This window comes from Meles meles, chromosome X, assembly GCF_922984935.1.
Source record: "Meles meles chromosome X, mMelMel3.1 paternal haplotype, whole genome shotgun sequence".
NCBI classification, from domain to species: Eukaryota; Metazoa; Chordata; class Mammalia; order Carnivora; family Mustelidae; genus Meles; species Meles meles.
In genome coordinates this window covers 26685696-26829874 of record NC_060087.1, presented here as the reverse complement: position 1 = coordinate 26829874, position 144179 = coordinate 26685696, and the positions used below count along the sequence as shown (strand labels likewise).

The 144179-nt window shown below is 40.7% G+C and overlaps 1 protein-coding gene and 1 pseudogene across 5 annotated transcripts; both read left to right on the top strand.

The window, feature by feature from the left end:
* Positions 1-45907: 45907 nt before the first annotated feature.
* TAB3 (TGF-beta activated kinase 1 (MAP3K7) binding protein 3) lies at positions 45908-137228 on the top strand. Of its 5 annotated transcripts, XM_045995282.1 has the most exons (11): positions 45908-46186; positions 78231-78333; positions 84564-84640; positions 84879-84993; positions 106071-106262; positions 110722-112177; positions 113035-113195; positions 118971-119064; positions 122364-122447; positions 128653-128754; positions 133190-137228. In XM_045995282.1, the coding sequence occupies exons 5-11, from the start codon at positions 106161-106163 to the stop codon at positions 133336-133338; spliced, it is 2148 nt and encodes a 715-aa protein (XP_045851238.1). In that variant the 5' UTR covers positions 45908-46186; positions 78231-78333; positions 84564-84640; positions 84879-84993; positions 106071-106160; the 3' UTR covers positions 133339-137228. The 5 variants fall into 5 exon arrangements, with proteins under 5 accessions (XP_045851238.1, XP_045851240.1, XP_045851239.1 ...); XM_045995284.1 differs by lacking the exon at positions 128653-128754; XM_045995283.1 differs by lacking the exons at positions 84564-84640; positions 84879-84993.
* LOC123934968 lies at positions 80995-81646 on the top strand (annotated as a pseudogene).
* Positions 137229-144179: the final 6951 nt, after the last annotated feature.

Here is a 144179-nt window from a genome sequence, read left to right as displayed (position 1 = left end):
AGCATCAGTATCTTCTGTTTTGGTGCCCTGCTAAACGAGAGGTTCTCTTAAAGGTTTGCCATCCCCTGGCTACATTCAAGGTGAGTGACACACTTTCCTTCACCCTCAGATCCCATCAGAGGCTTGCATCACGTCCTCCCACCCCAGACCCATCCCAGAGACACAACCAGGTCCCACCGCTCTCTTAGAGACTCTCGCTTATCTCTAACTCCCTCATTTTCCTTCCAAATTCCACTCCTTCCTCATCCCAATGGAATCCCCTCCTGGTCTGGGGCAGGATTACTCTCACATCTGCTCGCATTCTTACTTTGTTGTGCATAGTCCTCATGTTCTTTTTGACTTAGATCACAAAAAGAATAAAATGGAAAAAATGCTCTTTGAAGATTCTAAAGGTCTTTAAAAATATCAGGTGACTTTTCAGCTAATGTTTATAATAAATAATACCCTCTTAGTTAGAACTTAGTATTTTTTTTAAAGATTTCACCCATTTTGACAGACAGAGATCACAAGTAGGCAGAGAGGCAAGGCGGCGGGGCGGGGGGGGGGGGGGCGGGAGCAGGCTCCCCACCGAGCAGAGAGCCTGATGCGGGACTTGATCCCAGGACCCTGAGATCATGACCCGAGCCGAAGGCAGAGGCCCAACCCACTGAGCCAACCCAGGCGCCCCAGAACTTAGTATTTCTTCAAACTTACAGGGTTAAAAAAAAAAAAGGAAAAACTAAACAGTTCACAATTGATCATCTTAAAATTTACAAAGTTTCTGGACATGATATTCTTTAACAAAATACCTTCTTTCTCCGGGGCATGACTCCCTTTTGCAGAAATTTACATTAGCTATAACAGCAGCTGGATTTTTCTTCTAGGTATCAAACCTAGGTTAAGATTTCATTTTTCTTATGTCACACACAATTAATTATAAATGACTTCTTCAGAAAACACTGACCACACTATTAACATAATCATAACATCACAGCCCAAACAGTCCATGGTCTCCAGTTAAAATAAAGAGGAGAGAGGTGCCTGGGTGACTCAGTGGGTTAAGCCTCTGCCTTCAGCTCAGGTCATGATCCCAGGGTCCTGGGATCAAGCCCCGCTTTGGGCTCTCTGTATCAAATAAATAAATAAAATCTTAAAAGAAAAGAGGAGAATGTGCGACGTTCAACTTGAAATCAGAAATAAAGTGCCCAGGAGGTATTAGAGGGATTCTATAAGTTGGGGGAACTTTTTATAACCTTTCTCACTCCTTCTCTCATACCAGCGTATCCCTAGGGTGGTCGGGTTTCTACTTTGTACAGTTTTACCCTGATATAAAGTCACATCCAACCTTAAAGAAAAAAAATGTTATCATAAAGAGTATGCATGGAAGGGAAAAGGGCTAGTTGCATCTACCTGATTTACTCTGATGATGACCCTCTATAAAACGAAGAGCAGTAATATTTATTGAGCATTTACTGTGGGCAAGGCACTGTGCTAGATCTTGCACTTATATTATCTGGTTTAATCATCAAAACAATGTCATGAGGTAGATACTCTCATTAACTTTATTTCATAAATGAGAAAAATAAGAGCCAGAGAATTTAAGTAACTTACCCATAATCCACGATCAATCCCACAAATGAAATATTAGGCTAATAAGAGCACCTAACTTATACGGTTGCTTGAGCATAAAATGAAATTTTCATGTAAAGCAATCAGAATATTATAGAAGCTTAATAAACATTAGCCCTTAGGATGAGGAAGAGAAAAAGAAGAGAACTGATCTGCAATGACAGAAAATTCAGTCAAAGCAATGAGAGAAGAGAAGATAAGAAACACAGAGAGAGAAAAAAAGAAGTAGTAGCAGTCACACCCTGGCTCCAAGTATTCCTGGGGCCCAGGTACATCCTGGCACTCTGGGAGTCAATAAAGGCTCCACTCAGATTAAACCACTGCTATGGTCTGAATACGTTCTCCCAAAACTCATAGGTTAAATCCTAACCCCCAAAGGCGATGGTATTACAAGGCGGAGGGGTGGGGGAGCTTCAGAGGTCATAAGGGAGGAGTCCTCATGAATGGGATTAGTGCTTTTTTTTTTAAAGATTTTACTTATTTGACAGAGAGAGAGATCACAAGTAGGCAGGGAGGCAGTCAGAGAGAGAGGAGGAAGCAGGCTTGCTGCTGAGCAGAGAGGCCCATGTGGGACTCCATCGCAGGACCCTGAGATCATGACCTGAGCTGAAGGCAGAGGCTTTAACCCACTGAGCCACCCAGGCCCCCCAGGATTCATGCTTTTTTTTTTAAGAATTATTTATTTATTTGAGAGAGGGAAAGAGTGCATGAGCACACTGGCATGAGTGGGACGGGGAGGGGTAGAGGGAGAGGACACAGGTGAGAGAGAGATCATCTCAAGCAGACCCCCCAGTGAGCTCAGAGCTGATTGCTGGGCTCCATCCCAGGACCCTGAGATCATGACCTGAGGCAAAACCAAGAGTCAGATGCTTAACTGACTGAGCTACCCAGGTACCCCTAGTGTTTGTCTTTCTATCCAAGCTCTTCAAAAGGAAATGTGGCTTTAAAGACTCAAAGACAGGTTTTTACTTCCAGCCATGATGGAACAACCGGGACTCAACACACCCTCCCACCACAAACAAGTCCAAACTGGTGGAGAATACAGGAGACAATAGCTTTTGGACAATGCACAACAGCAGTTCAGGACCATAAGAACACAAGGAAAACAAGTGAGTGAGTCTTACAATCCCCTCAATGTTCTGCCTAGGCGCAATTTCCATACTGTGGCGCAGGATCCAAGCGTACCAGGGAGGTATTGCTGAACTGAAGAGACAGTGTTCGGGAAGACTTAGGTGGTGTTACTTTGTGGGGCAGAGTACCAGGAAGAGGGAGATGTGCAGAGAAATTGCTTCAAGGATAAACGTGGGGGCCCACTAAAGCTGTTGCTAAATATTAAGCTACACATGCATTGGGTGAAAATACTTGATGCAGGGCATAAGAGAAATTAGATCTGTAATCTGAATAATTCCCAGAGATCACACTGAGCTGTAAGATGTTTAAATTCTCACCAGCTAGAGAAAGTTCCTGTTGAACGTCCAGGCCTTCAGTGTGGAGTTCAGAAGACTATGCTTTGGCAGAGAGACTAAACTAGCCCGAGAGTAAAGTCTATTCTCACTTCACCCTCATGAAGCTAAAAATAAGCCTCAAAGTGATCAAGGTGATGTGGAAGTAATTTAAGTGACCATCAGTACAACGCTCACCAATTTTAAAATTTTTTTATTTTAATTCCAATTAGTTATGTCCAACATTTTTTAAAGAAAGACAAGACCTAGCACTCTACAAGGTAAAATCACAATGTTCAGCACCCAACTGAAAATGATTAGACATGCAAAAAAGCAGGACAATGTGATCTATAACCAGGAGAAAAAAAAAATCAGTCACCAGAAACAGAATTGAAAATGATAGCAGTAATGGATTCAGTGGAAAGGACTCTAAAAACAGCTATTATGCAGTGCCTGGCTGGCTCAGGCAGTAGAGCATGCAACTCTTGACCTTCGGGTCATGAGTTCAAGCCCGATGTTGGGCAGAGAGGCTACTTAACCAAAAAAATTGAAAGATAAAATATTGCTTGGGGCATCTGGGTGGCTCAGTCAGCTAGGCATCTACCTTCGGCTCAGGTCATGATCTCAAGATCCTGGGATCAAGCCCCACGTCAGGCTCTCTGCTCAGTGGAGAGCCTGCTTCTCCCTCTCCCTCTGCCTCTGCCCCCCCAGTCATGCTCACTCACTCTCCCTCAAATAAAAAAAATAAAATCTTAAAAAAACTAAGGAAGATAAAATAATCCTTAAAAATAAAGATTAAAAACACAGAATCTTTTTAAAAATAAATAAAACGGGGGCATCTGGGTGGCTCAGTCATTAAGCAGCTGCCTTTGGCTCAGGTCATGATCCCAGGATCCTGGGATCGAGCCCCACATTGTGCTCCCTGCTCAGCAGGAAGCCTGCTTCTCCCTTTCCCTCTCCCCCTGCTTATGTTCCCTCTCCCTCTGTGAAATATATAAATCTTAAAAAAAAAATAAAGCAGCTATTTTAACTATGTTCAAGTATTTAAAGGAAAACATGAGCCTAGTGAGAAGAGAAATGAAGAAAAGATAAGAAAACAATCAACAGAAATTCTAGAGATGAAAAATACCCTCTTTGAGAGGAAACATAGGTACTGAAAAGAAAATAGGACAAAACACGCTGAACCCATTTTACAAAAGGACCAATTCCTAGGAAGATAGCACTGAGAATTCACATATAATACAACACTGAGAGGAGCCTGGGTGGCTCAGGGGGTTGAGCATCTGCCTTCCGCTCAGGTCATGGTCTCAGGGTCCTGGGATCGAGCCCAGCATCGGGCTCCTTGCTCAGCATGGAGCATGATTCCCCCACTCTCTCTCTCTGCCCCTCCACCTTGCTCATGAGTGCTCTCTCTCAAATAGATAAACAAATTTAAAAAAAAAATCTAAGTGTGTCAAATCCACATTGTACACCTTAAATTACACAATGTTATATGTCCAGTCCACTGCGTCTCAATAAAGCTGGGGAGGGGGATGGGGAAGAAGAAAAGCCTTCCATATGACATGACCTTCCAGAGATCTAGTCTCTATTTTCTAGGTCCTTGTGATCTCTGTGATCTACTGAAACTGCTATATCCAGCCAGAAGATAAGGAAAAAGAGAGTATGTGGATAAGAGATACCAGCTCTTAACTGCCTGCTATCAGAAGGGACATTACTACTCCCAATTCACATTACACTGGCAAGAGCTACCTGTCACGTGGCTCCGCTTAGCAGCAAAGGGACTGGTAAGTACAGTTTCACTCTGGGCCCAAGTTAATCATGAAGCTAGTCTCTGCCACAGCTACAAAAGAGAAAAAGCAAACAACAGCAAAAACAAAAACTAGATTATCTAGGAGAATGACAGTCTGACAGCAGCCTACAAAACTGTAATTCAAGAGACACTTTAACACGGACTCTCGGACTAGCCCTAAAATAAATATTAAAGGAAAAACTTCAGCAACAAGAGAATGAAACCAAAGGGAAGAAATAAGGGGGAAAAACAACATTAACAATGGGAATCATTAATATTTTGGTAAAGTTGATGACCTATTGTATGTAAGAAAAAAAGGTTATATATTTTTTTACTCATCAACTAACCAAAACCCATTTTTTAATTTATTTACTTTTTTACAAAAGTGATAGAAGTTTATTGAAAACACCTCAAAGGAGCAGTGGGCAGGACAGCAGAGGAGAGACTATGTGCCTAAAAAGTATTTTAAAAAAGAGATCTCATTTCTTACCATTGCAAACATGGTTTGGTACCTGTCGGTAAGGTTAATGGTTATTAAACGAAGTAAAAGAATAGCTAAAGAAAGTAAGAGCTAAGGTGTTCATGGATGGTGCATCAGTCAGCTTCGGCAAGATTGGGCTGACTTCAGAGTTAAGAATCTGTAGCTTCTATTCCTCCAAAGTCCCTGAATTCAGGGCTCCCTCTACTCCCTCTCATTCTTGCTTGCAAAGGGGCCAAATATGGGCTGAGCATATCTCTTGTGGCATCTCTCCAAATGCAGCCCACAGGAGGGAAGGCACATTACGGCTTTCTGTTTCCTGTCCTGTCTCCCTGAACCCGCAGGCTTGTTCAGCACCGTACCTGCCTTTCCAAGGCATCGTCAGTGATGTTTCACCAACGTTCACCACTTCATGGTATAGGATTGCCTTCTTCCTAGCCTTTAAGGAATGTTTCTTTTCTGTTTTGGTTTGTTTTAAGATTTTATTTATTATTTGACAGAGAGAGCACACGCCCAAGCTTTTTCTGGTTGCTTTTTTTTTTTTTTTTTTTTAGGTTTTATTTATTTATTCGTCAGAGAGCAGCACAGCGAAAGAGGGAACACAAGCAGGGGAGTGGGAGAGAGGGAAAAACAGACTTCTAGCTGAGACTGGAGCCAGAGGCAGACTCGATCCCAGGACCCCGGGATCATGACCTGAGCAAAAGGCAGGCGCTTAACCAACTGAGCCACCCAGACGCCCCTCACTGTTTCTTTTCCAAACACCACTTAACTTCAGAGATAATGCCACAAAGTCGTATGATTTTTGGTTTTTATGACTGCATCTCACTCTTGCTATTAATTAGCTCCTTTAGTCCGTTTTAGGCTTAGTTATAAAGCAGTTAACAGATGACACAAACAGCTCAGTGCCTTCCAACAGCAAAGTGGATTTTTTGCTATTGTGACATGTGTCTCGCAGAACAGCCGTGTTCTGCTCAAGGCTGTCTGTACTCTGGCCTGTTGGCTGAGGGGGCAGCCTCTGACTGGGGTACTGCAGCTCTCAGGGCAGAGGGAAGAGAGGCCTGTGATAGCTCTTCAAGTTTAATTCAAAAGCCTCACAGGTTGGGGAGCCCGGCTGGCTCAGTTGGTGGAGCATGCGACCTTGATCTCAGGGCTGTGAGTTTGAGTCCCACGTTGGGCGTAGAGATTATTTAAAAATAAAATCATTTTAAAAAATGGCACAAGTTACTTTTCACATCAGCTTAGTGAAAGCGGCCAAACTTTACCTCAAATGGACGTGGCCATATCATGCTCTCCCAGAAAGGGGAAAAGACTCTTTGGAGTAACTGCATAATCTACCACAGATGTGAAACCTCGATATTGGAAAGCAGTCAGTTGTTCCCAAAGTGATTAGTTTCGTGCAATTCCAAAAAACTCCCAGCATGTTTATTGCTGTTATCGCTGGGGGACTGATCAATTTAGCTTGTGTTTCTCTCATCTGTTTTGTTTTTGCGGAAACTGGAAAGCTGATTCCAAAATGCTTATGGCAGTACACAGTGCCAAAACCTGCCAAAGCCATTTTAAAGGGGGCCATCAAGGAGAGGAGATTTCCTTTATGAGATATTCTTCCTCATTATAAAGCTATATAAACTGTGAGACTGGGACATTGGGACAGAAATAGACTCGGCAATTCCACTTCTAGGAACACACTGTAGAGGTTTTACACAGATGGTTATGAAGAGATGCTCAAGAATTTTTAGCATAAAAATGCACTATTTCTAATAGCATAAAATAGGAAATAACTATATGGGCATCAATAGTTGAATGAATAAATACTTGTAGTCCATGAGAAAGCACAACGTTGTATTAACTTTTAAAATGACCCAGACCTACAAATATCAATATGGATTAACTTTTTTTTTTTTAAGTACACTCTATGCCCAATACGGGGCTTGAATCAACAACACCAAGGTCAAGAGTTGCGTGCTCTATTGACTCAGCCAGCCAGGTGCCCCAGTATGTGTAACTCTTAAAAACCATAGGGCCACCTGGGTTGCTCAGTTGGTTAAGTCACTGTCTTCCGCTCAGGTCATGATCCTGGAGTCCTGGGATCGAGTCCCACATCGGGCTCCCAGCTCTGCGGGAAGTCTGCTTCTCCCTCTGACTTTCTCTGCTTTCATGCTCTCTCTCATTCTCTCTCTCTCAAATAAACAAATTAAAAAAAAAAACACGATAAATGAAAAAAAAGTTGTGAGACCCGTACTTTATAACAACAATGTATGCAGACCTTTTAAGATATGAGTAATACCATATATTATATTCACAGAATACATATACTATATTATTTATTTATATACATATATGCAGTCAAATATTCATACTTTGTATATATATTAAATCTACCGTCCTGGTAAAGATGACATTTTGGCAAATTTGGGACAGTTGTGAACTTGAGGAGGGAGAGAGAGGAAAGGGATTGAGGGGTCAATATAAAGGGCTTCATCTATTCCTGAAATGTTTTATCCCTTAGAATATATCTGAAGTAGGGGCGCCTGGGTGGCTCAGTCAGGTAAGCATCTGACTCTTGACTTTGGCTCAGATTGTGATCTCAGGGTTATGGGATCAAGCCCCTCGTCTGAGCAGGGAGTCTGCTGGAAATTCTCTCTCTCCTCTCCCTCTGCCTCCGGCTCTCCCACCCACATGTGCACACACTCTAAAATAAATAAATGAATCTTCAAAAAGCATAGACTGTATCTGAGGCAAATTGGCAAAATGTTAGTGTATCAGGTGTGTCAGATATGCAAGTATTTATTTCTCAGAACTCTGTATGCTAGCAGTGCTTCATAATAAGGTATGTCTAGCACTAGCAATAGTCCGTTAACATTTTCTACGGCAAACGGCCAGATATCTTCTATTCGTATACATGTGCCAATATGTAAGTTCGGATTGTAAACAATATTGAGCTCACGGACTTGACAGTACTTTATTACATGCCATTTTCACTCAAAAGCATCATGAAATTATTTATGTTAGTGAATATACAATTAGGATGTCTTAATGGTTTATAATATTCCATTATACATTTGTATCATGGATTTTTTAAAAGATTTTATTTATTTATTTGACACAGAGAGAGAAAAACAGCAAGAGAGGGAACACAAGCAGGGGGAGAGGGAGAGGAGAAGCAAGCTTCCCGCTAAGAGGGAGCCCGATGCAGGGCTCAAGCCCACCTGAGCCGAAGGGAGACGCTTACCAACTGAGCCACCCAGATACCCTTGTATCGTGTTTTTTTAAAAAAGATTTTATTTATTTATTTGACAGACAGAGATCTCAAGCAGGCAGAGAGGCAGGCAGAGAGAGAGAGGGAAGCAGGCTCCCTGCTGAGCGGAGACCCCGATGCGGGGCTCGATCCCAGGACTCCAGGATCATGACCTGAGCCGAAGGCAGAGGCCCCAACCCACTGAGCCACCCAGGCGCCCCTGCATCGTGATTTTTAATCAATCTTGTATTGTCATATATTGTTTCCAATGCTTCGCTGTCATAATTTAAACTGAAATAAATGTTATTTTATTATCTTTGTTCATTATGTGATGATATTCTTACAACAAAGTCCTTCAAGTGGAAAGGCTTAGATAAAAGAAATGCACCTTCAAAGGCTTCAAAACATAGCCAAGTTGCCCTTCTGCAAATATATCCCAGTTTATACTTCAAGTGTGACTGAGATTCTATTTTTCTCTATTTTCATCTTTACCAGTTTTAATAACCTTTATTTATGGGTCTTTGGAAGGCCTAAATATCCCAACTGACAGAGGGCGGCCAGGGCTGTTCCTCTGAAAGCTAGTTGTCCTAAGAGAGTTGTGTTTGCTTAAATTTAAAATTTCTCAACGAACTACCTATAATTATAAATTGCATTTTGCTGAGTCGTAAGAAATGTAACAAAACTTGAGAAAATATTGTTTATACCCTTGAGGTCAGTGCTATACATTTTATTATAGGTATTTTGAACTCTGTAGAAGTATGCAGTTTTCTTTTGCTTCAACTGGTGACTTAACTCGTCCTGAGGTCTAATTAGTCTAATTGGATGGGGAGATTAAGAGGTCAAGGAAACTAATCCAGAGCAAGAGGTTTTTTATACCACTGGCAATTTCCTGCTGTTTCTTGAAACTGCCCTGGGTACCTGAGTGACGATTCTCCTTTTGTTTCTAACAGACCAATGAAAATTAAAATCATGTTCCAGGTTTTGGTAAATGTGGGCCTCACCCTTCCAGTTTCTGGTTTGACAAGTACTTTAGGGATGCAACAAAACAAAACCAAACCTTAACCAAGTTACTGTGGTGCCAGGTTAAAGGAGACAGAGAAGAGTTTGCCTTGGAGGATCTTATTGAAGTTTTAACCCCTGGGGTACCTGGGTGCCTGTAATTTTATTAAGATTTCTTTTTTCTTTAAGATTTTATTTATTCATTTGACAGACAGAGATCACAAGTAGGCAGAGAGGCAGGCAGAGAGAGAGAGAGAGAGAGAGAGAAAGGAGGAAGCAGGCTCCCCGCTGAGCAGAGAGCCAGATGGGATGCGGGGCGTGATCCCAGGAACCTGGGATCATGACCTGAGCCGAAGGCAGAGGCTTTAACCCACTGAGCCACCCAGGCGCCCCTATTAAGGTTTCTTAAATTGCATTCCTGGTGAGGCTTCTTCATGTAGTAACAAATTGTTTTTATGGGCAATCTTCTAGTTCCAGCTAAACTACAGACCTAATGGTCTGCTGATCACTCAATTTATTTAAATAAATTGATTAAATTAATATTTAAGTATCCATTCCTACTTGATAAATATTATGTATAAGATTGTACAGGGGCACCTGGGTGGGTCAGTCGGTTAGGGGTCTGCCTTCAGTTCGGGTCAGGATCACAGGGTCCTGGGGTCAAACCCCGCATTGGGTTCCCTGCTTAGGGGAGAGTCTGCTTCTCCCTCTCCCTCTGCCTCTGCTTCTCCCCTCAGCTTATACTCTCTCTCTATTTCTGTCAAATAAGTGAATAAAATCTTTAAAAAAGACTGTTTAGATAATATTTTACATGGGCATGAATGGCTACTAATACACTCTTTCATAACTTTTGGGAACATCTGTTAAGAATAACAAGTCACTGGCCAGTTTAATTTAATTGACTTCTCCTTAACCATAGACTGTCAGATACGAATGGTAACTCACTGACCTCCACAAGTTCCCCTGATTATTCACTTATTAGGGAGGGCCCTTGCCTCTGCACCACTATGAGAAACAGGGTCTGTTCAAATGGCCTCCTGAGAGCCAAGTCAATAATTTTAAGTGGTGTAATTTACGTCTGTATTCTACTGCCCTCCCCTCACTTTGTGTCTTGCCTAATTGCAAAACCCTCTTTTAGATAGCCTAGAATCATACCCTCTCACTTTAGGTCCCACTGTAGAACAGAAAGATTTGTATCTGTCGTTACTGACATGAACTAGTAGCAGTATCAACAGGCAATGAGTTGTAATCTAATTAGCATCAGAAATACTTCTAACGATAAATTACTCTAAAATATCATTATTTGGGGCAAATGATCCCGTATCATGATTAAGACTGGTTGCATGTGATAGCAACTCAAAAAATATTAGCTTCGGGGCGCCTGGGTGGCTCAGTGGGTTAAAGCCTCTGCCTTCGGCTCAGGTCATGATCCCAGGGTCCTGGGATGGAGCCCCGCATCGGGCTCTCTGCTCAGCAGGGAGCCTGATTCCTCCTCTCTCTCTCTGCCTACTTGTAATTTCTGTCTTTCAAATAAATGAATAAAATCTTTAAAAAAATATATTAGCTTCAATGCAACTGAAGTTTATTTCTCTCTCATATACTGAGGTATAGGGTTTGGCTCCCATACTCCGCAGAGACTGTCTTACCTTGGCCTCCAGCTTACCAGCCACTTTCTTCCCCATTCTTCCCAATCAGCATAACATCACCAGTGTAACGAATCGACATCATATTCTATGGAACTGCCCAGATCTCTTTGGACTATGTGGTAACAGAGGATAGGCAAGGTAACATAGCCTTGTGGCAAGACAGTAAGTGTATATGGGAAAGACAAGAACACATTTGCCAAATTAAGGGCTGCATGTCTAGTACCTGAGACCATGTTAATCTGTTCTAACAGGGACACCATGTCTGGAATGGCAACCATGAATGGGCCTATCGTGCAACAGCCCATGATCACTTCTCAGGATCCAACTAGTTTCTGCCAAGGCCAGATCACCAAATTGAGGGATTCATGAGATTTCTGTATGTCCTTAAGTGTAGCAATAAGCACCATCCCATAAGATACAATATTGTTTTTGAGGTACTACCTTGGCTGCTGAGGTAAGGGTGAGGGAGTATAGGGTAGAGAAAGGATCGTGTTTCATCCATTTGGCCTTCCCTACTGTGATGGCTCTCACCCCACACACAGACCAAGCACAAATGTGGGGATTAAATCAATCACCAAGTATATCCATCCAATTATGCATTCAAGGACTAGGAAAATTACTAATTAGTGGGTCCATTAAAAAAAGACACTGTAAACTAGATTTTGGACCCCATATGTCTCCACTTAACAAGAGGCCTGACGATGCTCTGAGTCTCTATATTATCAATGCCAACTCAGAGTCTATGTCCAACCATCCTCAAAATGTCTGTGTATTTCCCTTTCCTAACTGTAGGTGGGCAAAAATAATTTTCCCTCTAGTCTTCTAGGCTGTTGGCTGAGAATCCCATCCTCACTTTCACAGGAGAAAAGCAAAAGTCTAGTAACGTGGGAGCACCTGCCTGGCCCAGTCAGTAGAGTGTGTAACTCCTGATCTTAGGGCTGTTGAACTTGAGCTCTACACTGGGTACAGGGATTACTTAAAAATATTATTTAAAAATAAATTTAAAAAAAAACGAAAAAGAAGTTTGGGGTGCCTGGGTGGCTCAGTCGGTTAAGCATCTGCCTTCAGCTCAGGTCAGGATCCCTGAGTCCCACACTGGGTTCCTTGCTCAGCAGGGAGCCTGCTTCTCCCTCTGCCTACCACACCCCCTGCTAGTGCTTTCTTTCTTTCTCTGACAAATAAATAAATAAAATCTTAAAAAGTACTAATAATAAAACAGAAATAAGTTTAATAACATGTATACCTCTTGTAAACATGGGAGATATCCAGGAAAACTGAGTAACTCTGATATGGCCCAAACCATCCCCTTAAATACCATCTTCAGTCAAAGACAAAAGATGTTTGAGGAGAAGAGGAAGATCAGTTATGGGAGGTGACCAGGAAAGGCCCAGTAATCAAGTGTGTGTGTGTTATGCAAATTTAAATCTTGCCTTCTAGAAATTTAGTCATTCTTTCCTTCCTGGTACAGGGAAGGAGACACCCTTACAAAGGATGTTTCCTATGGAAACTAGTAACTTCTGGTTAGTTTTCAGAGCTTCTCCTGTGTCTCCAGTTTCTTAAAAATAAACATCCCCAAATAATCCTTAAGCCAAAGAGGAATATTTGAAGATGGGAAATGCTGCTCCCCATCCCAAGTATACAGGTACCTGAGTAAACAGCAGCTGGTTCCCTTGGGAAAACCCTGGGGGAATCATGGTGGTCTTCTCATGGTGTTTCAGGTTCCTTCCACCTGCAGAGCTGAAGACAGGGCCACCTCTTAATTCAATACATTCCGCTACAGAAAACTGGCTGAATGGACAATGAAATAGGCAATGGGTCATGACATTTTACTGGAAAAACACTCAAAGCTTTCTGCATGTCCACCTTTGCCTCCTTTTGATTATAAAGTAGTCCCCCCCCCCACCTCCATCCACGGTCTTCCTTCCTACAGTGTCAGTTACCCTCAGTCAACCACAGTCTGGAAGATGACCCTCCCTCTTACGAATCATCCAAAGATCAATAGTAGCCAAAGGCAAGGTCACAATGCCCGTAAGAGTCACCTCCCCTCATCTCAGCAGGTAGTATCTCATCATCTCACATCATCACAAGAAGGGCAATACAACAGGATATTTTCAGAGAGAGACAGAGACCATATTCCCGTAACTTTTACTATTCTATTTTACTATTAGTTATTATTGTTAATCTCTCACTATTTTACTATAAGTCATTATTGTTCTATTTTACTATTCTATTTTACTATTTTATTCTATTCTATTTCTATTTTACTATTAGTTACTATTTTACTATTAGTTATTATTGTTCTATTTTACTATTCTATTCTATTTTATTCTGTTAAAATAGAACAGAACTATTCTGTTCTATTTTACTATTAGTTATTATTGTTAATCTCTCACTGTACCTAATTTATAAACCAAACTATCATAGTTACGTATGTACAGAGAAAAGCATAATATAAACCAGGTTCAGTACCATCCATGGTTTCAGCATCCACTAGGGGGCTTGAAACATATCCTCTGCAGATAACGGAGGTTTACTCTGTGTGTGTATATATACCTATATGCATATATACCCTATATATATATAGGGTATATATTTATTTTATTTTATTTTATTTTATTTTACTTTACTTTTGGAGAGAGAGAGAGAGAGAGCACATATGAGCACGGCCATGTGTGCACGAGCCAGGAGAAGAGGGAAAGACTCTTAAGCAGACTCTCCGCTGAGCAGGGGAGCCCGTTGCAGAACTCAATTGACCTCATGACCCTGAGATCATAATCTGAGCCGAAACCAAGACTCAGACACTTAACCCAATGAGCCACCCGGGCACCCCAGGACTATTAATGCTCATTGGTTCTCTCCTAGGCAGCTACAGTTCAGCCCCTAGAAAGCTGCAATTTTATAAGCATCCTCACAATTCTGTCCTAGTTAAAAGCCCTTGGTGGCTCCTCTACCCTTTCTGGTCATGATAATTGCACTCCCATAGCTTTGTCGGTTTAGCATCACCATCTGGCCTCCACTGCTTTTGAGTCCTGTTTTATCGTCTCCTTCACTATCAACAAGCCAAACTTTGTGAGGGTCTCTCTGTCTTAACCTTACAGTGGAAGCCCTTGCTCAATTTCAGTAAGGCTGATATTCAGCTCCTCAGCACATTTCTGATGGTCTCGGTGAATGGTGTGTCCTCTGGAGTTTTCCAAGCAGCATAATCCGCTGGTGAGTCATCTGATCTCGTGTAATATATGCATTCCCGTCTGCCCACCTCTCTCAGACTCTTAATTCCTTGCTCTATTGTTTGTTGTAACAATTTAGGCATTTCAACTTTGCTCAGTTTGGGCTACCACTTTCTCCAGGCATCTAGAAACTTCCCTAACAGACCCCATCTCCGGGGTCCTTGCCAGCGTATCCCCAGAGTGCCAGTCAGACAATAAACTCTGCTTTTACCCAATTATAGTTTTCAGGCCCATGAATCAATCATCCTCAAAACCCAGACCACTGTTTCTCCTACAGCTCTTGCTAGCACACGCTGAACAGGTCTTGGAGCTCCCCTGGGTACGGTCCCTTTCCTCCTTTATCAGACCCAGCCCTTCCCCAGCTGAGTTATGCTGTTGCATGATTCTAGTTACTGGCCTGGCAACCGAGAGATAAAGTTGGGCCGATCCTGAGGGGGTTGGGTGGGTTGTTTTGTGGCTGTTTGCCTCATGTGGGAGAAGACTCTACAGTATCTTTCTACACCGGAGGTGGGGAGCAGTGTGGCTCTTGACAGGGAAGAGTGGCTCACCTTTGAAAGCTCTCAGGGATCAAAGGAGCCTGGTGTTAAAGAACAAAATTCAGGGGCACCTGGGTGGCTCAGTGGGTTAAAGCCTCTGCCTTCGGCTCAGGTTATGATCCCAGGGTCCTGGGATTGAGTCCTGCATCCGGCCCTCTGTTCAGCGGAGAGCCTGCTTCCTCCTCTCTCTCTGCCTGCCTCTCTGCCTACTTGTGATCTCTGTCTGTCAAATAAATAAATAAAATCTTTTAAAAGAAGAATAAAATTCAACTGAGTAAATTTTGAAGTTCTTAGTGGCTTTATTTAACCATCCATGAGTTGAGCAAATTCCAATCGAGCCAAGAGAAAGGAGCTCCGAAGAGCTGTAGTACAATTCCAGAGGGTTTTTTAGACTGATGTGAGTAGGAACAAGGAAGCTATGCTGAGTGTTTGCTGATGGGTTGAAGCGGGGTTACTTTCCTCATCTGGAACCAAGGGAAGTCTTGGAGCCCGATCCACTCACTTGTGCTGGACAGGCAAGGGCTGACTGGTTGGCCTAGGCCTTCGTTTTCTGGGAGGGCTGAGTACTGAGATTTCGTGCCATTTTGGTGTGCAGTCATGGGGCTGAGCACGGATGTCTTCAACCTGTACCTCATCTGGTTTCTTGAACCCTGGGAAGCCCAAATCGGCAGGGGCCTCCACCCACGTGTCCTCGTCTCACGCAGTGGAGTCCCAGGTTGCCCCATACAGGGCTCTGGTCTTGTGGGAACAGTCTGCCTCAGTCAAGTGTTCAACCCCGGCTTTGAGGGCCCATGAATATGACTATTTAATCTTGAGTTTTGCCTTCAGATTCTTCTGCTCTCCCACTGCAGAAGATAAGAGCCTGTTTGTTAACCACCAGAGAGGACTTGTGGCCTTCACACCTGGTCTTCAATGGCATATTGACTTCCCTTGGTTTCTCATTATCTCTCCATAGGGTATTACAGAACTTAACAGTAACCAGACAATTCCATTGTTCTCCTCTGCACAGCCTCCTCCTCCTCCCTCTCCTCCAGCCTCCACCCCCACCTCCAGACTCCAGACTTCTCAAACCCTTGCACCAGCCTGAGCATTGCCCTCCGTGAGAACCTTTCCCTTTCCAGGCGGCAAATGAGGAGGCAGAGCGAAGGGTGAAGTATGTTTCCCGGATGAGTTTAACACGTGGGAGAAACGAAGGCAGAGGAAGCAGAGCCAACAGAAAGCCTTCCAACTGTGCTGCAGATCTGACACCAGTGGAAAAAAAGGGAGGAGAAAGAACGGGGCCAGAGAAAATCCTCAGACCACAGGACGGATCTGACGGAGCCTCCAAAGGAGCCAGGGAGCTCTGAGCAAGGACAGCCCGTTCCAGAGCACCGATGTTCAGCAGAAGTGACCAGGCCTTTGTGGCCACGAGAGGCTCAGCCTTTGGCTAGGGCTCCCGGGGGAGAGCAGGGCCCCACAGCTCTGTGCAGAGGCAGGGCCCGAAGGCACAGCGACTGGAGGCTGATCGCTCACCGCACTCCCCACGGGGGACGAGCAAGTTCTTTCTTGAAGGAAGCAGCGACTGGCACACCTCGTTTGCCGAGCAGCCAAATACAACACACGCCCCTCCTCATTTTCACCGGCGAAACGAATACTTTCTCTACTAACGACAGAGGCAAAGAGACTTTTATTCTTGTAGCTTCTTTTGAAAGAGAACTGACTCACCTTCAACCTCCACTGACAGCAAAGTAGGCAAAAAGGATAATCGCACCATTCACTAAGCACCTGCTTCTGCAGATAGGAAACAAGGTGCCTGGCACAAATTATCATTAACCTTTACCCTATCTATTGCCCCAGAGTAACCCTAATCTCCAAAGGGAGGCCACCTCACACTGTTGGCAGAACTGGACAGAACCAAAGCTGCCACCTTCCCCCAATCAGGTTCATGCTCATTCTTGTCCCCTTTCTCCCACCACTTTAGTTTTTGAACTCCGAACTTCAGTGTGCCTTTGGCTGACACACATTCCCGGTTCTAATTGTGGGTTTCTTCAACTCTGACTCCTCCTTAGATTGGCAGCTCACTTGGTTTCCCTTCCAGGCTTCCATGCCTCTGATACAGGGATGCAGGCTTTGGTCTATTTCGTGGCCCATACCCTGCTACCCTCTGGTCTCTATCCCAGTCATACTTGTAAAAGGCACCCAACTCCGGGGCACCTAGGTGGCTCAGTCGGTTAAGCATCTGACTCTTGATTTTGGCTCAGGTTATGATCTCAGGGTCATGAAATCAAGCCCCATGTTGGGCTCTGTGCTGGGCAGGGAACCCGCTTAAGATTTTATTTCTCTTTTTTTTTTAAAGATTTTTTTATTTTATTTATTTGACAGAGAGAGATCACAAGTAGACAGAGGCAGGCAGAGAGAGAGAGAGGGAAGCAGGCTCCCCGCTGAGCAGAGAACCTGATGCGGGACTCGATCCCAGGACCCTGAGATCATGACCCGAGCCGAAGACAGCGGCTTAACCCACTGAGCCACCCAGGCGCCTCCCCTCCCCTCCCCCACCTCCTCCCACCTTCTTCTCTCAAAAAAAAAAGGGCACCAAGCTCCATACCCATGGGTCATTCCTGCTTGGTGTCCATTAGCTGGGGAGTCAAGAAAAAAAATTAAATTATCAAGCAAGATAGATATTACTGAATTTGGGTAATTGTTCAAAAGCTAGTACGTTGTGCAGCTAGGTGTCTTAGATATTGCTAAGACACATTATTTAAAACTTAAGAAATAAGGGGGGAAATTAAGCTGTGTCAGGGAGCAAGAATTCCTGTCCGTTTCAAGGGTCCTTCTAGCTGGACTAATAATCCAACTGGCGGCTTCTGGGTGATTCAGTCGATTAAGTGTCTGCCTTCAGCTCAGGTCATGATCCCAGGGTCCTGGGATGGAGCCTCACATCAGGCTCCCTGCTTAGAGAGGAGTCTGCTTCTCGCTCTCCAGCCACTCCCCTGCCTGTGCGCTCTCTGTCTGTCACTGAAATAAATAAAATCTTTAAAAAAGATTTAAAATCTTTTAAATCTAAAATTTTAAAATCTTTAAAATCTATATTTAAAATTTATTATTATAAAAATAAACTCTCTAAAAAAGATTTTTTAGAGAGAGAGAGAAGGAGGGAGGGCAGGAGAAGGAGAGAGCATGAGCAGAGGGAGGGGCAGAGGAAGAAGCAGACTCCCCTCTGAGCAGGGAGCCCGATGTGGGGCTTGGTCCCAGGACCCTGAGATCATGACCTGAGCCGAGGGCAGACACTCCACCAACTGAGCCACCCAGGTGCCCAGTAAATAAATAAAATTAAAAAAAAAAGAAGAATCAAACTGACATAAGACAGATTAACAGAAGAAAATCAAATTTAATAGTGTATGTACAGGGAATCCACACAGACATAGAAATTCCAAAGACAGGCAAAATAAGGTATGTATGTTATCCTGAACTAAGAAGAAGGGGACAGGGGTCTGGGACTTCAGAAGAAAGAAATGGACTTCACAGGGCAGTTAAGAAGAGCAGATGTTTGGTAATTAGATGTTTGTCCTGCCATACAGATGGGTCACTCAGATAAAGTTAATCTCTGATAATAACTCTTATTCTGGGAAAAATCCCCAATTTAGATTCTTCTATGTGGTTAAGAGAGGGGCAAAAGTTTCTCTTGAGTCCACAGGGTCCCAAGGGCCTTCAGCTCAGAATAATCTTCATGCTAAAGTGGCCCATCTTGGGGTGGTCTGCCCTTGGCCCGTAGAGTTGCATGTCCTTTCAAAGCCATCTTGGGATGCTGACAGGATACTCAAGGATTATTTTATTATCCAGGGGATATATATCTGTGTGTAACTACCATTTACTATTAAATAAGGGCTCAAACTCTGAAGTTATATGATAATTCTGTGCAATAGAAAATACAGCCTCGAAGTTAGTTTTGTTGCCCTTTAGACAGTAATCAGTTTTGTCTCTAACTTAGCAAATTTATCTCAAGCTGCCTTTCCTAGCAGACTATAAATAGTTCCAGTCCTCAAAAATGCTCTTGGAACCAAATTACCATGTTACTGATCCCCTCATTCATGAGTTGAATAAAATTTCTGACATACATCCATTCTATACTGGTATGAGCACTGTGCTTTTAACTTTTGAAAATCACTCTCTGATACTATGATGTTTGACTTCAAAGTCCTTGGTCTTGGGGTGCCTCGGTGGCTCAGTGGGTTGAAGCCTCTGCCTTCAGCTCAGGGTCCTGGGATCGAGTCCTGCATTGGGCTCTCTGCCTTGCAGGGAGCCTGCTTCCTCCTCTCTCTCTCTCTCTGCCTGCTTCTCTGCCTGCTTGTGATCTCTGTCAAATAAATAAATAAAATATTTTTTATAAAAAGTCCTTGGTCTTTTCTGATACTGAATAACCTTTCAAGATGGGCATGCTGATATATATTGGAACAGGAATAAAGTTGTCACCCCCTGAGGTTAATTTTCTCTAGAACTGAGACAGTTTATGCTCCTTATCTCTCCTCATGTCAAAGACAGGCCCCCATGTTAGGCCAGTTGTTTGAGAAGAGCTTTCCCCTTGCAGAGACTTCTGGTAAAAGGGACAGCGTGGGTACAGTGACCATGAGATCTATCTAAAAAACTGTTTCTGAAATTTTTGAAATCTTCAAATACAGTCTAAGTCACTGAAGCAGAGGCTTACATTTCTCTTTGAGGGTTCTTTTGCATTCGGAAGCCTCTGGGATATGTAAAAGTAAAGCCAAGATCCTATTCCAGAATGGACTTTGAGGAGTGGAGGGAGGGGCAGAGGGAGAGAATGTTCAAGCAGATTTCCCACTGAGCGTGGAGCCAAACCCAGGCTCCATCAATCTCACCACCCACGAGATCACAACCTGAGCTGAAACCAAAAGTCATGTATAACCAACTGAGCCACCTGGGTGCCTGTAAATTATTTTAAGTAAGGATAATAGTTAAAGATAGTGGAATATGCCACCCCAAAACATGCCAGGGAAAAACAACTATTTTGAGGTGGCAGATTTTTGAGAAAAAGTAGACACTAAAGAAGCTCTAAAATCAAAGTAGAATATACTCTCCTGTGAGAAACACTGACATTTAGAAGGTTAATCACCACCTGCAAGCCTGTCTCCCTCTCAGTACCAGGAAGGATGACTCTAAATTGCAAGAAACTCATCAATGGAGAAGGCAGGGACTTAAATCTGTGTAATAATTTGTGTTTTTCCAATAGCCTTCCATACCAGGGCTTTCCCCATTGCCAACATCTTTCTTTTGTCTTTAGCTGACACTGCTATTTTTTTAAAATATTTTATTAATTTGACAGAGAGAAATCACAACCAGGCAGAGAGGCAGGCAGAGAGAGAGGAGGAAGCAGGTTCCCTGCGGAGCAGAGAGCCCGCCGATGCGGGGCTCGATCCCAGGACCCTGGGATCATGACCTGAGCCAAAGGCAGAGGCTTTAACCCACTGAGCCACCCAGGCGCCCCCTGACACTGCTATTTAAGGTGGTAGCTTAGGCCATTTTAGAGTTGTTCTCAGTTTTCCTGGTCTCTCCCATGTATACCCATGTATACAGGAGGTATACATGTTATTAAACTTCTCTTTTTCTCCTGTTAATATGTCTTTTATGCAGGTTGTGCTCAGCCAAGAGCTCAGAAGGGTAGAGGGAAAATTACTCCCCCTGCCTTACATGGTTATTCAAGGGGGGTAGTTACTGAAAGGATGCATAAGGAGGGTTCTAGGATTCTGAAAATATTCTCTCTTTTGATCTGGACACTGCTTACGTGTGTGTGTGTGTGTGTGTGTGTGTGTGTGTGTGTGTGTACTTGGTGAAATTTTGTAGAGCTATGCACTTAAGATATTAAGATATTACATATATGTTACATTTTTTTTAAGATTTTATTTATTTATTTGACAGAGAGAGAGCGCGATCACAAGTAGGCAGAGAGGCAGGCAGAGAGAGAGGGGAAGCAGGCTCCCCACCGAGCAGAGAGCCCGATGCGGGGCTCGATCCCAGGACCCTGAGATCATAACCTGTGCTGAAGGCAGAGACTTAACCCACTGAGCCACCCAGGCGCCCCCACTGTAAACTTTTAATTAAAATGTAACATATAGGGGCGCCTGGGTGGCTCAGCAGGTTAAAGCCTCTGTCTTCAGCTCAGGTCATAATCCCAGGGTCCTGGGATCAAGCCCTGCATCAGGCTCTCGGCTTGGCGGGGAGCCTGCTTCCCCCCCTCTCTCTGCCTGCCTCTCTGCCTACTTGTGATCTCTCTCTCTCTGTCAAATAAATAAACAAAATATTCTAAAAAAAAGTTTACAATGATATGCGGTGGGGGAATTGGTGGTACAGGTCATGGGGATTAAAGAGTGCACTTGTCAGGATGAGCCCTGGGCAATGTATGGAATTACTGAATCACTATATTGTACACATGAAACTAATATGTCACCTATGCTGAAATTAAAGTGTAAAAAAAAGTTTACATTGTTATTATACTTTCCCTTTGCCTCCGTGACACTTCTCTTCAGTGAACTCAGGGTTTAGAAAAAATTCCAGGTTGGCAACTGTCTTGTGTTTCACTTCTGCCCAGGGTAACCAACTTATCGCAGCTGGCCTGGGAGTTTTCTGGGTTGTTTATTTATTTTTTTTATTTCTTTGTTTGTTTCAAGTAGGCTGCACGTCGAGCATGGAATCCCATGCAGAACTTAAACTTATGACCCTGAGATCAAGACCTAAGCCGAGATAAAGAGTTGGACCCAACCAACTGAGCCTCCCACGCACCCCCTTTCCTGGTTTTTGTACGGAAAGGTCAGTTGGTCACCCTACTTCTGCCTATCAATATAACATTATTTGAGGAAGAGATTATTAGCTAAAGTAACTAAACTAATTAAAAAGAATTGACTAACTTTCTGGAATGGGAGGAAGAAGACCATACATCATAATCTCCATAAATTATACAATGCTTACTGCTTACTCCTCATCACAATCAATGAAAGATCTCTATTTGAAAAATCAAAGACTTTGAAAAGTCAGAATCTACATTAACCTAACAGCATAAGTCACCTGCGCACACACACAGAACCCTCTGAACCTAGATCCAGAGGGAGCCATTCGGTTGGAAAGTTTACTTTTAAAAAGGTCAAGTTATTCTCCCTGTAGTTCCTGTAGACAAGTGATTTTAGAGATAGAGGCCCCTTGAGATCTAAAGGAAATGCTATTATAATATAAATAAACCTCATGGAACCCAGCTGTGACATTTGATACCAGGGAGAATATGACCGAAAATACACAGCACCACTTCTGGCTTTTCTCAAACAGAAAGGGAATTGTCAGAGACAACTGTACATGCAAGGACAAAACTCAAAATATGTTAATTTCCATTTATAGGATGAAGCCTGAAGATGCTTGGGAGGGGGGTGGATGGTAGGAGTATTATTGAGCAGCATAGCTACCTAAGAGAAATACTGAATTCAATCTTGGTTGGACATGTCCAAAATGGGAAGCCAGAGAAGAGAAGACCCAGTTTAAATGAACTTCTCTCAGTCAATAAGTCCCTTAAACAAAATGTTGTTCCTTTAATGTCTTCCATTACATAGTGATTAAATGGGCTCTCACGCAACTCTGATTAAAAACACTTAATGTTCCCTCCAAAATTGCTTTGGATAGAGCAATCTCATGTCAGGGATATTAATTCAGGACTTCCTCACAAGAGCTGAGGGAAAATCTGCACCTTCAATCCACAATCTGGAAAGTATCGGGCTTTAGATTACCTTTGGAAGTTTACAAATTAAATTCAAGAAGCCTGATACTGAGTGAGGTGGTCTTTAGACAATCCACATACACGTTTAGTCTTTTAAAACTACTTTCTTTTTTGAGGTAATCTCTACACCCAATATGGGCCTCGAATTCATGACCCCAAGATCAAGAATTATGCTCTACTAACTGAGCCAGCCAGGTGGCTCTAAAACTATCCTTTTAACAGGGGTGATTACCAGTATTCTTCAGTAAAATGTACTTGTTTACCAAAGTAAACTATTTGAATAGCAAGTTTTTTAAGTATTAGCTTTTATAAAGTATCTCCTTTTCAGAGGCAGTACTCTGAACTTTTGCCTTCATGACTTTTGGGCACACTATGTGTTTAAACTCCGCACATGCACAGCTTACTATTCAGCTACAGCCCTAAAAGGGACCCCTGGGCAGGTTTTTGGATCTTTTCTATCTAATTCCCTCACCCACCATACACATTTCCCTTCACTGGACATCTTTCTGGACTTCACTGGTGAAGGAGAACAGAATTTGCCATCCCAGAATAAGCCTCTTTGGCAGATTGATTATTTTGGGCTGATTATTTTTGAGAGGCTTAAGACACAAGAGAAAGCTCTAAAAACAGAGAAGTTGCCCTTTTGTTTTTTTGTTTTGTTTTTAAAGATTTTATTTTGAAGTGATCTCTATACCCAACATGGGGCTATCAAACTCCACCCCCCCCAAGATCAAGAGTCACATGTTCCAAGTTCCACCCACAGAACCAGCCAGGGAACCCAGAAGCTGCCCTACAAACATAACCTTGTTTATTGTGCTTTCCTGGTAACCTCCCATAACTGACTCTGTGCTCCAACATCTTTTCTTTTTTAAGTAAACTCTACCCCTCAACATGGGGCTTGAACTCATGACCCCAAGATCAAGAGTCACATGTTTACCTACTGAGCCAGCCAGGAGTCTCATCTTTTTTGTTTTCAGTTGGAGATGGTATTTAAAGTGGTAGCTTAGATAATTTGGGAGAGTCACTCAGTTTTCCTGGGTCTCTCCCATGTATACAGGAGATATGTATGTTATTAAACTTCTCTTTTTCTCCCATTACTCTGTCTTTTATTTGGGCAGGAGGTGGCTCCTCAGCCAAGAATGCAGAAGAAACAGAGGCAGAAGTATTTTTCCTCACACACCTGGGCAATGATGTGTATTAACAGTTCACTTCTCCTTGTGTCCACCTGGGAAGAGATGCCTCTCAGCCTTTTCCACATGTGACTCTAATACTTCTCTAGCAAAAGCCATAGCGTTACACCATTGTGGGGCACACCATTCACATACATGATCCAAGGAGACCTGGTCAACTAGAGCTGTGTGATGTCTAGGCCCTGTTGCTCCCTCCAGTTCTGTTTCTGTTCTCGTGGAAGGAGGATTGGTCATTTGTTCATAATGCCCTTAAAGTCACTGTTTCTATGCTTTTTTTTCCCTGGGCTTTTTTTTGATTGTCTACCCCATCAGTAGTAAGATTTTCTATCACAGTCTCCAATATATAAACATACCTTTATTTATGAAATACATACACGTATCAACACACTCACACACTAATTTTATTAAGTATAAACATGTATAGAACTTCTACCTCTTCCTCTCCCTCTGCCCCTAACCCCCTCTCTAAAATAAGTCTTTTTTTTTAAGATTTATTTATTTATTTATTTGACAGACAGAGATCACAAGTAGGCAGAGAAGCAGGCAGAGAGAGAGACGGGGAAGCAGGCTCCCCACCGAGCAGAGAGCCCGACATGGGGCTCAATCCCAGGACCCTGGGAATCACGACCTGAGCCGAAGGCAGAGGATTTAACCCACTGACCCACCCAGGCATCCCTAAAATAAGTAAGTCTTTTAAAAAAAATGCATACAGGCTAAAAGTGAAAGCATGGGGAACAATATACTGTGCCAATAATCAAAATAAAGCTGGAGTGGTCACATTCGTATCAAATTAGATTTCAGAGCAAAAAATAAAACCAGGGATAAAGAGGGTCATTTCCTAATGATAAAGCAGTCCATTCATCAATAATATATAAATCATAAATATTTATGAACTTATTAACACAACTTCAAAATGCCTCAAGCAGAGGCGCCTAGGTGGCTCAGTGGGTTAAAGCCTGAGCCTTCTGCTCAGGTCATGATCTCAGCATCCTGGGATCAAGCCCTGCATCTGGCTCTCTGCTCAGCAGGGAGCCTGCTTCCCTCTCTCTCTCTCTGCCTGCCTCTCTGCCTATTTGTGACCTCTGTCTGTCAAATAAATAACTAAAATATTGAAAAAAATAAATAAAATACCTCAAGCAGGGACACCTGCATGGCTCAGTCAGTTAAGCGTCCAGCTCTTGATTCTGTCTCAGGTCATGATCTCAGGGTCCTGGGATGGAGCCCTGACTCTGGCTCCGTGCTCAGCAGGGGTCTACTCAGGATTCTCTCTGTCCCTCTGCCTGTCCATGTGCTCCTGCTCTCTCTCTAAAATAAATAAATGGATAAATCTTTTTTAAAAAATAAGCAAAAACTGATAGAACTGAAAAGTTGAGTACCATAATCAGTCAGATACTTAAATATTCCCCTCTTAGTAACTAACAGAACAAGTAAACCGAAACCAGCAAGTATATGGAGAGGTAAGCACTTATCAGTTCACAAGACCCAATTAACATCTATAAAATATTCGATCCACCAAGAGCAGAATATGCAATCTTTTCAAATACACGTGGAATATCTAGCAATATAAATCATAGTGTAGGCCATAATGCAAGTCTCAATAAATTAAAAAGGATTCAAATTAGGCAAAGTGTATTACAGGATCACAACGGAATTAGAAATCAAACAAAGATTTCTGGAAAATTCCCAAATGATGGAACTTTAATTCCTGGACAAAGAAGGAATCTAGAAAAATTAGGAAGTATTTTTAACTGTATGAAAATGAAACATGACACATTAGAATTTGCAAGGTGCACCTAAAACAGTGCTTAGAGGGAAAGTTATTGCACTAAAAACCTGTATCACAAAAGAAGAAAAGTCTGAATTCAAAGACTTGGTTCCAGGATTAGCTGGGAAGTTAAAAGACTATATAAGCCACGTATAGAGATTCTCGACAGAGATGCTCTTTTTTGAGATTCTTATTCTTGGCCTCTTTCGGTAACTCATAATGACAAACGGGCCACATCCCTTCCTATTCTCACTGCCCTTTCAGCTAGAAAGAAGGTCCACATCCCCACTTCCATCACCTTAGAAGCCTGAGCAGAAACTAGATTCAGGCTCAGGAGAAAGAGCACCTGTGGGGACTGGGGGGAGGGGCGCCTGGTTGGCTCAGTTGGTTAAGCAGCTGCTTTCCACTCATGTCATGACCCCAGAGTCATGGGATGGAGCCTGGCATTGGGCTCCCCGCTGAGTGGGGGAGCCTGTTCCTCCCTCTCCCACTCTCCCTGCTTATGCTCTCTTTCTTTTTCAAATAAAAAAAATGAATAAATCTTTCAAAATAATTTGTTTAAGAACACATGGGAAAGACCCTTGAGGCCAGTTTCTAGTCTAGGCAAAAACAGTGCTCATTCAACATTAGTGATGTAATTTGCCTCACCTAAGCCAAGATCTCCACACAGAGGTTTGGGGGCCAAAGAAACACAGAGTGTATATTAGTCTGCTTGGGCTGCTATAAGAAAAAAAAAAAAAAATGGGATGGGCCGGGTGACTTGAACAGCAGAAATTTATTTGCTCACTATTTTGGTGGGAAGTCCAAGATCAAGGTGCCAGCCAACTCAGCTCCTGGTGAGAGGAACCTATTGGATCGCAGATGGCCAAATTCTATGTCCTCCCCTGGCCCTTCCTTGGGGCAAGGGCATAGAAATCAAGAGAGATCTTTCTTCTTGCCCTTATAAAGCACAAATCCCATCATGAGGACCCTACTCTCAGGACCTTGTCTAACCCAACCTCCTCTCAAAGCCCTCTCCAAATACCATCCCATTAGGGCTTCAACATATAAACGGGGAGAGGGCACAAATCTTCAGTCCATAGTAGAGTTCCTACTAAAATAGCTCTCCCAGAAATCTGCAATATGGCAAGTTGCTTGTGGAGAATTCTGGGACTTTGGTTCCAGTCATCTTTATCTCTTCCTTGAAGACCCAGCAAATATTATGCATGGTTTTGGACACTAGAAGAGAAAAGAAGCCTTTATTAACTCAGGGCTCATGACATTACAGCATTAGTACAAAGTCTGTAACAAAAAGGGAGATATGCTGCAGAAGGGGGTGAAGGGCAGACAAAGAACAGCATAGCAGCTGAATGCCAATAGAACAAAAGCCGGACTTTTTATCCAATGTGACCTTGAAGCCTGGGCTCTTCCAATCATTGGTTGTGGGACTTTGGACAGGTTCTATCTTGGAAGCTCAATTTCTACATTTATAAAATGAGAAGAGTAATAGAAACCACTCTCAAATTTCTTGTGAGACCAGAAGACTATCTGGAGAACACTTGAAAATATTTATTCCAATATTATGTTGGCAATCATCTGGGTGTCTTCTCAGACATTATCTCCCGCCAGAGACACACATCTGAGACACTGTATCACATAATCGTGTTCCCACGGGACACAATTTGTGCCCCTCCTCCTCGCTCCTGATATGAATATTTAGAGACATCAAATTGAGGTTAAGTATCTTCTCACCCAGTCTGAATGCTTTCATCAATTTTAGTAGTCGGAATTATATAGCCCCACCATGCCTTCTCCTTGTAAGGAATCGAAAAGACCCAACTCTATTCCAATGACTTTGGTTAAATATCTTCCAATGTATTTTAGGATGATGAAAAAGAAAAATCCATTAATTTATTAACCCAATATTTATTGAGTGTCCACCAACTACTGGTCTAGGTATCAGCCATACGGCAGTGAACAAAATACATCAAAGTCCCTTACATTTCACACCAATATAAGTAACTATAATGATATAAACTTCTCCAAGTCTCTTGACCTTGTTCCAGAACTTCTGTTTAGAATGGTCGTCAAATCCATTCTCAAATAAAATTGGTATTTAATTTGTATTTTGACAGTGCAAACTAACAAAGCTATTATAGTGCTAGAGATGAAGGAATCTGGAGTACATTTATTACATGAAATGAACATTGAGAAAATGACATATAAAGAAAATGAACATGCTGGGAGAAGGAAGAAAAATCTCTTTGTGACAATCATTCATTTTTCATTCTCTATAAAGGTTTATTTTACATTGCAAGAAGGGAGGAAACATCATGAAGTATTTAGACTATATTACAAGTTACAGATCCACGTTCAATGTATCGAAAAGAGAATAAAAGAATTGCAGAAGTAACTTAACCTAACAACCTAACTGAAAAATTCTAACAGTACATGGGTTTTCTCAGCTTGAGTTTCTAAAGTCACTGCGTAGCTGTTTTACCAGATTTTCAAAGTTTTTGACAGAGCCCAGGAAATCACCCTTATTGCTAGTTAAAACATCATCTTTGAGCACTTACATCCAATGTATCAAAACTAGCAAAAGTTTAGCTGCAACTTTTGGGGGCAGGGAGGGCTGGGGCTGTCTTGGTTTCCTTTCTCCTGGTAAGCCCTAGGACACTACACAATCTGACTATCTGAGGGAGCCAGGTTTCTATTTCGCTGGCCCCACGTCTCCTACAAGTTGCTGACTCACGTTTTGAAGCGGAATTAAGAACCTGTCTGAATCAATAGGCATTTGTGGCAGCCAGTGCTAGTTGTCCCAACATCCATTTTCTCTTTCTTCTAAGGAAGTAGAAATTTCAGCTAGGCACAGCATTAACAAAGGTCAGCAAGATCTTGGAAAGCAGCTCATGGCCGCAATAGCACTGGGGTAAAAAAGAAACATTTATAATGTTGAACACTGTCTGCTGCATTTTGCTGCTTCTAGCGACACCCTATAGAGGGATGGACCCCAGCCAGAGCTAGTCAGACGCCGGGGGTGGAGGGGGCAAATCGCCCCCACTAGCTGCCCAGCTTCTGTGGAACTAGGGCGGCGGCAGGAGGGCACGCAGGGGTGCTGGGAACGGGACAGAGTCTTAGGCAATTGCACTATCTCGGTCAAGTTCCCGAAGCCTGTGAGCCCTTCAACCCCTAGGCCCTGCTGCTTTCTGCCTCCTTCCTCCAGAGGAGTTCAGGGCCAAGACAGATTCTTACTGCCCTGAGGCTGACCCCCTGGGATGGTTTCTTCTATATGTAATTGACAAGCAGCACACAGACCAGAAGTCTATTAAATGTCAGAGAGAATCTGAAAGCCAAAGAAACCAAAAGGCTGGTTTGCAAATGCCTGTGATGATGAGCTCCTGCACAGGAAAGGAAAAATAATTTTTCCCTTTATCCTTTGAGGTTCTTGGCTGAGATCCCCCTCCCCCTATAATAAAACCCAGATTAATAGGAGAGACAAACAAGTTTAATGACATACATACCTCCTGTATACATGGCAGAGACCCAGGAAAAGTGAGTAACTCCCCGAAATGGCTGCAGCCATCTCTTTAAATACCAGCTTCAGCAAAAGACAAAATATGTTGGGGGTGGGGAGTCTGTTCTGGGAGGCTATCAGACCAGGCTCCGTAAACAAGGGTGTAGCCGTTATGCATACTTAAATCCCTGCTTTCTCCCGGGGACGACAGTTTGTAGAGATACGGAGTCAACCACCTCTTCCTGGAACGAGGAGGGAGCCACCCTTAGAAATCCTGATTCCCGTAGGCGTCTAAAGGTCTCTCACAAAAGTGTAACTCCTACTTGGTGTTCTTCCGGGCCTGCAGTAGTTTGAAAATACCTGGCCCCAAATAATCCTTATGCCGCAGAGGCACGTTTGGGGGTGGCAAATTCTGTTCCCCTCCACCTTCGGGCAGTTTCAGGGCCCTCAAACTGCTCAGCAAAGGACGGATGGTGAAAGCGAACCCATCCCCAAGAGAGGCCCACTGCGAATGTGGCCATAAACAATCAATGGAAATGAACCTTCTGGAGAGCCAGAGAGGACATGGACAAGGGTTTTCTTGAAGGGAGCAGAGCTAAGGGCTATCAGATGAGCTAACTAAGGAATGTGACCCAGTGCTAGAGCATGGAGCTTTTGCGTTTCCAAGCCAGTTGGTCTCCATCCATAATCCCCAAGAACGGCCAGCAGCCAAGTGTTGGCACATTTGGTCTTTCCAGTAGCACCTTTTCTACTGTCACCCTGCACCTGCTCTACCGTGATGCTGTGGATGGCACACATCACTTGTCTTCTTACATATTGCAGGATCACAAGAAGATACAATTTGAACCTCACACAGGGGATCACACATCCCTCAGAGATCCTGAATTTTGAAACGTACGCCAAGTGTGGGGAGGGAAAAATCATTCTCTCTCTACTCCTCTCAGTTCTTGGCTGAGACCCCCACTGTAATAAAAGAGAGATTAATGGGAGAAAAACAAACATAAGTTTAATAACGTGTACTTCCTGTACACATGGGAGAGACCCAGGAAGACTGAGTAACTCCCTGAAATGGCCCAAACCACGTGCTTAAATACCTTCAGACAAAAATAAAAGAAAGACATTGGGGGAGAGGGGATGCCATTTATGGGAGGAGACCGGAAAAAGCACAGTAAACGCGGGTAAGGTTGTTAGGCAGACTGAAGTCTTCCCCTTCACCACTGCTAAGAGTTTCTGAATTTATTTTATTTTCCTAAAGATTTTTTCTTTATTTATTCGAGAGAGACAACAAGCAGAGGGAGAGGTGAAGAGAGGGGCAGAGGGAGAGGCTCGTAGAGCAGGGAGCCCAAAACGGGACTCGATCCCAGGACTCTGGGATCATGACCTGAACCAAAGGAAACACTTAACCATCTGAGCCACCCAGGCACCCACAAGTTTCTGGTTTTAGTCATCCTCCTCTTCCTGGGACAGAAGGATCCATGCCTACAGAGATTTCCCTTATAAAGGTAAATGTCTCTCTCTCTCTCTCTCCTTTTTAAAAAAGATTTTCTTTATTTGAGAGAGAGAGCACGAGCTGGAGGGAGTGGTGCCGGTGCAGTGGGCGTGGGAGAAGCAGACTCTCCCCCCAGCCGGGAGCCAGACGCAGGTTCAATCCCAGGACCCTGAGATCCTGACCTGAGCCAAAAGCAGCTGCTTAACCTACTGAGCTGCCCAACTGCCCCGAAAGGTAAACGTCCCTTACAAAAGAGTAACCTCTACTAGTTTTCAGAGCTTCTCCAGTTATCTGCAGTTTCTTAAAAATAACTAGCTCTCAAGATGATCAGTGTGACAAAGAGGCCTCTTTTAGGATGGCATAATCTTCTCCCCTTCGATAGCAATGGGATTGTACGGGGGAGTTCTCTCCCTTAGCAGTGCGTGTGCTCTGGTGTGTGGGAAGAAGGGTACACAGAGATGTTTGTGTGTCCAGAAAATCAGAACGACAGGGGCCGAGAGTTTCCCCCCAAATTTGCTTTCCCCTTGTGTCATAATAGAATTTTGAGCTGAGTGTGTAGCTCCCTAAAATAAGAACTTCATTGACAGTCTTCCTTGTAATTAGATGTGGTCATGAAACCTAGCCAATGGGATGTGAGAGGGCATGCGGTAGGTAACTTTCAGGTGGTGCCCTTAAAGGGAAGGCGTGGATCTTCCCCTCTCCCACTTCCCATTAGCTGGAGTATGAAGGTGGTAGAGAGCCCTCTGGGGTCAGGAGACTGTGCCAGCATTCTGTAGATGGCAGAACAAGATAGAAGGAATCTGGTTTCCTGACACTAGAAAGCACCATACTAGCCTAGACTTTTACAGAAGAGATTTTACTTATCTGTTATACACAGCCAAACTTATTAACTTATTCATAGGCAATTACGTATCATAATCTAGTTCTAGAAAGTAGAATGGAGTATTTTTCACTTTTGTGTCGGAATGATTACTTCCGTAGCTTCAAGCAATATGAAATGTAAAATGAGAAATAATGTACAGGCAGAGGGAGAAGCAGACTTCCTGCCAAAAATAATAATAATGTACAGTTCTGACCATGCCTACCTAGCTGTGGTTCTAGTTCTCTTCAGATGGCCCTGGTTTCTGAGCTATGGTAATTTTTTAAAGATTTTTTTATTTATTTGAGAGTGAGAGGGAGCCAGAGAGAGCATGAATGGGCAGAGGGAGAGTGTGAGAGAGAAGCAGACTCCCCACTGAGCAGGGAGCCCCATGCAGGGCTTGACCCCAGGACCCTGGGATCCCAACGCTTAACTGACTGAGCAACCCAGGCACCCCTGAGCTTTGGTAATACTACCTCATCCAAGTGTCCCTCCATCCCTCGTGGTGGCGGCATCTTTCTACTATTGCCAATCTTTGAGTTAATTCACCATTGACTTTTCAGCTTCTCCATTATTAAAAAGTCAATTTCCTGTTTTATTTTCCCTCTGTTAAGGGTACTAAAGTGGGTTTTGTGGGGTTTTGCTGGAACCTGACTTAACTACAGACAAACACCCTTTTGGGAATAAGAGCAAATCTTTTTATTATTTTTTTAAAGATTTTATTTATTTGTCAGAGAGAGAGAGAGAGAAAGAGAACATGAGCAAGAGGCAGAGGGAGAAGCAGGCTCCCCACTGAGCAAGGAGCCTGATGTGGGACTCGATCCCAGGACCCCAGGATCACAACCTGAGCCCAAGGCAGCACCAACTGAGCCACCCAGGCTTCCCAGAATAAGAGGAATCCTGATGATCGTTCATGCTGACCCAGTTTTCTATCCTTGAAAATGTAGCTTAAAGAAAGAATTTATTAGAAACAATAACAAAAATGTGCACAAAGATGCCTATTGTAGCATGATTTATAATGGCAGAACATTGGAAACCATCTAAATGTTCAAGATTAGAAAAATGGACTAGGGGCGCCTGGGTGGCTCAGTGGTTTAAGCCGCTGCCTTCGGCTCAGGTCATGATCTTGGGGTCCTGGGATCAAGTCCCGCATCGGACTCTGCTCAGCAGGGATCCTGCTTCCCTCTCACTCTCTCTGCCTGCCTCTCTGCCTACTTATGATCTCTCTCTGTCAAATAAATAAATAAAATCTTTAAAAAAAAAAGAAATCTTTAAAAAAAAAGAAAAATGGACTAAAAAATCAGAATCTATAACCCAGTGGATTATGATCATTGCATCAGTCAGCTTTTGCTCAATTATCCCCCAGTAACGGATGATCCCCAAATCCCTGATTTATCTCAGGTTTGTCACTCAGTTCACTGCAGCTCTTTTTCATCCCAGGTCCCAACTGGAAGGATCAGCTTGTGTTGGGGTCAAGGCGGTAGAAAAAAAGCAAGACAAGTTAATGTAATGGCTCTTAAAGCTTAAGGTCAGATGTGGGTTATGTCATTTCTGCTCAAATTCCACTGGCCAAAGCAAGTCATATGACCAAGCTTCTCTCAGGGATGCAGAAAACTGCTGTTACAGGGAGGCCCACCAGGAAGTGGCTCTGTACAAAGAGTTCCCTAGAAAAGGGGCAGCGAATATTTTTTTGAAAGATTTTGTTTATTTATTTGTCAGAGAGAGCAAGAGTGAGAGAGAGAGAGCACAAGGAAAGGGAGCAGCAGGCAGAGGGAGAAGCAGACTCTCCACCAAGCAAGGAGCCCATGAGGGACTCAATCCCAGGACCCTGAGACTATGACCTGAGCCAAAGACAAATGCTTAACCAACTGAGCCACCCATGCATCCCAGGCAGCAAATATTTTTGAACAATAATAAAATCTACAATAATAAAGGCTATGAAGAAATATTGAAAATGTTTATTATAATAACTAAGCAAAATCTACAAAAAGATTTTACATACACTATTGTGGTGGAGTCTACCAGCTGTCTGACACAATACATTCTATCTAACCTGTTTCCTGGGCATGTGGAATTAGATGTAATCATATGATTAAGTTCCAATCAATGACACCATCTTCCTGGAAATAGCAGCAGATTCCACAGGTTCTGGGCTCAATCCCGCAGGACTACCCCTTCCACCCTCGAGACACCAGTCACAGACCCAGTTAGCTATCTGTGCTTCTGACCAACCAGCTTGAGATGAGAGGTTCTCATCACCCCGTTCTCAGCTTCAATTAATTTGCTAAAGCAACTCACAGAATTTAGGGAAACAGTTTACTTACCGGATCACCAGATTATTATAAAAGCCTGTAACTCAGAAACAGCCAGAGGGAAGATATGTCTAGGGCACGGTATGGGGAAGAAGCACAGAGCTTGTATGGCCTCTCTGCAACCCATCCCCTCATGGCATCCCCACATGTTCACCAACCCAGAAGCTCTCTAAGTCCTCTCCTTTGGCTTTTTTATGGAGGGTTCATTAAAAAGGCATGATTAATTAAATCATTGGCCATTGGTGATTATTTCAACCTCTAGCCCCTTTCTCCTCTCCAGAGGTTTGGGGGTGGGGCTGAAAGTTCCAGTCCTTTAATTACAAGGTTGGTTCCCCAGGCAACCAGCTCCTACCCTTAGGGGTTTTCCAAAAGTTACCTTGTTAACACAAACTCAGGTGTGGTTGAAAGGAGCTTGTTATGAATAACAAAAGGCACTTTCATAGCTCTTAGGGCTTGGGAATTCCAAGGATTTTAGGCTCTTTATGCCAGGAATGGAAATACGGACCAAATATGTATCTCTTATTATAAATCACAATTTAACGAGGATCTACTCCCGTGCACCCTGATTTAGCATCTCCCGGATAGTCCCTCCCACACCACTAGACTCATGATGGTTGGTCAGAAAATTACAGAATGAGAAGTTTAAAAAGAATTCTTGTGACATCACTACTCGCTGATTGGGAGGAGACTTGAGAAGAAACAAAGGACCTTTTTGGATACGAAAAGAAGTTTTCAAAAACAATACTTAATTTCACCCTGGTAAAATTGAAATAATGATAAACTTTAATTTTGTATATTTATTATTTCATTTATAATAACTGAACATATATTTACTCATTTTCATTATGACTTTTACACATGACCTCTTTGGGGACACTCTCCCCAGACAATTGTCTCCTTCTTGCAACTTTTCCCGGTTGCCACTATGCCAAACACTTCCTCTAGACCATAGCTTCTAGAACATCAAAGGTATGAACTATAGGTTCATTTGTGTCATTCTATTATGCTTATTTGTTTATGTGACATTTTTCTCAAATAGACTAGAAATACCTTGAAGCCAAGGACTTTGTCTTTTTTTTTAAGATTTTATTTATTTATTTGACAGACAGAGATCACAAGTAGGCAGAGAGGCAGGCAGAGAGAGAGAGAGGAGGAAGCAGGCGCCCTGCTGAGCAGAGAGCCCTATGCGGGGCTGGATCCCAGGACCCTGGGATCATGACCTGAGCCGAAGGCAGAGGCCCTAACCCACTGAGCCACCCAGGCACCCCCAAGGACTTTGTCTTATTCGTCTCTGTATCCTCAGAATCTGACTCAATATATATATATGTTGAACAATGAATGAATTCCTAATACATGAGTAAATGACACTTGCTGTTTCTAGCAGATAGGTTATTAACATTTGGGAAGAGAGGTTCAAAGTCCCATATTGACTGGTCCAGTTACTTATTACCTTGGGCAATTCTCTAACTTCAATTTCCATCTGTCAAATATTTCTTGGTACTAGTCCATCTGTGATACCAAAGGCCGTCTGCCCCAAAATATGCCACTTTGGCATATTGATTTTTTTTTAGTTTTATTTATTTGTTAGACAGAGATCACAAGTTGGCATAGAGGCAGACAGAAAGAGAGGGGGAAGCAGGCTCCCCGCCTGATGTGGGGCTCCACCCCGGGATCCTGGGATCATGACCTGACCCAAAGGCAGAGGATTTAACCCACTGAGCTACCCAAGCGCCCTTGGCATGTTGATTATTTTGAATCAAAGTCACTTAAATGGCGCCTCTCTGGTTCAGTCAATAGAACATGTGACTCTTGATCTTGGGGTCCAGAGTCCAAGCCCCACGTTGGATATACAGATTACTTAAAACAATTTTTTTAAATCTATGAATTAAAGTTACTTGAGGCGCTCCTGGGAGGCTCAGTCGTTAAGCCTCTGTCTTCAGCATGGACCCAGGTTCCTGGGATCAAGCCCTGTGTCGTGGGCTCCCTGCTCAGCAGGAAGCCTGATTCTCTCTTTCCCACTCCCCCTGCTTGCATTCCCTCTCTTTCTGTCTTTCTTTCTGTCAAATAAATAAATAAAATCTTTAAAAAAATAAAGAAATAAATAAAAATAAAGTTACTTGAGAAACAGCCAGTGTAAGAACACCCTGACTTTTGTTGCCAGACAACAGAAAGTAAATCTCTGATGTGACAGATACCCTTCCTGTACCAGGAGGTAAAGCAACACCCTTATCACCGGAGACAGGGAATTCAGAGCCAAGAAGACTGTCTAAAGAAACTCGGTTACTTCCACTAATCTTCTACCCCAGCCCAAAACCTGTTGAAAATTCCTTATTAACTGAAACTCCCAAACATATGTTTTCTTTGTCTGGTCAATTTCTCCCAAATTGATTGTTTCTTTATTTAAAAAGCATGAAAACTGGGGCGTCTAGCTGGCTCAGTTGGGAGATTTTGTGATTCTTGATCTCCGGGTTCTGAGTTCGAGTCCTACATCAGGTATAGCAAGTACTTAAATAAACAAACCCTTTAAAAAAAGGTATGAAAACTCCCTGCCTTAGTCATTCTTTTGAGGTCTCAATTTTATTATTGGTCCTCCATGGACATGTAATTAAAGTTCATTTTCCCCCCTATTACTCTGTTATGTCAATTTAATTCTTGGGCCAGCTAGAAGAAGCTTGATAAGTAGAATAAAATTATTCCTTCCCTACACATATTTATTATGAAGAGGAAATTCTTTGCTTCAGAAAGTCCTCAAGACCATCCAGAAGCCATTGTTTAGCTGTCTTGTGGGGTTGGCCTTGTCCTCACAAGAGCAAAGAAGATTCTCGGTTACCATATTTTATAAACTGTATTAATCCATAAATCATTAACATTTGGTGAGGAGGGGTTTAAATCTTGTCTCTGTCCAAACTCACTGTGCCACCTTGGTACTCCAGGTCTGTTTCCTCTTGTAGAACTATATTTAATTTAACAGATGCTTTTGGAGCACTTAGGTCTTAAGAAGTTAAATGTTGAAACCTGAAAGTTCTAAGAAAAGATAGGATTCATTTTATCTACACAGAATATAAATATTTTTGGTTAATTTGCCTTCCCCATCTGAGTCATAGTCTTGAGTGTTCCAACTATTCATTTCCTTCTTTTTTTAAGATTTTATTTATTTATTTGACAGACAGAGATCACAAATAGGCAAAGAGAGAGGAAGGGAAGCAGGCTCCCTGCTGAGCAGAGAGCCCACTGTGGGGCTCCATCTCAGGACCCTGGGATCGTGACCTGAGCCAAAGGCAGAGCTTTTTAACCCACTGAGCCACCCAGGCATCCCCCAACTATTCATTTCTCATACTCATTCACTTATGGTATGTCAGTTTAGAATCTTTTGTTTGCAAGCAATAGAAAATTTACCTTAAACAGGCTTATGCAGAAAAGAAAAGGTATTAGTTCATGTAACTGAATGGTATAGGAGACAGGGCTTTTTTTTAATTTTTAAAATTATTTTATTTTATTTATTTATTTTTAAAGATTTTTATTTATTTATCTGACAGACCGAGATCACAAGTAGGCAGAGAGGCAGGCAGAGAGAGAGAGAGGAGGAAGCAGGTGCCCTGCTGAGCAGAGAGCCTGATGCAGGGCTCGATCCCAGGACCCTGGGATCATGACCTGAGCCGAAGGCAGAGGCTTTACCGCACTGAGCCACCCAGGTGCCCCTAAAATTATTTTAAAGATTCTATTTATTTATTTATTTATTTATTTATTTAGAGAGCAAGCGAGTATGAGCAGGGGGATGGCAGAGGTAGACAGAGATACAGAATCTCATGCAGACTCCATGCTGAACATAGAACCCAATGCCATGACTCTGAGATCATGAACTAAGTCAATATCAAGAGTCAGATGCTCAGCCTAGTGAGCCACCCAGGCCCCCTGTGCTGGCTTTAAGTACTGTATGATACAGGAGTTCAAATGATATCCCCAAATCTAGTTTCCTTTTCTCTCACGTGTGCTCTTCATTTCTCATTTCCTTTCCTTGGGGTTTTTATGGTTCTTCTTTTTTTTTTAAAGAATTTATTTATTTATTTGACTGACACAGAGAGAGAGCACACAAGAAGGGGAGCCCGAGCGGGAGAAGCAGGGAGCCCAATGCAGGGCTCTATCCCAGGACCCTGGGGTCATGATCTGAGCTGAAGGCAGACACTTAATGACTGAGCCACTCAGGTGCCCTGGGTTGTTACCATTCTTTAGACAAGTTCCCTCTGTAGTCACGAGATGGCTACTGTAACTCCAGATCTTCCATTCTCTAGAAAAAGTGAGAATGTTTTCCCAGGATGTCTCACAAAAGTCTTATTGCATCTGAGATTTTCTGCCTGAGTCACATGCCCATCCCTGAACCAATTACTGTGGCTTAAGGATTATGCGACTCTGATTAGCCAGAACTGAGTAATGTGATCACCTTGGGAGCTGGTGTTAGAGGAACTTCATCAGAGGCACATAAACTAAAAAAGGGGGGTAGTCTCTTCCATCCCTCACCAAGGGAAATCTGGGATGATTACTAGCAGGGTTGGTAAATGCTAGACAATAAAACAACTCAGTGGGATATACATTCATTTACTATACGGAGGGCTTAGATGGGCTTCTCTGGAAAGACATTTTGAGGTGAATAACTGAGTACAGGAGGTTTATTGAGAAATTCTCATGGGAAATACACCAGTAAGGAAGGAAAACAAAATGGGACAGAAGGAAACACTGACCCATGATGACAATGCAACCAAGACTTCAGCCTATGTCAGTCACAAGGAGCTCTGAGGCAGGAATGGTCCTTCAGAGTATCCCAAATTAATGAAAGGTTGCCAAGTCTTTGTATTTCCTCCTCAGTCAGTCATTGGCTGTGGGTCACCTGCAAGGAAAGTGCATAACCTTTGTGAGGCAGATGCCTGAAGCAAAGGCAATTCCCAGTGAGTTACATAGATGTCACCTGTCAGGAATCAATAGCTCCAGTCACTTGGGGTAGGTGCAATGCTCTGAGCAGGGGATCTCAGTGGACTACCTCAGAGACAAATGCTCTCCACCAATGCTGTAATCTCAGTAAGGTCACTCCATAAGAACTTCTCCTAATTCTCCTGCCCGCTCATTCTCCTCTACTTGCCTAACCAAAAATGGTGTTTACCTCTCTTGTCTTCCCCAAGCACTGTTACCCACCCACTGTGTCTGTGCAAATCTACATAGCTGGCTCATTACAGAAGAGATTTTTATTTATTTATGTACTTATTTTAAACTTTTATAAAAAAATATTTTATTTATTTATTTGACAGACAGAGATCACAAGTAGGCAGAGCAGCAGGCAAAGAGAGAAAGGGGGAAGCAGACTCCCCGCCTAGCAGAGAGCCCGATGTGGGGCTCGATCCCAGGACTCTGGGATCATGACCTGAGCCAAAGGCAGAAGCTTCAACCCACTGAACCACCCAGGCGCCCCTGTACTTATTTTAAACTTTTAAAAAATACTTTATTTATTCATTTATTTGACAGAGAGAGAGCATGAGCTGGGGGGTGGGGGCGGTGTCAGGCAGAGGGAGAAGGAGAAGCAGGTTTCCCACGGAGCAGGGAGCCTGATATGGGATTTGATCCTAGGACTCCAAGGTCATGACTTGAATCAAAGGCAGACAATGAACCGACTGAGCCACCCAGGTACCCCTAAACTTTTTTTTTAAAAACTAACCTCTCTGCCTAACACAGGGCTCAAACTTACAATCCCTGAGATGAAGATGCATGCTGCACTGATTGAGCCAGCCAGGCATCCCTAGAGAAGAGATTTTTAAAAATTACTCTATTATGATTCTCTCAACTTGAGAGCTGAGGAAGGTGGGCAAGTGGCAGCCTGTGCATTAGGAGTCCCTCAGAGCATTGCTGAGCTTATGTAGCATTAAGGAAAGATACAGTGAGAGTTGCAGTGAGTTTATTTAGAAGTAGATACTGAGAATGTTTTCTATTTGAAATGTACTTTTTTGGGGGAAAAGGGATTAGAGATTATTTTGTACTAGTCAGGAAAACTGGAACCCTAAATGTTTTTATTTTGATTCTTAATCCTTGACTTTAACCAAGAAAAAGATAAGAAAAAAGATATAACCAATTTTGATTATGCTATATTAAGAGAGAGAGGTTTCCATTCCTGAGATGACAGTAGCCTTGGTAGAGATGAACCAGCGGGGAGGTGACCACTGGATGGGGGCATTGGTGGTTAGGAATGTGGGCTAGCAAGGAAAGGGAGGGATGTGAAAGGGTCGATCCCGGTCAGCAGCTGGAGTTGCTGAGATTGGTGTCCTGTATCCTTCCAGTTCAGGTGATGGCCTGAGACCAATCCTATTTCCCTGGCTTGTTCTAAAAAGAGTGCTGGTGAGTATAGATGAGTCATGTTCCAGAAAGAGCACTATCCCATTATCCATCACCAGATCACAACTCCCAACTCAGAGAATGCTGAAACATGAGACAGTGAGTGTGCCCTGCCCTGAAAGGGGAGCGGGGGTTGGTGGTGGTGGTGAAAGGGTGCTGGTGCTGGGCAACGGGCGTCTTTATCTCCTTGGTCCTTTGCACTTAATTCATACTTTTATTTTTCTTCTTTATATATCTTGGTATAAGAGGGCTAAATCTTATTGTTCCTGGTGGTTAGGATAAGGACAATGAGAACTGGCTGCCTTTACATCTTTCAGCAAGCTCAGAAGGCACTTTGACATGCTCATTACTTAGGGTACTTGCCAGTATAGGGACAAGGGCTAAATTGAAGGTTAGGAGGGAAGCAAAATGATGAGTTAGAACAGAGGGAACAATTTAGGTTGTGAGGAACCTCTTTCCCACCGAAAATCACCAAATCACAAGGTAAAAATCAATCAAGGGGTCTAAAGTGAACATTAACATAATTTAAAGAGAGTATTTTAGTACAAAGAGTACACTTGTCTGAAAGTGATTCCAAGAAATTATGATGCTGGTTTGCAGACAAAAAGCTAACTAGAACCAGAGACCTGCCTTTCTACCAGAGGGATTGGTTGCACTCCAGCCTAGCCTTGCATGCGACCTCATCCTCTCACAAGAGGACTATAACATCCCATCAGCTTCAAGGTCCCAGAAAATGCCTATAAACAGCAGGCACCCCCCAAATCCAGATTACCGGCAGGCCAAGTAGTCCATCACCAACAAGGCTTCTCGTAGGCTTGCTCCACAAGAAGGGATCCTGTCAATGGAAGCCAGGCTCATTCTTCAGGTCCAACATGGGTTCCCTCTTGCTAAGGCTCAATTAGCTGCTACTGGCCCAACCCACCACCTGCAGAAACCAACACTGAGTCGAAGCATGGCACCATTTCTCAAAGGAGATCAGCCAGTCACTTGAGCAAAATGATTACTTTGGATCTCTTCCATATGGGGTGGGTGTGACTGTGGGGCAGCAATTCATTCTTTCCAGGACTGATTCATACTCTAGTCATGAGTTTGCCTTTCCTACCCACAGGTCCCCCAGCAGGACTACCATTCAAGAGTTTACAAAATGGTCATCCATTGACATGGTATCCCATACAGTGTTGCCTAAAACCAACAGATTGTGTTATTGCAAAGGAGTTGCACGTGACCATGAGAAGAAGCAGACAGCTTAATGAAATGGGCCCCTTAAAGGTCCAGCTAACATTTTAGGTCTTGGTTTATGTGCTGCAAAGTAAGCACAACTTTTTAGATTTTAGACCATACCATGTGGAGTTGGGGTGACTTGGTGAGAGAGGGCCTTTTTAGTCCCATGAAGAGCCATTATTCTTGTCACCATGAGTAACCCTGGGTGAGATCAGAAGAAGAGCAGCCCAGCTGAGGCCATCTAAATTGCTGACCTACTGGGGTACCTGGCTGACTCAGCCGGTGGAGTGTGTGACTCTTGATCTCTGGGTTGTAAATTCAAGGCCCACGTCGGGTATAGAGAGTACCAAAAAAAAAAAGTAAATAAAAAAATCAAAAATTATTAAATTGGGATGCCTGGGTGGCTCAGTCAGTTGAGCCAACTCAAAAAGATAAAATCTTTTTTAAAAAATCCTTAAATTACTGACCCACTGTATAATGAACAAATAAAATGGTTATTAGTTTAGACTATTATGTTTTGGAATGGTTTGTGATGTGGCAACAGATTATTGACACAAATGAGACCAAAAATATCTGAAACCATACATAGATGGATCTGATGCAGCAGAAGAAAACACATGTAAGTTCTCTCACATTCCAAAGAGAGCTTTAGGCCCTTCCCTAAAGACTCACCAAGAGGCAGCAAAACTGGGTCTAGAACTATAACCAAAATACTTCCTCCAGCTGAAATAAGAGAAGACTAAAAGGGAGATTTTGATTAGTTATTATCACCCAGGGATTATTGTAGATTTTCTCTTCCACTGGAGAAGGCAAAGCCAAGTGAGAGCTGAGTTAGGCATGTCTTAAAGATGTATGACACTCCAACGGCTTGACTGAACTGTAGCTACCTGAGAATTTTAGGAGAGACAGAGAATCTTAGCTTCTTTTTTAAAAGAGATTTTATTTATTTGTTTACTTGTCAGAGATAAAGAGAGCACAAGCAGGAAGAACAGCAGGCAAAGGAAGAGGTAGAGGTAGATTCCCTTCTGAGCAGGGAGTCCCATGGGGGACTCCATCCCAGAACCATGGGATCATGACCTGAGCCAAAGGCAGACTTTTAATCAACTGAGCCACCCAAGGGTCCCTGAAGACAGATAATTTTAGGGAGAGCTGGCCACATATCCTTGGAGTTTGGAGAGCAGAATCAGCATAGACACTGCTGCATGTCTTTTGCTAGAAGAATTCTGAAGACGAGAAGCTTGCTGGAGCAGCAATGAAAGGACAGCCTATCTTACTCAGCATGGCAAAGATACGTGTGTTTCCTATGGATCGAGTGATGGTCACAGAAAGCAAAAGAGCTTGAGCCAGTGGGTTAAAGCCTCTGCCTTCAGCTCAGGTCATGGTCCCAGGGTCCTGGGATCGAGCCCCGCATCGGGCTCTCTGCTTGGCGGGGAGCCTGCTTCCTCCTCTCTCTCTGCCTGCCTCTCTGCCTAGTTGTGATTTCTCTCTGTCAAAGAAATAAAAAATTAAAAAAAAAAAAAGAGCTTGAGCCTCTTACTTGTGCCCTGCCAAAGGCCCTGCCAATGGGTGAGGGGATCCTGGCAGTAAGAAGCTGTGGGTATTCCACAAGGGCAGTCTGTATCAAAGAACTATGCCAGGAGGTTGAAGAATCACATTCAATTCATGGAGCGTCAGCATTTGGATGCCAGTCACACAGAAGATATGGACAACCAAGAGAGGACTTTTAGCAGCATCAGAAAGTAAAAGAGAGCGGGATGGAGGAGAGAGAGGCCAGATAGAGGAAAGAGCATCTTATGTGTCCTTGGATGTGCTATCAAATCTTCCCACTGGGTGCCTAAGAAGAACCTCCAAAAGCAACCAGCAGAGAAGGAGCCAACTTTATGCATCTGCTGTGTCTAGAGAGGACAAAACCATCTTCTGACTCTAACCTGTAAAGCAGGAAATTATCTACCTCCATTCCCACCCTCTTCATCCTTGGAGAAGAAACTATGATTAGAAAAATGGGGAGGGAGACCTGGAAGTGTAAGTGTTGTACATTTTTTTTTTTTTTTTGAGTCCTGGAAGTGTAAGGAACAGAAAAGAGGATTATAATCGCTTCTTTGACTTTAAGGCCCTTACAGAACTCAACTGGGAGAGAAGATAAGGAATAACTATAAATCAAATTCTGAGTTTTGATTATTTTATCAAGCTGCTCGTTCCCCACCTCTACCTCCCAACACCGCCTCCCGCCCACCCATTTTTCTGAAGTCAGGGAATTTTTAGTTAAGTGTGAGACTACTGAAAATAAGAACACATTTCTCAGTCTCCCTTGCAGGTAAATACATCAATGTGAATAAATGCTGGCTAACAGGTTGTGAACATAAATGATGTTAACAACTTCTGGGTTGTACCCTTAAAGGAAATGGGTACATCTTCCCCTTCCTTATAACTCGAATGTACTGTGGTACTGAACCATTTTGGACCAAATATGGTAGGACAGTATTCTAGAGATGGTGGAGAAAGAAGACAGCAGACAAACTTCAGCTCACTCTGTGGAACAGAGTGAGTGCTATTAGTCTATTTTTGCCATCTAATAAGTGAAAGTCTCAGGGCCATACTACGTATGCACATTTCTCACTCATGGCTCTGGGAGCGGGCTGGGGCATCATGAAACCCTGAACTAAAAACAGTTTTTTTTAAAAAACCAGTGTTTTAACACGAAGGTGCCTGCTAATACGACAGTGGGTTGGGTGACAGGAGGGACAGCCTCCTTTCTGACCACATCCCGCTTCTAAAATGAGTGGCTCTCCACAGGGAGCTGCTCTGCTGGTGAATGTGGGTCGAGTTCAGCTCCACTCTAATGTCTCTCATTCCCAGGTCAGAGGGAGACTGCAGCTCTCAGGACAGTGCAAGTTCCTTCCCACAGCAGCAGCTGGATCCAGTTTGCAGTTTTTCCCACACTTGCAGACACAGCATCCTGAGCCCTGATCCATCAGAGACACCAACACCGGTTCCCTTCTCAGAGGTCTTTCAGCTCCACACAGCTCCTCTTCTAGTTCTCTAAATTTTAATGATCCCAACCTCTTCCCTTGGTCCCCCTAGCTCCAGGCGTAGTAGCTGCTAGGCCACTAGAGCACAGTCGCTATCTCTGCCACATATTGAGTTCTCTTCTTGCATTTTCAGTTACCTAATTATCATTTCTTCGTATTAAATTTTGTTACAATAATAGGGTGGTTTGTTTCCCGACATTTCCCTGATTCAATGGAGCAAATCCTCTGCCTGTTAGACTATCCTCAAGAATTTTCTCTTTGGGGGCGCCTGGGTGGCTCAGTGGGTTAGCATCTGCCTTCAGGTCATGATCTCGGGGTCCTGGGATGGAGCCCTGCATCATCGAGCTCTCTGCTCAGCAGGGAGCCTGCTCTCCCCGCCCCCGCCCCCCCCCCCCGCCTGCCTCTCTCCCTACTTATGATCTCTCTCTGTGTAAAATAAATAAATCTTTAAAAAGAACCTTCTCTTTGGCATATTTCATGACCGTCCTTTCCCAGTACCTGCTACTCCTCTCTGCACTTATTTTCGTTATAGAATTTACTCTGCTCAACTGCCATCGTTTTTTTTTTTCTCCGTCATAGCCATCCCAGGCCCATACCACTTAAGAACAGAGCACATGCACCTTTCCTTAGTACCACAGGAAACTCTGAACAACACACGCTCCAATGAATGAATAAATTCATTTCATTTTTCCAGTAAGGAAAATAAAACAGGAAGGGAAGCTGTTAATAGTATGCAATTTGGAAATCTCACGTAGCGCCAAAATGAAAGAGAAACTTAGATGGTGATGTGAGAAACAGGAGGGCTGTGGCTCCCAGCAACGAGCACAGCTCCGAGCAGCCAGCGAGCTCTCAATAAAAAACGCGAATCGCCAACAGGATGAAAGGACAGCTGAGACTTTGCAAAGAATACTCTGTGACCGGGAGAGAGGAAGAAGGATAGGGTTAGAGGACTCCCGAGGACGCCAAATTGGCAGTTCAGGCTCTAGAGGGACCACCCAGCCTTAGGGCACGCCCCTCTTTTCTCAACCAGGCCTGCCCAACCCTTTCCCGGGTTTCAGTTCTGGTTCCTCCGCCCACTCCTTCCCCGCCCAGCGCCTCTAGAAGGAAACTGGTAAAACACGGAGAACTGGGTCTCATTTCAGGAGCCGTTCTGGGCATGCGTCAATCCCTGTCCCCGCGCAGGCGCAATAAGTTCCGCTGTAATTGGTACCGCCCATTTTCACTTTGTGGGAGCGTTTGCTCCCGCCAGCTAAGGCTGCCCTAATTGACCACTTTCCCAGTTGGCCCCCGCCTTCTAGTTACGGTGGGGGGTGTGTGTGTGTGTGTGTGGAGAAGGGCTTGGGAGGGGGAAGTCTCGCGACATCACCTTTGGCTGTCTCCGGCGGCGCCATCTTTGTGTCTGGCGAGCGACGGCGCCCGACAGGAGTCCTGAAGCCGGCGGTTCGCTTGCCAAGCTCCAGCCGAGACCGGATCCAGGAAATACGAGGCGGGCCTCAGTGGGAGGGACGCACTGAGGGAGGAGGGAGAAAAGGAAAGGGGGCGGCGGCGACGGCGGCGGTGGTGGTGGCGGTGTCGGCGGCGGCTGCGGCGGCGGCTCCTCCTCTCACCGGATCCGGTCCCCGGGCTGCGCGCACCCGAGGGGGGTCGGGCGGGGAAGCGGCGCCGGCCCGGACCCCCCCGCGGGAGCAAGCGGCGGGAGAGAAGGTGAGACAGCGGCAGCGGCAGACCGGGAGCAGCGGCTGCCGGGTGAGTGTCTCTGAGGAGGGCCCGGCACCTGCCCGATTCTGGGCGTCGGGGGTGGCCCCGGGGTCGTCTCGGTGACCCAGAGCCAGGGTGGGCGTGCGCGCTACTGCGGGGGTCCTGGGGGCTCGGCTCGGCCTGGGGTTGCGGCGGACACTAGGAACTGCGGGACTGCTGGAGGTCTGCGCAGGGCCTGGCGCGCCCGCCCCAGACGCCCCGGGAGGCCGAGTAGAGAGGGAGTGGCCGGGGGCCTCGGTTGGCCCTCTCCCCTAGAACGGGGGGATGATGTCCTTCCTCGCCGCACCCTGGACATTGCGGAGAGTGAACCTCGGTGGAGGGCTTCAAGCCCCCAGCACGGCCTTTGGGGATGAGGGCTAATCAGCATCAAGGTTCGGTCTGTTAATGGTGTTGAGATATGCGGGGGAAGGTTAGTAGTAATAGTAATTGTTTTATAAGGGGTTTGTAAATTGGAGACAGGTGTGGAGTGAGGCGAAAACATTGTCTCCGTTCTTTAACAAAGATCACACAAGCAGTCCTCTGAGGTCCAGTGACAGATAAGAGTTATTCCCAGTTGGAGTTGTGTAGTTTGGTACTGTGTGCCAGTTCATTAAAGTACATAAAAACAGGATTTGGGGGGATGGGAGAGGGGGACAAGGTGGGTTATATATAAAGTAGGGTGCATATAAAGTCAAAGGAAGGACAAAAGCGTTTTTGTCCTTAGTGAAACGTAATTTAATTAAATTGCTTAAGGACACTTGTCACCTTTGGTCCAGACAGGGCATGTCAATTCCATGTGTTCTTCAGTGACGTTTGTCAATCTGACAATAATTTCGGCATCTGATGTGTTGATTTTTGGTTTGTAAAAGAAAAAAAATGTGTGGGAAAGAAGAACAATTTGACAAAGGTAGCTTCTTTTGCTCACTATTTCATTTTGGAAGAATGAAGGGATTTTTTTCTCCCCCTTTTCCTTGTAAATGTTTTCTGGTTGTATATCAGAACATTTGTAAGAAGGACGAAATATTTCGATCAAAAGAAAAGGTTTTCGAGGTGAGAGTTTAGTTTTTTACTGTGTGTTAAAGGGCATCATCACCCATGGTAAATTTTGTGATGGTGTCAAGCATGCAAGCAAATGCACATACATATTTTAAAGCCTTGTGTCCTATGAAGTTTTTCAACCTAACCTACCCCCCTCTTCGTTTGCTTGTGACTGGTTTAATCAAAGGAAAAACTTTAGTGAAGATAAATGTTAAATATATGACTTTCATCTTTAAATTGAACAGAACCTATGTTCTTTCACTCTGAATTTTCTTCCATGTGTGGATTTGACACAGTCTTCTCAGTTATATAGATTTTTCATTAGCAAATTCTGTACAGTTTGTGTTGGAGCGAAGGGAGTTGGCATTGAGTATGTTCAGTCACTGGTTTTGGTGGGTTATGTATGTTTGCATTTAATCCTCATAGCCCTTTAATTTAATCTCCATAATCCTTGTGCAGGTAGTTTTATTCCTGCTGTACAGATAACCACACTAACCTCCTATATTCTTAAGTAATTTTCCTGAAGAGTTTATATAGCTGGTAAATTGCAGAGCTAGAACCCAAACTCATATGTGTCTGATTCTAGAATATGTGCTTTTTCTACTATATTCTGCATAACTATGTGTGCTGATAAAAATTTCAGAAAATGAAAATTTTTGTTACAAAGAAACCTTTCAGTTCTTTTGGTAATCTTGAAAGATTTCAGTGTTCTTGGTTGAAGATAATCTTAAGGTTTTTCTTTTCTTTCTCATGTGTTCATTTTCTAGCCAGAGGTAACATTTTAACAGAAGTCTGCTGATTACTAAGGATTCTTAGCAGCACATAGTGACCTATGTGAAATTCAGATGTTTTCAGTAACGTTGCCTCCAGTTTCAGCATGCCCAGGGTAATTCAGAGATTAAATATTTTGTTTATTTTGGTCCTGAATACTTTTCAAATTATATTACTAAAATAAAATAGCAGCTATTTCTAGGGGTCTGAATTTGCTTTATCATAGCTTGGAGGTATACACACATACCCACCCACCTACTCACCCACCCACCTACTTTCTCCAACAAGTGGAGTACTTGATAACAGATGCTGTTTTTCTTTTCTTTAATTTAGTACAGAGGTTTATGGATCCACTTTATCGTTTGCAGAAAATACGGCAGCTATTCTGGGATCCAGCATAATCTGTGGGCCTAGGAGTGAGAGAACTTCCAGGTTCCCAGGCAGTGTTGGATATGTCAGTGAAACAGCAGGAACATCTTGCCAGCGCATGGCTGATAGACACTGTTGTCCCTTAATGGTCTCTGCTCTTGCGTCTTTCATGTGCTGCTGAGCTTGCCTCCTGGCCATTATCTCTGCTGAGGAGAGAGTTGCACTGGAAGAGTAGTAGCTTAAATAATAGGGGAAAAATGGATGCTAAGTGTCTGGCACTCATCCTCCAGCTGGATATTTGGTTAGGTTTACCTGTTGAATTAATTATCCCTGGCTGTGAGTTGTGGAAACGTTATTAGGGAATTTGGGATTTACTGTGCCATCTTTGAAGATGTAAATTGTTTGGGGGGGGGGGGGACCTCGGTTAAGTAGCCATGTCTTATGGAAACCTGGGCCTTAGGGGCTGGAGGTAAAAGATGTCCTGTACTCCTCAGATGCATATATGTGTGTGTATGAGTTTGAAACTTTGCTTGAAATACTAACTTGGAGTCCTGACAGGCAGTGTTTGGTCTCAATGAGCAAGTTTTTCATTATAGTTATGCTCCCAAGAAAGAGTTAAATATCCTTTCTTATTTGTGAAGGTAGTAACTCATGATATTTGGGCTATTGGGGTGAAAAAAATTTGACAGATGATAATGTAACCGAGTGCTCACTCTGTAAATAAAAAAGCCTTTCTGAAATGATTTATATTGCCACCGTATAAAGAAAAGGCAGCGGGAAATTATCTCACATGTATTTAGATGTATGTTTTCATATCTTCCACATAATAAACCTCAATATATTGCCATGGCCACAAATACTCATTTGTTTAAAAGTGAAATGGACCTGAGGAAATACTGGTAACTATCAAGATGAATTAATCCTAAATTAACCAACTTAAGAACAGTTATTATAGTTTAAATTGTTGGCAATTCTGTTAACTTATTTGTCTGGCCCTCCACCATCCCACTTCCTGCTTCAAATTTCCTTAGGTTCCTTCCTCTCTTTCTCCTACGGGTTGTTCCTGCTAGTACCTGGAGCCCTTAGTTCGAATTGACACTGAAGTCTTCAGCAGAGTGGCTGCTGACTAGGAGGGGAACAATACTCCTCTTAAGTGCATTCCCATTCTCCCGTTCTCCGGGACCCTGTGCTCTAGGAGATCAAGAAGGATCTGGACAAGACCTCTTAACCCACTTCTCTCTTTATTGAAAGGGAGAATAAGAGTAGCCAGAGTGAGAGAGGCTGTGTTAAGATCCTTGCCATGGTTTCTTTTTCTTTTCCTCCCCTCTCCTAAGCATTCAGGAGGAAAGTTTGTAAAATCTATCTGCTCCAGGAGCGGGCCCTGCTCCCCTGTCCTTTTCTGCAGCCCACCCTGACCCCTACATTTTTCCGTAGCTCCTTTCAGCTGTCATCCCCACTTTCATCCTTCTCTCCCAAGTAGATCTTGCCTGCTTTATCCCAGGATTTCCTCCCACTGCTGCTCTGCCTTTTTGTCCTAACTCTGAAGCCTTGTGCAGTACCAAATGCTGTCTTTCCTGCCGTGTCTCCTGCTTGGCTTCAGTCGAGGAATCCTAGGCCTGTGGTCCTAGGGGAGGGAACAATTCTACTCCAGGGCTGAGTGGGGCAGGGGTATTTGGATTTATTCTAGGTTGATTGCTGGATGAGTTTTCCCATAGAAACATTGCCCATGCAGGTTTGGAATTTGTTATACTTCTGTAACCTTATGGGTGTTTTAGCTTTTGTGGACTCCTTTGGAAGCCTGCCACATAGACCTTTGTTTGCTGGGAAGGCAAGTTATGAGCTTCAAATAGATGATTTAAAAAAAAATCAGCCTGTGCTCCAGAAGTTGATGGGAGTTGCATGCTTTTTGTTAATTACTCAGTGAGATGGTATGGAGCACACCTTTTAGTTGTCCAAAATTAGATATGTTATGTGGATCAGGTGGCTCTTTTGGGAGATAAACTGATAGCCTTTTTAGATTGTCAGGGAAGAATTTCTGAATTTAGGCACATGTTTTGAAATGTAGTTCTTTGGTCTATCTCAGGTTAATATTTGTCCTTAAAGCACTTGTTACAGTGTTGTGGAAAGAACAGTTTTATTTTGTCATAAAAAGAATATCTTGTTCCCACTATTTCTTGTTGCTGTTTTGAAACTTTTCAAGGGTATTTGAACTCTAGCAGTTACTTTATCCTAGTTTACTTAATGGTAAACAGCAACAGTGTATTTATGTTGAAGATTTTGAAAAAGTTTTATTAGTCTGTTGTTGAAGCTACATGCCTTTATTACTATTAGTAGTGTTCAAACATGTTAAGCGAGGGATTTCAAGCAAAATACATTTTAAATTCTCTGTAAATGTGCTCAGTCTTTACTTGGTGGAAAGCTAGATTCTTTTTTTTTCTTTTTTGGAAAGATAGATTCTTAATAAAAGGCAAGATGGGTCTCTCTCTCCTTTTTTTTGGTCTCCAAATCACTCTTGTTTCAAAAGTGAAGTAAGCACCCTTTATTTATTTTAAGAGGTTGCCAAGTTATTTAATGATACACAGAGTGCAATGGTTAAAAATATTTCTCAGTGTAAAATGCTTAAGTGTTCAAATCTTACTTTTGACACTAGCTCTGTGATCTTGGGCAGGTTGCTTAATCACTGACCTGTTTCCTCATTTTTGAAATTGGGGTAGTGTAGTACTTAAATCACAGGATTTTTGTTAGGATTAAGTGAGCCAGAAGATGTATAGTATATTTTTAGAACATAACTAGTGATGGTAAATACTCAAGAAGAGTTAGTTTTTTAAATTTTATTATGTTGTCATCATTGTTACTTCTGCTATTACTACATTCTCAGATGACACTCCTTCTGTTCTGGGTGTGTATGTGTGTGTGTGAGAGAGAGAGAGAGACTGTGAGTGAAAGATAACATTTGTTTATTTCGTAGTAATTTTTCATGTAAAGCTTATGGGGGGCCAGGAAGAGCAGTATATTAACTGTTGGATACATCCAAAATCGGTTGTAGTGCAGGAAATACATAAAATATTAAGATAATTTTTTTCAGTAACACCATTCCTATTATAAGAAGCTGTGCCACTTTGATACAAGAGAAAAACTGGATTATGTGAGTAATTGCAGTGTCTTTTATTTGAATTTGTTTAGTTATCTTGGTGTCTATAGGGCCAAATTCTGTGTAGAGGGAGCCTCAATTTTTAAGTGGTCCATTTGTAAGACTTTCTTTTTTTTTTTAAAGATTTTATTTATTTATTTGAGAGAGAGAGAGCAAAAGAAGGGGGAGGGTCAGAGGGAGAAGCAGACTCCCCAGTGAGCAGGGAGCCCAGTGCGGGACTCGGTCCTGGGGTTTCAGGATCATGACCTGAGCCGAAGGCAGTTTTCAACCAACTGAGCCACCCAGGGGCCCTGTAAGACTTTCCTTTTGAAATTCACCACCATTTTCCCATAGAAATAATGTCACATATGGCCTTCAGATTCCCAGGCCAGTCCCACATAACTGAATTTGAAGACTGATAGTGCTATATAAACTAACTTGTATGTATAACAGTGTCTCAACAAGAATATGCACTGAGTACCTCAGGTACTTCAAGATTATTAACGCAGTCTTGATGATGGAATGGGGAGTCACATTCCTTCACAATCCTAGCAAGGACTCCCAGGTCTTGGGCAGAGAGCTTGTTCTCTAAGTGGATGCTGAGGACAGGATGAGTAGTGAGACCTGGTCTCTAGAAAGCAGACGTTTTTTCCTGGTGTGGCTCCTCAAAAGGCTGTTTAGTATGGTGGTTGTCCTCAGATCTCTGTTCCATCACTTACAGAACTTATCATCTGTAAAATGTAGATATTAGTACTGCACTGCCTACCTTATAGGTTCGTGGGAGGGTTGAATATGTTAATATATGTAAAGCACTTAAAACAGCAGCAAGCCCTTAAGTGAGTGCATAAGTAACATTATACACATATTTATTATTAAGTGTTACCATTAGGACAGCTAGAATACCCCCTTCTCTCTGGGATGCCCGGGTGGCTCATTCGATTAAGCCCTACAGCCCTGCAACAGGCTCCATGCCTGGTTGTTCCTCCCTCTGCTTCTCATGACTCTTCATGCACTCGCGCTCCCCCCCCCACCTCAAGTAAATAAAATCTTAAAAAAAATGAGAGAGTCCCGTGATAATAGAAAGAATGCTGTGGAGATGGAATGGAGAGTAAAGCATTTTTATATTATAAAAATGTTTCACAGGATTAAATGGGTTGTTTTATACTGTATACTTTTGATGGAGTTAGCTACAGAATGACAAGTCATTTTTCCTTTTAAAAGTGTTAAAGTTGGGGCACCTGTGTGGCTCAGTCTGTTAAGTGTCTGCCTTCAGCTCAAGTCATGATCATAGGGTCCTGGGACCGAGTCCCATGTGGGGCTTCTGAGCTGCCTCTCCCTCTGCCCCTCCTCCCCACTCATGCTCTTTCTTTCTCTCTCATATAAATAAATAAAACCTTAAAAAGTAAATAAAAATGTTAAAGTTATATAGAAAGCATTCTTCATGTTAGATATAGAAGCTAACTGGAATGATTGGAGAAATTAATTTTTTGAACTTACTGATTTAATAAGAAATTAATATTAGTACTATGATTTTATTGTCATTAATTGAGTTTTTTTTTTTTTTTTTACTATGTACTGATTTCAGGTTGTGGTCATGATTTTTTTTTTGGTCTTTTTCAGGGTTACCATATGCTATAGGTGCCATTGTCATTGTAAATTACCACACATGTTTTAAGTTTGTTGTCCGAGTCATCATTTAGTGTAAACAGAACGTGATCTGTTAGGTTGCTCATCATGAACTATACTTTTAGAAAGTCTTTATCTTTTCTGCTCCAGAAATAGCTTTTGGCTATTAGTCATGGATGGCAAAGAAATTAATTTTGACTTGGTAACACTTGGATGAAAGTGTTTCAATTGAATATAGTATGTACTGAGAGTCACTGCCAGTAGACAGATTCTCTTGCTGGGTGGGAATCCTCTAGAACTTAAAGAAAATTGAAAAAGTGATGAATTTGACTAAATAATTTTGTTTCTATTTATGGAGAGCTGCTTATGACCTTGGACAAATCAGCCAATTCAGAAGACCTTGGATTCTTTATAAAATTAGGAGATTTGACTAGATATGTGAATCTATTAGTTCACTTCTTAGATTTGAAAGACCTTGTTATTTAATAAAAACATAAGATCACGTGGCTTGTGTTAGAGTTTTAAGAATCAATACTAGTCATTAGATCTAGATATAAATCAGTTTACCTTTTTGGGTTTGAATAGTTTCAGACCAATTCTACTGTAAAGAGAGTTTCTAGTTGGTTTGGCACCTCTCTGATTTTTTTTTTTTTTTTTGGTAGCATGTCATCTAATACCTGCTTTTTAAGTTTTTGTTAGTTATTTGATTTCTGTGATTTGACCTGAATCAATCAAACATTTTTTGCTCTCCTATTCCCTAACAAATTTTGAAAAATAAGTACTCCTTCATACTTAAAGAAGAATTTATTAAAATTTTATTAAATATGCAGAAAGCATACATCAGTGGTAAACAGCTCAGTGAATTTTCACAACTGAACACACTTTTGTGCCAGCACCCAGGTCAAGAAAGTGAACATTACCAGCCACTTAGAAGCCCCTTTTTGTACCTTTCTGATCATTTACTACCCTACCCATCCCCCCATTTCCCCCTTTTTTTTTTAAATAACTGGAAGTTTGTACCTCTTCATCTCCTTCACCATTTTCCTGACGTTTAACATCAAATGGTTTTTCTGCTTTTGTGTTCATGTAAATGGGATCCTCCTGTAGTCTTGGGTGACATTCTGAATATGAGATTTATTTATATATTGTGTATAGTTGTAGGCTGTTTCTTCTCATTAGGGTATATTCCTTTGTGTGGCTATATCACTATTATTCTGTAGGTCTCAGTTTTTGGAGAACGTGTTTGTAACCTTGGAGTAGGCAAAGATTTCTTAAACAAGACTTTTCAATAATTATTTCTTGAAGAGTTCTCACTAGAGAAAGAAGAGAGAACTGGACATCTGAAACATTTTTTTAAATGTTAATAAATAGTAAAATCTTATACTTTAAATCTCAGGGAAAGTGTCAGTATTTACAACTAAATTTTCTAGGTGACTGAAGTTTGTCTTTTTATAACTATTTTGGGCTGAATTCTTTCAAGAGTGTGTCATGTACTTCGTTGACTATTTTGACTTGCTGATTTGTAGAAGTTCTTTATTATGTGCTAGAAATGAGCCCTTGCTGGTTTCATGAGCATGTTTTTTCATTTTTGGTGTGTCTTTTGATAAATCAAAATTCTTTAAAGTCTAATTTAGAAATAGTTTCATTTGTATTTAAATTAGATACCAGGTTCAGTTTAAAGTATCTTTCCCTATCTCAAGGTCTTGAAGATATTGTCATTCATCTTCCAGAAGCTATATTACTTTGACTTTGTACCTGAAATTGATTTTTGTGCATTGTGTGAGAATGGGGACAATATTGTTGTTTTCTTTTTTTAAAGATTTTATTTATTTATTTGACAGGGAAAGAGAGATCACAAGTAGGCAGAGAGAGAGGGGGAAGCAGGCTCCCCGCTGAGCAGAGAGCCCAATGCGGGGCTCTATCCCAGGACCCTGGGATGATGACCTGAGCGGAAGGCAGAGGCTTAACCCACTGAGCCACCCTGGTGCCCCAATATTGTTGTTTTCTCCATGGCTAGTTAATTGTCCCAGCACAGTGTATTCCTACTTTTGTTGGAAATCAAATATTCTTACATTTGTGGTTCTGTTTCACGGCTTTCTATTCTGTTCCATTGCTCACTGTACTGATACCACACTGTGTTCTTCACTAAAACTTTATTCTCAGTCTTGATGATCATTAGAACAAGTTCTTCCACCTGCTTGTCTTTTCCGAGCATCTTGGGTATTCTTGGCCCTTTGCACATATATAATGTGTTTTAATATCATCATGTCACTTTCCACACATCACATGTACACACACAGAAAAATCTGTTGTATTTGGAAATTGGATTTCTGTGAAATCTGTAGAGCAATTTAGAATTGACATCTATTTTTTTTAAAGATTTTATTTATTTATTTGACAGACAGATATCACAAGTAGGCAGAGAGGCAGGCTCCCTACTGAGCAGAGAGCCCAACGTGGGGCTCGATCCCAGCACCCTGGGATCATGACCTGAGCCAAAAGCAGAGGCTTTAATCCACTGAGCCACGCACGTGCCCCTAGAATTGCCATTTTTATCTTTTTATTTTCTAATTCATGATCATGATTGGCTCTGTTTATTTAGGCCCTCTTTAATTTCTCTCAGTAATGTTTGTAATTTTCTTCAGAGAGATCTGTAATATTTAAGATTTTTATTCCTAGATATTTGATATTTTTTGACATTATAGTATTTATTTATTTATTTATTTTTATTTATTTTTTAATTTATTTGACAGAGAGATCACAAGTAGGCAGAGAGTCAGGCAGAGAGAGAGGTGGAAGCAGGCTTCCTGCCGAGCAGAGAGCCTGATGCAGGACTCGATCCCAGGACCCTGAGATCATGACCTGAGCTGAAGGCAGAGGCTTAACCCACTGAGCCACCCAGGCACCCGATATTATAGTTTTTAAAGAGATCATTTTGTTGCTTATCAAAATACAGTTGACTTTTATATCAACCTTATATGTAACAATTGTGCTAAATGCTTATTACCTTTAGTAATTTATCTTCAGGCTTTTTGTTTCTTCCTTTTGAATTGTTCTACTTTTGTTTCTTAGTGCTGACTAGTACTAAGATTATATTATTGAATAGAAGTGGAAATACAGGGCACCATTGTCTTGTTCCTTTTTGCAAATGGGAAACTTTCAATATTTCTTCATTAAATATGTATTTGCTTTAATTTTTTCCCAGTTACCCTCAAATAAAGGAACTTTATTCTGTTTTTAGTTTGCTAAGGGCTTATCTCATGAGTGATACTGGATTTTTATCAAATATTTATTGTTAAAAAGGAATTATGATTTTGCTCCTTAAATCAGATTATATCTATTGATTTCCTAATGATAAATCAACTTTACATGGAATAAACACAGTTAGTTACAGTTAGCATCACATTTTCCTTAGGAATTTTGGATCTTTGTTCTTGAGTGAGATTGGCATCTAATTTTGTTTCCTTGTAGTGCCCTCGTCAGGTTTTGGTGGCCTTGTAAAATGAGTTAAGGAATATATCTGCTCTTTCTATTCTCTGGAAGAGAGTGTGTTTAGATTGGTTTTATTTCTTTTTTAAAGGTATGACAGAGTTGAGCCCTGAATCCATTTAGACCTAGAGTAGTCTTTGCAGGAAAGCTTTTATTTTTTTATTTTTAAAAAAAATTTACTTATTTATTTGACAGAGATCACAAGTAGGCAGAGAGGCAGGAAGAGAGAGAAGGGGGGAAGCAGGCTCCCCGGTAAGCAGAGAGCCCAATGTGGGGCTCAGTCCCAGGACCCTGAGACCATGACCTGAGCTGAAGGCAGAGGCTTTAACCCACTAGCCACCCAGTTGCCCCAGGCAGGAAAGGTTTTAATTACAGATTCAAGTTTTAAAGTAAGAGTAGTAGTATACTTCAGCTTTATTTCTTTTTTTTAATTGAAGTACAAACATTGTAACATATAACATTGTATCAGCCCTACAACACAGTGATTCCATATTTGTATATGTTACAAAATGATGACCACAATAGGTCTAGCTAACATCTTTGACCATACATAGTTACTACCCCAGTTTTTTTTTCTTTTGATGAAGACTTAAGATTTACTGTCTTAGAAGCTTTCAAGTGTGCAATACTGTATTTTTTTTTAAAGATTTTATTTATTTATTTGACAGAGAGAGATCACAAGTAGACAGAGAGGCAGGCAGAGAGAGAGAGAGGGAAGCAGGCTCCCCACTGAGCAGAGAGCCCGATGTGGGACTCGATCCCAGGACCCTGAGATCATGACCTGAGCCGAAGGCAGCGGCTTAACCCACTGAGCCACCCAGGCGCCCCGCAATACTGTATTATTAACTATAGTCACCATGATGTACATTACATCCCCAGGACTTATTTTATAATTGGAAGTTGATAGTTTTTGACTTCCTTCATCCATTTTGCCCACCATTACTTGCTGCCTCTGGCAGCCACTAATCTAGTCTGTTCTCAGTATCTATGAGCTTTTTTTGCGGGGGGTGGGGGCAGGGGGGAAGAGATTCTATGTATAAATGAGATAATACAGTATTTGTCTTTTTTATTATGAATAATACTGCAGTGAATATGGGAGTTAGTGTTTTGGGGGGTGTTTTGGGTAAATACCCAGAAGTGGAATTGCTGGATCATATGGTAGTTCTGTTTTTAATCTGTTGAGAAACTTCCATACTGTTTTCCATGGAGGTGGCTCCATTTGCATTCCTACCAACAGTGGACAAGGGTTCCTTTTTCTCCACATCCTCACCAGCACTTGTTATTTTTTGTTTCTTGGTATTAACCATTCTGACAGGTGTGAGATAATAGCTCATTGTGGGGTGTTTTTTCTTTTTTCACTTTTTTAAAAAAGTAAGCTCTACACCCAACGTGGGGCTCAGATTCACGACCCTGACATTGAGAGTTGCATGCTCTACCAACTGAGCCAAACTGGAGCCTCTTGTTGTACTTTTTTTTTTTTTTAAAGATTTTATTTATTTATTTGACAGAGAGAGATCACAGGTAGGCAGAGAGGCAGGCAGAGAGAGTGAGAGGGAAGCAGGCTCCCTTCAGAGCAGAGAGCCGGACGTGGGACTCGATCCCAGGACCCCGAGATCATGACCTGAGCCGAAGGCAGTGGCTTAAACCACTGAGCCACCCAGGCGCCCCGTACTTTTTTTTTTTAAAGATTTTATTTATTTGAGGGGTGCCTGGGTGGCTCATTCGTTAAGCATCTGCCTTTGGCTCAGGCCATGATCCCACGGTCCTGGAATTAAGCCCCATATCAGGCTCCCTGTTCAGCGGGGATCCTGCTTCTCCCTCTGCCCGCCACTCTCCCTGCTTGGTTCCCTCTCTCACTATCTCTATCATAAATTTTAAAAATCTTTAAAAAAAAATTTATTTATTTGACAGAGTGCCTGTGTTAGTGCATATGCAGGGGGAGAGGCAGAGCGACAGGGAGAAGCAGGCTCCCTGCTCTGACGTGGGGTGGGATCCCAGGACGGGGATCATGACCTGAGCCACACAGGTGCCTCCTTCTTGTGCTTTTGATTTGTATTTCCCTGATCATTAATGATGTTGAGCATCTTTTCATGCAGCTGTAGGCCTTCTGCATGCCTTGTTTAGAAAAGTGCCTATTCAGAACTTCTGCCCATTTATAAATTGGGTTGTTTGGGTTTGTGTTTTTTGTTTGTTTGTTTTTTGCTATTGAGTTGTATGAGTTCTTTATATATTTTGGATATTAACTACTTACCAGAGATATGATTTGCAGATATTTTCTCCCATTCAGTAGGTTGCATTTTCAAGTTTGTTGATGAATTCCTTTGCTGTGCAGAGCCTTTAGTTTGATGTAGTCCCACTTGTTTGTTTTGCTTTTGTTGCCTTTGGTTTTGGAGTCAGATCGAGAAAAATCTTCACCAAGACCGATGTCAAGCTTATTAGAGCCTGTGTTCTCTTCTAGTTGTATGGTTTCATATCTTAAACATTCAAGTGTTTAATCCATTTTGACTTAATTTTTGGATATGGGGTAAGATCATGATCTAGTTTCATTCTTTTCCAAGTAGCTATTCAGTTTTCCTGACAGATTTTATTGAAGAGACTCTACTTTCCTCACTGTATGTTTTTGGCTCCTTTGTCATAGATTGATTGACTGTATATGTTTGAATGTATTTCTGGGCTGTCTGTCCTGTCCTCTTGGTCTGTGTGTTTGTTTCTATGCCAATACCGTACTCTTTTAATGACTATAGATAGCTTTGTAAGATAGCTTGAAATCAGCGAGTATGATGCCTTCATCCCTGTTCTTTTTTCTTAAGATTGCTTTGGCCATTTTTAGGGTCTTTTGGAGGTCAGTCCTACACATTTTAGTATTGTTTATGTGAAATACCATACCGTCACTGGTATTTTGGTAGGGATTGTATTGACTCTGTGGATTGCTTTGGGTGGTTATGAATATTTTAACAATATTCTTCCAATCCATGAGCATTGTATTTCTTACCATTTATTTGTGTCTTCAATTTCTTTCATCACTGTCTTAATCCCATTACATAATATCATGTCATTTGCAGATAGTAAGAGTTTTACTTTTCCCTTACCAATTTGAATGCCTACTTCTTTTTCTTGCCTAATTGATCTGCTGAGATTTCCAGTACTATGTTGAATCAAAGTGGTGAGATTGTGGGCCTTCTTGTGTTTGTTCCTGATCTTAGAGGAAACTCAGCTTTTTACTGTTGAAGTATGCTGTTATGTGAGAGCTTGTTATATATGGCCTTTATTATATTGAGTTATGTTTCCTCTATATCTAACTTTGTTCAGATGTTTTATCATAAAAAGATAACTGATTTTTTTGCATCTATTGAGATGATCATATGATCTTTATCCTTTATTTTGTTAATGTGGTCTTTAACATTGATTTGCATGCTTGTATCTCTGGAATAAATCTTACTTGATTCTGGTGTATGATCCTTTTAATATATTGTTGAACTTGCTTTGTTACTATTTTGTTGAGGATTTTGCATCTATGTTCATTAATGATACTGGTCTATAATTTTCTTTGATTGTGGTGCCCTTGTTTAGTTTTGGTATCAGAGTAATGCTGGTCTTGTAAAATGAGTTTGGAAGTATTCCCTTCTCTTCCATTTTTTGGGGAAGAATTTGAGAATGATTGATACTCTTTGAATGTTTAGTAGAACTCACTAGTGTCACTGCCTGTCCTGGTGTTTTGCTCATTGGAAGGTATTTGATTATTGATGCAGTCTCCTTACTAGTAATAGTTCTTTTTCTTTTTTTAAAAGATTTTATTTATTTCTTTGTTAGAGAGGGAGAGAGTGCACATGCATGCACAAACAGGGGAAGCTGCAGGCAGAGGGAGAAGCAGGCTCCCCATTGAGCAAGGAGGCAGATGTGGGACTTGATCCCAGGACCCTGGGATCATGACCCGAGCCAAAGGCAGCCACTTAACCAGCTAAGCCACCCAGGTGTTACACTAGTAATTGTTCTATTCACTTACTCTATTCTGCAATAATTTAGTCTTGGAAGGTTGTATGTTTCTAGGAATTTATCCATTTCTTCCAGGTTTTTCAGTTTGCATATAATTGTTTATTGTGGTCTCTTATGATCCTTTGTATTATTTGTTTATTTATTTATTTGATAGACCGAGATCACAAGTAGGCAGAGAGGCATGCAGAGAGAGAAGAGGAAGCAGGTTACCCCACCAAGCAGAGAGCCCGATGTGGGGCTTGATCCCAGGACGCTGGGATCATGACCTGAGCTGAAGGCAGAGGCTTAATCCACTGAGCCACCCAGGCACACCACCCCCCCATCCTTTGTATTTGTGTGGGATCTCTTGCATCCTCTTTGATTTTGTTTTTATGTATTTGAGCCCTTTTTTTTCTTGTTGAGTCTAGCTAAAGGTTCTCAATTTTGTTATCTTTTCAGATAACTAGCTTTCATTTTATTGATCTTTTCTGTTGTCTTTTTCATCTTTATTTCACTTATTTCTATTCCGTTCTTTGTTATTTCCTTCAGTCTACCAACTCTAGGCTTCCTCCCCTATCACAGTTCCTTGGGGTGTAATGTTAACTCGTTTGAGATCTTTCTTGTCTTTTGATATAGGCATTTGTTGCTTTGAACTTTTCTGTTAGAACTGCTTTTTTTGCATTGCATAAATCTGGGCATATTTTCATTTGACTCAAGGTATTTCTTTTATTTATTTATTTTTTAAAAAATTAAAAAAAAAATTTTAAAGATTTTATTTATTTATTTGTCAGAGAGATCACAAGTAGGCAAAGAGGTAGGCAAAGAGAGAGAGGGAAGCAGGCTCCCTGTTGAGCAGGGAACCTGATACGGGGCTTGATCCCAGGACCCTGAGATCATGACCTGAGCTGAAGGCAGAGGCTTAACCCACTGAGCCACCCAGGCACCCCTCAAGGTATTTCTTTAAAGTTTTTATTTAAGGGGTACCTGGGTGGCTGAGTTGTTAAGTGTCTGCCTTCGGCTCAGGTCATGTTCCCAGGGTCCTGGGATTGAACTCTGTGTCAGGTTGCAGTCAAGTACCCTGTTGGGCTCCCTGCTCAGTGGGGAGGCTTCTTCTCCCTCTCCTGCTCTCCCTGCTTGTGTTCCCTCTCACATTGTCTCGCTCTCTCTGTCAAATAAATAAATAAAACCTTTAAAGAATGGTTTTTATTTAAATTGCAGTTAGTTAACTTACAATGTAATAGTAGTTTCAGGTGTACAGTACAGTGATGCAGCACTTGCATACATCACTTGATGCTCATCATAGGTGCACTTCTCAATCCCCTTCACCTGTTTCACCCCCCACCCCTCCCCTCTGGTAACCATCAGTTTGTTCTTTGTAGTTATGAATCTGTTTCTTGGTTTGCCTCCTTTTTTTTCCCTTTGCTCATTTGTTTTGTTAAATTCCACTTGAGTGAAATTATATCGTTTATCTTTCTCTGACTTTTTTCGCTTAGTGTAATATTCTCTAGCTTCATTCACATCATTGCAAATGGCAGTATTTCATTATTTTTTATGGCTGAGTAGTATTTCATTATATATTCCAGGAACCTCTATACTGGTTTCCAGAGTGGCTGTACCAGTTTGCATTCCCACCAATGGTGTAAGACAATTCCCCCCCTCTTTTTATTAAAGATTTTATTTATTTATCTGACAGAGACACACAGAGAGAGGGAACACAAGCAGGGGGAATGGGAGAGGGAGAAGCAGACTCCCTGCTGAGTAGGGAGCCCAACTCAGAGCTTGATCCCAGGACCCTGGGATCATGACCAGAGCTGACGGCAGACACTTAATGACTGAGCCACCCAAGCATCTCGACAGTTTCCCTTTTTTCTACAGCCTCACCAGCACCTGTTGTTTTCCTGTGTTGATTTCAGCCATTCTGACAGGTGGGCAGCGATCGCTCATTGTAGTTTTGAATTGCATTTCCCTGATGATGAGTGATGTAGAGTATCTTTTCATGTGTCTGTTGGCCGTCTGGACGTCTTCTTCAGAGAACTGTCTGTTCATGTCTTCTGCCCATTTTTTAACTAGATTATTCAATTTTGGGGGGTTGAGTTTGATAAGTTCTTTATATATTTTGGATACTAACTGTTTATCAGATGTCATTTGCAAAATCTTCTCCCATTCCATAGGTCACCTTTTTGTTTTATTGATTGTTTCCTTCACTGTGCACAAGCTTTTTATTTATTTATTTTTATTTATTTATTACTGGTATTTTGGGATTACTTCCAAGCTTTTATTTTGATGTAGTCCCCAGTAGTTTATTTTTGCTTTTGTTTCCCTTGCCTCTGGTGACATAACTAGAAAGAAGTTGCTATAGCTGATGTCAAAGAAGTTACTGCCTGTGTTCTCTTCTTGGATTTTTATGGTTTCAAGTCTTACATTGAAGTCTTTCATCCATTTTGAATTTATTTGTGTGTATGGTGTAAGACAGTTGTCCACTTTCCTTCTTTTGCATGTCGCCATCCAGTTTTCCCAAGACCATTTGTTGAAGAGACTGTCTTTCCCATGGGATATTCTTTCTTGATTTGTTGAAGGTTAATTGACCATATAATTGGAGTTCATCTCTGGGTTTTCCATTCTGTGACATGGATCTATGGGTCTGTTTTTGTGCCAGTACCATACTGTTTTGATTACTATACCTTTGTAATATAACTTGAAGTCTGGAATTGTGATGTCTCTAACCTTGCTTTTCTTTTTCAAGATTGTTTTGGCTATTGGAGGTCCTTCGTGGTTCTATACAAATTTTAGGATTGCTCTAATCTGTGGGAAAAAACCCTGTTGGTATTTTGGTAGGGATTGCATAAAATGTGTAGATTCCTGTTTTAATGTACTTCTTGATTTCTCTTTTTGATTTCTTTGTTGACCCATTCGTTGTTTGGTAGCATGTTGTTTAATCTCCACATATTTGTGAATTTTCTGTTTTTCTTCTTTTAATTGATTTCAGTTTCATACTATTGTAGTTGGGAGAAGATGCTAAATATGTCTTTATTTTTTCTCATGACCATTTGGTAAAGCATATATTTGTAAAAGTTTGTTTCATCTGAAGTTTCAAATGTATTGGCATTACAGTTACACTTTTTTGTCATTTAATGTGTACAGATTTCTTAGTGATAGTCCTCCCTTCTGTTCCTTTTTAAAATAGCTTTGAGTGTACAGTTTAATTTTTTTTTATTTGACAGAAAGAGAGAGAGGGCACAAGCAGGAGGAGCAAGGCTCCCGGCTGAGCAGAGAGCCCATCCCAGGGCTCCATCCCAGGACCCTGGGATCATGACGTGAGCCGAAGGCAGATGCTTAGCCAACTGAGCCACCCAGGTGCCACTCAATTTAGTGGTTTTTAATACATACGTAGAGTTGTCCACCATCATCATAATCAATTTTAGAACATTTTCTAAATAGAAATCCTGCTCCCATTAGCAGTCACTCCCCAGCATCTCCCAAACGCTCTTCCCTCTTCATCAGCCTTAGGGAATCACAAGTCCTTTTTCCCCTTATAGAGTTGTTTATTCTGCAATTTTCATATAAATGGAATCATATGATATTTGGTCTTTTGTGAATGGCTTTTTTACTTTTCATAATGTTAAGGTTTACCTATATTGAAACATTTATCAGTTTTATATTATTTTTATTGCCAGAAAATACTACACTTTATGGATATATCATTTTGTTTATTCATTTATCAATTGACGGACATTTGGGTGATTTTTATTTTCTGGCTACCGTGGATAAAGCTACCATAATCATTCATGTACAAGTTTTCATGCGGATGTCTATTTTTATTTTTCTTGGGCCTTTTTCATTTGTTACTGGATATATGTATCTCCCCCACCTTTTAAAAAATAATTTCCGTGGCACTTGGGTGGCTCAGTCGGTTAAGCATCTGCTTTCAGCTCAGGCCATGATCTTTGGGTCTGGGATCAAGGCCTGTGCTCAGCAGGGGGTCTGCTTCTCCATCTGTTCCTCCCCCACATTCATGCTCCTGTGCTCACTCTCTCTCTCTCTCTCAAAATAAATAAATAAAAATAATTTCTGTGAAGGTTTAGCAATTAGAGTAATTTTTTTAAAAAACCATTTTGGGTGTTTGTCTTGTTAATATCTGATTTTATGTTCATTATTTCCTTTTACTTATTTAGAATTTACTTTGCTTTTCTTATTCTAACTTCTTAACAGGGGTAGTTAGTTATAAACTTGCAATCCTCTTTCCTTCCTAACACATGGATTTAAAACTATCATTTCAAGGGAGACAAACTGTAAGAGACTCTGGACTCCTGGAGACAAACTGAGGGTTACAGAATGGGGGGTTAGGAGGATGGGGTAACTGGGTGATGGGTATTAAGGAGCGCACGTGTTGTGGTGAGCACTGGGTGTTTTATGCAACTAATGAATTTGTTGAACACTATCTCAAAAACTAATGACGTACTAATTGGTGGCTAACTGAAATAATAAATTTAAAAAACAAAACAAAAAATTATCATTTCACTTTCAAGTATTTACACGAATCCCATAATTTTGGGGGGTAATATTTTCATTATTTCACATCATTTTCTGCTTTCCATTGTTATGTCTTCTTTGATCCATGGGTTATTTAATAAAATTGTATTTAAGTTCTATTCATAAGAGAATTTTCTAATTATGTGTATTTTGTAATTGGTTTCTGCCTTTATCACATTTTTCTTAGAGAACTTCCTTGAGTGACTTTAAGATTCTTCAGATTTACTTTATGGTCAACCTGTGGTCATTTTCAGTAATGTAAGTGCTTGGCAAGTGTATGTTCTGTAGGTCTTGGATTCAGTGTTCTGTGTGTGCCCATTGGTGAAGTTTGTTAACTGTGTTGTATTGGTTGCAGATTTTTCGTCATCTTACTCTTTTAACTACCGAGAGAGATCTTTTTTTATATAAAAATTTTATTTATTTGATAAAGACAAAGAGAACAGGCTGGGGGAGTGGCAGAAGGAGTGGGAGAGGCAGGCTCCCTGCCCAGCAGAGAGCCCAAGGTGGGGTTTGATCCTAGGACCCTGGGATCATGACCTGAGCTGAAGGCAGACGCTTAACCAGCTGAGCCACCAGGGCGCCAGGAGAGAGATCTTTAAAACTGCCACTGTGATACTGACCTGTGTCTGTTTCTCCTAGTAATTGTATCCACTTTACCTATGTATATAATTTGAGGCCATGTTACTAGTTGCATACAAATTTAGTTAATTATATTGTTGTGGTGAATTAAACGTTTTATTGTTTTTGAAGTGACTCTTTTAAGTCTGGTGATGATTTTTCTTTGATGTCTGTTTTGTCTGAGACTAATTAAGCTATTGTATCTTTACTTTGGCTAATGTTTGCATGATGTATATTTCTATTCTTTTAACTGTTTTTTTTTTTAAAGAGATTTTATTTATCCATTTGAAAGAGAGAGAGAGAGAGAGAGCGAGCGCGCATGTGCACAAGCAGGGGGAGCGGCAGATGGAGAGGGAGAAGCAGGCTCCTTGCTGAGTAGGGAGTCTGATGCTGGGATTGGGATCATGACCTGAGCCAAAGGCAGAATCTTAACCAGCTGAGCCACTCAGGTGCCCCTACTTTTAATCTTTTTGTATTATGTTTTGGATGGGTCTCTTGAAAGCAACATCTATTTGTAGGGTTTTATTTTTTTTTAATTTTTTAAAGACTTTATTTATTTATTTGACAGAGAGGGATCACAAGTAGGCAGAGAGGCAGGCAGAGAGAGGAGGGGAAGCAGGCTCCCCTCTGAGCACAGAGCCTGATGCGGGGCTCAATCCCAGGACCCTGAGATCATGACCCAAGCTGAAGGCAGAGGCTTAACCCACTGAGCCACCCAGGCGCCCCTCTAGGTTTTTATTTTAAATCCAATCTGATAATCTTTAATTTTGGGGAGATCATTTAACTGATTCACATTTAATATGATTACTGGTATTTTGGGATTAATTCCAGCATCACATTTCTGTTTCACCTGTTAGGTATTTTCTTTGTCTCTTCCTTTAGTTTATCTTTTATATCACTTTTTCCATTATTGGTTCAAATATCCCCTATTCACTTTAAGTCTTTTTGTGATTACCCAGGGCTTACAGCATGTATATTTCACTTATCAAAGTTTAGTGTTAAGTGATACTTTTACTTTCCTCTTGGTTGAAGCAAGAATATTAAAACCCCTTAGTTCCATTTACCCACCTCCTGACATACATGCATTTGTCCTGTAATTTCACTTTCTGTATGTATTTTTTATAAAAGGTATACATATTTAATATATATAACTTAATGAGTTCAGAGATAAGTTTCTGCGTGTATCTTAAATCCCACAAGACATTATTTTATACAGTGTTTTGTTAGGTTTTAAACTGCTTACTTAAACTTTCATGGTTCTTCATTCTTTTCTGCATATCTGACCTTCCAATTTGGATCAGTTTTCTTTTGCTTTATGATTTTTGGGGTTTGCTGGAAGTGAATTCTGTTTTTACTTGTCTGAAAATATATTTCATTTTCATTCTCGATGGATATTTTCTCTGCAGTGAAATACTAGGTTGGCGGTTGTTTTTCTTTCTGATCCTCAGAGATTGTTTTAGCTTCCATGTTTGTTGTTACAAATTAAGCTATCTGAAGTCTTGCTTCTTTGAAAGTGATCTCCTCCCCCCTCATGCATTTAAGTTTTTCTTTGTTGATTGTGAGCTTGGAATTCATTGAGAATTTTTTAGAAGGTCTTATTTATTTATTTGAGAGAGAGAGAGAGAGGGAGGAAGTGCAGGAGCAGGTGGAGGTACAGAGGGAGAGGGAGAAGGCTGACATGGCCTTGATCCCAGGACCCCAGGATCATGATCTGAGTGGAACCCAGATGCTTACCTGACTGAAGCCCCGGGTGTTCCCATTGAGAATCTTTAGTTTGTGGTCTGACATCATCTATCATTTTTGGAAAATTTTAGCTATTCATATATTGCTTCTGCCCCATACTGTTTTTTTTCCTGGGATTCCAACTAACTACATTGTATGGTAGACCTTCTACTGTACTCTAAGCTTTTTTTCTTCCCAATCTGTCTTTTGATTTACTATCCCACCGGCTGTTAAACCTGTTTATTGAATTCTTAATTTTGGTTTTTGCATTTTTCAGTATCACAATTACTTTTTCTTTTAAAAATCTTCTATGTCAATTTTTACGGTATTTTAGTTCATTGCTGAGTTCAAGTTGTAATTTAAAAATCTCTTTTTGGTAATTCCAATATTTGGAGTCCCTTTGAGTCACTTTTTGTTGTTTTGTTTGCTATGTCTATGGTATTTGATCTTTATCTCTTGTCTCCTCAAGTGTCTAGTTCTCAACTGTATGCTGGCACTGGATTTGAAAGATCATTTTAAAAATTATTTGAGACTAAGGATGTCTTCCAGAAAGGATTTATTTTTGTGGCATCTGTTTTTTTGGGGGGTGGGGTGGGGAGAGAGAGAGAGAGAGTGTGAGAGAGAGAAGGAGCAGAGGGAGAGAATCTTAAGTAGGCTCCACACCCAGTGCAGAGCCCCACAGAGGGCTGCATGCCACAACCCTGAGATCATGACCTGAGCCAAAATCAAGAGTTAGATGCTTAACCACTTGAGCCACCCAGGTGCCCCATATTTTTGTGACATCTGCTTGAGAGAATCCAGGATTACTTAGTCTCATCTCAACTTTTAAGACTTTTTCTCGGCCAACCAGTTGACTCAGGGCCAAATTCCATTCAGTGTATGGATTGATTCATTTCTTGTTCACCCTTACTAATATGGTGCTGCTCTTCAGTTTCCTGACCTGAAGGTGGGAGAAGAGGATTTTCCTTCTGTCCTTCTCAGCCTGTCAGGCTGTCAGATACAGTTTAACCTCAGTTTCCTCTGAGTTGTTGGGTAACTTTTCAGAATCTTCTGATCCTTTAATCAATCCAAAAGCACTATCCTTTCGGTTCTTCAAAAGTCATTCCTTTTTTTCTTAAAGATTTTATGTATTTATTTGTGTGTGAGAGAGAGAGAACACATGAGAGTCAGGGAGAGGCAGAGGGAGAGGGAGAAGCAGACTCTCTCCTGAGGAGGGAGCCAGACGTGGGGCTCAATCCCAGGACCCTGGGATCATGACCTGGGCCAAACTCAGATGCCTAACCGACTGAGCCACCCAGGTGCCTCTGTAAGTCATTTCTTATATTTTGTGCAGTTCTGTTTACATGTCTTCCACAGGAAGATTGGTTTAAATCACGTAATGTGCCATAACCAAGAGAGGAGGTCCTTCTGTTGGCTCTTTATGGCAGAATATGATTTTGTTATGTTTCTCTAAGAGTTCAGACTCAGCCCCTAGTTCTCTTTTAAGTTTTGTTTTATGTAATTGTACTCACTTGGATAATTTTGTACATTTGTATTAAAAGGTTATGTTCTGTGTGTGTGTGTGTGTGTGTGTGTGTGTGTGTGTGTATAAATTATAAAGAAAGTTTTACCAGAATACTCAGTATTTCAAGTCTCTTCAATATTGGGCAGTTTCTAGACCTTGACAATGGACACATTTGTTGTATTTAAGTTTCAGCTAAAAATAGTGTCTGGAATGAGTCTCAGAACGTGAATCCCTCTTAATTGCTCTTGAAAATGGGATATGCAGTATCAACTAATTTTTTTTTTATGTCGTGGAAAAGAATGCTTTCCTAGCTACACTTTTCCCATCATTACATCTTTCTTCGTTTATCTCTTTGTAGGTATGATATATATTTGTCCTTTTGAAAATAGAAAGAAAGATGCCATTCTGCAGAGATGCCTTTTTGCTGTCCTGTGAGAGCTCTCAAACAGCCTCATAAATTAATATAGTTATTTACAAGTGAGGACCATTTTCCTTCTTTGTGTAGTTTCCATAATAGCCTCGTGAGGTGGTGATAGTTATGTGTATTACACAAAGGGTTAGGAAACAGGTCCTAAGAGAAATTAAGTGACTTTTCTGTTGCCTTATACCTGGTTAAGGGCATATGTCCTTTGTCTATTACCACTAGGGCCCTTTTTTTCATCTCTTGTGACCCGTTAAAACTTGCCTATAGATACGCACTGATTGCCCAGTTTTATCATGTTAATGCTTTTTTCTTTCTGTAAACTAAGTGGTAGAATGACTTCATGATTCATGTCCTAAAGGATTGAGACACTTGGGAGATTACGCCTTCATATCTGAGCCTCACTGACTCCCCCACCCCTGTCCCACCCCCTGCCATTTCTAGAACGTGGTTCCACTGGCTCTGGAATTTGCCAACTCTTCTGCCCTGTTGGAAAGCTTACTTTTGTTACTCGTCTTTTCTCATCCCCACATGTATAATCAGTCCTTTCCCCTCTCTTTAGACATGCTTCTGTTTTTCTGGTTCTGAGAGATACCTTTCTTTTTTCTAACACATTTGCCATCCTTATTATTCTTATGGTTAAAATCAAACTCTGTAACTCCCTTACTGGATATCTTCTGTAAGGCTTTTTTTCTTGCTTCTCTAATCACTCTTAAGATCCTAGTAAAAATCTTGTTTGCTCTGATCATCTGAATCTTAGGGAGAACAAAAACTTTTCTCCCTTGGACCTTTTTTGCAGCAATAGAGTCACTGCTTCACCAGAAGTATGGTGCTTCTGCATGGTGCTCACATCTCACTTTCAATGCTCTTGTTAGGGTAACCTTGAGTTATCTTTTATTAGGTCTGTGAATGTCAAATGTTCTTGTTTACTTGGAGTATATTCAGTTACATAGTGTTCATTTACTACATGTTTAAGGGTATGAGGATGTGGCCTTACTCAGTATTACTCCATTTTCTTTCAAGAACTATTTTTTAAAATCCATGTCTAAGGATTCTTTTCTTGAAAGTTCATTTATTAGTTTTGCCTCCTGTCCCACTGACAAATCTGTCATGCATTGAAATATTGATAGATCTGGGTGGCTCAGTTGGTTAGGCATCTGACTCTTGGTTTTGGCTCAGGTCCTGGTCTCAGGGTCCTGAGATTGAGTCCCCCTGTGAGGCTCTGCACTCTTCTGGGGAGTCTCCTCTTCTCCCTCACCCTCTGCCCCCTGTCCCTGTTCTGCCCCGTGAGCTCTCTCTCTCTCTCAGATCTTTAAAAACAAAAATAAAATTTTGATAGAACTGTGACTGGTGCCATCATCTTTTGGATATCCTCATCAGAACTTTTGCATTTTTTCCCCTTCCTTTTTTAAAATCTTGTATCTATTTGTTGTCTACTTTGATTATTTTTCTTCCGTTAACTTGCTTTACCTGAACCCATCTCTCCTTTCTCTGAACTCTGTTATTAGGGTATGGAGTATGTTCTTTTTCACCAGCTCAGGTGGAAGCTTTAAAACCGGGAACGGGGCGCCTGGGTGGCTCAGTGGGTTAAGCCGCTGCCTTCGGCTCAGGTCATGATCTCAGGGTCCTGGGATCGAGTCCCGCATCGGGCTCTCTGCTCAGCAGCTACTTTGATTATTTTTCTTCCGTTAACTTGCTTTACCTGAACCCATCTCTCCTTTCTCTGAACTCTGTTATTAGGGTATGGAGTATGTTCTTTTTCACCAGCTCAGGTGGAAGCTTTAAAACCGGGAACGGGACGCCTGGGTGGCTCAGTGGGTTAAGCCGCTGCCTTCGGCTCAGGTCATGATCTCAGGGTCCTGGGATCGAGTCCTGCATCGGGCTCTCTGCTCAGCAGCAAGCCTGCTTCCCTCTCTCTCTCTCTCTCTCTGCCTGCCTCTCTGCCTACTTGTGATCTCTCTCTGTCAAATAAATAAATAAAATCTTTTAAAAAAAAATAAAATAAAACTGGGAACGGGCTTCCCAGTCTTGCTTTACCACTTATTGCAGAGCCTGTATATAATAACTTTTCAGTAAATACTTAAATTAATATGTGCAGTATAATCAGTTATAAATGATAATGTGATCATTATAATTAATAATATGGTTACTAACATTAGTATTAAATTGATAGTTAAAATAAATACTGTTGGCTTTTTAAGGATTTTATCTTTGGACTGTGGACTGCCTTAAGAACTCTTGCAGTAGTTTTATATTCCCAGGTTTTTCTGCAGTCTCTGTAAAAAGTAATGAAAATGATCTTTTAAATGTTAATTTGAATTCATTGTTGTTTTCTCCTTAGATTCTGCAGTGACTATAGTTGATTGCTTTTATTTTAACCCCTTTTGTGAACATTTTGAAATGTACACAAAGTTTAGTGAACCTCTGTGCTGCGGTCATCAACATTTCACCATACTTGTTTGCTCATCCCCCACCCCACTATTTTGCTGAGGATTTATAGCATATCTATTATTTTATTCCTAAATGTCTCTAAAGCAACACGTTATCTTGCGTTACCACAATTTATTATCATATACAACACACCTGATAATGATTTCTCTTTTTTTTTGAAAGATTCTATTTATTTATTTATTTATTCGACAGACAGAGATCACAAGTAGGCAGAGAGAGAGAGGAGGAAGCAGGCTCCCTGCTGAGCAGAGAGCCTGATGCGGGGCTGGATCCCAGGACCCTGGGATCATGACTTGAGCAGAAGGCAGAGGCTTTAACCCACTGAGCCACCCAGGCGCCCCTGATAATTATTTCTTAATAGCTTATATGATATTTAGTCCATGTTCAAGTTTCCCCAATTCTCTAAAAAACTTTTCTATGTAGTTTGATTTGTTGGAGGTTCAGGTGATAACATCCTGATCCCCTCATGGAACCCCACTTTTTACCTCATTCTTTTATCATCCATTGATTACCAGTGCATGGATTAGTTATTTAATTAAAAGTTAGGAAATTGAGGGGTGCCTGGCTGGCTGAGTTGATAGAGCATGCGACTCTTGATCTTGGTGTTATGTGTTCAAGCCCCATATTGGGGGTAGAGTTTACTAAATAAAGAAATAAATAAATAAATATATAAAACAAAGTAGTGATTTTTCTAATTTGGTCACTTCTGCCATTATTAGCTGTCTTCTTTCTCTGTAGATGATTTTTCCTCATTTTAATAGGGCTACCTGGTTAACCTGAAATATCTAGTCAGTTCTTGAGCTGTTAATGCCGCTTAGGGAACTAAAGACTGCTTTCTTCTTTTTAAAATTGATGTATAAGTAGTGTACGATGTTATATTAGTTTCAGGTGTACAATACACTGATTCAACAATTCTGTGTATTACACAGTGCTCACCATAAGTGTAGTCACCATCTGTCACCAAACAACATTATTACAATATAACTGACTATGTTCCCTATGTTACTTTTCATTTCAGTGACTTACTTATTTTATAACTAGAAGTTTGCACATCTTACACCCTTTTGTTTCATCCATTCTTCCACCCACCTCCCGTATGGCAACGATCAGCTTGTTCTCTGCATTTAAGAGTCTGTTTTACTGTGTTTTGCTTTTTAGATTCTACATGTAAGTGAAATCATATGGTATTTGTCTTTCTCTGACTTACTTCACTTAGCACAGTGCCTTCTAGGCCCCCATCCATGTTGTCTCAAATGGCAAGATACAATTTTTTATGGTTGAGTACTACTCCATTACACACACACAGATACATACATGCTACATCTTCAGTGGTTCGTTCATCTGTGTATGGGCACTTGGGTTGCTTCCATATCTTGGCTATTGTAAATAATGCTGCAGTAAACATAAGGGTGCAGATATCAAATTAATGTTTTCATTTTCTTTGGGTAAGTACCCAGTAGTGGAATTACTGTATTGTATAACATTTCTATTTTTAATTTTTTGGCGAACCTCCATACTGTTTTCCACAGTGGCTATATATTTCCACCAACAATGAGTGAAGATTCCCTTTTCTCTATATCCTTTCTAACACTTGGTATTTCTTGTCTTTTTGATAATAGCCATTCTGACAGGTTAAGGTGGTATCTCATTGTGATTGGCATTTCCCTAATGACTGAACATCTTTTTTTTTTTAAGATTTTATCTATCTATTTGACAGAGAGAGAGAGAGATCACAGGTAGGCAGAGCAACAGCAGGCAGAGAGAGAGGGGGAAGCAGGCTCCCTGCCGAGCAGAGAGTCAGATGCAAGGCTTGATCCCAGGACCCTGAGACCATGACCCGGTCAAAGACAGAGGCTTAACCAACTAAGCCACCCAGGTGCCCCTGAACATCTTTTTATGTATCGGCCATTTGTATGACTTCTTTGGAAAAATGTCCATTCAGGTCTTCTCATTTTTTAATCGGATTACTTGAGGGGTTTTTTTTTGGCCTTGAGTTGTTAGATGTTCTTTTTATATTTTGGATATTAGCCCCTTATCAGTTAATATATTTGAAGTATCTTTTTCCATTCTGTAGATTGCCTTTTCATTTTGTTGATGCTTTTCTTTTTTGTGTAAAAGCCTTTTATTTTGGTGTAGTTCCAGTAGTTTAATTTTGCTTTTGTTTCCCTTGCCTGGGGGACATATCTAGAAAAATGTTGCTAAGCCTGATGTCACGGAAATTGCTAGCTATGTTTTCTTCAAGGAGTTTTGTATTTTCAGGTCTTAGATTTATGTCTTCAATCCATTTTGAGTTTATTTTTGTGCATGGTGTAAGAAAGTGGTCCATTTTCGTTGGTTAGCATGTAGCTTATTCAGTTTTCCCAGCATCATTTATTAAAGAGACTCCTTTCCCCATTGTATACTCTTACCTCCTTTGTCATAGATTAATTGACTAAGTGTGGGTTTATTTCTGTGCCTTCTATTTTGTTTCTTTGATCTATGTGTCTGTTTTTGTGCCAGTAGCATAGTGTTAATTATTACAGCTTTATAGTATGTCCTGATAGCTGGGATTGTAATACCTCCAGGTTTGTTCTTTCTCAAGATTGCTTTGCCTTGTCAAGGTGTTTTGTGGTTCCATATAGATTTTAGTATTATTTGTTCTAGTTCTGTGAGAAACGCTCTTGGTGTTTCAGTAGGTATTACAGTGAATGTATAGATTTCTTTGGGTATTATGGATATTTAAAAATACTAATTATTCTAATCCACAAGCACGAAGTATCCTTCCATTTGTGTCTCTTCAGTTTCTTTCATTGGTGTTTTATAGTTTTCAGAATACAGGTCTTTCACCTTCTTGGTTAAGTTTATTTGTAGGAATTTTATTCTCTTTGGTGAAATTGTAAATGGAATTGTTTTAATTTCTATTTCTACTACTTCATTATTAGTGTGTAGAAACGTAACATATTTCTGTATATTAATTTTATATCCTGTAACTTACTGAGTTCATTGATCAGTTCTAATAATTTTTTGGTGGAGGCTTTAGGGTTTTTTCTATATAGTATCATGTCAACTGCAGATAGGTTTACTTATTCTCTAACAACTTTGTGCCCCTTTTTTTTTTCTTTTTCTTGTCTGATTACTCTGACTAGGACTTCCAGATCTATGTTGAGCAAAAGCAGTGAGCGTGGACATCCTTGTCTTCTTCCTGATCTTAGAGGAAAAGTTCTCACTTTTTTGTCATTGAGTATGCTGTTAACTGTGGGTTTTTATATGTGGGTTTCATTGTGTTATGGTATGTTCTTGCTCATCCTACTTTGTTGGAAGTTTTTATCGTGAGTGGTTGTGGTACTCTGTCAAGTGCTTTTTCTGCAACTGTTGAGATAATCATAAGGTTTTCTCTTGATTATTTGATGTCTCATTGATTTGTGAGTGTTGTACCACCTTTGCATCCCCGGAATAAATCCTACTTGATCACAGTGAATAATTCTTTTAATGTAATAATTAATTGGTGTGCTCATATTTTGTTGAGGATTTTTAATTTCTTTTCATCAGGGATATTGTTCTCATTTTCTTTTATTCTAATATCTTTGTCTGGTTTTGGTATAGGGAAGTGCTGGTCTCATAGAATGATTAGGGAATTTTTCCTTCCTATTTTTTGGAGTACTTTGTTCAGGATAGGTATTAACTCTTTAAATAATTGATAGAATTCACCTGTGAAGCTATGTGGACCTAGACTTTTGCTTTTTGTAAGTTTCTGGATTACTGATTCGGTTTTATTGCATTATAGTAATCATTCTGTTTATATATTCTATTTCTTCCTGATTCAGTTTTAGAAAATTGTATGTTTCTAGGAATTGAGCCATGTCTTCTAGGTTGTCCATTTTCATGCTGCATAAATTTTGGTAGTAGTCTCTCTCTCTCTCTCTTTTTTTAAGATTTTATTTATTTATTTGACAGAGATCACAAGTAGGCAGAGAGGCAGGCAGAGAGAGGGAGAGGTGGAAGCAGGCTTCCTGCTGAGCAGAGAGCCTGATGCAGGGCTCGATCCCAGGAACCTGGGATCATGATCTGGGCTGAAGGCAGAAGTTTTTAACCCACTGAGCCACCCAAGTGCCCCTTGGTAGTAGTCTCTTACAGTCCTTTGTGTTTTTGTGGTGTCAGTTTGTTACTTCTCTTTCATTTCTGATTTATTTGAGCTCTCTTTTTTTCTTGATGAATCTGGCTAAAGATTTATCAATTATATCTTTTTTAAGAACCAGCTCCTCGTTTTATTGTTCATTTTTAAATTGTATTTGTAGTCTCTATGTCATTTCCTTTTCCTGTAATCTTTACTATTTCCTTCTTTCTACTAGTTTTGGGCCTTGTTTTTTTTAGCTTCCTTAGGAGTAAGGTTAGATTGTTTATCTGACATTTTTCTCGTTTCTTGAGGAAGGCCTGTATTGCTATAAATTTCCCTCGTAGAAGTGTTTTTGCTGCATCCCAAAGATTTTGGACCAGCATATTTTCATTTTCATATGTCTCTATGTATTTCTTGATTTCCCATTTGATTTCTTGGTTGACCCATTTTTTTAGTACCATGTTGTTTTAGCCCACATGTATTTGTGTTTTTCTGGAATTTTTTCTTGTAATTGATTTGTAGTTTCATATTGTTTTGGTTGGAAAAGATGGTTGATGTGTTTTCAGCTTTCATTGAGACTTGTTTTGTGGCCTTACATGATCTATTCTGGGGAATGTTCCATGTGCACTTGAAGAGAATGTGTATTCTGTTTTGGGGTGGAATGTTCTGTGTAAATCTGTTATGTCCGTCTGGTCTAATATGCTGCTTAAAGCCATTCTTTCCTTTGCATTTTCTGTCTGAATGATCTATCTGTTGATGTAAGTGGGGTGTTAAAGTTCACTACTATTATTACTGTCTGTTTCTCCCTTTCTGTCTGATAATAATTGGTTTATGTATTTTGGTTCTTCTATGCTGGGTGCATAGATATGTACAACTTTTATATCCTCTTACTGCATTGTTTCCTTTATTATTATGTAGGGCTTTTCTTTGTCTCTTGGTACAGTTTTCATTTTAAAGTCTATTTTGTCTGATACAGGTATTGCTACCCTGGCTCTTGTACATAGTAAGTTTTTGTTTGTTTGTTTTGTTTTGTTTTTAAATAGGCTCCACACCCAGTGTGGAGCCCAACACGTGGCCTGAAACCATGGCCTGAGATCAAGACCTGAGCTGAAATGAGAAGGTCAGAGCCTTAACAGACTAAGCCATCCAAGTCCCTGCTACCCTGGCTTTTTTTGTTTGTTTGTTTTCTCACTTAATTTGTATGATAAATGCTTTTCCATCCCTTTGCTTTCAGTCCATATGTGTCTTTAGTTCTGAAGTGAGTGTCTTGTAGACTGCATATAGATGGATCCTGTTTTTTTTTAATTCATTGATCCGGTACCTGTTTTTTTTTTTTAAGATTTTATTTATTTATTTGACAGAGAGAGATCACAAGTAGGCAGAGAGGCAGGCAGAGATAGAGGGGGAAGCAGGCTCCCCGCTGAGCAGAGAGCCCGATGCGGGGCTTGATCCCAGGACCCTGAGATCATGACCTGAGCTGAAGGCAGAGATTTAACCCATTGAGCCACCCAGGGGCACCTCTTTTTTTTTTTTAAGATTTCATTTATTTATTTGACAGAGATAGCAAGTAGGCAGAGAGGCAGGTAGAGAGAGAGAGAGAGAGAGGGAGAAGCAGGCTCCCTGCCGAGCAGAGAACCAGATGAGGGGCTCGATACCAGGACCCTGAGATCATGACCTGAGCTGAAGGCAGAGGCCCAACCCACTGAGCCACCCGGGCACCCTGAGCAGTTGTAATTCTACTGAGAAGGTATATCAGGTGACAAAGAACCATATACCCTCTTTGCTGATGGGCTTTGCCGTAAGGGTGTGGTGCTCATTTGGGGTTTGGAGATCTAAAAAATTCCTTTACCAGAGAATAACTTAGACATGGTATGGAGTTATTTAAATTTTAAGACCTATGGCTCTTAAGGAGCCTGAAACCCATTAAATTTTAATGGCTAGTATAAATGGGAAGCTACCAGGACCCATGATGGTTTGCCAGGGCTGCAATTAAAGTTCCTCTTGCTAGCTTTCTGTGAAGACAAAACCTCAGAATATCTTTGCCCTAACCCTAACCCGCTGCTGTTGCTAGATCTCCCTTAGGTACTAAAAGCGACTTAGTGGGAAGGGGAGCAAGGTGACTGATTTACTCAGGTGAACTTCCTGTTAGTGTTGATGGAACATCAACCTTATTTACTGAAATTTCAGGTAGTAAAGGTATACAAACAAATGCTTTCTGTTTCACGACCTTGTATTTATTTGCTGTATAACTTGCTTATGCTGTTTTCTTTAAACCTTTCATAGTTGAAATCTTACCTGTTTGGTCTTTCATTTTTTTAGGATAGTGTCTGCAGCCTTTTCTCAAGTTTTTCACCGTGAACTGTTGTGTGTCAGACTGGACAAGTTATCTTAGTTGACGCTTCATCATTTTGAAAAATTGGAGGTAAGGAGTGTATATCTACATGTATATATGTCTTTATTTCTGTAGTTATTAGAGCAAAAACCTTTTTGAAATCTAATCTGTATTGCTGTTAGCATCGTTGTTTATCTTATCCCCTCACTCCCATCCTTTTTGTTCATTGAAGAGCAAGGATGAAAAAAGATATCTAGGTAACTTCAGGTGTCCAGGCCCTAATTCAGGACCTTGAGGAGGTGTGTGTACATTTCATTTTTTTTTTTTATTAGAAACCTCACCAGCCGATGGAAAGGGTTACTTAGAATTTGATTTTGAATTAAAGGGGCAAATCCCGCCCAGGTTCCAGATACCCAGTGATTGTGGCTGGAGCTGGGAAAGCTTTGAAGACCTGCCCTCAGGAGTAACTGAGTGTGGTGTGTGTGTACGGTGACCTTCCAATTCTCTAGTTTTTATTGTAATTTTTCTTAGAGGTCCATGTTCAATAACTGAGTTGTATAGATGATAAATCTAGTATTAAAACAAATATGGGTATAATTTTGTAAATGGTATTGTAGTATCCCTTTTGCTTTGAGCCATTGATAGATCTATTTCAAGACTGTGTAATAATATCACCTTTGATTTCTATCTAGATAGTTTGTTTTTCCACTTTACATAAATGTTCCCACTTTTTTTTTAAAGATTTTATTTATTTATTTATTTATTTATTTGACAGAGATCACAAGTAGGCAGAGAGACAGGCAGAGAGAGAGGAGGAAGCAGGCTCCCTGCTAAGCAGAGAGCCTGATGCGGGGCTCGATCCCAGGACCCGGGGATCATCACCTGAGCAGAAGGCAGTGGCTTTTTAACCCACTGAGCCACCCAGGTGTCCCACGTTCCCACTCTTTTAAAACATCTGTTTCCTGGGACACCTGGGTGGCCCAGTCACTAAGCATCTGCCTTCAGTGCAGGTCATGATCCCAGAGTTCTGGGATCGAGCCCTACATCGGGCTCCCCGCTGGGTGAGAAGCCTGCTTCTCCCTCTTCTACTCCCCCTGCTTGTGTTCCCTCTCTCACTGTCTTTCTCTATCAAATAAATAATTAAAATCTTTAAAAAAATAAACATCTGTTTCCTAGTACAATAACATGTGGGTGTGTGTTATGAATTGAACACTGGACAAGATTTATGAGGCCTGTTTTATAAACTTAGCTTTTTAAGCAAATTTTAAAATCCCTGCGGCCTTCAGTTATTCCTTGTATAAAACAAGGGGATTGTAGTGAGGTTGGATTCAGGGTTTCTCAGCCTTGGCACTATTGATATTTGGGACCAGATAATTCTTTGTTGTCAGGGCCTGTCCTGTGCCTGTAGGATGTTGAGCAGTGTCCTTGGCCTCTGCCTACCAAATGCCAGTAGCATCCCTCTTCAGTATGACAACTAAAATTGTCTCCAAACATTTCCAGATGTGCCTTTTTGGGTAAAATCATCCCCAGTTGGGAGCCACTTGGTTACATGATGTGTAGAGTTCCTTCTAATGTTCTGTTTCTGTTGTTCTTATTTCAAAGAACCCTACTCTTTGCAACCTAGCTTAAATGTCATCTCTTCGATGAAGCTTTCATTCATACTCTTTTTCCTTGTCTTACTTTAATTGTTTCTGTATCTGACAGCTTATTATAGGACTTAATCCCACTCTACTATAACTGCCAGTGTGTTTCTTTGAGGGGGGCCTGGGTCTTGTCTAACTCTAAGCTGTGTTCTCAGATTTTGTTAAATGAATGAACAGTGGGTTTGGGAGGATTGTCAGATTTGTCATTGTTAAATAAGTGATTTTAAGTGGTACTTTATTCATCTTTCATACCTTTCCAGTAGGAAATACCCATGGTTTGTGATCTTGAATTTCTGGGTTTAGGACACTGATTACTTAAAAAAAACTTTTTAGAAGGTAGAAACCTCTGGTAGTATGTGAGGGAGCCACACAAAACACATTGAGGCTGCATTTGAGAAAGATAAAGTCACAGAAAAATTCATAACATAAAGAGTTGTTTCGGCTTTTATGTCCAGATGTTTCTCAACTCCGTTTGGTTAATTAGAAAGCTACCCATCTATTAAGATGAAAGTAAAATGGAAAGGTAGTAAGTATTCTTTATTATATAACCTATAATACCTCATTCTAAATCAATATTTCTTATAACAACCCACAGTAAAAAAACCAAACCAAAACAAACCCCAAAAAACACATTTAAATCATGATTTAATACATATCTATACCTCAAATAAGCTTTTTGAGTAACTGTTTATCATTACTATACTATACATTACTATAAAGCACTCTGATACTTTCTATGACACTTCTTTTCTTTTTCTAAAATGCTTGTCATCACCCAGTAAATTTATTACACAGTTCACTAATAGGCCACGACTTACCATTTGAAAAACACTGTTCTAAGTAATCTCTGTAATAAAATGTAGAGATGGGGGCGCCTGGGTGGCTCAGTGGATTAATAAAATGTAGAGATGTTCTGCCTTTAGCATATGTTACCCATCAGTTGTCCTGTCTTTTTTTTTAAATAATGCCATTTAAGAATTGAGCTAATAAAGGCCTTGGAGTGGGGAGGGACGGCAGGCTAAGAGAGCGGCACCCGGGTCCTGTGCTGAGCCTGAGCCTGCCGGACCGGAGGCAGCCCCACTGCAGCCTCGACCTTAGACCTGCCAGCATGGCTGGCTGGACCATGTGGACTGAGACCCAGAGCTGGGGTAAGATCACATCAAGAAAGAGATGGCAAGCATCGAGAAGGTCTGGAGATGGGAGAAGTCCTGGGTGATTATGGGCGACATTTCCCTTCATATCTTCAAGTGGGTGCTAGTAGTGGACTCCAAGGAGGAAGAGTGAGAGAGCACAGGTGGGGGTGTAGAGGAATCCTAAGGCCTAGAGTGGCAAGGTGGGGGCACCAGTCCCCAGGGGCGGGGTTGCCCTTTCATCCTGCTGGATTTCTGTGAGAACCATAATCAGTTTCCATTTGGAAGCCTCTCTGCAAAAGGGAAGATCCCAGCCCTGGGGGCATCTGCTAGCCCAGCTGTCCTTTGTCACCTCCCAGACTACCAGAAGGGGTCCCAGAGGGTGCTAAGCCCCCATGGCTGGTCTAAAGAGAGCCGTCCCGGGAGCATTACTGCAGGCAGCACTGATGAACCCCAGTGCTGACCAAGTTGGATCCTGTTTCAGAACTGCTGGAGGCTGAGGCCTTTGGAGTTTACCCTACTTTTGAGCTAGTGCCGCCTGTCCCCAAGGCAGCCCAGGGCAACACAGAGCACTCAGGGTACCCTCTCCCCCTATTCAAGCACTACTGCCCAAATGCCCCTGACCCCTGAGAAGCCGGCCTGCCTGTCCAATTGCCTGAGGAGCTCTTCTGGCCTTTTACAAATAAAGACACTTTTGTTGAAAAAAAAAAAAAAAAAAGACCTTGAAACACCTTGATTTCCAATTAATGTAAAATCCTGTATTTTGTCATTTTTACTAAGTGTTTAGTGTGCAAAAAGTATGTTGGTTTTTCTCAAGATTTACAGTGATAATACCTAGAGCACAATAAAAAGTTAAAAAACATTATTTCAAGTGCTCATAGTGGTAATAAATGCACAACTTTTTGGACATTTAGGAAGGGGAAAAAGCTATGGTGATTTAGGTCACTGGAAGAAAGTTGACATGAATGTGGGGTGGATTTTGCATTGTCGTATCAGAAATTTGAAAAAGCTATTACATATGGTAGAAAACAGCATTCGTGTAGGTGCCCAGGACTTTTGCTCATTTTGGGGGTAATGTTTAAGATAAAGTAATTAAGAAATTTAAAAAATTTGGTAAAAATACAGTAAAGTGTAAAGTGCATATAAATATATACAGTATAAACAGGATGTGTTAACTCTCCTGTGGTTATAAAATGAGGTTTGGTCAGGAGACTTGTATCTCTCTGGTCCCTCTGATCTAAGGCATTATTTGCCCCCAAATGATAAAGTTAACATTGTAGTATTAGGGTTACTGGGATGAAGATATGGCAGTCCCCCCCCCCCACTTTATCCACAGGGAAGACGTTTGAAGACACCCAGTGGATCCCCTAAACTGCAGATAGTACCAAACCCTATATATACTATGGGTTTTTTTCCCCTAAAGATTTTATATATTTATTTGACAGAGACAGTGAGAGAGGGAACACAAGCAGGGGGGAGCTGGAGAGGGAGAAGCAGGCTTCCCGCTGAGCAGGGAGCTAGCTCTACAGGAGGCTTGATCCCACCACAGCTGGGATCATGACCTGAGCTGAAGGCAACCACTTAATGACTGAGCCACCCAGCTGCCCTTACTGTGTTTTTTTTTTCGGTATGTATATAGATACCTGTGATAAAGTTTGTATATTAGGGACAGAAAAAGATTAATAATAATAAAATACAACATTTATGACCGTATACCATAATGAAATTATGTGAATGTGGTGTCTCTCTTAAAATAGCTTATTTTTTTGTACTCACCCTTCTCATGAGATGATAAAATGCCTATGTGATGCACAGTGAGATGAATGGCGTAGGCACTGTGATGCAGTGGTAGGCCAGTCTTGACCTGCTGATACATTGGAAGGTGGGTCATCTGCTGCTGGACTGCAGTTGGGCACGGGCAACTGAAGTTGTAGGGGGCAAAACTACAAGGGGACTCTTGTAGTTTCTGAGTCATGGTAAGAGAGAATGCTCATTTGTCAAAATAAGCCAGTAAGGCCACTGGTCCTTATATAAATTGCTCTTCATGGAACAGAAATGGGTTATATTATAGTCAGCATTTTAAAAAAAGGCATTTATTCTTTTGGCTGTGCAGTTTAAAGTTTCGTACATGCTTGCGGGGCCTGTGCTTTATCCTTTCTTCTATAAATAGCTGGGGCCTCAGGATGCTACGTCACAACCACGTGTGCTGCAAAAGCCTTAAGAAAACAAAAGGTTATGTATTTCCCCCTTCGGACTGCCTTTGCCGTATCCCATAGGCTTTGGGCCGATGTATTTTCGTTCTCATTGGTTTTTCATTGGTTTCCATGAATTGTTGTTCTTTGGTTTTGTGGTTGACCCAAACATTCTTGAGCAGGATGGTCTTTAGCTTCCAAGTGTATGAATTTCTTCCAAACTTTTTCTTGTGGTTGAGTTCCAGTTTCAAAGCATTGTGGTCTGAGAATATGCAGGGAATAATCTTAATCTTTTGTTACCGGTTGAACCCTGATTTTGTGACCCAGTATGTGGTCTGTTCTGGAGAAAGTTCCATGTGTGCTCGAGAAGAATGAGTATTCTGGTGTTTTAGGGTGGAATGTTCTGTGTATATCTATGAGGTCCATCTGGTCCAGTATGTCATTCAAAGCCCTTGTTTCTTTGTTGATCTTCTGCTTAGATGATCTATTGCTGAGAGTGAAGTCTATATATACGATGGAATATTAGCATCAGAAAGGATGAATATACCCAGGTTTTGCATCAACATGGATGGGACTGGAGGGGATTATGCTGAGTGAAATAAGTCAAGCAGAGAAAGTCAGTTATATGATTTCACTTATTTGTGGAACATAAGGAATAGCATGGAGGACATTAGGAGAAGGAAGGGAAAAAAGAAGGGGGGGAAATTGGAGGGGGAGACATCATGAGACACTATGGACTCTGGGAAACAAGACCAGTGCTCTAACCCCTGAGCTATGGAGCCTTCACCCGGACTCTGGGAAACAAACTGAGGGTTTCGGGGGGAGGGGGTATGGGGATGGGTTAGCCTGGTGGTGGGTATTAAGAAGGGCATGGATTGCATGGAGCACTGGGTGTTAAACACAAAAAGTGAATCATGGAACACTGTATCAAAAACTAATGATGTACTATGGTGAATAACGTAACAGTAATACAAAAAAATAAATTTCCTGAATGAATGACGATCTAATTTGGCTCAGAAAAAAAAAGTTACTTAAAAGTAAAACCTGCTTATTATACTTGAAAAAAAAAAGTTGGTTATTTTTAAATTTTTCTTTGCTGCTGCTCTCTCCTTGGGGTAATGTAGAATTTAATTACTGTAGAAAATATTTGTGACCTGAAAGAAAGGAAGATGATTCAGCTTGTGATGCTACGTGGGAAAGAGCCACCTGCCCTAAAAGTGTGGTCTAGCATTCTGTGTGCTATTACTTAAAAGCACCAGAAGTCTGAGTTTTTCTCAGGTTTCCATACTGAGTTAGGAAAACTCAGCAAAAAGATAAAAAAAGATAATTAACTCCTCATTTTGTCACATTTCTAGACTACTGAAAAGAAGGTGCTTTTAGAGCCGAAGATGTGAATAAGACTCTTGTGCTGGAGATTCTAGATCATCTTGAGGTAATTTTTTAAAAATTAGATCAATTGTTTTATACAGTTTAAATTTTATAGAAAAATTGAGAGGATGGTACAGAGTTCCTGTATGCCCAGCACTCAATTTTTTTATTATTAATAGATGACCTTGGCATGGTATATTTGTTACAGTTAATTAACCAATATTGAAACACTATTATTAACTAAAGTCCATAGTTCACTCACTTTTCCTTACTTTTTAACTAATGTACTTTTTCTCTTTCAGGATCCCACTGGGATAATGTTTAGTTGTCATGTCTTCTTAGGCTCCTCTTGCTGTGACAATTTCTTGGATTTTCATTGGTTTGATGACATTGTCAGCTGTGAGGAGAACTGATCAGGTATTTTGTAGACTGTCCCTCAGCTGGGATTTGTCCCATGTTTTTTCATTGTTAGACTTGTGTTCTGCATTTTGGGGAGGAAGACCACAGAGGTAAAGTGCCATTCCTATAGTCTTGTCACATCATGTCAAGAGTACGTACTGTCAACATGATTTATCACTGTTAATGTTGGCTTTGGTCACCTGGCTGAGGTTTATGTCCACTTTCTCCCTTCTGCACTCAAATGTTAGTTTTTTTTTTTTTAAAGATTTTACTTATTTATTTGACAGACAGAGATCACAAGTAGGCAGAGAGGCAGGCAGAGAGAGGGAGGGGGAAGCAGGCTCCCCGCTGAGCAGAGAGCCGGAAGCGGGGCTTGATCCCAGGACCCTGGAACCATGACCTGAGCTGAAGGCAGAGGCTTAACCCACTGAGCCACCCAGGCGCCCCTCAAATGTTAGTCTTTAAAAAATTTTCTTTTGTAGTGTGTTGTTTTGGAATAAAGGCACTGTGTAGTTGCCACTTAAGTAGTGGGAAGTTATACTCCATCGCCTTTAGGGTGTTCTCTATAAATTATTGGGAATTCTTCTGAATGGAAGATTGTCTCTTCTCCCCCATTTGCTTATTTATTTAGTCATTTCTTTGTATTATTATGGGTTCATGGATAATTATTTTATACTTTGGGTCATAATCCATTACTGCTTTATTGTGTTGCTTAAATTTTTCTAGCTTGGCCATTGATGAGCTCTTTTGGTTAGCCCATGTATTACTTTAACATGCCCCCATTGTTGTGGGGTGGTGTTCCTTTTGAGCACTTCCTTACTTTTGAGGATTGTAAGATATTCCAGACTCGTCCTGTGTATCCCCTGTTTTAGTTCTAGAATCAGCCATTTCTTCTCTACAAAGTCCTGGTTCCTTTTATTAGAGAATGCTAATGGTATTAGAAATCAAGATCTGAGTGCTAGGTAGGGTCATTGCTGCTTTGGGGTAGTGGTGTTTCTAGGCTCTGTTAGCTGAAATCCCAGGTATACACTGAGTATTTATGCATGTCTATAAATGTTTCTCTGTATCTATTTTTATATACCTATATCAATCTTAAGCTAAACCTGAGTTTTTACTGATGTCTCCAATGTAATCCATTAAGGCATGGATCATTCTAGCCTCCTCTGCTTGCTTATCTGTAACCTCTCCCAATAGTGAAAAACCTGGCTGTCACTGTTCACCATCCATGTACTTAATTGTTCACTCCTACTCCCATGGGAAACACTTTATCAACTAGAGTACAGTGCTTATGTATATTTCCTTTTGCCTTTACTTTAGTAAAGATGCCACTCATTTCCAAAGTTATGTAGGTCAGCAACTCCCCCCCCCCGGGATGACATTGTTTCATACGTTTGTAATACAGTTAGATTATATCAAATGGTGTCTATTCCTTCTTGGGATCCCCTGACTTACTAAATGATCTTAAATTTGTATACTTTAAGGTTCCCTCTTGGGGTGCTGAGATGGCTCAGTTGGTTAAGCGTCTGACTTTTTTTTTTTAATATTTTATTTATTTATTTGACAGAGAGAGATCACAAGTAGGCAGAGGCAGGCAGAGAGAGAGGGGAAGCAGGCTCCCCGCCGAGCAGAGAGCCCGACGTGGGGCCCGATCCCAGGACCCCGAGATCATGACCAGAGCCAAAGGCAGAGGCCTCAACCCTCTGAGCCACCCAGGCGCCCCAGCGTCTGACTCTTGATTTCGGTTCAGGTCATGATCTCAGGGTGGTGAGATTGAGCCCTGCATCAGACTCCAGGCTGGGTGTGGAGCCTTCTTAAGATTCTCTCTCTCCCTCTCCCTTGCTCCTCCCTTCCTCAAAAAGAAAAAGGGTTTACTCTTTGTGTTAAAAGTTCTATGGGTTTCGACAAGTACATGATGTCATGTATTTACTATTAGAGTATTATACAGAATAATATTACCACCCTTAAAATTGCCTATGCTCCATCTGTGAACCTGCCCCACAAACCCCTGGCAACCACTTATCTTTTTATTGTCTAATTTTGCTTTTTCCAGAATGTTCTTGAGATATTTTTAAAGTCACTTTATAAAGGAAACCTTTGGTTTTTCTAACCTAGATACTGTTTTTTCCTGCCACCAACTCAGTATTCCTAAGTGAACAAAATATTTCTAATAAGAATCAAGGCTTTCCCATTTCTTTTTTCATATGCCACTCTGTAAGGTCATTTTGCTTTATTTTTTAATATCCTACTTCTTTGGGGCACCTGGGTGGTTCATTCAATGGAGGATGTGGCTCCTGATCTTGGGGTCATGAGTTTGAGCCCCCTGTTGGGCGTAGAGCTGAATTAAAAACTAATAATTGGGCCACTTGGGTGGCTCAGTTGGTTGGGCATCCGGTTCTTGGTTTTGGCTCAGGTTGTGAACTCCTAGTTCATGGGATTGAGCCCCAGGTCAGGCTCCCCACTGGGCTAGGAGTCTGCTTCAGGATTCTCTCTGTCTGCCCCTCCCCCTGCTGGCTTGAGCTCCCACCCTCCCCCCTTTCTTTCTCTCCAATAAATAAATTAAAAAAATAAGTAAAAAAAAACGAATAATAATATCCTGCTTTTTTTGTTACTATACTTAGAATGGTAGAAGATCCCAAGTACCTTTATTTTTATTTTTTGTTGGGGAGGTCAGTGGGGGGTGGCAGGAGTGGCACGTATGATGGGTTCTGTAGAGGTGGCAGTGAGCCAGCAGATACTCACTTGGGAGTGGGAGAATGGGTACTCATTTTAAATTTAAACTGAATATGGGGACACCTGGGTGGGTCAGTTGGTTAAGTGTCTGCCTTAGGCTCACATTGTGATCCTGGAGTCCTGGGTTCGAGCCCCTCATTGGGCTCTCTGCTCAGCAGGGAGCCTGCTTCTCTCTCTGCCCCTCCCCCCTGCTCATGATCTTTCTCTCTCTTTCTCTGAAATAAATGAATAAAATCTTTTTAAAAAAGATTTTATTTATTTATTTGACAGAGAGAGACACAATGAGAGAGGGAATACAAGCAGGGGGAGTGGGAGAGGGAGAAGCAGGCTTTTCGCTGAGCAGGGAGCCAGATGCAGGGCTCCATCCCAGGACACTGGGATCATGATCTGAGCAGAAGGCATATACTTAATGACTGAGCCATGCAGGCATCCCAAATGAATAAAATCTTAAAAAAACAAAAACAAAGTGAATATGCTTCTATTTGTTTCTGGGGGACTGTATTTAACATGAAAATGCTTTTTGAGTCTTTTTAAAAAAATTTTTTTTAAAAATTTGTTTTTATTTATTTGACAGAGAGAGAGAGGTCACAAGTAGGCAGAGAGAGAGGAGGAAGCAGGCACCCTGCTGAGCAGAGAGCCCCATGTGGGGCTTGATCCCAGAACCCTGAGATCATGACCTGAGCTGAAGGCAGAGGCTTAACCCACTGAGCCACCCAGGTGTCCCGCTTTTTGAGTCTTTTAAAATAAGTATTATATTGATCTGTAGTATATCTCCTTTGAGAATATAGTAGAATAAGAGATAGGTGCAATGAATATGTGTCTGTTTCAGAATGGTTTCCATTATAATCAAAACCCTGTGGGATGATTATCTTAGAAATCATTTTAAAGGCTCATTTAGGGGAAATAACAAGTATCGTATTCTTATCCCTTCCTTGTTATTTAGTTGCACGTTTACATATATGCATGAAAAGTCTTGAAATTAGAAACCTTACCTGTACCACTAATAAAAGGTCATTTGTTATGCTCCACTACTGCGCACTTCTTATTGTTGTTTACCTTGAAGAATTTACTATCCAGTACAAAAAGCCCTTCTGTTTTATAATCAGGTTTTGATTGAAACTGTCTTTAAGAGTTTGACATCGTCAGAGCCTTACCATGTAGCCAGATGTTTGTTTCCTAGATTTGCTGCTTGTTGACTCTGTGACTACAGGCAAATTATTTACCCTCTCTGAGCCTCACATTTCCTCATTGGTAAAATGTGGATGATATTATTGCCTCTCCTGTGGGATAAGGGGGATTAAATGAGACAAAGCACTTAGCCCGTTTCTGGTACATACATATGGCTCAGTAACTATCATTGAAAACCAAAACTTCCAAAGCAACAAGAAAATGGGTGAAAATTCCAAAGGTTTATATGAGTATACATGTTTCTGTTCAACGGTTATTGGCTGGGCTAGACTAATCAGAAAAATGAATGATTCCTTTATTTAAAAGTTCTCTCAAGACAAGTCTTACTTTTCTTCAAACCTCAGCAGTTTTCACCTCACCAAACTTAAGGTGCTAGCTGTGGCTGTCAGCCTGAGATGCTCTTGACTTTCTAGGGGCCTCCTGGAGATGCTTCTGGTGTTTTACGGAAGGGGCCAGGATGCTAACCGCCATGTGACACATGGGCCAAGCATGCATGATGAAGAATGATTGTACGCCACATTGCTGTATCCGTAGCCTGTTGTGGAGACACACTAGGCCCGACTGACACAGTATTGGCTTTAAACCTTTGATGGAACACAGTGCAGGTGGCGCAGACCCCTCGGTAGGCCAGTGGGTGAAGTGACCTGAGGCCTCTGTGTCTGGGATGCCTAGGAAGTGTGGAAAGTAGGCAAGCTGGAAAGTATGTGACCCTTTGAAAGGGTGCAGCCATGCCTCAGTTTTAACCAGTTGCCTCCTGTTGCTCTAGCTTCTGATTTTTTCAGAGAAAAGTTGGGTATCCAGATTGTTATGTAAAATTTCTCTATTTTAAAGTGTGGCTCAGGGCACCTGGCTGGTTCAGTCAGTGGAACACGTGACTCTTGATCTCCGGGTTGTGTTAGTTCGAGCCTCACTTTGGGTGTAGAGATGACTTAAAGAAGTAAAGAATCTTCCAAAAAAAAAATGTGGCTCAGCTGTTTTCTTTAACATTATTGAGGTCAAAGCAAACAGATCAGTGGGCTGGATTTGGCCTACAGACCATTGGTTTGTAATCTCTGCTATAATTATTTTAGGAAGTGAGCTAAAATGTGACAGAAGTGAACACTCAGGCCCATAACTGCACTACCCTGCATATTTGCTGATCTCTGAGAAGGCTGTGGAAAGAAAGCACTGGGTATGAGGTCATTTTCTAGAGTGTAGAGAATGGCAGCATCACAACAGAGCTTTGGGGGAGGAATTCTGCTTGGGAGGAGGAATTCTATTGGGAGAAATCCTAGTAGCTGCTTTTTGAGCCCACTGCGCCTCATGGTGCTGGCTCTCCTGAGTGGGAGTGAGGGTAGCTGCACCACCAGAAGAAGCTCAGAGTGATTCCACTGCTAAGCCTAGCGTCTGGGCCCCCCCACTATCCATCCTGCCCTCAGAGATTGGAAGTTGCCCACAAAGCTGACAGACAGCAAAGTTCCACCCTGTAGAACTTCTTGGTTTATGTGGCTTTAGAATCCTACATAGCTGCACAGTACAGCTGTGGCCATCCGTGCCTTAGTGGGGGTGTTTCAAGGGTGTCCCAGGAGTTAGGCCACAGCCTCGCCTAGCCAGTATAGTTCAGATACTGCTTGAGTTCTCTGGTTGGTTTCAGATCGTCACTCATCACTTTAGAATTGTCTAAAAAGAAGCAGCCATTAAAATGTGGAGAAACAAAGTCTGTGTCTCTTTTGCATAGTTGTTGCATACATTGATAATATCTGGACAAGACTAGGTGGTGTGTTTTGATGTGTATCATATCAAAATCTATAATGTAAGATACTATAGGATAGTATTTCATTTTGGTTGTATTCGGTGGGATTGAATGCATAAATGTTATTTAAAATAATACATTATTTTAAAACTTTTTTAGGGAAACAGGCTCATCTTACTGGATAGAATAGTTTGTAAACTCTCTGTTGTTTTAACCTCTCATTAGAAAGGAAATTGCTTTTTTTTAAGGAAGAATTTTAACATTCTTTTAATCAGCAGGAAATTATTGAGAGTGTTATAGGTTGTGAAATACTTAATAGTTATTCATGTCAGTTTGTGCTTATGTGAATGACCGTTTGTATAGGGCAGAGTGCTAACCACTGTTCAGATTACGGACATAATCCCTTAAAGAGAAATTTTCATATTTGCTGTAACAAGTAGGCCTACTATTAATCATCTTTCCAGGGATGCCTAGGTGACTCAAGTCGGTTAAGCGTCTGCCTTCAGCTCATGATCCCAAGATTTGGGATCGAGCCCTGCATTGGGCTCCTTGGTCACTTGGTCAGTGGGGAGACTGCTTCTCCTTCTCACTCTGACTGCTGCTCCCCCTGCTTGTGCTGTATCTCTCCGTCAAATAAATAAATAAAATAAAGTAAAAAATTCATCTTTTCGGATGGTAGCCATTTTTGTGGGTATGTAAGTTGTTGGCTTTGATTATAAAGATGCTTTTTAATATTTTTTTCCATAGGTAAGTATTTATAACTCTTAAGAAAAGGACATTTTTTCCCTTTTAGCTCTGCCTTGTCTGTGTCCTAAAACAGCTTGTTTATACAAGGATTCTTTGCTCCCCTCTCCCCTTCGCCTCCCACCACTGTAACCCCCTTTTTGGATGATAAGGTGATGGGGGTTTCTTGTCTTTTTTTCCCCAAAGAAAGGTGCTCATCCTCACCTTCTGGCAATGTCCTTGTTACCTACTAGTGACATAGTGGAAAGAGCACAGCCTTTGGAGAAGGCAAACCTGGATTTGAGTCATGATTCTGCCATATGCCCATTCTTTAGGTTGTCTTCTTACCTGTAAACTAGAGATCATCACAGCTACCTTTGTGGACACAGTTGTTCAGTAAATGGTATATGATAGCAGTAATGGTGAAATTAATGGTAACTTTGGTGTTGGTGGCACCCGAGGTTTTAAAGGTAGACAGAGCTGGCAGAGAGCTAGCAGCTTCCAAGACCTCAGAACTGGACAGAACCCAAGCTCTTGCTTGACACCTAATCCATCTTTGTTTTTGTTTACCCTTGTTGCTTTTTCTTTTTTTTGTAAAAAGGCGATTGTATTGTCCTTATATTTTAAAGACTTGAAATTAGGATTGAGAAATGAATAAAACAGTTCTTTGGAGCCACTAGGGAAGCTTGAGTTAAGCTTTTGGGTGCTTCAGAAGCTCTTTGTGGACAACAGGTAAATAGCTATCAAGTGTTCTGAATGTGGTTAGCCCCTCAAGTGTGAAGTATCATTTCCTGGTGGGAAGGTTGTCATCATTTCTATAAATACAAGCAGATTTTATGATTAAGGTCATTTTTACCATTAAATTCAGTGAATTACATTTTTCTTTTCTATTTTACCTAACATTTTCTAGTCTGTGCCAGGCTGTGTGCCTAGTCAATCGAATACCCTCAAAGGAGATACTGAATTATAGAATCTTAAGAGTTGTAGGGCTTAGCCTTTTAATTGAATGAAAGTCCTAAAGCCTTAGAGCTGCGCTGTCCAGTAAGGTAGCCACTGCTAACTGTAGGTGGCTGCTGACTACTTGAAATGTGGCTAGTCTGAATTGTCATGTGCTGTTAGTATAAAATGTACAATGGATTTCAAAGGTCTAGTTGGAGAGAAATACATAAAATAGCTCATCATTGATTTTTATATTGATCATATATTTTAAAAATACTATTTTTGATCAGATTAAATAGAATGTATTTAAATTTCACCTTTGCTTTTTCCTTCATGTGGCTACTAGGACATTTAAAAGGACTTGCAGTATATTTTTATTAGTGCTGTCTTTGACCTTCAGTGACTTGGCAGTGTTACTCATCTAGTTAGGACTCCTTTGGCTGTGCAAATTATAGATCATCTTACTGTGAAAATGGCAGATAATGTTTGTTGTGATGAAAATGGTGGGTAATTCAAACTTGTTTAAAGATTTTATTTATTTGAGAGAGAGCACGTGCAGGCTGGAGGGAGAGGGAGAGAGAATCCAAAGCAGACTACTCACTGAGCACAGACACAGGTCCTGATCTCACAACCACGAAATATGCCTGAGCCGAAACCGAGAGTCAGCCACTTAACTGACTGGGCTATCCAGGTGCCGAACAGGATTGAATTGACCCTAAGGACTAAAGTTAACACTAAGGACTTTGAAATAAGGTACATTTCAATTAAGCCTGAATTGTTAATCTGGTAGACTATTTTAGCTTTTCAGATTTGGGATATTTTAAGAATGGAAAACTGTAAAAACATACTCACAGATTGAGTAGCTTAAATCAATTTTCCCTTTTTCCTAAGCATTCACAAATTGTTTTATGTAGGTGATCCCTGACCCCCCAGTATTTTACTGGCGGTGTGTTTAGGAGGTAAGGGACAAGGTTTGTCTATATATTTTATCTTATTAGGTAGATTGGCTTGGTATAGTGAAAGTGACTTCTTCATTATTCAACAGACATTTGAGCAAGTGTGGGCTCAGGCTCTGGAAACGCAGGGGTGAACAAAGCATAGCCCCTGAATAGAACTACAACCTTTTTGTTTTTGTTTCATTTTGTTTTGACTTTTTATGTGGAAATAATTCCAGAAGTACAGAAGTTGTGAGAGTAAAAATTATACAAAGAGCACATCCTTTATCCATATTCACCTATTAATATTTTCCTCCGTTGGCTTTATTTGTTCCCTCTCTCTGTGCATGTATGTGTGTGCATGTTTGTGTACATGCACGCATACATGCTATATATTTTTTCCTGAATCATTTAAGATTAAGTTGGCATATGCTTTACCCCTAAATATTTCATTGCCTAATTTCCTAAAACTAAGTGTAGCCTCACATAAAACTGTAGCACAGTTATCAATTCAGTAAATTTACTAAATTCAATAAATTAAACATAATGGAGTTCTTTCCCTAATCTACCATCTGTCTCTCATTTTTGTTAATTGATCATTCTTTTATAACATTTTCCCCACTTAGTATAGGACCCAGTCTAGGATCAGTTATTAGAGTAGTTGTTATGTACTCTGTCTCTTTTAATCTGTGATATTTTTCTTGCCTTTTTCTTTTATAACATTGGCATTTTTAAGATGACATGCTCACCTTGTCCCCACCCCTCTTTTTTTTTTTTTTTAAATAGAGCATTTATTGTTTTGGCTTTGTTTCTTTCCTCATAAGTTTCAGGTTCTGCATTCCTTCTTTTTTTTTTAAGATTTTATTTATTTGAGAGAGAGAGCACAAGCAGGGCAAGTAGAAGACAGAGGGAGAGGTAGAAGCAGACTTCCTGTCGAGTAAGGAGCCTGATATGGGACTCAATCCCAGGACCCTGGGATGATGACCTGAGCTGAAGCCAGATGCCCGACCACCTGAGCCATGCAGGTGTCCCTCAGGTTCTGCATTCCTGACAGCAATACTGTAAAGTAATATGTTTTCTTGGGGTGACCCGTCTGGAGGTGTATGTTGTCCATCTTTCCCTCATTGATGTTAATTTTCATTAGCTAATCATGTTATTGTTTGATTTATCTACTGTGTAATCCCCCCCCTTGCAACTAATAAGCTGTTCTTTGGGGGTATACTTGAAGACCATTCGTACATACTACTCTTCATCCAAATCTACTCCTAGATAGCATCCTTGATTTTTTTCTTGAAGCAGTCTGTACTGTGATATCTGCAAAATGATGTTTTTTTTAGACTTTAGCACTCCTTGTATGTTTACCGGTTGGATTCTACCATAAATAAAAGTCCTCCCTTCTCCATTTATGTATGTATTTAATACTGATAGCAGCTCGTGGGTTCCTGTTTTCTACAGGCCTGTAATACGTTACTGTCCTTAATTATTTTGGTACTCAAATTGTCACAGATTTGGCCAGTGGGAGCCGCTTTAAGCTAGCTCCCAGGTCCTTAGCACAAGCTCCCATCATTTTTTAGTACTTCCCCTACTCGGTGGTGTAGCAGCGTGTTCTGGGTAGAGCTACAGTTTATATGAGACCTTTAGGTACCCTAGTGGCTTCATTGTCATGTGTTTGGTGCACCTGTGAGGATAAGCACAACCTGAAGTTACAGCATATGGAGGGTCCTCTAGCATGGTGTGGGTGGAGGAAAGGCTTGGTGGCAGGATTTGGGGAATGGGGTTGTCACTGGAAACCTCCATAGAGGAAGTGCCATCAGTACCAATGTATACAGGATCATTGTGGCTTTGAGAAGCAGTGGGAGGGAGGAAGAAAAGCATCTCAGGCAGATGGATGATCATGGTATCACGCCCTAGGAGGAGGTAGCACAGGACAGCCATGCACAGGATTACACCTGGCTCTGTTCTGTTGGGGTGCAGAGTGGAGGCGACATGATCAGATCTGCATCTTAGAGCACTAATACTCTGGCTGTGATGTGGGAGGAAGGCAAGACCAGAGGTGAGAGAGCAGCAGGAAGTTGGAGCTGTAATGTTGATGACAGTATTAAAAATGCCCTTAATAATAACTAATGCTTTCTGACTTAGTAACAGTTGACATTTAAATTTTACTACAGCCCTACTATTATTTCCACTTTGTAGGTGAAATTTCAAAGGTGTGAGGATTGAGTATATTTCTTAGGCACTAACCAATGGCAAAAGTGGGATGGAAACCATGATCACTTCCTTTCACCCTCTAGTTGGTTGTGCAAGAATGGGAAGTCAGGGATCACACCCTGGTTTCTAGTATTGTTACTGAGTGAATAGTGGTAACATTCATGGAGAGAACAGAGAGCATTTGGGGAAGGGTTGTGGTGAGGATTTCCTTTTTGAACATATTGACAATTATCTTTGGGCATATCCAGATGGTGCTCTGTAGTAGGCAGGTGGCTGTATGTGTTTGGAGTCTTGCAGAGAGCATGATGTTCAAGATACCGATTTGGGAATCCTCAGCCTTTAAATGTTACTGAATGCCTAGTAGTGGATATGATCACTGGTTAAAAGGATGCAGAATGAAAAGAGGAAGCAAATTAGGACAAAAAGCAGACGGACGTTAATGGGACAAAAGAGGTGGGAAGAAACCAGGCTAGTATGTTGTCAAAGAGGCTTAAAAAAGAAGTATCAGTCAATATTGTCAGAGGCTGCAGAAATCAAGGGGGCATAGGGAACAGAAAATAAATAATCTAGATTTAGCATCAGAGAGATAAGTATTTCAGTGGAGCAGTGATAAGAGCCAGATTAAAGCAGACTAAGGAATGAATTGTAGGGAGAAGTGTACAGGGTGGACAGAAAGCCCATATATGTGCCAAGCATATTCCCCCACATTTCAGTTTTCCTTCATGTTCATTAGACAGCTTTCCTATCGTGGCTGGAGGTCATTAAAGCAGTCACTAATGGCTCTTTTTATCTGTGGTTAGGCAGAATCTCATAGATAATGGGCTTTGTGGCCACTTGGTAGACAGACAGAGTGTCCATAAACCTTGATAGTCTTAGCTTGGAAGGAAGAGGAGAGCAAGCCAGACACCCAGTGAAAGCCAGCAGTTTGTGTGCAAAATGAAATGCCCTGCCTATAATCAACATCGAATTTGAGATTACATGATGATTGTTTTTCAAGTATCTACTTAATTATAAACCAGCGAAAGTAATACTGAATTCAGTTTTTTCCTTAAACATTTTTATTTCTTCATTTGTTTTTCAAAGATTCATTCAGTTTTTTAAATTTAAATTTATTTTTTAATGTTTTTTTTAATTTTATTTTTTCATTGTTCCAAGATCCATTGTTTATGCACCACACCCAGTGTTCCATGCAGTACATGCCCTCCATAATACCCACCACCTGGCTCGCCTAACACCCCACCCTCTCCCCCTCCAAAACCCTCAGATTGTTTTTCAGAGTCCACAGTCTCTCATGCTTTGTCTACCCCTCTGATTTACCACAATTCACTTCTCCTTTCCTTCTCCTAATGTCCTCTGTGTTATTCCTTATGCCCCACAAATAAGTGAAACCATATGATAATTGATTTTCTCTGCTTGACTTATTTCACTCAGCATAATCTCCTCCAGTCCAGTCCAGTCCATGTTGATACAGAAGTTGGGTATTCGTCCTTTCTGATGGAGGCATAATATTCCATTGTATATATGCACCATATCTTCTTTGTCCATTCATCTCTTGGAGGGCATCTTAGCTCTTTCCACAGTTTGCGATTGTAGCCATTGCTGCTATGAACATTGGGGTATATAGATGGCCCTTCTTTTCTTAATTTTTTTAATCCAAGAATAGTGGACTTACAATGTCAATTAGAGGTATACAACAAACAACAGAGTGATTCAACAATTCTATACATCAGGAATGCTCACTACAATAAGTGTAGCTACTGTTTGCATGATAGATCATTATTACGGTATATTATTGACTGTATTACCTATGCTGTACTTTTTATCCCCATGACCTGTTTATTTTATAACTGGATGTTGGTACCTCTTAATCCTCTTCATGTATTTCGCCCATCCCTCCTCCCCGCTGGCAGTCACTAGTTTGTTCTCTTTGTTTATGAGTCTGTTTCTGTTTTCTTGCTTGCTTGTTAATTTTGTTTTTGTTTTTTTTAGATGCTACTTGTAAGTGGAATCATATAGCATAGGTCTTTCTATGATTGGCTTATTTCACTTAGGATAATACCCTGTAGGTTAGTGTTGTTGTGAATGACAAGATATTATTTTTTGTGACTGAGTAATACTCCATTGTGTATATATACCACATGTTCTTTACCATTCAGCTGTCAGTGGACACTTGGGATATTTCTGTAACTTGGCAATTGTAAGTAATGCTGCAGTAAAAGTGGCGGTGCATGTATCTTTTCAAATTAGAGTTTTCATTTTCTTCAGGTAAATACCCTGCAGTAGAATCACTGGATTGTATGGTAGTTCTATTTTTTAATATTTTGAGGGAACCTCCATACTGTTTTCCATAGTGGCTACCCTACTTTACATTCTCATCATTAGTGCACAAGGTTTTTGTTTTTTTTTTCCCTCCACATCCTCACAAAACTTATTTTTGTCTTTTTGATATTAGACATTTTGACAAGAGTGAAATGCTAATTCATTGTGATTTTGATTTTCATTCTCAGGATGAGTGATGTTGAGTGACTTCTCATGTGTCTGTTGGTCATCTGCGTGTCTTTGGAAAAAATGCGCATTCAGGTCTTCTTCCCATGTTTTAATTGGAATGTTTGGTGTTTTGTTTTGTTTTTGGTGGTGTATGCATTCTTTATATATTTTCTCCCCTTCAATAGCGAGTATCTTCTCCCCTTCAGTAGATTGTCTTCTAGGTTTGTTGATGGTTGCTTTTGCCATGTAAAAGCTTTTTAGTTTGATGTACTCCCCATAGTTTTTCTTTTGTTTCCCTAAAGGGAAATCAAGAAAAATGTTGCTAAGGCTGATGTCCAAGACATGACTGCCTATGTTTTCTTTTAGGATTTTTACACTATCAGGTCTCACATTTAGGTCTTTAATCCATTTTGAATTTATTTTCGTGTATAAGAAAGCAGTACAGTTTCATTTTTTTTGACATGTAGCTGTCTGGATTTTTTTTTTTTTTTTTAGCCCCGTTTGTTGAGGAGACTGTTTTTTCCCCATTATGTGCTTGCTTCCTTTATTGTAGATTAGCTGAACGTGTAAGCCTGGGTTTCTTTTTGGGCTCTGTGTTCTGTTTCACTGATCTTAAGTGTCTATTTTTATACATTACTATACTATTTTGATTATTATACCTTTGTAGTATAGCTTGAAATCTAGCATTGTGATATCTCCAGCTTTGGCTGTTTGGGGTCTTTTGTGGTTTTGTACAAAATTTGGTATTATTTGTTCTAGTTCTGTGAAAAATGCTATGGATGTTTTGATAGGGCTTGCACTGAATCTGTAGACTACTTTGTGTACTATGGACATTTTAACAATAATCATTATACCACTCCATGAGCCTGATGTATCTTTCCATATTTTTGTGTCATCTTCAGTTTCTTTCATTAGTGTCTTATGGTTTTTCAGAGTACAGGTCTTTGATCTCGTTGATTAAGATTATTTCTACATATTTTATTCTGTTTTGGTGCACTTGTAAATGGGATTTTCTCACTTTATTGTTAGTGTATACAAAGGCAGCAGACTTCTACATATTTCGTATCCTGTAACTTTACTGAATTTTTGGTGGTGTCTTTGGGATTTTTTTCTATATAGTGTCTTGTCGTCTGTGAATAGTGACCGTTTTATTTCTGCCTCACCACTTGGATGCCTTTTATTTCTAGTGTCTGATTGCTGCAACTAGGACTTCCAGTACTATATTGAGTAAAACCCGTGAGAGAGGACATCCTTGTCTTGTTCCTGACCTTAGGGAAAAAACTCAACTTATTCTCCATTGAGTATACTGTTTTTCATCTATGGTCTATATTATGTTGAGTTATCTTTCATCTGAACCCACTTTGGTGAGTGTTTTTATCATGGATGCATGTTGGATTTCATCACATTTTTTTTCTCCATCTATTGAAATGGTCATATACTTTTTATCCTTTTGTTAATGTGGTATATCACGTTCGTTGATTCTTAGATGTTGAACCATCCTCACATTCCTGGAATAAACCCCACTTGATTGTGGTGAATGACTTTGTCAGTGTATAGAATTTGGTTTGCTCATATTTTGTTGATGATTTTTGCATTTTTGTTTATCAGGGATATTACTCCGTCATTTTTTATTTTTTAATTTTTTAATTATTTATTTTTACAATATTTTATTTTGGGGGTACAACTGGGTGGCTCAGTCTGATAAGTGTCTGCTTTCTGCTCAGGCCACGGTCCCAGGGTCCTGGGATCGAGGCTCATGCTGAGCTCCCTGCTCGGCAGGGAGCCGCTTCTTCCTCCTCTGCCTGCTGTTCCCCCTGCTTGTGCTATCTTCCTGTCAAGTAAATAAATAAAAATCTTTAAAAAAAAGATTTTATTTTTTTATTTGACAGAGACAGCGAGAGAGGGAACGCACGCAGGGGGGAGTGGGAGAGGGAGAAGCAGGCTTCCCACTGAGCAGGGAGCCTGATGTGGGGCTCCATCCCAGGACCCTGGGATCATGACCTGAGCCAAAGGCAGATGCTTAATGACTAAGCCAGCCCAATGCCCCACTCTGTCATTTTTTAAATTAAATTTTTAAAAAATATTTATTTATTTATTTGACAGAGAGAGAGAGAGAGAGATCACAAGTAGGCAGAGAGGCAGGCAGAGAGAGAGGGGGAAAGCAAGCTCCCGGCCAAGCGGAGAGCCCGATGTGGTGCTTGATGCCAGGACCCTGGGATCATGACCCGAGCCAAAGGCAGAGGCCTAACTCACTGAACCACCCAGGTGCCTCAAAGCCTGTGTATCTTGATGGATTTTCTGTGTCAATGATCTATCCATTGAAGTAAGTGGAATGTTAAAGTGTCTTACAATTATTGTATTATTCTGTTTCTCCCCTTTTGTTTGTTAACATTTCTTTTATGTATTTTGGTGCCCTAATGTTGGATGTGTATTTACAACTGTAATATTACCTTGTTGGAGTGATCCTTTTATCATTACATAATGTTCTTCTTTGTCTTTTGTTTCAGTCTTTGTTTTATTTTATTATGATCTTTTAAAATATTTTATCTATTTTAAAGAGAGAGAAAGAGCCCAAGAGAGAGCAGAGAGCACAAGCAGGGAGGTGAGGAGAGGGGCAGAGGGAGGGGCAGAAGTGAACTCCCTGCTGAGCAGAGAGCCCATTGTGGGGCTCTATCCCAGGATCCCGTGATCATGACCTGAGCCGAAAGCAGATGCTTAACTGACTGAGCCACCCAGATGCCTCACAGTCTGTTTTAAAGTTTATTTTGTCTGATAGAAGTATTGCTAACCAAGCTTTTGGGGGGGGGCTTTCATTTGCATGGAATATTTTTCTGTCTCTTCATTTTCAGTCTGTATGTGTCTTTTTGTCTGAAGTTAAGTCTCTCATAGGCAGCATGTAGATGGGTCTTTTTTTTTTTTTAATGCATTCAGTCAACCTGTGGCTTTTGATCAGAATATTTAGGTCATTCACACTTAAGGTAATTATTGATATATATGTACTTATTGTCATTTGTTAATTTTTCTGATAGCTTTTGTAGTTGTCTGTTTCTTTATTCTCTTGCTCTTCCCTCATAATTGGTGACTTTTAGTTTTATGCTTGGATACCTTTCTTTTTATTTTTTGGTGTCTCTCTTAGAGGTTTTTGTGTTGTAGTTACCTTGAGTTTCATATAAAACATCCTAAGTATATAACAGTTTATATTAAGTTGATGATTGCTAAAGTTCTATCACATTCTGAAGAATTGCATTTTTACTTTCCCATCCGTCTTTTATATGTTTTACATCTTTTTATTTTGTGACTCCCTTAATTTTTTAGATACAAATGATTTTTTACTACTGTTGCCTTTTAGCCTTCATACTCACAGTGTAAGTGATTGATGTACCATGTTTGCCTTTACCCTTGAAATTTTTTCCTTTCATTGTTTTCTTACTTCTCATCATGGCTTTTTCTTTTCCACTTAAAGAAGTCCCTTTAGCATTTCTTATAAGGCTGGTTCAGTGGTGATCAACTCCTTTAACTTGTTTGTCTGGGTAACTCTGTCTTTCCTTTGATTTTACGTGATAACCTTGTAGCGCGGAGGATTGTTGGTTGTTGGTTTTGTCCTTTCAGCACTTTGAGTACATCTTGCCACTTTCCTTTGGCCTGCAAAGTTTCTGCTTAAAAATCAGCTGATATCCTCATGGGTTTTTTTTTTTGTTGTTGTGGATAGCTGTTTGGTTTCCTCTTGCTGCTTGTAAGATCTTCTCATTATCTTTAATCTTTGACATTTTAATTATTACGTGTTTTGGTTTAGGCCTTTTTGGGGTTCATTTATTTGGGGCCCTCTGCTTCTTGAACCCGGGTGTCTCTTTCATTCCTAGGTTAGGGAAGTTTTCAGCTATTCTTTCTTTGTATTATTTCTTCCCCTTTCTCTCTTAGCTCCATCTGAGAGCCATACCCTGGGAATGTTAATTTGCGTGATGTTGTCACAGAGGTCCCTTAACCATCTTCATTTTTTAAAAATTCCTTTTTGTTTTGGTGTTTAGCTTGAATGTTTTTTCTTCCCTGTTTTCTGGAGTGCTCTTCTTTTCTTCTGCATCCTTTAATCACCTGTTGAGTACTTCAGGTATATTTTTTATTTCAGTTATTTTATAGTCTTTACCTCAGATTAAAAAAAAATTTTTTGATTCTCAAAAAAAATATTTATTTATTTATTTGACAGAGACAGAGAGGAAACACAAGCAAGAGGAGTGGGAGAAGGAGAACAGACTTCCCACTGAGCAGGGAGCCCAACATGGGGCTCGATCCCTGGGATCATGACCTGAGCTGAAGGGAGATGCTTAATGCCTGAGCCACCCAGGCACCCCATATTTTTTTTTTTTTCAAAAAACTTGGTGTTTTTGTTGAAGTTCTTAGTGAATTCATCTCTTCTCTCAAGTCTGGCAAGCAACTTTATGATCATTACTTTGAAATATTTGTCAGGTAGATGGCTTATGTCATTTTGGTTTAGTTATTTTCTTGAAATTTTGTCTTACAAGCATATTCCTCTGTCCCTTTTTTAAAATTTGATTTTCTTTGTTTATTTCTATGAATGAGGTGAAAGAGCCACCTCTCCCAGTCTTCTAAGACTGAGTGGCCTTGTGTAGGCACATCCCCTATGTAGACTGTGTGTTCCTCACACGTTTGGGTAGCTGGCTGTGTGGGGCTGTAATCCATGGGTCTCCGGGTCCTGGAGCACTCCGCAGTGCGGCTGCCCTAATGGAAAACCGAAGCACGACCTGGCATGGATGTAGGTGTCTCAGGGGGCTTTGCCCTGTACCTCCTTGTGGTATTACTGGAGCCATATTGGATATAGGTGAGGCATGCCCTGGTGTGTGCCTCCCTGGGGCCACCCCACTCGGATGGCTGGAGCTGGTGTGCTTGGAACCCAGAACTAGCCGAAGTGGCAGGCTGCTAGGACACCAGTCCTTGCTCCTGTCTCGTGGGAGGGGGAAGGTCAACTGTGGCAGTCACTAGCACCTCTGACTCCAGGGAGAGTTCCTGTAGTTACTCCACTGTTTGGTGGATGTTCTGGGGTTAACAAATGGTTTTCCTTCACTTATAGTCTAGTTACCCTTTATTTTGTTTATTTATTTTTAGGAAAAGACTATTTATTTATTTGACAGAGAGAGGAAGCACGAGCAGGGGGAGTGGGAGAGGGAGAAGTGGGAACTCCATCCCAGGAATCCTGGGATCATGGCCTGACCCGAAAGCAGATGCCCAGTGATTGAGCCATCCAAGCACCTCTCTGGTTACCCTTTAAAGTGCAGCTTATTTTCTGTGCCCTGGGCAGGTGAATCTGCACATGCATCTGTCAGTGATACCTTCCATTGTTGCAGTTTGTGGTGTCAAGGTGGGGTTGCCCTTGTAACCATGCGTCTCTTTCTCTTGCTGTTCTGATTGAGGTCCCTCTAGCCTTGTATTGTGCAGAAGGTGTTCCGTCAGTGCCCTGTTCTTCAGGAGGAATTGATCTATATATAGGCGTAAATTTGGTGTGTCCATGGGAAGAGATAAGTTCAGGGTCTTGCTATACTGCCTTCTTAGACCCATCCGAACATTTTTCATTTTTGAAATACTGATTGTAGTTCTCTACGTTGTCCCCAAGTAATGGCATGATTTAAAGTTTCAGGGCTTAGGGGCACCTGGGTGGCTCAGTGGGTTAAAGCCTCTGCTTTCAGCTCAGGTCATGATCCCAGGGTCCTGGGATCGAGCCCCGCATCGGGCTCTTTGCTCTGCGGAGAGCCTGCTTCCTCCTCTCTCTCCATGCCTGCCTCTCTTGCCTACTTGTAATCTCTGTTTGTCAAATAAATAAATAAAATTTAAAAAAAAAGTTTCAGGGCTTATTTGCAAGATAAAGATTTGCTGTGGAATGGCCCTTCCTTATGTGTATGCTTTAGACCATGTAGCTTAAAATTGTGGTTTCCATGCCTCTTAAGATGATGCAGATGTTTACTTTGCATACTTAAAAATATTTGACCATCTAGTGAGTGAACACAGCAGAAATTGTGGGATTGTATGGTATACACTACATTTTTCCTCTTCAAAAAAATGGGAAATATATATGTAGTTGAACCCTTGAGCAACATAATTTGATACTGTATGGGTCTGCTTACATGCAGATTTTTAAAAAATATTTTATTTATATATTTGACAGAGATCACAAGTAGGCAGAGAGGGAGGCACAGAGAGAGAGGGGGAAGCAGGCTCCCCGCTGAGCAGAGAGCCCAATGCGGGACCCGATCCCAGGACCCTGAGATCATGACCTGAGCCAAAGGCAGAGGCTTAACTCACTGAGCCACCCAGGTGCCCCTTATATGCACATTTTTAAAAATAAATACAGTCAGTGCTATAAATGTTTTTTCTTCCTTATGATTTTCTTAATATTTTTTTCTCTAGTTTTTTTACTCTATTGTAAGAGTACAGTATATGTCATTTCCAATACAAAATACATATTGATTAGTATGTTATTAATGATTAATATGATTAATATGACTGTTTATGTTATCAGTAAGATCAGCAGCCGGCTATTAGTAGTTAAGTTTTGGGGGGAGTCAGAAGTTAAATACGGGGGCACCTGGGTGGCTCAGTGGGTTAAAGCCTCTGCCTTTGGCTCAGGTCATGATCCCAGGGTCCTGGGATCAAGCCCTGCATGGGGCTCTCTGCTTGGCAGGAAGCCTGCTTCCCCTCTCTTTCTCTGCTTGCCTCTCTGCCTACTTGTGATGTCTGTCTGTTAAATAAATAAACAAAATATTTTTAAAAAAGTTAAATACGGATTTTTGAATGCCCTGGGGTTGGTGCCCATAACCCCTGTGTCATTCAGAGGTCAACTGTATTAAAACGTATATCAGTTCATTGATTCTTGATGCTGCCAGTTAATTTATGAATTATTATTTCCCTAGTTGCCTTTTTATATATGGGTGCTCAGCTTGAGTAGTGCCAGTGAGATTGGATGTTAATTTTCTCCACTCAGACTGTACCCTTAAATCCTGCCATCGTAGCACCTCTGCCAGTGGCATCAGAAATAAGTGAGGAGTGCCTGGGTGGCTCAGTGGGTTAAAGCCTTGTTCTTTGGCTCAGGTCATGATCCCAGGGTCCTGGGATTAAGCCCCGCATCAGGCTCTCTGCTAGGCAGGGAGCCTGCTCCCCACCCCCCCACCCCCCGCCTGCCTCTCCGCCTACTTATGATCTGTCTGTCAAGTAAATTAATAAATCAATCTTAACAAAAAAGAGGGATAATTGACATTGCTTCTCTCTCTTTAAAAAAAAAAAGAAAGAAGTGAAAGCCCAGCTTTTTAGGTCTGGCTAATGATGGGCCAGCAGCAGCATCTTTTTAATTTTTTCTTCCAAGATTTTATTTAAATTCAAGTTAGTGAACATGTAGTGTAGGATTGGTTTCAGGAGTAGAATTTAGTGATCCATCCCTTACATACAACACCAGTGCTCATCACAAGTGCCTTTCTTAATGCCCATTACTCATTTAGCCCATCCTCCCACCCAACTCCCCTCCCTCAAGCATCATCATTAAAAACAAAGGAGTCTACATTTCCATTTGCGTTTGCTAAGTTATTTCCTTTAGACTTTGGGTTTCCTTTACTCATACTTAAAATCCAAATCTTTTGGTCTCAAAGTACAAGTAGAATGTAAAACAGACAGGACAGGTAATGCTTTGTGGTGTTGTCATCAAGTCCTTGTTTTCTTATACTTCAGACATCAAAATGATTACTCTGCTCTAGGGAGTGATGTGATAGCCCTTGGGAAAACCTGAGTGATTATATACAAGTAGCATTTCTCAAGGCTAGTGAGATACGGTTGCCAAAATAGTAATATTGTGTAGTTTAATCTAGCTGGTGCTTTATTTTTTTTTTAAGCATTAAAATGAAACTGAAGTTTTGGGGATGTCTTTTGGCTTTTTTTGTTTCTAAACCAGTGATTGGCTATATTATATCAGAGAAGTCTGGCTAAATTGAGTTTGTCAATTTTACGACTCGCCATTTTAACATAGTGACCGTTGCTATTTGAATGAAGTGAAATATGTAATTAAATTCAACCATATTTTATTGAAGTATTGTTGACACACAATGTTACAAGAGTTTTAGGTGGACAACACAGTGATTAACTCTGATTTCTTTTAATAGAAAATGAATGCGGTGTTGGAAGATCACTACTATTGGAAGGCTGGTTAGCGTCAATTTCCTAAGAGATACTTGACCACTATTTGTTCTGGCATGGCGCAGAGCACTCCACAGCTTGACATGCAGGTTCTCCATGACCTCCGACAGCGTTTCCCGGAGATTCCAGAGGGTGTTGTGTCTCAGTGCATGTTACAGGTAGCTTACCCAGCAATGATAGTGATATTAAGCTACAGTTCTCCTTAAGTTTTCTTGTCTTTGTGGAGGGCAGTGGGAGGTATTTAGAGCAGGAATTCTCAGCCTTGGTGCTATTGACATTTTGGGCTGGGTTATCTTTGTTGTGGGGCCCTGCCGTGTACATTGTAGGCTGTTTAGCAGCATTCCTGGTCTCTACCACTAGATGCCAATAGCACTCTTGCAGTTGTGACAACCAAAAATGTCTCCACACATTGCTACGTGTCTTATGGGAGGCATAACCTACCCTACTGAGAACCACTGATTTAGAGGGCAAAAAAAAAAAGGCCTGTAGCAAAACAAAAACTGATTATGTTCAGATTCCACCTTTTACAGTTTTGGAGTTGCTTGATCAGTCCCCAGATTCTTAGATTTTAAATTTTGAATCTCAGATTTATCATTATAACTTTTTGGCTATACTTTTGAGCCAATTTTTTAAATAGATTTTATTTATTTACTTGACAGAAAGAGATCACAAGTAGGCAGAGAGGCAGGCAGAGAGAGAAGAAGGGAAGCAGGCTCCCTGCCAAGCAGAGAGCCTGATGCGGGGCTCGATCCCAGGACCCTGGGATCATGACCTGAGCCGAAGGCAGAGGCTTTAACCCACTGAGCCACCCAGGTGCCTCTGAGCCAATTTTTTAAAGTCTATAGAGAGTCCATTCCCTTTCTTACTGTTTTTCTAGTTAATAAATGCTTACTAACAGGTAATTTTACTAACAGGTAATTTTAAGTGTAAGGCCACTTTGTCTAGTTTAATCATATTTCTTTGATTTTGTTGTTTTATATTGAAATGTATCTTTAATATTGGATAGAATGTGTTTTCCCATTCAAGGGACAAGAGAGAAACCGGCCTAATGCTACCCTTGTTGAATTTTGCATCATCCTTCACAGGATCTCATGTGTTTTGGGTTACAGCATTTGCCTGTTTGGTTCACTTTTGGGTACAGTACTTTTGTCCACTGGACTTCCTCACACGTTGTCGGTTCGAATTCTAACTTACTGCATCATATGCAGACTCTACCTTACTGCGGTGTGAGTGGCTCAGCTTATCACCTAGGCCTATATACTGCGGAGTTTAATTGCAAATAGAGACTCACAGAACAATTGTGGTAAAAGAGGTGCTTCCTAGCCCTTCTACTACGTTTAGGCCTTTGCGGTTACGGTTTTTGTATTACAGCTTGCTTTTGTTTTTTCCAACACACATTCCCACTGTGAATTTCCATTCTTTACTTTAGCCACATTTTGGTCTCTGGTAGAGCAAAGGTGCTTCCCAGTGGAGTAAAACCAAGCATGAGTGAGGCTTCTAGTTAAAACCATTTCCTAGCAATCACCTTCCTTAACTATCCTCGCCACCTATCCCCCAACTCTTTGTTTTTTCAAATTTAATTTATCCTTTTATCACCTGTATTTTTTCATGGCTTAGTGTATTTTCACACTAAACTGAAGGAATGAACTTTACTGAAGGAATGAACTTTAAATTCAGCTTAATGAACATTTATTGCTAATTGACATTGACCCAAGTCTTCCTCTTCCTAGCTCCTTTGGGATTAATAAGAGTCTTGGCACCTTTGAGTGGCACTGAAAAGTTTTGCTGTTTGCATTTAAAGACTCAGTAGTTGACATTTAATATACAAGTCTTAAAGCCTCTCTCTCTGAGCTATCATCTCTCAACTTAGGGTCACTTTTTAGGAGTATGATGCTTTTTTGCCTAGGTCTTTTCAAGAATTTATATATGGTTTTTATTTGTTTGTTTGTTTTAATTCTGACCTCTTAGGGCACCTGGCTGGCTCAGTCCATAGAGCATCCAGCTCTTGATCTTATGGTCGTAAGTTCAAGCCCCATATTGGACATGGAACCTACTTTAAAAAAAAAAAAAAAGGAAAAGAAAGAAAAAATAATTCTCACTTCTTTATCCAACTAAGTAATTTTGATTTATTTATTTGTATTTACTATTTGATAAATTTTGTATCCATTTTTTTTCTTTTGAAGGCATTCTGCAGGTTAAAGATCACGTTTGAATCTGTTTCCGTGGTATTTAAAAATGATTTCGTAAAGAAATCTTTTTTAAATTTTTTCTTCATAGGAAAATGTACTTACCTTGTCACTGTAGACATGCATTTGAATAGGCTGACAAATCAACTTTGTATCATTGTGATTTGGGGTCCTTGTGTGAGGATACTGTTCAGGCTCCCTAATTCACTGTAGAAAACATGAAATTTCAGCAGCATTGCTACAGTTGTCAAATAGTGAAGTATCCTCGACTGCTTTAGATTTCATATAAATGGGTTAATTTTTTTAAATTTTATTTATTTATTTGACAGAGAGAGATCACAAGTAGGCAGAGTAGCATGCAGAGAGAGAGGGGGAAGCAGGCTCCCTGCTAAGCAGGGAGCCTGATGTGGGGCTTGATCCCAAGATCCTGGGATCATGACCTTAGGGGAAGGCGGAGGCTTTAACCCACTGAGCCACCCAGGCACTCCTAAAATGGGCTAATTTTTGTTCTCCTTTTAGTCCATTTGCAGACATACTTTATTTTTACTTTTCATATTCTTTTCTTTCAGATACCTGTCAGTGACATTTTCTAGTAGGCAATCAGTTTGAATCCTTTGGATCCACATTTGCTTAATACTGAGCTTCTCATCTCTTTTTAAAGAAGGGATCATTTCCCTTTTTTTTTTGACAGAGAGAAATCAACTAGACAGAGAGGCAGGCAGAGAGAGGAGGAAGCAGGCTCCCGCAGAGCAGAGAGCCCGATGTGGGGCTCGATCCCAGGACCCTGAGATCATGACCTGAGCTGAAGGCAGAGGCTTTAACCCACTGAGCCACCCAGGTGCCCCGAGCTTCTCATCTCTTGAGCACAGTGATTTTCAAACAGGATTTTTAAAAAGGCCATATTATTGAGTTTTAATAATTTTCTTCTTTTTTTAAAAAATAATTTTCTTCTTAAATTTCGACAGTTTTCTCTATGGCTCAGAATTTTAGTATCACAGCTTTATATAAGGAAACAGATACAAGTTATGTATGGACTTTTGATGAAGCCAGTTCTTTAAATTTCTGAGAATTCATTTTGCAAAGGTTTGTTTAACTGAATCTTTGTTTACTTCATGAAGCTTTAATATAGTTATTTACTTTAGGCCTAACATCTTCTCCCTTGAAATTAGGGAGTTAGGAGACCGAGAATCTAGAACTGGCTCTCCTGTTAACTAGTTAAGTGCTTATTCTCAAGCCATGTATCTCTTTCCTCATCTGTAAATGAGTTGAGTTGGAATAGATGAACCCTAAAAGTTTCCAGCTCTAAAATTACAGCATTGTATGTTCTGTTTTAGGTTTAACCTTATTTGCTTAGCAGAGTAAAAGTGTTTCCTTTCATTTTTGTGTAAAATGTGCTTTTTCCTAAAATCAGTATGCAGTAATAGGTATATATATACATATCTGTGTATTTATGAACTACAGAGAAAGTCATAGAAATTGAGAAATTTTATTATTCCAAAGGCAATGGATAATAGTGCTTTAGGCTAATAAAATAGTTGAGAATTTTGTATTTTAATGGAAAACTACCTTATATTTTCAAATTAAAAAAGGACGAACCTCCTTCATTAGTTACATTATTGTCAGAGTGTCTAAAATGTCACTTTGGTATTACCATCTTTGAGTGTGTATATAGTGACTCAAAAAATTCAGATCCTACAATGATTGTGAAAGTTGACCAAGCTACTTTTCAGTGGGTAGAAAATGTTGTGTCTGTGGGAGTGTGAATGAATTTCATTGAGTCAGTTGAGACTTGTTTTTCTGTTAAATAGCTTTAACTTTGGCAGTTCTGGAACCTTAGTTCAAAAATGTGTGCTTGTTTTTACTGATTTCTTTGGTTAGCTACATCTTTCCAAAGGACAGTTGAAGTTATATAGGGATAAATTTGGTGAAAAGAAAAGGCTGCTTTAGAATTTTTATTGTTTTGACTCTAGGAATTTTATTATAATTTTTCTCCTTTTGTGGTTCCAGTACCTTTCGAAAACTAAAGCATGACTATTTTCATGTTTTCTGGTTTTAAACTGGTGTGTTCTGAGCAATTACAGTGAATCCAAGATTGGCCCAACATGTTAATTTGTTGAGAAGCATCAGACCTGAAGTGAGTCCTGGATTTGGACTCAGACAACGTGGAGTTGAGTCACAGTGTTCATTAGTGGGTGCTTTCCATTTCTGCAGCAGTAGCGGGAGTACTAGTCATAGGAACTAAATGTCTGTGAAACAGTATGAATTCTTTGGGATCTCCTTGACAAGGGTAGATGACTCTGAAGCTGTTTGTGCTTAAAATGCCATTCTCTACTTATTTTATGACAGTCGTATTTGCATAACCTGCAATGCTTGACTTCTTTTAGGATTTGTTTATTTTGTCATTGTTAATGTTACCACTTTTCTCCCCTAGAACAACAACAATCTTGAAGCCTGTTGCCGAGCCCTCTCCCAGGAAAGTAGCAAATACTTATATATGGAATACCACAGTCCAGATGACAACAGGATGAATAGAAATCGCCTTTTGCATATTAATCTGGGTATCCATTCTCCGAGTAGCTACCACCCAGGAGATGGGGCACAACTTAATGGGGGTCGAACACTGGTACACAGCTCAAGTGATGGACATATTGATCCACAGCATGCAGCAAGTAAACAGCTGATATGTTTAGTTCAGGAACCACACTCCGCTCCAGCTGTTGTGGCTGCTACTCCGAACTACAATCCATTTTTTATGAATGAACAGAACAGAAGTGCAGCTACTCCTCCTTCACAGCCACCTCAGCAGCCATCTTCCATGCCCACAGGAATGAATCCATCTGCTATGCAAGGGCCTTCACCGCCGCCACCTCCTTCGTACATGCACATACCTCGGTATAGTACAAATCCGATTACTGTTACAGTGTCCCAGAACCTCCCTTCTGGACAGACTGTACCAAGAGCTTTACAAATTCTTCCACAAATTCCAAGCAATCTCTATGGGTCTCCTGGTTCTATTTATATTAGACAGACATCTCAGAGTTCATCAGGAAGACAAACTCCTCAGACTACACCATGGCAGTCCTCACCACAGGGCCCAGTGCCTCATTATAGCCAACGTCCTTTACCTGTTTATCCACATCAACAGAACTATCAACCTTCTCAGTATTCTCCCAAACAACAGCAGATTCCTCAACCCGCTTACCATTCGCCACCTCCTTCTCAGTGTCCTTCACCCTTCAGCTCTCCACAGCATCAGGTGCAGCCTTCCCAGTTGGGCCACCCAAGTTCCCACGTCTTTATGCCCCCTAGTCCTTCAACTACTCCACCGCATCCGTATCAACAAGGACCTCCCAGCTATCAGAAGCAGGGAAGCCATTCAGTAGCCTATCTCCCATACACAACATCTAGCTTACCCAAAGGATCCATGAAGAAGATAGAAATTACCGTAGAACCCTCTCAGAGACCTGGGACAGCAATGAACAGGAGTCCTTCACCTATCAGTAATCAACCATCTCCACGGAATCAGCACTCACTGTACACAGCCACCACACCACCTTCAAGTTCTCCTTCAAGAGGAATATCCAGTCAACCTAAACCTCCATTTAATGTTAATCCTGTGTATATTACATATACACAGCCAACTGGACCTTCATGTGCTCCGTCACCATCTCCTCGAGTGATACCAAACCCAACTACAGTTTTTAAAATTACTGTAGGTCGAGCGACGACTGAAAATCTTTTAAATTTAGTGGACCAAGAAGAACGTTCTGCAGCCCCAGAACCTATTCAGCCCATTTCAGTGGTACCAGGCTCTGGGGGAGAAAAGGGAAGCCATAAATACCAGAGGAGTTCTAGTTCTGGATCAGATGACTATGCCTATACACAAGGTAATTTTAGCCCTTTTATGAAATTTAATCTTCGTGGTGAGGTGGCTTTTTCAAAATAAATTTATATTAGCTGTTTAGTTTTAATGAAATGGTTAGTATTTATTAAATAGTTCACAGTAGCATTGCTACCAAGAATAGGCTGAGACAAAAATAGTGTCAGTGCTTCAGAGTTCTCTATAGGCTTTGTTTTAAAATTTGAAAATAGTGATCTAATAAGGCTGTTTTTAGGAAGAACATTCATTGGGACAAAAAAATAGACAAGTGAAAGTGATACTGTCAAAAAACAAACTACAGAATTGGAGATTCATAATGGGTGGGCTAATGTTTATCAAGATTAAGGAATTTGAATCTTTTCTAATGAGACTGGCCTAGAGAGTGTAATATTTATAACTGATATATATTTATAAGTGGGATTGGTGATGAAGACTGATGTTGGATTAGTTAATAGTGGACCTAATTAAAGGGAGGACAGAATTTTTAAAAAGTCTATCCAGATTTCAAGGTATCTGAGAATTTAATATTCTTTCATTGTGTAAGAGGAGTAGTAATTATGATTATAGTTCGATATGTCTGGTATTGAACCTGTTTAAGAACCATACAGGTAGAGTTAAAAAGACAATCTTAGGGAAACGAAGGTCAACAGAGCAAGATGGACATATGGATGATGTCATTTTGGCAGGAGTTCCAAGAGCCAAATTAAAGCCAAATAGCATTAGCAAGACACAGGAGTAAATGCCAACTCAGAATGGAGGACAGGGTTTCTTTTGAGTATTTTCTGCACTAGCAGTGCATATAGAAATTTCCCAGTCACTTGTTCAGTGTTACCTTCTGCAATGACTCTGTCTGTAACACTATAGCCTTGCTGTTACATCAGCGAGCAAGGATGGAGAGGTTAGCAAAGCAGTTGAAACTTGAGAAAGAGGAGCTAGAGCGGTTGAAGGCTGAAGTGAATGGGATGGAGCATGACCTGATGCAGAGACGGCTCCGAAGGGTCAGCTGCACCACTGCAATCCCCACGGTAAGTCCTCTGTTGGCTTGGGTGGCCAGGAAGATGGGCGTGATGGCTATCTGGGGCATGTGTTCTTCTTTGATGTTCTGTTCCTGACAGGGCCTTTCCATTTTTTAAACAATGGATGAGAGACTTTTGCCTTCAGTTTTTCTCTTCAGAATAATTCGGTGCTTTTATTTCTTCTCCCATGTATGAATTCCATAAGGTTCATCAGTATTTTCAAATGACTGACTTTCTAACAAAGGTATGGCATCTCATTTACTATGAATTGCTCTCTGTCAAAATAGAGAAGTACACCCTCCCCAGGCATTTTATATTTTTTTCTCATCTGTTCATTTTATTCTTTTAAGCATATACTATACATATAAATTCCAAAGATTTAAAAGTTATTTTCTTAAGTACGTTGACTCAAATGCGTTAGAACAGTGTCAGTATGAATCTGGGAAAGTGTGCACCATAGAGCATTTTAAGGCAGAGCAATTTTATTAAGTGTAAATAAGGTAGGAACTAAGGTAACCATATTGACAGCGGTCCTAATAGTAACTGCCCTAATGAAAAGATTTGGATAGTACTGTTTATGAGTTCTAAAAAATGTTAAACTATTCAGAACGTTTTGAAACCAGTCTCCTAGAATCTTGTGACGAAAGTACGAGCTTTCTGTGATCTGACATTCATTCGTGCAGCAGCCCTTGTTGAGTTTATTCATGTGGTCTGTATGTACGCACCAAGCTAGGTGCTTGGTGCATACGTGCTAGCGAGAGAAATAGACCCGTGGACAGATACTTAGAATTCGGTGTAGTATGTGCTGGTAATGCTCACAGGTAATGAGAGGACTCATACGTCAACTAGTCTATGTATGTTCTCAGTGCACTTCTGCTCGAATGCCCTTCTGAAGCTCTTCATGGCAAAGTCCTGTGTATGCTTCAGGGCTTCACCTTACTCTTTACTTTGTCCTTGGAGCCATTCCTTATTTTCCTGATCTCTTTCAGCGGAGAGTGATTTCTCAGCATTTACAGGTTTGGAGAAGAGCAGCATGTCTGCAGCTCTGCCTTCATAGATAGGTTTTTAATGGAAGGTCATGACTTCAAAGGCAACCTGTGAACTCCTGAAGTCATGTGCAGTCTGGAAGCATGTCTCCAGTTTCCATCTGATTTTTGTTAAGGTTAATAGAATGGAGGGGAAAAGGGTGAGGACCCACTGGTCTACACAGTATAGTGTTGCTGTAGAGGCAGAGAGGAAAGGGGAGGGCATTTTAGAAGGGAAAACAAAAGAGAAAAGAGGGAAAGAACATTGAGGTAACAAAAGTGTGAAGTTAAGACAGAGACAGACTTTCAGGAGGCAGCAAATACAGGTCTTACACTTAAGCTGAGATTTCTGGTGTCTTAACAGGTTAATGTGCATCTGTTAATTGCAGTTTAGATCTTGAGGGTGAGGTGTTCGAACTTCATTCTGCTGGTAATGGGGAACCAGTGGAATTTTTCAGAAGGAAATTATTGATAAAGAGGCATATTTAGTAATTTAATGAAATTTTTTCTAATACTGATGAAATTCCTAAGTATAGTCAGTATTAGAAGTAAGAAGGAGGGAGGGTTTTACTTAAAGCACTTAGAAAATTATAAAGCTCTCTTTAACTGAAAGGTAATAAATTTCTTAGTGTTTTCTCCACTTGAAATCTTAATTGAATTCTTCGATTGGGGGAGGTATTGAAGAACATAACCCACGGAGGAATCTATCCTGGTGGTTGGGCACTTTGGAGTCTTTTAGATACTTATGGAGCATGAGCAGATTTTGTTAACATAAAAGTCATTTCCCTAACATAACTAAATAAGTTTTGTTTAGTAACCTCTTGCTGTGTGGTAATTCCTGCCAAAATGAACCCTATTGGTTTTTGTTGTTGTGTTGGAAAGTAGAGAACTGTCAAAGGTGACATAGGTTAGTGCTTCCAAAAAATCCAGATTTTAGATGAGCATTTTTATTGATGAGTTACTTAAAAAAAGAAAAAAAGAGAAAAAGTAGAATGAACCTCCTGTGTAGCCATCATCCAGCTTCAGAAATTGGTAGCCCAATTTCTGCTGACAATATTTGAGAGATGAGAAATTTGTTTGATTGCCTTGTGTTTCTGCTGCCAGGCCTAGAGTAAAGTGAAGGACTATTCGCAATGCATGGCTGAGGGACAGTTCTACATGGAAATTCAGACAGTGCCTCTCTGTCAGGTGTGAATCTGACTCCTCCTCCTGCTACTCATATATCCTTGGAGAAATAACTTTCTCTGCTTGTTTTCTTACCTGTAATATCTTCGAGTGTCCATCTCATAGGATTAAATAATATTATACATAATCAATTTATGTAATCCCCAACAAATAGTAAGTATTTTTACCAGTGTTGGTTGGACAACACTGGAAAATCCTATTTAAGATATGCATGCACACACACACACACACACACACACACACACACACACACCCCTGAACCATTTTGCAAAATTTTGATTTAACTTCAGGAATATGCATAATGTATGTATATTATGTAGGAAATTAATCCAGAAGTAAAGCATTTTCAGAATTCCCCTTTGTTGATAAAGGCTCATTCAAGTCACCATGACATCCTTGTAAAGACTGCCCACATAAGGGGCGCCTGGGTGGCTCAGTCAGTTAAGCAGCCGAATTTTCATTTCTGCTCAAGTCATGATCTCAGAGTCATGGAATCAAGCCCCACATTGGGCTCCATGCTTACTGAGGAGTGTGCTACAGATTATCTTTCTTCCACTCCCTTATCCCCTTTCCCCCAGTCTCTCTCACTTGCGCTCTCTACAATAAATAAATCCTTTTTTTAAAGATTTTATTTATTTATTTGACAGAAATCACGAGTAGGCAGAGAAGCAGGCAGAGAGAGAGTGGGAAGCAGGCTCCCTGCTGAGCAGAGAGCCTGATGCAGGGCTCGATCCCAGGACCCTGAGACCATGACCTGAGCCGAAGGCAGAGGCTTAACCCACTGAGCCACCCAGGTGCCCCCCAAAGTAAATAAATCTTTAAAAAAAAGTGCTCACATAGGCTCTGGAGGCAGAATAGTTCTGGCAATCACTGACTATATCTAAGTTATCTGCATTTGATTTTCCCTATCTATAGAAGGGAATTCTGTTAAATATATTTTACTATTGTTGTCAAGATAAAAACAATATAGGTAAGGTGCCTGGCATGGAGTTAGGTGCTCAGTAAAATGGCTGTCTTTATCTTTGTCCCACTCACGTGTAGGATTACGTGATAGAGAATGGACTATTTTTTTGCTACTAAGCACATATTTCTACCTTCAGGTTTTAGCATTTCTTTATCAAGCAGTGTATTAAGAAATGTGCATGCCTCAGGAGACTGAAATGCACATTTGCTGCCAGCTGTAGCAGCTCAGAGCACCAGTGCCATAATCTAAGGAGGGCAGAAGTGGAAGATCGCCCTAATCTGCTGTTTGCAAAGCACTGGTAAATGCTGTCGAAGAGGTCATCTCCTAAAGAGATCTTTATGTGAAATGATAAATGTGTGTCTGTGAACCGATACGTGTTTGTGTGAGAGAGAGAAAAGATCATGTAAATTGACATTAAATCAGAAATGTTGGCCAGTTTAAGGATATTAAGTACTTTTAGTGTTTTGAGATAGAAATGTTAGCTTTTTGCTGATAGGGTTCAAAGATGAGACAGTTTCATGGCGGAGAGGAAAATTTAAGTTACACCTTGAAAGATAAATAAGGTTGGATTAAGGCGAAGAGATGCCATTTACCCCCTTAGTCAAGTTTTTCCTGTCTTTTGTCTTGTTCTAAATGGGTTTCTGGAATAACCGATGTTTGTTAGTCTCAGATGCATAATTAGGGCCAAGCCACCGACCAAACAATAGTGATCTTCGACTGGGTCTCTGTGATACAACTTCTTCAAGTGCTCAGTTGGCTTAAGGTAGTTTTGCCACCTTTTGGAAAAAGCTTAAGAGTTTTTCACTTTGAAATGTCAGCTCTTTTACAAACAGCTCTAAATTATAGCCAGTCTCGAAACCCCTCCTCCCTGAAAAGACAGTGTATTTTTTGGTGAATGGTACTGACTTTCCAGATTTTTTTTTGACCTTGGTTTAATCAGAAACTATGAAAAAGGACATAAGAATCTTACAGGTATACCATTCTTTTAGTGAATTGGAGTGGTTCTCTTGTCTTTGGAAATGGCTTTGTTGAGTAGATCTCTTGTTAGAAGCAAATGTGCTGTAGCCTCTAGACTATAAAGTGTATTACAGTACTTCCATACTTAGTTATGGAGCTTCACTCTTTATGACCACCGTGGCCAAAACACCCCCGCCCTACATAGGAAGAAGCAACTCCTTTAGGTCCTGAATTTTTCCGTTATGATTCTACAAAGAACGAGTTCTTTTACATATTCCTAGGAAGACAGTAGCCGTCTTTGAAACCCCTGGACAAGTGCTTTATTTTTAGTATAAATGCTCAGGTATATTTTAAACCCTTTTAATGTTGCCTGGTAGACAAGGTGTAAGCATTTTACTTGGTAATGTCCCATACTTTTGCAGATAGGAAAAAGGAAAGCAATCCCTAATAAATAGTTCTAAATGACTTTTGTGTTCTCATAGCATTCTAAGCAATTGTAGCTCTTACTGTATTCTATCACGTATTTTAAATGTTTCGTACTTAGTAATGCAAGGGGCAGTCCCATTTATTCTGATAACATGTCCTAACAGCGTAAGAGCTTGCGTTATTGTGAATTAAGAACCTTTTTACTCCTTTTTCTTTGCTTTTATACTAACATAGTTTGTAGAAAAAGGCTTTTAACGGAAGAGGATTTTATTCTGTCGCAGCAGAAATTTATCTTTTACTTCATGTAGTTGAAAGCACATTAGTAACTAACTGAATTAATATCTGGGCTGTGCTGAAAGCTTCAGTATCCCTGCCTCTGGAATTCAGACTCGAATTTTGTTTGTTACTGTGTGTGTGTGTGTGTGTGTGTGTGTGTGTGTGTGTGTGTGTGTGTATGTATGTATGTATGTATGTAGTAAATCTGGAAGGTCCGGGGATGTAAAGACTTCAAAAAACTTTATTTAACTGAGGAAGAGGGCATTCTGTACATTTCGATGCCCTCAAAGGCCGAAGAATAGGTAAACCAGGCTCTAAGTCAAGAAGAATGTGGAGGAAGAATGGGATCCATTTGTTTGTGAAATTTTCATGTAATAGATTGTTTGATCTAAATCCTGGTTTTACCAGTCATTGTGTTTTATAACCTTGGGAAAATTATATGCACTGTGGGTGCATCAGCTTCCTCATGTATAAATTAGCAATGATATTAGTACTTGCCTAAAAGATGTCTTGAGGAAAGAATGAGACCTCTGGTAAACACAGTGCCTGATACTTAGTATTGTTGTTTTTTCAAGCCTGGACAGCACTAAAATCATGGACATTGCTTGTTTTACAGATTGATTCTCATAGTTTCCCTTGCCATGAAAGCATAGAAATAAATTATTTTTAGTGCTCTGTGATGAAAATGGTATTTTGTATGATAAAACATAGTCTAGTACTGTAGCTTGCCACATTTTATGCAGATTTTGTGTTTATGTGGCCTTACTGATGTCCCCATTTTACCTGACTGTTCCTTTAAATGTTTAGGACTTCTTAAACATGCCCTCTTATGGACTAAGGCCATATTGTTGGTAATGACCAATCAGAACTATTAATATGAATAGCAGTTCTTAAATGTTGGGCTTGATAATGACTTTCCCACAATTGCTATTTTGGGTCCTTTCTTACTAGCCTGAGGAAATGACAAGATTGAGAAGCATGAACAGACAACTCCAGATAAATGTTGACTGTACACTGAAAGAAGTTGACCTCCTTCAATCTAGAGGTATAGACTTGATTATTTGGTAAACCATAAGTAATAGTGTGTTTTAAGCTGCTAAATAGCCATCATTTTTGGTTTTACAGATTTAAGAGATAGTTTTTATCCATTATAATTCTACTCAAGAGATCCTTCCACCCCATGGTTATAGATTTGGGGGATCAAAAACAGTTTTACTTAAGCAGTTCCGTCATTAAGTTCTTGTCATTTAGACTGCTCTAAGTGGTTACTCCACATTTTTCTTGTTCTAGTCATTTACTGTGAATATTTTGTATTGATGGGTCTTCATTATAAAACTTCCTAGATTGATGTTATGGTATGGTCAGAAGTATCTGTTAAAATAGGGAATCACATATCAGAACACCAGATTTCTCACTTTTTTTTTTTTAAAGATTTTATCTATTTATTCGACAGAGAGAGATCACAAGTAGGCAGAGAGGCAGGCAGAGAGAGAGAGAGAGAGAGGAGGAAGCAGGCTCCCCACCAAGGAGAGAACCCGATGCAGGGCTTGATCCCAGGACCCTGGGATCATGACCTGAACCGAAGGCAGAGGCTTTAACCCTCTGAGCCACCTAGGTGCCCCCAGATTTCTCACTTTTAAAGTAAATTCCATATGCCATTTTTATATATCTATCATATGGAAACATCCAGCTGTATCTCAGACTTTTTGGAGTATGTTTTTTTTTTTTTTGGCTTTCTTTTTGTTTTTGTTTTGTTTTGTATTGGCTCTCTTATATACTTGTACTACAGTAGAAGCTCTCTTAGCTTTCCCTTACTAAGCTCAGTAGGTTAGAGATGTTCTGTATTTCCCCCTGTACAATACTCTGATGCTGTCCGCAGCTGCTGCACACTGCTGGCTAGGGGACCACGTACTGGCATGTTCAAGTACTGTCACTCCTAGCAGTTGAATGGTTTGCTCAGTGAGAGTTTGTTGTACCTGTTCCCTAACTTGCACATGCCAGTTACTCTGCTTCTGTAATTTAATGTTTATTAAGCTGACAAGAATGCAGGAGGAGCTGTTCTTTCTACAAAAAAAACCCCAAAAAACAAAAATACCCCCAAAGGCCGATTACTTTAAAAACAACAACAAAAAGGCATGGTTGGGGGTTGGTCTGAGCAAAGGGTTCAGGGGTTAAATCACAAAAATCTAAGAGGATTCATTTTCTTACTCAAAACAATACAAAATTGCAGAACTTTAGGGTTCAGCAAACTAGCCTGCTGGTTCTTTTTGTAGCTGAGATCAAATGTAGTCACACCCATTTGTTCACATATTGTCTGGGGCTGCTTTTGTGTGCACCATTGGGGGCTTGCAGCAGATTGAATTACAGGTCCACACAGCGTGAAATGCTGATTTTCTGCACCTTTACATAAGAAAAAATTTCCCACTCCTTCTGTAACTCATTGTGGATGTTTATGTAAGAAAGACAGTATAGAACTTCAGTGGACACGTGGTGAAAAAAAAAAGTCTTTGTCCAGCTTTGACGTTGACAAGTAATTTTTCTTACAGGGTCTGTTTCAATCAGCCTCTCTATTACCACCACTTATTGTTTTCAGTTATGGCAGCTAAGGGAGCTTCTACTCTATTTTGAGAGTATATAATAAATCTCGACTAAAAATGGCAATGGGCTAACTTTAATAGTAGAAGCCTGGGACCCTAAAAGATACCCAACAATCTGAATAGAAGCAGATTTGAATATGAAAGTTGAGCAGCCTGGGCATTTCACAAAGTAGTCCCTTTACAGACTTGTAACTTGAAGCAGTGGAACTCTGCGTTATATCCAGGTGATAACAGATTATTGCTAGTGTATTGGGAGACTGCATCAATTTTTGCTTGGGTGTTTTTTTGTTTTTGTTTTTGTTTTTTTAGATTTTATTTATTTATTTGAGAGAGAGAGAGCATAAGAGGGGAGAAGGTTAGAGGGAGAAGCAGACTTCCCGTGGAGCAGGAAGCCCGATGTGGGACTCGATCCCGGGACTCCGGGATCATGACCTGAGCCGAAGGCAGTTGCTTAACCAACTGAGCCACCCAGGCTCCCCTGCTTGGGTGCTTTTTAAAGCACAACACACAAACAACCAGTTAGAGTATTTATAGTAAGCCTTAGGAGATCTAGAAATTAAAACATCAGCTGTAACTTAAGTAATTGAAAAAATACATATGCAGCATCTTAGAGCATTGTGGCTTTCATTATCTTCCAAATGGTTAAAAGCATTTGTAATAGGACCTGTACAGGAACCACTATTAAAGTTTTATAAGCAAAGAGCTGTGTTTTTGGTCTCCATTGGGCAACAAAGAGCTCTTTTTGGTGCTTAAGTATTTCTAAATCTCCTTTCATAAGGGGTCCAAATATGTCCATTTTACACTGAACTCTACTCTTCCACACTCTGGAAAAATTTTATACTGAATGCCAACGTGAATTTGAAGTGAGAGAATGCATCTAGATGCAGATCATTATTTGGATTGCTGAAAAGCAGGTTTATTGTTGGTTTTGGTGAGGGAAACTTGGGGGGGAATAATGTCTAGAAATCAAAACATCTAATATATTTGAACTGTTAGTAAGCATGCGTAGTTACAATGCTTAATTGGAATTGTGCAGAACAAGCCAGTTACAGTGATGGGTTCACAGAAGTGAAGGTAGAACCTAAGGTTGCCACTGTATCAGAATCCACCTTGGAGCAGTCATGGTAGGAGTTTGGACTGAAATCGGCACAAGGCCAGGGAGTGAACTTTTTAAGAGAGTTGAAAATTTTGTGGCAAGGCTAAACTCTCAGGGATCATTGTATTTATTATTCTGAAATTGGACCTTATCATCTTTGTTAAATCTGTAGACCACATTCAGTATTCTCCATTTCTTGAAATCTGTCAGCTGCTGCTATTATGACTTCATTCGTCTTTGTAAATTTGTATGTTTGACTTCTTCCACTGTTAAATTCATAATGGATAGCTTTTTATTTAAGTAAATGAAATGAAGGAAACACTAGAAAATAGTTTAGCCTTCCTTTAATTTCTCTTACTCATTTACCTACCTAAGTGTGCCACATACATAATCCTGCTGAAAGAGACTAGCTTTGCAGTTAGAAAAATATTCCTTCAAGTGATAGTTTATAGACCAACACTGATGTGATAGTTTGCTTGCAGTCTTTTCTCACAGTGATCAAGAAAAACATTTTCAGTGGAAAGGTGATAGGAGTTTTGAAACCCTAGAACACAGTTTCCCATTTTAGCTATTTTATTTCTATACATTTTTAAACAAAAAAGTCAAATAGGAGAAAGCCTTAAATGCATGGTGATTTTATTTTCTTTATAGGAAACTTTGATCCAAAAGCCATGAATAATTTTTATGACAACATAGAACCTGGCCCAGTTGTACCACCCAAGCCATCTAAAAAAGGTGAGTAGGGAAATGCCATAAACATCATAGAAATAAATATCAGAATTCTTTGAGAGTTCACCTCTTTAGCTGAAGAAATTTCTATTAGAGATGCTAACTTGTTCAGCATAAAAAAATTAACCATGTTGATACTACTGTGCCCATACTTTAAAAAACACTAAAATTAGTAACTTCTGGAGTTACTAAATGGTAGTTAAATGGGATATACAAGTTAATCTTTTAAAAAGAACTTAAAGAATATATTTTATAGTGAACATTAGAATTTCTTACCTCTATAATAACTAATCCTAAAAGATAATTCTTATAAAATCATGAGAACATTAAAGATCTTATGTTAGAATGTTAAATTGGATCTGTAGTAGATCTGAGACTAGGTTGTAGAAGAATCCTTGCGTGCCCAACAAGTGAACATAATAACTAGATAGGGACTAGGTGTTTTTTCATGAAGGTCAAAATAAATCCTTTGAAACCAAGATTTGGAGGAATCACTTTTGGATCTGTTCTCTTTTATATTTATGTATCAGTGTTTAATTGCCATTTCAGTATCTTAAAAAATTAACTTGAATTAAGTTTACATCCTGAGTCATTGGATTTAGATAAATTTTTTCTGTCCCATTCTTACTTAAGGCTCATGTTCTTTTGTATAGTTCTCAAGACTGAGCTGAAGTATGCATTTCATATCTTAATCCATTTTGCTTTAAGCAATTTAAGGGTGAAACAAGTTAAAATCTTGTCAGAGTTACTGCTTCTTAGGTAAGATATACATTTCATCACCTAAATTTTAGTTGAACAGTTTTTTGTGTATTTTAAGTATTTAATTTATAGGTTGCAGTACAGTAATACTACCATCATAGATGTTTCATCAGATCTGCGTTTAAAATAGTATGTTCCTAAAAATACAAATAAGAATCTTAGTGGATGACTTCCAAGTATTAGATTTGGCACTATAGCAACATTATATGCCGTTTCAAGCTGAAAGTCACAGAGTTATGTATCACTGACCACTTTAACCATTTGGATTAATAATACATGGGGCTTGGGGCGCCTGGGTGGCTCAGTGGGTTAAGCCTCTGCCTTCTGCTCAGGTCATGATTTCCGAGTCCTGGGCTTGAGCCCCGCATCGGGCTCTCTGCTCAGCAGGGAGCCTGCTTCCCCTTCTCTCTCTGCCTGCCTCTCTGCCTGCTTGTGATCTCTCTCTGTCAAATAAAAAAAATAATAATACATGGGGTTTTAAACTTGATGTTGCCTGAGTGTCTACTAAAGAAGTATTTCCTATTACTAACCCAACAGATAATTGATTCAAGGGCTGTTACAAAAGAATCACCCTGTTTAGGGGAGTATGTTGAAAAGTTGTTAATCTGGGGATAGACGACCCAGTTGATAAGCAGACAGTGTGTCCACCATGAGCCATCTCATTAGCATAAACTCTCAGTTATGGTACAAAGGGCCTGCTGTAAATAACAGAGACAACTCCAATCACTTGGGAAATTTTTAAGATTTTAGTGGTTATCTCCTAGGAACTAGGGATTAAAACTAGACCTGCTTTAGGCAAGGTCAGATTCTTTACTTACACAGAATTTATGCAGTGGCTACAGAGAAATTTATAAATACACAAGACCTGAAGATTAATCAGTGACCTAAAATTCTACCTTAAGCTAGGAAAGAACAACAAAGTCAAAGAGATGTAAAGATAAGTAAAACTTAAGAGTTTATTGATTGTGTCTATCTAGAAAGAACACAAATTCACAAATTATCAAAATCAGAACCAAAAGATGGGTTACCTGTTAAAATAATAAGAAAATGTGGTGAACATCTTTATGCCAGTAAACTCAGCACTTTATGTGAAATGGACGCATCTACTTAAAACGGGAAACAAGATGATATAGGACCTAATAATAGTCATATATCTGTTTAAGAAATTGAATTCATTATCTCAAAAATTTTCCCACGAAGGAAATTCCAAACCCAGATGATTGCAGTGGTGGGTGTATAATATAACACATTTAAGGAAGAGATCCTACCAATCTTACACAAAGTCTTTGAGAAAATAGGGGAGGAACAAAACTCTCCCCCCTTTTTTTGGTCTTATGGAATCAGCAGAGCCCTGATTTCTTTTTTTTTTAAGATTTTATTTATTTATTTGACAGAAATCACAAGTAGGCAGAGAGACAGGCAGAGAGAGAGGAAGGGAAGCAGGCTCCCTGCTGAGCAGAGAGCCCGATGTGGGGCTCCATCCCAGGACCCTGGGATCATGACTTGAGCCAAAGGCAGAGGCTTTAACCCACTGAGCCACCCAGGCGCCCCAAGAGTCCTGATTTCAAAACCTGATAAGGATTACCTACTCACCCTGTCCCCCAAAAGAAAATAGAATTGCAGATCAATAATCCTGCACTTAAAGCAAAAAAAAAATCCTTAATATTCATGGAAATTAGAAAGGATAATATATCATGACCACGTTTGTTTTAGCTCAGGAATGTACTATCAGTCAAGGAGAAAAAGCTCATGATCATTTTACTAGATGCAGGGAAAGCATCTGACTAAAGTCAGCAGCCACTCCAACTAACATGGTTATTTGCAAAGATAACCTAAGGATACTAAACAAGAACTTAACAAGGTCTTGGAATGGAAGGTTGGTATACAAGAACTATATTTTCATATACTAGCAAACAATTGAAGAACAAAATTAAAAAGAGAATTACAAAGCTATCAAAAAAACATGTTCCACTTACAAATAAATCTGACTAGCTGTATATGCTGAAAACTATAAAATGTTGCCAAAATAAATTAGAGTAATACACCATGTTTGTGGTTAAATCAAAATTGGGAAACTTACTTTTCCCCTGATTTGTACATAGGAGATCCAGAATCATCTGTAAAAAGAATGAAGTTGCAAGTCTTAGCCCTAACTAACCTTAGGACTTACCATCACATCACAGTGTGTTGTTGGCATGGGGATAAAAAGTAGATAGAGAAACGCCTTTATAAATAGCTTTATAAATAGCCCAGACACATACCCTCACTTACACTGCCAAATTCTTGACAAAACTACTAAAGTAACCAATGGAGAAAGTCATTGTAGCAATCAGCGCTGGAAGAACTAGATAACCATATGGAAAAATTACGAGTTTTGATTCTTACCTCCTACTATACACAAAAATCTGAGGTAGTTCATACTGAAATGTGAAGCTAAATTACAGAACTTCCAGAGCAAAATATAAAGTATCCTTGCAACTTGGGTCTAGCTTAGAATTTTGGGGACCCAGAACAGTTGGTACCTTAGCCTTCATTAAAATTTAACTCCTCTGCTCATCAAGAGGCACTATTAAGAAAGTGTAAGGGAAAGCCAGGGGCTGGGGAAAAGTATTTGAAAACATATATGGTCAAAATAAAACAAAACAAAACAAAAACTGGTCTCTAGAATGTGTAAAGAACTTCTGTAACACAGTAATAAAAGGACAATCTAATAAAAGGACAATCCAGTTTTTAAAAGGTTGAAACATTTGAGTCAACACTTGACAAAGAAATATATATGTAAATGGCCAATAAGCACATGAAAACACTCAACTTGAATAGACATTAAGAAAATGCAAATTAAAATCCTGAGATTCCTGAATAGCGATGGCTTGAAACATTAATGAGGACATAGAACAGTGGAATTCTTACACATTTCTGGTAAAAGTTTAAGATGGTGTGACCATTTCTTATAAAACCAAATATTCATTCACTTGCCCTGTAGCTCATCAGTTCTCCTTCTAAAAATTTATCCAAAAGAATTTAAAGCCTATGTCCACAAAATGACTTGTGTTAGAAGATTCATAGCATTTTTATTCAAAATAACCAAAAGTTTGGGAACATACCAAGGGGCCATCAACAGATGAATGGATAAGCAAACTGATAGACTGAGTGGTGCAAATCAGCTACTGTTAAACTCAGCATGGGCCAACCTCAGGGACATAATGCTGAAAGAAAAAAACCAAAGAATGTGTTCTGTGTGATTGTTTACATGCATTTCATAAGCTGTATTTCTGTCAAAAAACAGGACAGCTGTTATCTCTGGAAGTAGAGGTTGGGGATTAACTGGGAAAGGGCATGGGAGGATTTTATAGGCTAATGATAATATCTGGATCAGGATTTGGATTATTCATGTATATATGCATTTGTCAGAACTCCATATGGCAACACATGGTTTGTGTATTTCATTGTATAAGTTTTACCTTGAAAACTCACAAAGTAGTAAAAGGAAAATTTTTTTAGGTAATGGAATAGATCAGCTGCCAGGAGCCCATATACTCCATGTTCTAGCAGTGGTGAGAGCAGTGTGGCAGACGGTCATTCTGCCTGCTGTCTTTGAGACCAGCACCATGTGTTTGAGGTGGATAGCTGGTGTTCAGCACAGCTAGGAATGGTATAGGGTTTGCATCATCAGGATGCTGTAATATCAAGCTTCATTGGGCTCTCTACAAATAGTTTTGTACAAAAAAAAGGCACTTTGAATTCAAACAAATTTTGCTAAAGCTGATAATTGGTTAGTCCTTCAGAGTTGGCTGTAATTAAATTCCAGTTGCAATCAACTTTTAAATTATGGAGCAAATGCTCAGTGTGTAGATGGATTATGTACATAGACGCTTGATGCTACAAAGTTGAAACATGACTCCTGCCCCAAGCAGCTTATCTTCTACATAAACAGTTTTGAATAGAGAACTAACATCTTAAGTATAAATGAATCTCTACCATAGCAATGTAATTGAGCCTTCATTATATATACTGTTGGTGAGAGTATAAAATAGTTTATTTATGAATAGAACTTAATGCTACAATTCCTTAAGGCTTTTCATTACATTTCTAAAAGCTATTTGATTTTCTCTATGAAGTCAAATTTGTTTTCTTCTAAGCATTTGCAGATTTTTAAACTAAATTGGTCTCTTCTTAAAAAAAAGTTAATGTAGTTTAATGTAGATTTTCTTGCAATATCACTTAAGATAAAGCATAAATAATAAGTAGGATTGATTTATTGGTTAGAATAAATGTCTTAGAGTTATTACAGAAGTATACTGCAAATCCAAGAGGAATGTGGATGTTTGTCTGAAGTATGGTAATGAAAAGGGCAGAGTAAGAAAAAGAAACAGAAGGAAAAAGAGGGAGACCCAGAAACCTTTTTGGACTGAACTTCAGTTCAGTGCAGTGTGCATGTTAGTTCCTCGGCTGACCCAGCAAGGCCTCCCCAAGCTGTCATTGGTAACACAGTGGTGAGAGCATTGACCTTGGTGTCCAGCAACTTGTTTTGGCCTCTTGACCTTGTTCAGATCTAGTCTGTGCACCAGAAAGGTTGATCACCTTTACTACTGATCGTCCAGTAGTTGGTGTATTTACAGGGCTGTTATAAGAGTCTGTGAGAGTAAGTACATGACACTATGAAAGTGCTTTACAAATTTAAGAAATAGAACTTGACACTATTCTTTGGAGCCTAAGGAGACCATTTACTCTGCTTTTGTTTACTCTGTTAATGGTGTGTTTATGTACCTAGGTACCAAGCTTAGAATTCTGGAGCAGTGATTTCCAAAGGCGGATTGTACTAGAGGATTGCTTATATGGGCTCAGAACTAATCAGAAAATAGAAGATCTTTCTTTGGTTCTGAAGGGCAAATGATACCAAGTCTTAATACAAAGGAAGGACTTCCTACTAATCATGTATAAATTAATAGAAATAAATTCATTATTTTGAGTTCTGATTTTTTTCAGTTACTGCTAATCCTACTCTTCAATTATGATGTACTATAGTTTTATATTATTTAATGGATTCTTTGGCTAGCCTTATACATCATGTACTTTCAACCCATGGTTTTCTCATAACTGTTGCTTACTAAGGCAGTTGCTGAAGTGTCATCTTCCACATTTTGCCCTTACATTGACATTTAATTACCATTACTGAGTTTGCACTAGGAAGGGGGGAAACGGTGAAATTAGGCATTGTGTCCAAGTAATTGTAGAGGATGGAAAAAGTTCTAAGAGCACTGTTCTGTATAGGTTGTAAAAGTGATATTAAATATGGCACTTACCTTCACAGGAGAACTAAAGATAATATGAAGCAATAGAAAGGACAAACACGCAACCGTCCATGTGCCATGGGAGAGCCTTGGGAGCCTGTCCACTCTTCTCATGGATGGCTTTAATCCCTTTTCTCCTGGCTTTGCTTCTTTTCATGCAGATTCGTCAGACCCTTGCACAATTGAGAGGAAAGCCCGAAGAATTAGCGTGACCTCCAAAGTACAGGCAGACGTCCATGACACCCAGGCAGCAGCTGCTGAGGGTTTGTACTTGTGTGTCCGGATTTTGTGCACAAAGTCCAGAGACACGTGTTCGCCCATGTAGAGTTAACCACAAGTAAAGTCCACCTGTCCCCCCCTCTTTATAAAAAAATTACTCTCTCCAAGCGCCTGGATGACTCAGTTGGTAGAGCTTGCCACTCTTCACCTTGGGATTTTGAGTTCAAGTCTCACATTGGGTGTAGAGATTACTTTAAAAAAATTATTCTCTTTGCTGAGTTTCTAAAGCTATGCTGCCCAACAGAAATGTAATACAAGGCAAATACTTAAAATATTTAATCTAGTATATGCCAAGTATTATTTCAATATGAAGTCAATGTAAACTAGCGAGATATTTTACATTCTTGATTTCATACAATATCTTTGAAATCCGGTGTACATTTTACACTTAGAGCACATCTTAGTTCACAGTGGTCACATTTCAGTTGGCCGGCAGTTACCATATTGAACAGATTGCTCTAATAATAGCGTCTAGAAAGCAAGGCCAAGTAATTAAGGAAATAACTTGAAAGTTCTGGCTTTTATAACTTCTCACTGCAATTTTCTAATGCTTCTTGAATTTTACCCTGGGATTCTGTTGAAATAAGGATTCTGAAAATACTGTCTATGTTTGGGTTTATACAAGTATGGCTATGTAATATAAATAATATTGGTGAAACTGTTGATTTGCGATATTTTTGAGGATGGTTATTTTTATGGAAATCTGGCCTATTAACCCATTTAAAAATAGTATTTTTTTAAAGTTTATTATTATTATTTTTTTTAGGAATCTCTACACCCAATGTGGGGTTTTAACTAATGACCCTGAGATCAAGAGCGGCATGCTTTTCTGACTGAGTCTGCCAAGCGCCCCTAAAAATAATTAGTCTTAAAGGAAAAACATACTGATTTCACTTTTCATTTGTGTATACATATGCATATTAATTTTTCTATGAGACCTGAAATATTTTTCTTTTGAAACAGTCCATAAAAAGATAAGATTTTACAAACGTAAATCAAATGAAAACGGACATCTGAAATGTCTTTTGGGTTTTAAATACTTTTATTTAAACAGTATTTCCTGTGATGAAATGAGCAGCGTCTTACCCACAATAATTCTAAATTAGGTGCCTTTAAAATTCTTTTGATAAGTTTCTTCAGAGTGACTTGATTCCAAATTAAATCATTACGGTACTGAAGGGAAAATTATGCCACTGCCAAACATGCCTCTTTTCCAAAAGGATTACTCTGACAAACTGCAAAGGCAGGAGAAGCTCTGGCAACAGAGTAGAAGTTACCCTTTTGTAAGGAACATCTACAGTGATAAAGGCAATCTTCACCTAGAAATGTCTCCCTGCCCCTACCAGAGAGCCTAGTGACTAAATCAAAAGAGAACAGGGTCAGTGGAGAAGGTAATCTAGGCAACAGTCAGGTAACCTTCCCTGATTGGCTTCCCCTCCCCTCCCCCCAACACCTTTCTTTTGTCTTTAGCTGTAGATGGTATTTTAAGTTAGGTTTTCTAGGTCTCTGCCCTGTCTGTGTGAGGTACATATGTTAATGAACTTGGTTTCTTTTCTTGTTAGTCTGTCTTTTATTACAGGAGGGTCTCAGGCAAGAACTCAAGGGATAGAAGGGAAATTATTTTTACTTTGTGTACAGTATTAGACTATGAAGAGGAGCCCCAAGTATCCTATATTTGTTATGCTAAAAGAGGTTGTGCAGTTATTTATAGAGTTTAGGAAATAACATTTTAGGCTAGGTTTGGAGTTATACTTCATGAAGTAAAAAGTTGCCTGCTCTGAGAAAGTATAAAAGTGAGTTTTCAGAGCCTGTATATTAAAAGCAAACAGCAATATGGCTTAAGTGTTTACCTTTTCGGAGAACAAAATGCCCTGAAAACCAAAGAGTACTGTATGAGAGAGGACCTTTTCTGGAAATGGCGTGCAGAACATTTTTCCTCTAACAGAAGGCTATAGCAATTAAATGTGCTTTTCATTCTTCCATACTGTACAAAAAAAGAAAACTATCAAGTCTCTGTGTTTTGGAGTCATGAGCCAAAAGATACAAGGTGGGTGATAATGGCCACTCAGATGGCCAGTGGAGGCCACATAAACAAACCCATTCTCCTTTTTATAGTTCTAGGAATAGGTTGATGGACCCAGTGGTTTTCTATTCTCTTATAAAGCTAACATCTCCTTCCTGTTTCAGCCTGAGTCTTACTGTTTTTTTAACATATTATTTATTCATTTGACAGAGAGAGATCATAAGTAGGCAGAACAGCAGGCAGAGAGAGAGAGAGCCCTGCTGAGCAGAGAGCCCGATGTGGGGCTCGATCCCAGGACCCTGAGATCATAACCTGAGCTGAAGGCCGAGGCTTAACCCACTGAGCCACTCAGGTGCCCCCAGCCTGAGACTTACTATTGCCTGTTGTAAGGTTCGAGGTCTAAAGCTCAGTTCTCTCTACCTCTTGGAGAATGTTCGCACCGGCCATTTGTCATGAAATACAAATTGCTAACCACAAGTGAGCTCATTAATTTCCAGTGGAAGATAGACTTAACCCCAAATGGTAACTGATTAAATCCTTCCATCTTAGTTCCTTCTGTGACCTGCTTAGATAAGTTGCCTGCCTTAGATCTTAATCTCGTTTATAGTTCACAGTGATGATTTCCACTGGTTTAACAGGTAGATTTTCCCAGCCTCTGGCCGTGATCCAGATTCCAGGGGGAATTCCACCCAGATATCTTTCGCCTTATTGTCACTGCTGCCACCTTCAGTAGGGGCTATTCCGCAAAAGCAGGATTTACAGATTAACTCCCAAAGCAAAGAGCCTTTTTTGAGCTCAAGGCTGAGAGATGAGGATCTAGGAGGAATCTAAGTTTCAAGTATCTTTTTAAATTTTATTTATTTATTTGATGAAGAGAGTACATGGGCAGGGGCAGAGGAAGAGGGAGAAGCAGACCCCCGCTGAGCAGGGACCCTGATGTGGGGCTCGTTCCCGGGACCCTGGGATCATGACCCAACCGAAGGCAGACACTTAACTGACTGAGCCACCCAGTCTCCCTAAGTTTCAGGTATTTTTAAAGAAAGTCCTGAGGACATTAGGAGAAGGGAAAAATGAAGGGAGAGAAATTGTAGTGGGAGACCAACCATGAGAGGCTATGGACTCCGGAAAACAAGTGGAGGGTTTTGGAAGGGAGAGGATGGGGAATGGATGAGCCTGGTGATGGGTATTAGGGAGGGCACGATTGCATGGAGCACTGGGTGTTATATGCAAACAATGGATCATGGAACTCTACATCAAAAACTAATGATGAAACTGTATGGTGGCTAACGTAACACACACACACACACACACACACACACACACACTCACTCACTCACTCACTCACTCACTCACGAGGACCAGGGTTACCGAGTGGCTCAGATGGTTAAGTGCCTGCTTTGGCTCAGGTTATGATCCCAGGGTCCTGGGATCTTGCGGGGCTCAGGCACCTTGCTTCTCCCTCTCCCTCTGCCCCCGCTGGCTCATGAGCTCTTTCTCTAGTAAATGAAATCTTTAAAAAAAAAATCCCGAGGACCCACCTAAGGTTTTAAGCATTTTATATTGCCAGATAATAGACTTTTTAAAAAACTACCTGAAGAACCTTGTAATGCCAAAAAGGTAGGAGAAAATTTGAGAATAAAAGAGTCTTTCAGGGGCACCTGGGTGGCTCAGTGGGTTAAGCTTCTGCCTTCAGCTCAGGTCATGATCCCAGAGTGCTGGAATCGAGCCCCACATTGGGCTCTCTGCTCAGCAGGGAGCCTGCTTCTCTTCCTCTGTCTCTGCCTGCCTCTCTGCCTACTTGTGATCTCTGTCAAATACATAAATAAAATTTTAAAAAAGAGTCACATGGAATGAATTTGGCTTTTACGAAAAACTGTAAAGTCTTTCTCTTTTAATTCTGAGCAACTTTGTTAGGAACCATCTCTGTCGTTGTGAACCCTTATTATTAACTAACATATGCATACTGTAAAGCTGCAGGTCTCCCAGAAGGAGGCAGACATCCCAGAACATGTTGAATACAGTATGGCCACTACTACAAGGGGCTGTGAAGTGGGGGCGCTGAAATGAGGGGGGAAAGGGAGGGGACAGAATTTAACATGCTGGGGAATAGTTCTCTTGTCTGTTCATTTGGCTACATACAGTACAGCATAACCACTGTCTGTAGATACTGAATGAGGGTGGTAGTTGATCCTGGACTTCAGTTTATCTTCTTGAACCAAGTACAATTTGTATCATAAACTTCCTGTTCTAGTAGCTATGGACATTCATTGGCTTTTATCTTAGGTCAGGTAGGAAACTACTTTTCTTTTTTTCTTTTTTTTTTTGGTAATTTTTCAGTTTGGATTATACTTGGAAGAATTCAATCTCTTTTTTCTCTTGATCCTAACTTCTCTCAGAGCATCTGACTGGCTCCAAACAGAGTCCCCGGACACAACCCCGTGATGAAGACTATGAGGGAGCCCCATGGAATTGTGATAGCTGCACCTTCCTAAACCACCCTGCGCTGAACCGCTGTGAGCAGTGTGAGATGCCACGGTACACTTGAACGCCCAAGAGTCTGCGTCGACCTGAGAGAGAAACTGGGAGCACCCACTACAAGAAAAGGAGCCTTGGGAGTGTGTGCATCTGCCCGGCCTTTTCATTTCCGATTCCACTGGGGGAGGAGCAGCGCCCCTGCAGGGCTCGTGCTCATTCAAGAAAAATGGGGAGTTCTCTTTGTTTTGGGTTTTCATTTTTTTCCTTTCTTAACTCATTGCAGAGTGAGATAGAAAGGGATACTTGAAACTGGGAAAGGATTCACTCCTGAAAGAATGTACACAGAGAAGTCAAGAGCTCTTCTGTGGAATCCCAATTGTTAAAGTTACTGCTGAGTGGCCCTTACTTTATAAACTAGAACTTTAAATCATGGTGTGACATGTTACAGTTTATGCAGACAAACTGTGAATTCTCAGAGCAGACTTAACCTGGTCACAGCTCTCTGGAAAACCAAGGTTCCCCATGCTTCTTCCCGTTGTTTCCTACTGAAGAGAAGGACAGGAGAAAGCACTCAGAATATGACTTTGGGGGGGGGGCAAAATAATAAGGGTATGTGTAATTGCTGCTTTTTTCAGAGGTAATTTCAAACACACAAACACAAGTGGCTTAAAATGTGATTTGTAGCAGTCAAGAATGAGGCATATCGTGCCTTTCATTCAAAAGTACAATCAGAGATGAGAATATCCCCTTTACTTGTATAATAATTCATCAAGTTAAATCAACACTGGTAACTAAGACCTAATCATGCCACATAGTAGATATAATTTTTAAGTTACTGCATGCTTTTATTGGGCCATTGGCTTTAAAAATAACAAGTCCTTACCAGTACGATTTTATGAATTTTATGAATGACCTTCTTGTAAAACTGCGCTTTGCCAATAGCACAGTGAATGTATGCCAAATGTAAATCCATTCCAAAATCCATTTGGAAATCTTGAGCTCATCTGTGGTTCTGTAAGAAATGTTTGCAGTCCATAGGACCTTTTTTATCCTCCTTCCAATTTTGTGATGAATTCACGATGTTTACAGCACAGTGTTTTGTGCCAGAATCCTTACTTAGCTGAAAAAAAAATCAACATTAGCTGTTCAGTACGGATTGATTTGCACATGTCAGTAAGCCAGTGTGAGGGAAATTACAGTTAGCCAAGATCATAAAGTTGTACACTGCATTATCTGGGAGGAAGAGAAGGCTAGTCAAGAAACAGGATTTTAAGAGAAGGGTGAATACAAAGGACTTTAAGAACTGTTTGAATTTAACGTATTGTATTCCGAGATAATACTGAGTTTGTTCAAGTAGTTCAGGTGATACTAAAGCACTCCTTGTTTATGAAACCCTAGCTTTAAGGTATGAATAACTGAAGAGATATAAAATCATGTGACTCACTAGGGTGCACCACTGGAAAATTATTAATAAGTCATTTAATTAAGGTCTCTATCACTGTTGAATTTCCTTCCTAGCTCAGAATTGGATTTTGGAATCTTCCTGTTACTTTGGTGAATATAAAATAAATACAGCAATAAAACTAGTAGCGTTTGTAATCCTAAAGGATTTTACCAGAGTTTTTGAGGAATATCCGTTCTCCCATACAGTGTGCCCGCTACTCTCACACTCACACACTCTTTCCGTCTCTCTCTCTCTCTCTCACACACACACACACACACACACACAGGCTCTTGAAGCTGTCACTGTATTCTACTTTAGAAGTGATATCTGGCAGACCTGGAAAAACAAGCTGCACTTAATAGTATAATGAAACCAAAGGCTTAATAACCCATCATCATTTTCCATCAAAATCATCTAATTTCACACTTGACCTACAGCTTTGAAAATGTTCTTTTCCTATGTGGAAACCCCTCCCCCAATCTACTTGTCTCACAAAAGTATGCATGGCTATGTTATGACACTGATAAAACATCTCTCATAAAACTGTGGCAAAACTGTGAAAATAATGGTGAGAAAACAGATGGGCTTAAAAGAATTGACCCGAAAAGTGCATTCTTTAAAGGTTTCTGTGACACTGGTATCTGTCCGTCTCCAGGAGCCATCTCTCGGTCCTGCTGTTCTGTAATACACCAATGCCTTTGCCTTTGTGTGGTTTTCGTATCTCTTTAGGGACGATCAACCCCCCCACGGTATTAAATAACAATTTCGGGGAAAAATATATATACTGCTTGGTGTTCTAGCTAAAGGTTTACCAGTATTCTTAGATCTGCTGAAGGGGCAGCAGTTAACTTGGGACATGTCCGTTGAGAATGAAAGTAGCATGTATGCAAACAGTCGGATGCTTTATTAAAATCCTGTAGGTGACTTTACAACTACTGCATGAACACACATCCCGGTTAATAAGCTGTTCTCACGCAATAGATGCATGGTTCCAGTCCTTTGGTGATCTATCTAGTAAATCATTGTTTTCACCTGCCAGGAAAAAGAAACAACCAGTCTCTCAGGTGTAGAGGGTGGGGGTAGGAGACATCAGAGCTGGGTTTTAAAGTTGTTTCGTCTGTGTTCATTACTGGTTGTGCACAAGTTTCATATGCCAACATAGGCTATATTCAGTTTTTCAAGTAAGCAAAATTGTCTTACACTGACAAATGTGGTCAGTTTAACCATGTCCCCTGTATATACTTCTTGCCCATGACCGCTTTAAACAAGAATTCAGTCCACTTCTAGGTGTCTTTTCAAAAGGATCTCCTGGTCAGATGGATGTGCACACACAGTCGCGTCGGAGTGGGAGGAGAGAAGGTGCCTGTCTGCTGCCCTACTTTGGCTCTCGGAGTCCGTTGGTGCACTCGTTTTTCTAGTGAAAAGTATGGTTTCTTATAACACGCCTAGTTTGATGTACCTGGTAACACATAGGCCTGATGATACACGTTACGCTATTTCATGGTTTTGTAAACTGGGTTTTTAGAAAGCACGTTTGCTGTTTTGTTAAAAGTACATTGCCCCTTAACTTTTGGAGTAGGTCTGAGGAGTTTAAAGTGGGAATGGAAGAGCCAGAAACTTTCTAAGCATTGTCAGATATAATGACCTTGTATGCAGGAGCAAAGAGGCAGGGGGCTTTAAAGAAACTAAAGAACTGCATTGTAGAAAAGGTAGTTTTAGAGAAGATAATGGATGGTGGGGAAAGTGTTGCTAATTTGTTTATTTCCCTGAACGAAATGGGAAGTGTGATGAGCAGTTTAATTTTTAAGGAGCTGGTCTCGATTTTAGTACTTTTTAATTATTAAAAAAAATTATTGTTTCCGTAAATTTTGTCATTGTTTTGTCCTGGTTACCAAGGGTTCATATCCAACGTTCTGTGGCAACTCCGTTTTCTATAGTACTTTACAAGGTAACTGTAATGTCTTTGACAGTATAAACAAAAAGCAAGGATATAAGGCATAGAAAATTTGTCCTTTGAAAATATCAGTGATGTATCCTGGAATGTGAAGATGTCCCTTCATAGTTAAATTTGATTTATTTTGCTATTGTAACCACTGTTCAGACTTGGAATGAATCCATGTTGCAGTGTGTGTCTGTATATCGATGGAGCAAGAAAGAAAAATGACCATTGAAATGTTACTATAAAAAATAAGAATAAATTGGGCACTGTCTGTTGCACCACTACTGTATCTTTTCGAAAGAATTAACAGTATTTTCTTACTGTAAAAGTTAATTCTGATGGTGTTTTCACATTCACTAGACCTGCATTTTTTTCTTTATTATTTGCATCCCCAAATATTTAATACAAGTAGATTTTGCATGGCTTGGGCATTCAGAGATTAATAGGATGGTGACCCAATATTAGTTTCTAAAGCCATGAAAAGTTGCTTTGAGACTGAACAATTCTGAATTCTTATTTATAATGACACCTGATGTCCATGTTTCCCTACTGTAAAAGAATTGATCAGTTTCTTCATTAAAACAGCAAGACCTTATTAAATCTTGTAAATACCATGTTTCTTCTAGATTTCTGTGTATGCTGTGAATCATTATTTTGAGGTGAAATTGTACAAAGGCATCTTAAAAGGCTATGCATGCATCGTACTTCCAAACAGTACATACTCGGAAAGTCGAAGATTCCTGCAAAATAAATTAATAAACTAAAAGCAAACACTACATTCTGCATCTTTTCTGTGTAGTTAGAAATGATTTATTGTATCAAACTAGTCCAACACCTAGTTTTCTAGACTGGAATATGCTCTCTCAAAAACGTAATCTTCCATACTTCTTTTCCTCTGTTAGATCACGTCATAATTTTAGATTTGGGGTATTAAGTGTCCATTAACTTTAAAGCCTGGGTAGAAGGATAGATAAGCAAATTTTATGAAAGAAACCAAATTTTAAGTTAGGAACTTAAATAATGAGTACTTTCCTTCTCAGTTTTTTCATCATTTGTAGCTACAGTTGACCCTTGAACAATACGGGTTTGAACTGCACAGGTCCACTTATGTGTGGACTGTGCTAAATACAGTACAGGACTACAAATGTGTTCCATCTTATCATTTTCTCCATGCTTCCTTTTCTCTAGCATGCTTTATTATAGCAATATAGTCTATGATACATAGAACATACAACATATGCGGTGAATGACTATGGTCTCTGTAAGGTTGCCGGTCCACTTTTGACTCTTATGTTTTGGGGACCCAGAAGTTCCACGCAGCGGATTTACACCTGTGCAGGTGACTAGTGCCCCTGACCCTCGTCTTGTTCAAGGGTCACCTGTCCTTCATCCAAGGCAAATTGTCAGAGGCCTTGACCCTCCTCTTGCTAGAGTCGTAGTCCACCTTCCAACATTTGCACAGCAATCAGCACAGATGAATTCTAGTAGGTAGCCTTTTCAGTGAGTAAGCATGTTTGGAGTCAAAACAATTTCTACTACTTTTTTTAATATATGAAAATTAATGCACACACCCAAATACAGAAGAATTGTAGAATGACCCTTCATTTGCTCATTATCCAGCTTCCAAAATTATCCCTATGTAAGCAATTGCATTTCATCTATGTTATGATTTCCCCCACCCCCCCAATTATTTTTGTTTTTTAAAAGATTTTATTTATTTTTATTTATTGGACAGACGCAGGGAGAGAGGGAACACACGCAGGGGGAGCAGGAGAGGGAGAGGCAGGCCTCCCGCCGAGCAGGGAACTTGATGTGGGACTCCATCTCAGGACCCTGGGATCATGTCTGAGCCAAAGGCAGATGCTTAACAACTGAGCCACTCAGGCTTCCTTCCCCCTGATTATTTTGAAATGAAACAAATCCCAGGCATCAAAGCAATTCAAATATCAACTTTAAAAAAAAAAAGATTTTATTTATTTGACAGATCACAATTAGGCAGAGAGGCAGGCGGGGTGGGGGTGGGGCAGGCTCCCCGATGAGCAGAGTGGGTGATGCAGGGCTCCATCCCAGGACCCTGAGATCATGACCTGAGCTGAAGGCAGAGCCTTAACCCACTGAGCCACCCAGACGCCCTTTCAACATTTTTTTTTTAACCTAAGCACCAAATGCTCCTATTGCACCCTACAAAATACTATCCTATATCCTGTGTTAAATTTTCCAAGCAGCCTCTTTTTTTTTTAATAACAAAAGATCTCAGTTAGGATCTGAGTAGAATACTTGTTGTCCCTTACATCTTGAAATTGCACAAGTGTTTTCTCTCTATACCTTAAATCATAAACTTTCCCTCATTACTCTTTGGTTACCTCCCCACCACATCTTAAGAAAATCCAAGACAACTTTAAAAAACAGTAGGTAGGGGCGCCTGGGTGGCTCAGTTGGTTGGGCAGCTGCCTTCAGCTCGGGTCATGATCCCAGCGTCCTGGGATCGAGTCCCACATTCGGCTCCTTGCTCCGCGGGGAGGCTGCTTCTCCCTCTGCCACTCTGCCTGTGCTCGCTCTTTCTCTCTCTCTCTCTCTCTCTGACAAAAATAAATAAAAAATCTTTAAAACAAAAATCAAGTAGGTAGACTATTTTTCTTACTCCCCTGCTCCCTTTCTTATTTCCCACATCCTAGGTTGTCCCTTTCCAATAATGGATTTTGAAATAGAAAATGACGTCAAATCTGTTAACACAATACTGATTATGGTGCTCGTTTTTGTAGTTAAGAGGCATCTGTGAGAGCTACATGATCTCCCTGTAATCCCAGAATCTTTATCATAATTTCTCTCTAGGTATTGAGTAGCTCAGTTTCCCACAGAAGTCTGGCTCACTGTTGGGTGCGGGGTGTTTGTCTGCTACCTGCATTCCTCCAAAGACTTCTTACTTAATTTTGGTCTCTTGGCCTTTTTCCTAGGACGCTGCCCGGGCCATGTTTTGTGATAGGGGTTTCAAAGGTTTTAATGAGCTATAGAGTATGTGGGTGATGTTATGGTTCACCAGTTTCAGGTTCTCCTCACAGGCAGACCACCTCACTTTTCCTGCCTCTTGGAATTTTTTTTTTTTAAAGATTTTATTTCATTTATTTGACAGAGAGAAATCACAAGAGAGGCAGGCAGAGAGAGAGGAAGGGAAGCAGGCTCTCCGCCGAGCAGAGAGCCCGATGCGGGACTCGACCCCAGGACCCCGAGATCATGACCCGAGCCGAAGGCAGCGGCCCAACCCACTGAGCCACCCAGGCGCCCCTGCCTCTTGGAATTTGATGGATACGTTTCTGGCTGCCCTTTCTTGACATTTTGGTGGTTAAGAAATACAGAGTGTGGGGGAAATCAAGTGCTTTTCACACAGCCTGGCTTCCTCAAGTTTTGCGTTGTTGTTTGGAAACAAAGTGCTCATTATTCTATCTGACTTTGCTTGGTTTTGACTTACTTGTGCCTTGATTCTCTTGGGGACCCAGGTGTTTTCAGGAAGTACTATTGCAGCGGTCAAGAACCACTAACATTTATAGCCTTTTTAAAATTCCATCCTCCAATTTTGATTTCTTTTAAATCACTAAGAATAGTCTGCCCTGGGTAGGTTAGGTTTAATTCGAACAAAGATCTTTGGGTTACGCATAACTGAAATCACTCGCGTTCCCTATACACTGTGGCAAGGAATCTAACGGTTAGGTGTGGCAGGGGAACTCCTATTTTAAGATTACGATTTGAGGGGCACCTGGGTGGCTCAGTGGGTTAAAGCCTCTGCCTTCAGCTCGGGTCATGATCCCAGGGTCCTGGGATCGAGCCCCACGTCGGGCTCTCTGCTCCGCGGGGAGCCTGCTTCCTCCTCTCTCTCTGCCTGCCTCTCTGCCTAGTTGTGATTTCTCTCTGTCAAATAAATAAAATATTTAAAAAAAAAAAAAAAAAAAAAAAAAAAAGATTACGATTTGAGTTTCTCTTCCCAAGTTCTAAAGTAACTAATGGAAACATCTTCAATGGTTGGAGAACAGGAAATGATGTTCTGGGGGTCAGAAATGACCAAATACAGATGGGGACATACTGAAGGCAGTAGCAATCAGGATCAGCCAGGCCACGATTGCAGTCACCAATGAAGCTCATCATGGAAAACCTGCACAGCACATCTATGGGACTCCCCACAAAAGGCTTTGAAGCCCCCCAAGTTCGGGGCAGCAGACAAATGCAAGGGTACGTGTGCTGGACAGGAAGCGCCGATACAGCGGCTTTTGTTTTTGTCTCACTGCGGCTGTGGTTTCATTACATAAGCAAGGCATTTAAGGAAGTAGTTTGGCCACTGAGATAAGGAGTGTGATGCACCAAGTAACTTCCAGCTGCCACAACGAACCTAGAGGAAAAATTTGAATGGCCTAGCTGAGGATTCCAGGGAACAATTTTTGACTGTCCAGGAAATACTTAAAGCAGTACCCACGGGCGCTTGCTTACCAAGTGGCTAAAAACCAAAGCTTCACAGTACATGCAACTTGCCTGTCTTTCCTACACTCTGTCATCAAGGATTTTTCTCATTGAAGAAAATCCACGGAAAAAAGTACAAAGCTTTAGCTTTCTTTTTCATTAAGGATTACAAGATCTGAGCCCTGGGATCCAAATCATCTTTTTAAAGACTCCTTAAAAATCAGTACACTCTTGGAAAGATTTAGTATTCTTTTTTTTTTTAAAGATTTTATTTATTTACTTGACAGACAGAGATCACAGGCAGGCAGAGACAGAGGAGGAAGCGGGCTCCAGGCTCCCTGCTGAGCAGAGAGCCCGATGCAGGGCTCGATCCCAGGACCCTGAGATCATGACCCGAGCCAAAGGCAGAGGCTTAAACCACTGAGCCACCCAGGCACCCAATGATTTAGCATTCTTAAAGAAGGACCTCGTCCTACAGAATAAGTGCAGAAAACTTTATTTCTAATTTTTTTTTCTCAAAGATTTTATTTATTTATTTGACAAAGAGATCACAAGTAGATAGAGAGGCAGGCAGAGAGAGAGAGAGAGAGAGAGAGAGAGAGAGGGAAGCAGGCTCCCTGGTGAGCAGAGAGCCCGATGTGGGACTCGATCCCAGGACCCCGAGATCATGACCCGAGCCGAAGGCAGCGGCTTAACCCACTGAGCCACCCAGGCGCCCCTTTATTTCTAATTTTAATTCCAAACAAAATTTATAGCAATCGGCTTCCAGAAAGGATTGATCAGATCAAAAACAGTTTCCTTCCAATGAAAACTGTTTTTTACAAAATCCTGAAATGCAAAAATATGGGTAGTTAAACTTAAGAAACCTGAGTCAACAGAAAATTATTCTAGAATTCAGAAGAAAGATGAAGAACTAACGCAACACACATGAAATCTAGATCTAGGAGAAACAATAATTAAAAATACGATTAGAAATGACAAAGCAGGGGCGCCTGGGTGGCTCAGTGGGTTAAAGCCTCTGCCTACGGCTCGGGTCATTGTCCCAGGGTTCTGGGATCGATCCCCATGTCGGGCTCTCTGTTCGGCAGGGAGCCTGCTTCCCCCTCACTCTGCCTGCCTCTCTGCCTACTTGTGATCTCTCTCTCTCTGTTAAATAAATAAAATATTAAAAAAAAAAGAAATGACAAAGCAAATGGGAGAGAAGCCACAAATAGAAACATGGTGAGAGGGTTAAAAAAATAGTACCTACAAAGAAAAACAAAAGTGACACCAGAATTCTCCTGCATTAAACTTGAACAGAATTCTGAGTGTGAAATGTAAAAACAAATAGTATTAGAATCAGCTTACTGAAACCTCCATGTAATAAAATTATATATCTCACATGACCTAAATCTTCTTTCAAAAGTTTACCAAACATTTACAAAAATAAAAAAAACGGAAAACTGCAATTTTTAAAGCAATTATACAGGCCACATTTTTCTGACTGTGAAACATCAAATCTAAAAACAAATCAAGCCACCAGAAAGAAAACGAAAAAACTCTTCTAAATAACTTTTGGTCAAAAACTGGAATTAAGAATAAAATCAGATTTAGTTCAGTCAAATCCTTAACAAGGGGCGTTGGCAAAGATGTTGTTATCAGACACGAAAAATGCTTTCTTTCAACTCCCAGAAAACAAAGCAGAGTAAGACAGCACTCTGTGTTTAAAAGAATGTATCTGGGCGCCTGGGTGGCTCAGTGGGTTGCAGCCTCTACATTTGGCTCAGGTCATGGTCTTAGGGTCCTCGGATCGAGCCCTGCATGGGGCTCTCTGCTCAGCAGGGAGCCTGCTTCCTCCTCTCTCTCTGCCTGCCTCTCTGCCTACTTGTGATCTCTGTCTGTCAAATAAGTAAATAAAATGTTTTAAAAAATAAAAGAATGTTATCTGTTGAAAAATTTCTACATGCAAATAAACTGTCTACACCTGTAAGAGAACAAGTTGCACCAAAAAATGGCACTTCAGACCTCTATGAAATACATTGCCAGCACAGGATGTCTTTGTGCCAACTCAAACAGTGAAAGAGAAATGTGGAAAATCACAGCTCAGCTATACACTGAGAGAACATGCTGTATGTAATATACAGCCAGTGTCAAGAATCCTGGTGAGGTAGAGAGCTGCCGGGAAGAGCTGGATCAGAGCTCGAGGTTCCCCAGCGGTCCAGAAGCAGAGCCTTCCTATCAAAGCTTGTGTAAGTTTGGGGCACCTGGGTGGCTCAGTGGGTTAAAGCCTCTGCCTTCGGCTCAGGTCATGATCCCAGGGTCCTGGGATCGAGCCCCGCATTGGGCTCTCTGCTCAACAGGGAGCCTGCGTCCTCCTCTCTCTCTCTCTCTCTGCCTGCCTCTCTGCCTACTTGTGATCTCTGTCTGTCAAATAAATAAATTTAAAAAAAATCTTTAAAAAAATAAAAAAGCTTGTGTAAGCTGAAAGGGCGTAAAGGAAAGGAACAGGCACCATTCATTTACAGGAGACATTTTTTGAGTACTCCTGGACCCCCAAAATAACCTCTTTTAGGGTTTGTCTGACACCTTAGGACACATGTGGCTAAGAAATACGCACACACACAGGTCAGGACCAAGTACAGATGCTCACAGGGTTTAAGGCTCCGGCCGCTTAATGCAGACGCTCAGTGCAGTTCCCAGAGGGGGCCGCTGGGTGGGGCCACTCTCACTGCCTAAAGGGTTGGATGCTGCTGAACACCTTTTGTTCTCTGCCTTTTTTGGTAAAAAGTAGTCCTCTTCAGGTTTCTTTTGGTTTTCAAAAATGCGTATGAATGTAGATCTTTTGTAAAGAGCCGATTGGTGTATCACAGAGTTTTGAAAGGCCAGAGATACCTGTATTCCAAGGTCAGGCTGTGTAACTCCTACGGAAAAGTGTTTATACAAGCCCAGCGCTGGAGAAGGTCTGCGAGAGAATACATACAGGAGTCAAACCCTACAGCTGTCACGTGAGTGGAAAGCTGTTCACCCACGCAACCCGCTGAGAACTCAGGTACTGAGCCCTACAAGTGAGAAGCCATACCAAAATGAATTATGTGATAAAGTC

Coding starts and splice junctions, on each gene's coding strand:
- TAB3 (XM_045995283.1), top strand. CDS start 106,161: ATGGCGCAGAGCACTCCACAGCTTGACATGCAGGTTCTCCATGACCTC. Junction 113,196..118,970: donor GCACCACTGCAATCCCCACG/GTAAGTCCTCTG, acceptor CTTTCTTACTAG/CCTGAGGAAATGACAAGATT. Junction 128,755..133,189: donor CCAGGCAGCAGCTGCTGAGG/GTTTGTACTTGT, acceptor AACTTCTCTCAG/AGCATCTGACTGGCTCCAAA.